The 144,179-nt window shown below is 37.2% G+C and overlaps 3 protein-coding genes and 1 pseudogene across 4 annotated transcripts; 3 read left to right on the top strand and 1 right to left on the bottom strand.

Annotated features, from left to right (window-relative positions):
• Positions 1-17,888: 17,888 nt before the first annotated feature.
• LOC113354593 lies at positions 17,889-17,988 on the top strand (annotated as a pseudogene).
• A 58,076-nt stretch (positions 17,989-76,064) lies between these two features.
• LOC113352557 lies at positions 76,065-114,378 on the top strand. The gene is made up of 6 exons (XM_026596368.1): positions 76,065-76,208; positions 76,291-76,329; positions 76,486-76,566; positions 112,867-113,174; positions 113,322-114,030; positions 114,124-114,378. Exons 1-6 carry the CDS (start codon positions 76,065-76,067, stop codon positions 114,376-114,378), a joined length of 1,536 nt encoding a protein of 511 aa, XP_026452153.1.
• Positions 114,379-114,672: 294 nt separating this feature from the next.
• LOC113352556 lies at positions 114,673-115,812 on the top strand. The gene has a single exon (XM_026596366.1). It carries the CDS (start codon positions 114,673-114,675, stop codon positions 115,810-115,812), a length of 1,140 nt encoding a protein of 379 aa, XP_026452151.1.
• Positions 115,813-140,911: 25,099 nt separating this feature from the next.
• On the bottom strand, positions 140,912-142,809 carry LOC113350131 (basic 7S globulin-like). 2 transcript variants are annotated; one of them, XM_026594216.1, is made up of 2 exons: positions 142,543-142,809; positions 140,912-142,502 (listed from the first exon to the last, which is right to left on the bottom strand). In XM_026594216.1, the coding sequence occupies exon 2, from the start codon at positions 142,486-142,488 to the stop codon at positions 141,136-141,138; it is 1,353 nt and encodes a 450-aa protein (XP_026450001.1). In that variant the 5' UTR covers positions 142,489-142,502; positions 142,543-142,809; the 3' UTR covers positions 140,912-141,135. The 2 variants fall into 2 exon arrangements, with proteins under 2 accessions (XP_026450001.1, XP_026450000.1); XM_026594215.1 differs by having other exon boundaries at positions 140,912-142,508; positions 142,549-142,809.
• Positions 142,810-144,179: the final 1,370 nt, after the last annotated feature.

Below are 144,179 nucleotides of genomic sequence, written 5' to 3'. Positions count from 1 at the left end.
CAAATTCTCTAGCCTTGTCTTAGCCACCTCTTGTTGAATTCTATCAACTTCAGCATCAACCTCACGTTGTCGGGCTGTCTCTTTCGTGGCCTCATAAGTTTCATAAGCTTCCATCTCTTGCATCTCCAGATTAGTATCATCCTCGTTGCGCAAATTATCTTGCACAGTTTCCGCAAGTTCTGCATCATTGCGTAAAACTGATTCAGCACCATCATTGCGCAAAACAGATTCTGCACCATCATTGTGCAGCACAGGCTGAGTCCCACCACCATCGTTGGCATCATCTCTGCGTTGTACAGAATGAACAACACCATCATTGTGCTGCACAGAGTGGACAACACCTTCATTGCGAACCCCAGATAAAGACGCACCATCATTGTGCGGCATAGACAATGCCTCACCATCATTGTGCGGCACAGACAATGCCTCACCATCATTGTGCATCTCTGATTCATTACCATCTTCACCCAATTTTTCACCAGAACTAGCACTATGCTCGAGGAAAATTGTGTGTTTTCCAGTAGCCATCTCAAGAATGGAATTCTTCATTGTTTTTGGATCATCTCCAGGCTTGTAAGTTTGATCTTTCTCCATGATTGGAGGATCTTCTGGCACGTTCTTCTTACCTTTAGGAATTCGTTCTTTTTGCCAGAAATTCTTAAGATCATCCATATCAGCTTCAATTGACTTTTTGATCTCAGGATCAGTTTCTTCATCAGCCTTGTCTTTCAAATCATCATACTTTTTTGTTCTACAATCAGATTTTTTATGGCCAATAGATTTGCAATAATCACAAAAACTTGGCCTGTTTAAGATTTCATAATCGTGAACAAAAATTTCTCCATTCTCTTCACCATCAATCAAAATCCTTCCTAAAGGTTGAGAGAAATCTATGTCAATCAAAGCAGCAGCAAAGTAACCATATTCATGACGCAAAGTACGCGGATCAACAGAAACCGGCTTACCAAGCCCTCTTGCCATTCGAAAAATCGTCTCTTCATCCCAAAACTCCATTGGCAAAGCCGTGAAACGAACCCAAACTACAGCTCTAGTAATCTTATCCTTCCCAGGATCAAACATAGGCGTCCATGGATGAATTTTAAGCTGTTGGAACCCCGTTGCAGACTTAATCCTCCACGGACCATCATAGCTTACTCGTTTACGATCATCTTCATTGTCTAGCTTAATAACAAAATATCCTTTTTTCCATGGAATAAATTGAACCGAACCTGATAGTTTCCATTGATTCAGTAAATCTTTTTTAACATCTTCGAATTTTAGGGTTTTGAAAAATATCAAACGCCCAACCAAACTAAATCTCCACACAGCCTTAATTCTAGCGTGAGCCTCTCGCGGAATTTTAATCAAAACATCATTGTTTGTTGTAGAACGAATAGGAGGATGAGAGAGCGTTTCAGCATCAATCCTTGACAAAACATGTGTTCTCTTCTTTAATATAGCCGCATAAGAGCCTTCCTTATTCACGCCATGATTGCCATCTTCATGCAGATTCCTAAACGCGTTAGAATTGCCATCTTCTTGCAGATTCCTAAATGCGTTAGGATTGTCATCTTCGTGCTGCTTCCCAAACTCGGTCTGATTAGGGTTCATAGCATTAGGGTTTGCAGCGTTATTCCTTGGGATATAGATGCTCCTTGTTCAAGATTGATTCCATATCCTTTTAGGTTGATTATCTTGATGATTGCCTAAAACAGGCGGATTATTGTCTTGATTTTGCGCCATTGAAACGCAAAATTATAAGGAGATTAAGAACGCAAAGAAAGAAAGGGAAGGAGAGAAAATCGGAGCTCCTTCTCATAAAACCCTAGTTTTCTCATTTTTTTTTTCAAAATATGACTCACTTACGAGGCTGCTACAAGGGTAGCCATTTATCGCGGGGGTTACCAAACCCCATGCATTTTAATTCCAAATCCCTCACCATTTGGTATGGTAACTCCGAGTATATATTAGTACCCCTATAGTATCCATTTCAAAACGCGTTTAGCGACAGCCAGCCAATGATATTTCTTATCTTACAGTACTCTATAGGTGCTAGTGTTTGATTAATATTTCAATTCGGTGTCATTTTTAAGGTTTCACCAATCACATCATGTCAATATTTATTTAAGACTAATTACTTTTGTTTATTTATTTTAATTAAACGTAGGAAAAATTATTCTTGTCACCTAATTTTTTCCTCAGCGTAACTAGACAAAATCACATACCAAATATCAGAACTTCTTAATGGTTGCAAATTGAAATTTAGTAATTTTCCAGCAATTGGATTGGGAGTGTCTGGCTACAAATTCAGGGGAGGCTAACGTATTTGATGGCATGATCTGTTCGTAACAAAAAGAAACAGGTGGCTGGAATAGACAAGCGACCATAGTTGCCCTACTCTCCTTCTCAAAGTGAGTGGAGAGTGGTCAAGGGATTATTTTAAAATTACAAACGGGAGGCGTAGATACTGTGAAACGTGTTGAAGCTGGAATGGGCTGTTGAGTAAGCACTTGTTTTCGAACTGAGAGTTCAAATAGGCGAGCAGATAGTGGGGTATTAGTGGTTTAGGGTTTTTGGAGTCATGAGGTTGTTCGTTGCTGTGATTTGGTATAATTTGGTGTAGGCTCGAGTCCTCATAAACCTAACACAGAGCTTCCTGAGGATATCCAAGAGAGCCAGAAACAAGAGCAGATATCAAGTGAATGTCAGCAAGAGTATATGCAACAAGCTTACTATGGTGCTAACATCGAATGCATCCTAGCTTTTATCGGCTGTATCCTCTATAGGGATATTGGGACAATCTTCTTGGACAACATTATGGGAACTATATAATAGAGCAGGAAGATCAGTTTTTTCCTTTCATTTCTCTTTTTACTTTCATTTTTCGGCTGTCTCGTTTTTTTTTTTTTTTTTTTTTTTTTTAATTAGAAGGGAAGATTTATTGAAGAAAAGGAGAATATATACATTTTCTACCAGAGGTAGAAAAAGTGAAAGAAAAAATTACACAAAATCAAAAAAATATAGCATCCCAAGTGTTAAGAACTGTGCTTGAGAAGTTTAGATGAATTCTTCTGCCTGCAACCTATGCCCAAGCCAAGATTGAGCTTTTCACTTCCATTCCCATGTCAGCTTCAGTCTTGAAAGAATGATTTGGCTCAAACGTACGTTTATTCCTCTCCAATCAAATTGTATAAACCACAACAGTTGCAATTAGACTCCATATAAAGTTACCTGAATCTGAAAAGCACTTGTGATTCCAATTATGTGCAAGTATACGCATACTACCAGGTACCACCCACGAACAGCGAGAACTAGGCAGAACCAAAGACCAAGTTTTGTGCGCCACTTTGCAGTGAAGGAAAATGTGATCATGTGATTCTGTATCATCTCCACAAAGGATATGAGAATTGTAGATGTCAACTCCTTTGTTCAGCAAGTTATCGATTGTATTTAGTTTCTCATGAATAAGGCACCAGACCATAAAATTTATCTTAGGAGGGATTGACTTATTCCAGAAAAAAGAATGGGGGAAGTCAGCAATACCAAAACCTTCCATTAACTTAGCATACAGAGTTTTGATGCTGAAAATTCCAGAACCATTTAGTGCCCAACGTCTAGTGTCTGAGAGACTATCCAACACCGGTGGATTACTGCCAATCCTGAGTAAAAACTGAGAAAAAACATTTGCTTCAAGACTGGAGAGATGCTTTTTGAAGTTAAAGATCCAACTCCCATCTGAGGAGATCATATCTGCCAGTTTTGTATTCTTATTTGAGATAACTTGTGAAACAGAGGAAATCTAAGGCAAGGGCAGTGTTACCATTCCAGAAAGAAATATTCCTTCCTGAGTAAATGAGCAACGTCGAGTTTTGAGAAACCAAGTGTGTCGTCTCTGTGATAGTCTTCCAGCATGAAACACCATGTGAAGATTTAACCAGTTCCGGGGCCCAGAAAGAAAAGTTATCACCATGTTTATCAACAATAATCTGTACCGTAACCTATTCTTCTCTTGACCAAACCGCCAACACCATTTTGCTAGCATAGACTGATTCATGATCTTTAAGTTACACACACCCAGACCACCCCTTTCTTTGTCAGCACACACCATACCCCAGTTTATAAGATGAGAGACCTTTGAACCAACTCCATTTTCCCAAAGAAAATTTCTCATATTCTTCTCCAAAATTTTGATCACTGAAGCTAGATCTTTAAAAAGAGAGAATTAATAAATAGGAAGTGAACACAGAATACATTTAAGCAAAGCAAGTTTACTTCCCTTTGAGAGAGAGATTTGTCTCCACAAAGACAGTCTTTCCTCAAACTTCTCTATAATAGAATCCCAGATGTGCTTAGAGTTTGGCTTAGCACCTAATGGCATGCCAAGGTACATGAAAGGAAGGTTGTCAGTGGCACAACCAAACTCAGCAGCCCAAACAGATAACTCTGGCACCTCACCAATGGCTATTAATCTTGTTTCAGAAGTATTAACCTTAAGACCAGCAATATACTCAAAGCACCTGAGAGCTGAAAATAAGTTGTGTAATTTCTCTTTACTATGATCGATAAAGAAAATAGTATTATCAGTATAATGTAGGTGATTGACTGTAATGCTAGAAGGAGTTAGAGAAAAACCACTAAAAAGATTAAGCTGAGAAACTCTATCCATGTATCTTGAGAAACCTTCCATAGCTATGTTAAACAAAAGAGGAGAAAGTGGACAACCTTCCATAACTATTTTTAGTTTTTCTTTTCGGTCTTATAAACTATCTTGTTTAGTTACAATGCGTATACTTGCAAGGAATTTTCAGGGACTAGGCAATAAGCATACTAGAAATCACTTAAAAGATTGCATACATCAATATAGCCCTGATATTATTTTTCTTTCGGAAACTAAGCAACAAAATAAAAATGCTTATTTTCTATTGTAAGATATGCACTACCCAAACATTTGGTGTCATAATAATAAAATTAATGCTGGAGGTCTTGATGTTTATGGAAGGATGATTTTAAAATTGAACTCATGCATTTTACTGATAACGTGGTTAATTTTATAGTTCACACTAGTCCTAAAAATCAACAATGGTACTAACATGCATGCATAGATATTGTTATCGTGAAGAAAGAACCAAACAATGGCGGATTATTGCAGATATGGAAATACATATGGATTTACCGTGAATTATAATTGGGGATCTAAATGTCACTTTATCCTGTTATGATAGGAAATCTTTCTCAACTCATAAACCCTCATTACCCTATATCATTCAGGATACTATTTCTCAATGTGGTCTTCAAGAAGTTCCATTTACTGGTCATCATTTTACATGGTCCAATCATAGAAAATCCATTCATTTTGTTCAAATCTGTGGATGTCTTTCTTTCAAGATGCTATACTCAATAGCCTTATTCCAGTTGGTTTAGATCATGCTCTCATTTTATTATCAACTAATCCTCAACCTACTAGTCTCTATAAATCTTTCAGATTGTATGAGAATTGGACGAAGTATGAGTCTTTTAAAACTTTGATTAAGAAAGAATGAGAGATTCATCAGTCTGGTTCACCGACTATGAGATTTACTAAGAAGCTGAATAAGGCTCGCCGAGGTATCCAACAATGGAAGCAAGGTCACTTTGGTAATATAGATGCTCGAATACAAGAAGTTCAACAACAAATTATGGTAGCTTAGAACTCACATGATATATCTCAGGAGACTCTAAATAAATTACAATAAGAACTTTAACATTGGTATCAATTTAAAGCTGACATTAGTTTTCAACAATCCAGAGAAAAGTTGCTTCACAGTCAAGACCGAAACACAAAAAAAATTTCATGTTAAAGCCAACTTCAGAAGAAAAAGAAATCAAATCGACTCCATCAGTAATGAACATGGAAAATGGTACATATCAGGGGAGGAAATTTGGGATCTTCTTCTGCAATATTTTAGCAACATTACTACTTCTTGTAATCCACTGAAGATTCAGTTATTTTTCAGTTAATTCCACAGTGTATCTCTAAGGAAGATAATGATGATCTTACCAGAATTCCAACAAGGGAGGATATTCGATAGGTAGTGTTTCAGATTAATGCCTGGGCTTCGCCGGGTCCCGATGGATTCCAGGCATGATTCTATCAAGTTTGATGGGATGAAGTTGCAGATGAGTTGGGTGATATGGTTAAAAATTTTTTCCATTCGTTACATTACTTAAAAGGCTTAATTTCACTTGTCAAATATTAATTCCGAAGAAATTATGTGTTGAAACTCCAGATTTTTGACCTATTAGCCTTTGTAACATAGCTTACAAAGTCATCTCCAAGACTTTAGCTAATCGGATGAAGAAATATCTCACCAAAATAGTCTCTCCATGGCAAGCAGCATATGTGCCTTGCAGAAACATAATTGATAACACTATAATAGCACATGAAGTAATTGATTATATGAACATAACTAAAGCTAATCCATGGGTAGTGGCTATTAAATTAAATATGGTGAAGCATTTGACCGTACGGAATGGAGGTTTACTCTGAATGTTATGAAGTGTTTAAGCTCCAATGATGTTGATGGTGGTTTTCTGACAAGGGCAAAACTTGTAAAATCACCTCTGAACCTGCATCAGAGACATATCTATAATTATATATGTGCTAGGGCTTCACCCAGCTGAATTCTCAGTATTTTATATATGTTTATAAATATATGTAAATTCTTGACCCGACATCAGAATTATTGATTCTTACTTCTACATTATATTCCGCAGAGAATTAGGAATGCATATCTAGCTAATGACTATATTGGCCATATGACTTTCATATGTATGTATACGCCTGCAAGATTTCAGAGATTCATTCGGCTGAACTTTCGTTATTTTATGCACGAACATACATATTGTCATGTATTAATCAGTGTATATTGATGGTACAAATTATAAATATTTAGAATAAGCTACCATTCCATCTTGAATAAAAGTACTATTAGAAGCATGCTATTTAGTACGACATTACATTGAACATCACTTCAAGTTGAAGAACTTCCACGTATGAATTTCTTGAATATATTTTATATGATACAAACAAAGTGCCAACACGAACTACACCTTGCCATGGCCAAGCTTCCAGGCTTAATAGCCAAGATGAATTTCCAAATCAACATGGACAACATCTTAGGCCAACAGGGCTGACGTATCATGGACATGCCAACATGGCCTCGCCCCATAGCCAGGCCAACATGGTAGCGCCCAAAGCCAGGCCAACATAGCCGACGTACCATGGCCTGGCCAACTTGGCCGCGTCTCATAGCCAAGATTGGTTCATGGTCGTGGCCACCAGCTTGTCCCGTCCCACCAAAGTGCATGGCCGTGGCCACAAACCAGCATGACAAGCGTCCCGACATCTTATGGCCATGCTAACTTGGTCGTGTCCCTTTCCACGACTTGGCTAGCTATTGCACGGCCCCGCACCACGACTTGACTAGCTATCAACTTGGTGCCCCACGCCACCAAACAACCCAAGACAACATTATATGGTGTCCAACGCCACCAAAACTCCCAAGCAACCTTGGCAAACTTCCAAAGTCGCCTTGGCCAACTTGGTCGTGCCTCTCATTCCATGACTATTGCTATGACACCTTGTGTATAATCAAATATGCCATTAACGTGCCACAAATACGCCGTTATCATAAGCTTGCAAACAATGCCATCTTACGGTAAGCTTCTTATTAGTCACACATAAGAGATGAGTTGTCTCTTAAAGCTATGTCACTTCGACATAGTCTGGCTAGCTTAGGCTATTACTCAGTCAAGTACATCCTGGAAACCTGGACAACGCAAGAGACAGTCCATAACTCTACCAATTTCGACGAGAAATCAAAAACATGTTACGTGGAGGAAATATTTATGGGTATTGGTCTGGTGGTTTACAGCAACATGCGGCGTGGAAACACCCCATGATAACGAAATAACAAGTAGTGGTAACAGTTAAGAGCAGTTAAATGAAGTGGTAAAGTAATGGAGTAATGACTTATATGTTTATGGAAACTTCCCTAGCATAATGGGTGTAACTTACCATTACCTCCACTATTTCTATCTCTCCATCTCTTCACGATCTCCACTACTTATGAGGAAACATTGAGTGTTCCATACAACTATAAATAGGCCACTTAGCCTATTCAGAAGAAGAAACAAGCTTATCATTCTTAAGCCCTGTTTTTTTCAAAAATTCAATCACCACTGATTTCCTCAAATTTCTTTGCTTTCCCTCCCCTAACATCAACCCATCTTCTCTCTTTGTAACCGAACAAAACGTAAACGGCCAATTTCTTGGTTTAGGCTCGTTTTGTACGATTTTGATTTTCGAACCTAAAGAAGGTAATTCGACAATATATTGTTTTACCTAGGAGTAATTTTTGGCCATTAAAAATTGGTGACCACAGCCGGAGATCAATCCTCTTGGCTACAAATTCAATTCTTCAACCGTCTGAAAAAAAAGGGTGGATCTTAGATCAAGTTCAGCTATTAACCTCAATTCAGGTCCAGCAACCAATCTCAATTCCAGTAACATCATCAGTGGAACAACATAGATCATTCTTCGAAATGCTTTCGCTGAAAACACCAAACATCACCAAGCCTCTCAAAACTGATGAAAATACAAGAATCCCTTTGTGAAACACAACCAGGCACGACTACCACCAAGAAGGAGAACCTCGCATATCTGAAGGCACTCATTGAGCAGATGTTACCAGAATAATGCCAACTCCATACAGAGTCATCCAGGAATGCCTCCAAGTCTACTACTAGTGCTAACACATCAAAATATAACTCACAGTGATAGACACTTCATCAGCAATGTCGCCCACGGTAATCTCCAAGACTTCATCCTCTGGTCTTTCTCCATTTGGGTCATACTCCTGCTGAAAAATAAAAGCGTCATAATTAGCAAAAAGTGGTTCAAGCATGGATATTCAAGTACAACCCATAGAATTCATAAAACATGCATATTAATAACCTAAAAATTCAATAAAAAGTGTTTTAGGACATGGCATGTAGTTTAGAAAGGTTATGTCGCTTTACAAAAACTCCACCGAGAAACGTCTTTTACACTATCCTCTGGAACAACTGAAACTGGCGCTAATTGTTGAAGATCTGAAGGTGACCTATATACCAAATGATTCGTATGGGTCTCTACTACAACATACTAATAGGGCGCATTAATCAGATAAACAGGCTGTAAATGGCGGCCGAAACTCTCGACTACATGACAGCTGAGAAACCTACATAATTATTCCTCAAAAGTTATGAATTCTCGGTGTCAGGTCCTTTTCACCTATCAAACAGACTCCGAATCAATAAATTCCTTTTAAATAAGTTATACCTTCCTCTAGCTAAAGAATGAGAAGTCAACCAACTCATTCCGACTTCAAATGAAGATTTTGCGGCTATTTTGGCAAGAAGACACAAATTTGAAATTTTCATCAAGTAAATAATTGCTTGCTACTAGAAATGTGGCTCGGCCAACAAGGTTCAGAACCTCCGCCTCTGGAAATATGGATTCAACTATCAATATTTAATTGCTATACAGAGCAATATTTCTCATATCAATTTGACTATTAATATTTGAGTAGCAGTATGTCTCATGTTGATTCAAATATCAACATATGAAGACTTCATACTGACCAGCTATCAGTATTTTATTGGTCCATCAACCAACATTTGGTTCGTCAGTCGACCATTATATAATCTGAAAAATCGGGGGTCTAACAACCACACTGCATTAAGCCGCTACAAACACTAGCCTACTAAAAACTAACTTCGGTCTGGACTTTAGTTGAACCCCAATCAATCTCACACTAATCCAAGGTACAATTGCGCTCCTTACGTCTTTGATCCCAACATGATACTACGCACTTGATTCCCTTAGCTGATCTCACCCACAACTAAGAGTTGCTACGAGCCAAAGTCGAAGACTTTAATAAACAAATCTATATCACACAGAAAAGTCTACGGTAATAGATAAATCTGTCTCCCACAGAAATACCTACGAGTTTTTGTTCCGTCTTTTAATAAATCAAGGTGAACAGGAACCAATTGATAAACCAGACTTATATTCCCGAAGAAAAGCTCAGTATTATCAATCACCTCACAATAATCTTAATCTACTAGCGAAAGAAGATATTGTGGAATCAAAAACGATGAGACGAAGATGTTTGTGATTCCGCAATATCTTCTTTCGCTAGTCGATTAAGATTATTGTGAGGTGATTGATAATACTGAGCTGTTCTTCGGGAATATAAGACTTGGTACGCGGACTGATGTGAATTGTAGATAGTGGTAAAAGTGGTTCGATTCTCAGACTTGTGAAGGATATTAATTAGACTTAAATCCTAATATTAAAATAGAAAACCTCACTAAAAATTATAGAAAACTCAATCAAAGATGATATCAATACTAAAAGAAACACTGAGGCTAAGATTCCACTATTTTCCAAGTTCAAAGTGATTAAACCAATATTTATATTTATGCAATTTTCTTGTTTAATTTGATTCTAAAATGTTGCAACAAGTAGATTTTCAAAAGTAATAATTGTAAATACCAAGTATGAAGCATCAAAAGTCTTAAAACTAAGCATACTCCATCAAAATAGATCACAATCACTCAAATAAAAATCATATTCAATAATATTTCAAGGCAAATAATCATATAATTATTGCAAATAAAAAGATAAAATAGAATATACCACTTTTTGTTGGAAAAATAGTTTCCTCTATCGCCTCAGCAATGGGGTTTAGCTCCTCATATTATTCACGTGCTCAAAATAGTTGTTCATAACTCAAATAGGTGAAAAACAAGAGAAAACTAATAAAGAAGACAGTTTGCAACGCTGCAACGGTGTTGCAAACAGCTGTTACAACGGGTTGGACTATTACAGAGAAAAGATGACAAGCTTATGATATATGTTATCTATTATTGTTGAACAACGATACTTATGTTAAGCTGTTTGAAAAAGAATCCCTCTGCGACTGTCTTCGTTTGTCCAATGTTCTTCAGCTTCGTCTTCTACCTCCTGCTGCTACAACTTTCTCCGCAGCGTGATTTCTTCGTACCAGAACTTCCCCTAAACTACGTAAAGGCCCCAAACTACTCGATAGATTCTTTTGGAACTCCAAGCAACATATATATATGCCACAGCACGATCAAGTCTCCAAGAAATCTCTGATTTTCTTCCTTTACTTTTTCCAAAAGTTACGGATATAATTTTCATATTTTCTTCACACGTATCCCTGTTTAGTCCAAACTCTCCTTTGTTGATAGATTCGAATCCATAAGGAGATATTCACTATCCCATTCCCCACGTATTACCAAATTTAGCCGAACATAAAATCCGTGAACAACTACTCCCCTGTTTCACCGTGTTTATAAATGACAATCTTTTTTTTCTTTACGTAAATAAGTTCATTGTTGATCCTGTGAAACAAGGTAATGCAAATCAAAATCCGAGAAGAAATCCGACTAAATCTCTCCCAAACTCAATCCACAAATACCCGAGTATTACTCCTCATGTGTTTCATCAAATCTCGATTATCAAGCCCAATACAACTGAATTGAACACCCATACAGGCCCTGTTTTGCCTGTTTTAGGAAATCTTCCCATATCTCCCTTTATTTTCGATTTTAATCCACGTACCTTGCATGTATGATCAAACCAAGCCCAAACCAACTTGGTCTGCTGAAAATCCACGAGAATATCACGTCCAAATCCAATTCAGGGAGTTCGTTGTTGATAATAATTTTCCATCCAAAATTCAGTGCGTTTAAACCATAAAGATGGTGTCCCCCTAACAACGGCTGGGGTGGGAATAGCTGGTTGGGTTCCCCTTAGTAATTTGGGTACCCCTTATCCATTGCTAGGGGTCCCTTTAGCGATTTTCTGGGGTATTTTTAATACTTTTCCTGGGTGCGTCTAACACTTCGTCCGGGTGCTAACAACATTTATTCGGGGTGTATTTAGTGATTCCTCCGGAGAGTGCAAACATCACTTTTCGAGCCAATTTCGCCGCAAAAGTTTATTTTTCCAAAAATACCTACAAATAAATAAAACACCATAATAAGTACAAAAATGAGCCCTAACAATATATAGAATCGAGACAAATCGGACACAAAAATGTGTCTATCAAATACCCCCAAACCTATTATTTGCTAGTCCTCGAGCAGAAATAAAATAGAAATAAAATCCTAACTCACTGTCGCAGGCATCGTCGATTGCATTTAGCGTATGCAATAAGCCTTTAAACCCCTAGGTGTCCCTAGTGGCGGAGTGTTGTCTCCGGAGAGCTTACCAGAGGTATACCGACAAAACCTTTTTACTCCAGACCCTAGCTATCTACACAGAACCTTGGAAGGCACTAAAGAATCTCCTTGGTTGGCATACTTATTGACTACATGAGGAAGTACCCTGATGCGAAATTCCAATTGTTCTACACGAGTTTGCACTCAAGCATACTAAAATTCATATGAAGTGACAGAGCTCTACTCAGATAGTCCCACTATGGACATCAATATCCGGAGTCAAGACTATTCACATGGATAGATCAAGAAGATGGATATGGAAAAACATAGATGGTTTTGATGTTTACTAGGTGAACTGTGTTTCTCATATCTGTCTGAAGGCCTTCACCAAAATGAACCTATCCTAATGGACTGAGATACTAGTCTGACTAATATCAACACACTGGCATATACAAGGGAACTAGTGATTGATAATCCTAACTCTAGGTCAACACAACTGGCATATACAAGGGCTCCAGTGGTCGACTTTATTGAATTTATTCCAGTTGGTCTGATGGTCTGGTCTCTCTCTTTTTTCTTTTTTTTTTGGTATCTCAATCACTCTAATTCATCCTAGCATTGGTAACAACTTGAATCGTGAGCCCCACCTAATCACTTAAATAAACATAGTTTAAAAACAAAACAAAATAAAAACAGAAGTGAAAAGGACTCAACGAGATATGGTGAAACTATCATGTTATTTTTAACACCTGAGCTATGTGCTTTTATGAATAGACTCTTTAGATGTTGCCATCTAGTCAGATTGGTTCCTCAACTCCTAAAACCAAAATGCTTCCATCCACTTAGATTGGTTAGTGTCATCCTTAATAAGAATAAATTTCTAGGCTCTGGAGTTTAATTATTGCAACGAAAAGGTAATAAAAAGTTGTACCCCACCTCCAAACTTAAATCTAACATTGTCCTCAATGTTTCTAATCAAAGAACAGTACCAAAAATATAAGTAACATGAGGAAATAGTAAAGAGAGAAGTCGGAAAGATAGTACCTGGGTGAAGTGTAACCAAAAACCTACAAAAATATTATACAACATAAAAAATCGCCTCGATGGTCAATCAAGGTAAACAGGGTCCTCCAGAGGGACCTCCTCAACATCACCTGTAGGAAAAGGCTCTAAAAAGGGCTTCAATCGCTGACCGTTAACCTTCGAAGAACTACTACTATCTGGTGTCTCAATCTCAACAGCGCCATGAGGAAAAACAGTACGGACCACAAAAAGACCGGTCCACCGAGAGCGCAACTTCCCGGGGAATAGATGCAAACGAGTGTCATACAGAAGAACTTTTTGACCTGGAGAAAATGACTTTCGTAAAATATTCCTATCATGCACAAGTTTCATTTTGTTCTTATACTCTTTAGCACTATCGTATGCATCTCTACGAATCTCGTCCAACTCATTGAGCTGGAGCTTTCTTTGAGCGCCTGCCTTGTCAAGTGAAAAGTTTAAGTTCTTAATAGCCAATAGGATCGATGCTCTAACTCAACAGGCAGGTGACATGCCTTGCCAAACACTAAACGATAAGGTGACATTCCAATGGGTGTCTTAAATGCAGTACGGTAAGCCCATAAGGCATCAGTAAGCCTCGAAGACCAGTCTTTCCTATTTGGATTAACTGTTTTCTCTAGAATACGTTTAATTTCCCTATTAGAAACCTCTACCTGACCACTAGTCTGAGGGTGATATGGGGTTGCTACTTTATGGGTAATACCGTATTGTTTCATTAAAAGAGAAAACGGTCTATTACAAAAGTGTGAACCTCCATCACTAATTATAGCTCGCGGCATACCAAAACGTGTAAGTATATTCTCTTTCAAAAACTGGACTACGACCCTGTGGTCATTCGTTCTACACGGAACCGCCTCAACCCACTTAGACACATAGTCTACAACGACAAGTATGTAAAGATAACCAAGCGAAATAGGAAATGGACCCATAAAATCAATGCCCCACACATCAAATACCTCAATCACTAAAATAAGGTTCAAAGGCATCATATTTCTACGGGAAATGGTTCTTAACTTCTGGCAACGCTCACAAGAAACACAATGACTATGGGAATCTTTAAACAACAAAGGCCAGTAAAATCCACACTGCAAAATATTGGCAGTAGTCTTCTTAGCACTAAAATGACCCCCACATGCATGTTCATGCCAAAAGGAGATAATACTAGACTGGTCACTCTCAGATACACATCTCCTAATAATCTGGTCCGGACAATACTTAAACAGATAAGGATCGTCCCAAGAAATGCTTAACCTCGGCTAAAAACCTAGAACGATCTTGCTTACCCCAATGTTGAGGGGTTCGACCAGTAACAAGATAATTCACTATATTTGCATACCAAGGCGATTGGGAAACAGAGAACAATTGTTCATCAGGAAATCTATCCCTTATAGGAAGGGAATCACTAGGGGAACTAACAACTAGCCTAGACAAGTGATCTGCTACTACATTTTCTGCACCCTTTTTGTCTCTAATGTCTAGGGAAAATTCCTGTAACAATAGGATCCATCTAATCAATCTAGGTTTGGTATCCTTCTTAGATAAAAGGTATTTCAAAGCAGCATGATCTGTATAGATTATGATCTTATAACCTAATAGGTAGGACCTAAACTTATCCAAAGAAAACACGATGGATAAAAGTTCCTTCTCGGTAGTTGTGTAGTTCATTTGGGCATCATTCAGAGTTTTGCTAGCATAATAAATCACATGAAGTAATTTGTTTTCTTTTTGTCCTAAAACAACGCCTATAGCATAATCCGAAGAGACGATGTGCCCTAACACAATTCCTGATTTAACCATGAAATGGCATTTTTCCCAATTAAGCACTAAATTTTTTTCCTTACACCTAGTCAACACTAATGTCAAATGATGCAAGCACTCATCGAAAGATGAACCAAACACTGAAAAATCATCCATAAAGACCTCTAAGAACCGTTCTACCATATCAGAAAATATGCTCATCATACAACACTGAAAAGTTGCAGGGGCATTACATAGCCCGAAAGGCATGCGTCTATACGCAAAGGTACCAAAGGGACAGGTAAAAGTGGTTTTCTCTTGGTCTTCCGGGGAAATAAAAATCTGATTATAACCGGAGTAGCCATCTAAGAAGCAATAGTGACTATGTCCAGCTAATCGCTCTAGCATTTGGTCGATAAAAGGAAGGGGAAAGTGATCCTTCCTTGTGACCTTGTTCAATTTCCTATAGTAAATACACACACGCCATCCCGTGGTCACTCGGGTTGGGATTAATTCATTATTATCATTCTGGACTACAGTGATACCTGATTTTTTGGGGACAACCTGAACAGGGATGACCCACTTACTGTCTGAAATTGGGTAAATAATACCCGCATCTAACAACTTAAGCACCTCTTTTCGAACTACCTCTTTCATGTTAGGGTTCAGTCGACGTTGCATCTCCCTAGAAGGTTTGGAGTCTTCCTCTAAATGAATCTGATGCATACACACAGTAGGACTTATACCCTTAATGTTTGCTATAGTCCACCCTAAAGCTTCCTTATTGTCTTGAAGTACATTTACTAGCCTACTTTCCCGATCACTATCCAAATTGGAAGCTACAATCACAGGTAAAGTCTCAGATGGGCCTAAAAACACATACTTTAGAGTATCGGGTAGTGGTTTAAGGTCCAACTTTGGGGGCTCTTCTAAAGAAGGAATTAGGGTAGTCTCAGAAACTGGTAACGGTTCGAACCTAGCTTTCCATCTATCAGTGTCTAACACAGGGGTAGAATCTAATAGAGCATTCACCTGTTCAATAGTGCTATCGTCGTCAAAATCTAAACCAAAATGGGATAGACAACTTTCTAATGGGTCTTCAGACAAGATGTTTGGTAATGACTCCTGAACTAAGGCTTCTATCATGTTCACCTCCTCAACACATGTGTCATCTAGCTCATGAGGTTGCTTACTGACATTAAAAATGTTCATCTCCATAGTCATATTACCAAAAGATAAACTCATCACACCATTTCGACAGTTAATGATCGCATTAGACGTAGCTAAAAATGGGCGACCTAAAATCACAGGTATCTGGTTCTCTGGGTCAGGGACAGGTTGGGTATCTAGGACCACGAAATCCACTGGATAAATAAACTTGTCGACCTCAATAAGAACATCCTCGATAACACCTCGAGGGATTTTAACAGACCTATCAGCTAACTGCAGTGTCATCTGAGTAGGTTTCATTTCACCAAGTCCTAGCTGTAAGTATACATGGAATGGCAGTAAGTTCACACTGGCTCCTAAGTCAAGTAAAGCTTTTTCTACCCGGAAGTTACCTATTGTGCAAGCAATGGTAGGAGAACCTGGGTCTTTGTACTTTGGAGTTGTGGTGTTCTGAATGATTGAACTTACGTGACTAGCTAAAAAGGCTTTCTTATGGACGCTAAGTTTTCGCTTTCGCGTACACATATCCTTAAGGAACTTGGCATAAGCAGGAATTTCCTAATTGCATCTAATAAGGGAAGGTTTATGGTAACTTGCTTAAAAACCTCCACTATGTCATTAAAGTTCGATTCCTTCTTTGTTGGTACTAATAGCTGAGGAAATGGGGCTCTAGGCCTAAAATCAGACCTTTCAGGAACCGAATTCACATCATAGAAACTTTATCAGTCTCTTCAGCTACTGGTCCTGAGAGGTGAGATCCTCAGGGGTGAACTACAATATGTTCACTATCGGGCATGGTTACCTTATTGTCTACAACTCTACCACTTCTAAGGGTTCTAACAGCATTCAATTGATTCGATGGTTTTACACCTAATTCATGAACTCCTATAGGGTTGGGTTGTGTTTGACTAGGAAACTTACCTTTTTCTCTCAATGAATCACTTATCAGACCAACCTGGGTTTTTAACTCGGAAATAGCCTGACTATTTTCTTGTCCTATCCTGTCACTAGCTTGTAGACTCTGTTCTACGGATAACTGGAATTTTGCAGTTTGCTGAGTTAACAAGGCAAGAGATTCCTCTAAACTTAGGATTTTCTTATCTGACTGATTCTGAAACTGAGCTAGTCCTAAAGGATTCTTAGTATAGCCAAAACCTGGGGGAGCATTAGAATTACTAAACTGACCTTGACTTTGGCCCTTAGACCACGAAAGGTTCAGATGGTTTCTCCAACCAGGATTATAGGTTTCTGAATATGGGTCAATCTTTTGACGGTTATCAAATCTAGTGTTATTATAAAGAGCATTGGCCTGCTCTTCAATATTCTGTCCTTCCCAAAAAGGCTCCACTCTACCACTAGTCTGGCCCACTTCTAAGGCTTCTAACCTTTTTGATATAGCAACAATTTTGGCATCTAATTCATAGCCTCTTTCTACCCTATTAACGTTTCCTCTACCTAAAAGAATTGTTTTCTTGGGTGCCCTACTATTTTCCCATTGCTGGGTTTTTTCGGGGATTTCATTAAAAAAATCCATCGCCGCATCAACAGTTTGGTTTTCAAATCCACCAATGCATAGAGACTCAACCATGGTCGTTGTGGAATAATCTAAACCCTCATAAAGGATCTGAACTAGCCTAACCTTTTCTAAACCATGATGAGGACACTGGGATAATAAATCATTGAACCTTTCCAAATATCTATATAAAGATTCTCCCTCTTGTTGTGAAAATGTGCATATTTGCGTCCTAATAGACGATGTTTTGTGCCTAGGGAAAAAATTATTGAAAAAGGCAGATGTAAGTTGTTCATATGTCTCAATTGACTCGGAGTCCAAACTATACAACCACGACTTAGCCTTATCTTTCAGGGAAAATGGGAATAACCTAAGTTTCAAAGCATCATCATCTAAGCCTCTAATTCTTAGAGTACTACAAATTTCCTCAAAATTCCTAACATGGTAATAAGGGTTTTCATTTTCTTTCCCTAAAAAGATTGGGAGCATCTGTAAGGTCCCAGGTTTCAGTTCATAGGGTGTCTCCGTTTCAGCTAACTTAATACACGAAGGACGGGTAGTCCTAGTTGGATTCAACAAAGCTTTCAAAGTTGCCATTTCTGGCGCTATTGGAGCAACAGGGATTCTCTCCTCAGTCAAAGAACGTTAAAAAACAGACTCTTCAAAAGCCGGACTTTCTAGATTAAGATAATTGAGACGCTTAGAACTACTAGGTTTCTCTTTAACAAATCTACCTAGTGCGCCTCGTTTACGTTCAGGAATACAATAGAATTTTCTAACTTGGAAGGGAAATCAAACAAAGATCAAGGCCGACTCAACCAAATCAAACCTATTGATTCCTAGCAAACAAAAAGCATGATGGCTCCACTTAGATTGTTTCTAGACCAGCTTCTAATCCTTCGAACGGGAATTCGTTACAATTTAAGCAAACCCATATGGAATCAATCCGAGTTAACGTAAGTTGAATATAGGCGAGGGAAGCTCGGTGGAACTTTGATACCCAAGGCCTCACCGGTATTACAAGGCGGCGCAGTCACGCATTCAACTTACAGAAACCGTCAAGAACTTCGAAGTATGCTTAAAAGAGTAACCAATATTTTTCGAATGACTTTCCTGTTAATCTCGTTACCCTATCAGTCTAGTCAAAATTTTAGGCTTAGGTTCGCGTAGGTTACGTGTTCCTAAAGCGGGCAAGAAGAGAACGGTGATGATATCCGAACCCTTATCTTGTATGGCCAGGCCTTGCCCCTTACTAGAAAAATAAATGTCCGTATTCAGTTCCCAACATATATGCATACGAAGGAGTCCAGTAACTCGCTGACAGGGGATTCGCGAGTGTTTAGAATCTTACCTCCCGTTCCAGACGGGGGATGAATCGGTTGTAGTCGACTCGAGCCACTGACTCCGATGTCTAGTGTACGAACCCAAGGTGCAGAGACAATATCGTAATTGTCCTCCTTCTCTGCAAACAGTTTATATTTAAAGTACCCTTCCGTAGGGTAATAAAAAAAATAATGTCCTAAAGTCCAAAATTCCAAAAAAATAAAGAAAAATTACAAAAATAATAAACCCTAATACAATTTTTTTTTTTAAAAATAAAATAAACAAACCCTAAACTAAAATTGTCTAAAAAAATAAAATAAAATTGTCTTCTTTTCTGTTCTTTTTGCTTTAATCTTTAGCTCCAAGTCTTTATGAAATCACCAAACTCCTTGGCTCAATTTTCTTTATGATCCAGAACCTGTAGACACAAGATAAATACCCAAAAACATAAAAAAAAGACAAAAATAATAAAGAAAAAAAAATCTAAAACCCTAAAAACAAGTCCGCGTCAGCGGCGCCAAAAATTGATGTGATTTGTAGATAGTGGTAAAAGTGGTTCGATTCTCAGACTTGTGAAGGATATTAATTAGACTTAAATCCTAATATTAAAATAGAAAACTCACTAAAAATTATAGCAAACTCAATCAAAGATGATATTAATACTAAAAGAAACACTGAGGCTAAGATTCCACTATATTCCAAGTTCAAAGTGATTAAACCAATACTTATATTTATGCAATTTTCTTGTTTAATTTGATTCTAAAATGTTGCAACAAGTAGATTTTCAAAAGTAATAATTGTAAATACCAAGTATGAAGCATCAAAAGTCTTAAAACTAAGCATACTCCATCAAAATAGATCACAATCACTCAAATAAAAATCATATTCAATAATATTTCAAGGCAAATAATCATATAATTGTTGCAAATAAAAAGATAAAATAGAATATACCACTTTTTGTTGGAAAAATAGCTTCCTCTATCGCCTCAGCAATGGGTTTTAGCTCCTCATATTATTCACGTGCTCAAAATAGTTGTTCATAGCTCAAATAGGTGAAAAACAAGAGAAAACTAATAAAGCAGACAGTTTGCAACGCTGCAACGGTGTTACAAACAGCTGTTACAACGCGCTGGACTGTTACAGAGAACAGATGACAAGCTTATGATATATGTTATCTATTATTGTTGAACAACGATACTTCTGTTATGTTGTTTGAAAAAGACTCCCTCTACGACTGTCTTCGTCTGTCCAATGTTCTTCAGCTTCGTCTTCTACCTCCTGCTGCTGCAACTTTCTCCGCAGCGTGATTTCTTCATACCAGAGCTTCCCCTAAAATACTTAAAGGCCCCAAACTACTCGATAGATTCTTTTGAAACTCCAAGAAACATATATATATGCCACAGCACGATCAAGTCTCCAAGAAATATCTGATTTTCTTCCTTTACTTTTTCCAAAAGTTACGGATATAATTTTCATATTTTCTTCACACGTCTCCCTGTTTAGTCCAAACTCTCCTTTGTTGATAGATTCAAATCCATAAGGAGATATTCACTATCCCATTCCCCACGTATTACCAAATTTAGCCGAACATAAAATCCGTGAACAACTACTCCCATGTTTCACCGTGTTTATAAATGACAATCTTTTTTTCTTTACGTAAATAAGTTCATTGTTGATCATGTGAAACAGGGTAATGCAAATCAAAATCCGAGAAGAAATCCGACTAAATCTCGCCCAAACTCAATCCACAAAGACCCGAGTATTACTCCTCATGTGTTTCATCAAATCTCGATTATCAAGCCCAATACAACTGAATTGAACACCCATACAGGCCATGTTTCGCCTGTTTTAGGAAATCTTTCCATATCTCCCTTTATTTTCGATTTTAATCCACGTACCTTGCATGTATGATCAAACCAAGCCCAAACCAACTTGGTCTGCTGAAAATCCACGAGAATATCACGTCCAAATCCAAATCAGGGAGTTCGCTGTTGATAATAATTTTCCAGCCAAAATTCAGTGCGTTTAAACCATAAAGATGGTGTCCCCCTAACAATGGCTGGGGTGGGAATAGCTGGTTGGGTTCCCCTTAGTAATTTGGGTACCCCTTATCCATTGCTAGGGGTCCCTTTAGCGATTTTCTGGGGTATTTTTAATACTTTTCCTGGGTGCGTCTGACACTTCGTCCGGGTGCCAACAACATTTCTTCGGGGTGTATTTAGTGATTCCTCCGGAGAGTGCAAACATCACTTTTCGAGCCAATTTCGCCGCAAAAGTTTATTTTTCCAAAAATACCTACAAATAAATAAAACACCATAATAAGTACAAAAATGAGCCCTAACAATATATAGAATCGAGACTAATCAGACACAAAAATGTGTCTGTCACGGAATCTAGTTCCGGTTTTCCTGAGCAGCAAAGTACGCAAACTTTGGTTCAAGGAATAAGGACTTAAACACGTATGAGTTACCATACAACGTTTATATCCAACCATGGTTATATAATCTAAACTCTCATTTCAATCATTGAAACATTCTTAGAAAACGTTATATAGTTGTTGTTCACAAACTATTTTTCTCCAAAGCAATTTTCAAGTAAATGAAACTTAATATGACTTTCGTCACTAGTAAAGATGAACTTGGCCAATGCGAAAGCTTACTAACACATATTTCGAGAAATTGATAAGCGAGATAAACTCGGCTCGAAATAGCAAATGTGTATAATCAAAGTCTATATAGGAAAACGACTTTTGTGTCAAGATAGGAGATATAGTAGATAGAATTTTTAGTGATAAATAAGTTCAAGTCTCCACATACCTTTTAGTCGATGAAGTTCCACCAGTTCCTTAAGTAGTTCTACGTCTTTGTATGATGATCGCCATGGAGTCTTGAGCTCAACTAAACTTTCTATCCTAATCCGAGACTTAGCCATAAGTAGACTAGAAATCAAGACTTATAGTTTTGATTACTAACATTGACAAACATGCTTGAGATAGCAACGCATGCGAGTTCGACCGAGCAGTGCTCTAACAATCTCTCCCTTTGTAAATTTTAGTGACAAAACTATCAATACATATGGAATACAAAAAATAGATAAATAAACTTTTGTAGCTTCTCTTCCACATGCCTGATCTTCTTGGTTCTTCAGCATTACTCGAAATCTTCGTCACTTACAAATACTCCAATGATCCCAAAGGTTGTAATTTTAGTATCATCAAGGAGTTTATAAATATACAAGATAACCCCTATAATATTCCACAACCGCACTCCCCAAAAAGATTTGGCAATTAAGAGCAAGTTCAATTAAGAACTCTCCCCCATAAAATGTCATTCCCAAAAGAACAACAAGAGGGGCCTTACTTTCAAAAGAAAAGAAGGATTTCTTTGGACATAACAAATCACATACGAATATGAATTTGAATCCAAAAATACTCAATTAAATTAACCACAAGAGAACCCATGATTAATTCAATCGGACATGCTCAACATAAGAGAACTTACGAAGCCGCACAGTATATACATAAAAAATGGATGAGGGAAGATCAATACTGCGGAATAGACAAGGATTCATTCCATTTTCCATCACTATTTGCACAATGGCATACAATAGACATAATCCTTGTAAACAAAAGTTCATCCTATTTTCCATCAATATTTGCATATGACATACAATAGGATTGAAACTTTTGTAATGTCAAAAGTTCATTCACTCTTTTATCAATATATGCATATCGACATAGGAAAGACTTAACTTTTGACAAGGTATGGGACAATCATAGTTCACGGACGCAAACACACATATCCTATAATAAATTGCAGTATATAAAACCATAAAGATTAATACTGCAAAAATCATCTTCCAGACAACTTTTTAGAATTTAAACAAATAAACCTAAAAACATGAAGATTTACTATACAAAATAAAATCAACAAGCTAAAGAACAAAAACTGACTCCTATGCCAAAGCCGAACACGAATTGAAGTCAAATAGACGGTTCAGTATCCTCATGAGTCTTGAGATCTTTGAGCTTGTGATTGACAACATCTACTGCTTTTTCAGAGAAGATATCCTTATTGAGAAGATCTTTAACATGTGTCATTATGAGACCAAGGTCACTCTTCAAAGTATCAGCGAGATTCAGTTTTGCTTCCTCAAAATATTTAAGAAAATCATGAACCACTTCAGTAGAAACCATATCCTCATTCTCAACATCCTGATGTGTATAGGCATAGTAACATGAGGCATTAGGATGATCATATTCTACTACGGTTATTTTCTTCCTTCCCTTGGATTTGAAACCAATACCTTTGTCAAGAAATCCTTTTGCAAAACCGCCAGAGTTGGAAGAAGACATTCTTGACGGCCCCAAAAAAATCCCAGAGTATGCGTACGAGACTCAAGGGTTTTGGTATTTAAATGGTTTCTTAGGAAGGGTAACTTTTAGGGTTTCTAAAAATTGATTCATGACAGTAACACGGGTACTCGTACGAATACAATCTTGACCCAACAACAAAGGTACGCAACCGGTCGTATTTTTACGACAAGACAGAATTTCTGCTATGTGAAAATTATCACAAGATTTTTGGCTCAATAAATTTTATATGTAGAGAAACAATTTTAGAGCACAAAAGTAGCAGGCAACATGGTTGCAAAGAAAAAATTCAGAAGAATTTTGACTTGAGGAGGTAGACAACCTGTTGACAATTTCTTTATAGCCTTCAATTATCTCCTACAGGTTATTTCTCATATCATCACTTTTTGTCCTTTCACCTGGTATTTTTTTCACATCAAAGGCAATGTTATCTCCTCTTGTAACAGAAGAAAAGACTTGCTCTTTCCTTAGACGATTTTTGTTAAGGCGTCTGTTCTGCTTCTGAGCGTTCGAGGAACTCATTGAACTGACCTTCCTGGTAGCATACACAGGGTAAGTACGAAAACCAATTGTTTTAGACATACAAATGTCAGTTACACCTTTGAGAATTAAGTCCAAGGTGTGTTGAAGTTGAACAATGGGATTGTTATTCAACCTAGAGTTTCTCTTAAGCTTAACAGGCCCTTTTGAATCACAAAAGAGACATACTTTCTGATCATGAGGGTGATTATAAGGTTTCGTCTTAACATCATCGTTTAAAGATTTATTCCTCCCATTTGATGTGCAACATCCTTGATTAATGGAGATTGCAGGTACATCCTTTTTAATAGAAAGGGGGTCATGTTTTACTTCTGAAACTGGAGCTCTTTTGGTTTCAAGAGAAGTAGATGGTGTGGAGGATTTTTTGAAACATCCTTGAATCGAGAGTTTATTCAATCAATGTTCAATTTCCAAAAAATCCTTTCCAAGGCGTGCCTCAAGTAGGATACGTGAAGACTGAACTTCAGCGTTTTTGGAATTGCATTCTCTTACTACACCAAGAAGAACATTGACATGATTTTTCAACCGATTAAATCTATCAGCTTGGATTCTAACAAGATTTAGAATCAGTTCACTCTCTTCATATGTTTCCCTTTCATTAATAGAGATAGACTCTTTTGAAGGGTAATCGGTAGAGCACATGTCAGTGTCTGTTTGTCTCGTCAGAACACGTGGTTCGTCTATATTTGAGATTGACGAATCTTTCTCTTTAATAGATACAGTCGAGACAGGACTTTTATTTCTGGTGATGCGTTTATCAGAGATAGTACTCTTGTTCATAGAGTCAGATCACTACAAACACAGACTTGTAAGGTCTTTAAACGTGTTTGTCTGCTCTGATACCAATTGAAAAAGCGGGGGTCTAACAACCACACCCAATATTTCGATTAGCAATCAGTATGGATTAACTCCAATATACTTTTAAGAGTTATATATCACTTTCTCGATTCAATACTTACTCAAGAAAATATAAATCTGCGAGTCTAATTGAATACAAGAGAAATCACTTGGACGATACCAATGACCAATGTTCAAGGATCAATCAATTTCAATCAACAACCAAAGATTAGATTTCCCAATTGATCGATTCAACGCACAACCTGTGATATTTCAATTATATAACAAAATATAATGCGGAAAAGAAATAACACAGACACCAGAAATTTCGTTAACGAGGAAACCGCAAATGCAGAAAAACCCCGGGACCTAGTCTAGATTGAACACACACTGTATTAAGCCGCTACGGACACTAGCCTACTACAAACTAACTTCGGTCTGGACTGTAGTTGAACCCCAATCAATCTCACACTGATCTAAGGTACAGCTGCGCTCCTTACGTCTCTGATCCCAGCAGGATACTACACACTTGATTCCCTTAGCTGATCTCACCCACAACTAAGAGTTGCTATGACCCAAAGTATAAGACTTTAAGAAACAAATATGTATCACACAGAAAATTCTACTGTAATAGATAAATATGTCTCCCACAGAAATACCTACGAGTTTTTGTTCCATCTTTTGATAAATCAAGGTGAACAAGAACCAATTGATGAACCAGACTTATATTCCCGAAGAACAGCTCAGTATTATCAACCACTCCACAATAATCTTAATCGACTAGCGAAAGAAGATTGCGGAATCACAAACGATGAGACGAATATGTTTGTGACTTCTTTTATATCTTCCCTATAGGAGAAATAAATCTCAAGCCAATCTTACGATTGTACTTAGTACGATAGAAACAACAAGATTAGATCACAAAACTACAAGAAAAGTAGTATCGGTCTGGCTTCACAATCCCAATGAAGTCTTCAAGTCGTTAACCTACAGGATCTCGATAGAAACCTAAGGTTAAAGGAGAATCGACTCGAGCTAATACAACTAGTATCACACAAGAGGTGTGGGGATTAGGTTTCCAAGTTTCTAGAGTTCTCCTTTATATAGTCTTTCAAATTAGGGTTTGCAATCAATGTAAGCTAATATTCACCGTTAGATGAAAACATGATTAGATTCAAGCTAATATCTTTCAACCGTTAGATCGAAATTTATTTTATGACACACAAATGAAATGCACGTTTAATTAGGTTTGTTCAACCGTACCCAAACATGTATATCTAGTTGGTTCAACAGTAGTTAACTAAATGGTTAGCCATATGAGCAATTTCATATCAACCATATTCTTCTTTACCATAACTACTTCAAATTACTCAAATGAACTAGTTAGAGAGTTGTTCAATTGCTTAGATCTTATAGAAGTATACAAGACACAATCGAAGCAAAAACGGTTTGATTCACTCGAATCGATTCATGAACTTTATAGACACGGTTTACAAAATTGCGTTCCTTAGTTTATATAAGTTTAAGTTCACGAATAATCGTTTTTAGAAAATAACCAACTTAAGTACGCATAATGGTACGCGGACTTAAGTACCCAAAATAATTTGTTTTCAGTTCACAAAATCTAGCAGAAATTCACGGGATGTGAACTTCCGACAGTACGCAGACTTGGTACGCGGACTCTAGTTCTGGTTTTCCTGAGCAGAAAAGTACGCATACTTTGGTTCAAGGAATTAGGACTTATACACGTATGAGTTACCACACAGTGTTTATATCCAACCATGGTTATATAATCTAAACTCTCATTTCAATCATTGAAACATTCTTAGAGGAAGTTATATAGTTGTTGTTCACACACTATTTTTCGTCAAAGCAATTTTCAAGTAATTGAAACTTAATATGACTTTCGTCACTAGTAAAGATAAACTTGGCCAAAGCGAAAGCTTACTAACACATATTTCGAGAAATAGATAAGCGAGATAAACTCGGTTCGAAATAGCAAATGTGTATAATCAAAGTCTATATAGCAAAATGACTTTTCTCTCAAGATAGGAGATAGAGTAGATAGAATTTTGAGTGATAAATAAGTTCAAGTCTCCACATACCTTTTAGTCGATGAAGTTCCACCAGTTCCTTGAGTAGTTCTTCGTCTTTTTATGATGATCGCCATGGAGTCTTGAATTCAACTACATTTTCTATCCTATTCCGAGACTTATAGTTTTGATCACTAACATTAACAAACATGCTTGAGATAGAAACGCATGAGAGTTCGACCGAGCAGTGCTCTAACATAATCGCTTATCGTCATTCAACTGACTCATGGCACATGGATCGAAAAAGACCTTTTATGATCATTTAACAATGATTATTTTCATAAGTGCTCAGTGTACCAACATAATGTTTTATAATTAATCCAACAATCTCATCAAAACATATCCAAGTCATTCGACTATCATTACTGCTTCAACTAGCATACTGATGTGTCATGACCTAATTCAACTTCTAAAGAGCAATGTCGTTGTTTCAACACTCCATGCTTCATTGATCATAATCTTAAACTTCGTTTGTTCAGTTCATAGTCTTAGGTCAAAGATTGACCACATTAAATACGTCTACAAAGCATACTTTCACATGAGACATCAATTCATATCACATGGGGGGATATCATTAGGGTTTTGGTTTGGCGGCCTACAACACGTGCGATGTGAGGGACATCCACAATGTGAATTGTGGTAAGTCGTGTTGACAGTTAAAAAGAAAATAGAATAGTGGATGGTCGATCAACCAAGTCTTCCATGCAAAGTGGAAGTGGTTTTTTCACGATCTCCCACTTCCCCATTTTTCCAATTCTTTGAATTGTCACCACTTACATGAGATTGATGTGCTGCAATAAATAGGTTTTTGAACCTATGATTTAATAAGACGAACAAGACTCATAAGAAAACCTGCGACAGTCGAATATCAAACACATTCAAAGATTTCTATCATCTACATAGAGAATCATCTTCAAAGAAGTTTAACACATCACATCATTAATGGATCAATCTCATATTCCTTCCCTACAAACCGACCCTTCTCCTCCTCTTGTGATATAATTGAACCTGAAACGACCGTTGCCTAGGTTTAAGCAAGGGTTCTATAGATTAGTCTCTCGAACTCAAAGTACTCCCGTACAATACATTTGTTTAAAGGTTCATGCGATTTGATACTTCGAGCACTTTCTTCATCGAGCACTTGCCTCCTCCATCAATTTATACCAGAAAACCATCAGGTCGTTTTTACCCGCAAACAAATTTCTGATCAGAGTGGGAGATTAATCTCTCGGTGGCAAGATCAATCTCTCAAAAATGGTCGATCTCAGATCTGGTTCAACTACCAATCCCAATCCCGAGGGTTCAACACCCAATCCCAACATTGCAAGTTCTAGTGGTACTGCTTATACTACTCCTCCTAGCTAGCAGTAATATCACGCCTGGCATTACTACCACTCCTCCTAGCTAGCAGTAATATCACGCCTGGCATCGCCTTCCAGTTCCAGTACTCCAGTCACCACTCTGTCAACACTACAGGTGGCAATACTAGCACTACCAGGAACTCTCTCTCTGGTAGAAACCCCGAAGAAGTTAGGAACAATCCGCCTACCATAGCTGGTCTTATGCAAATACAAGAAACTCTTATTGTTAGAGCATTGCTCGGTCGAAATCGCATGCGTTTTTATCTCAAGCATGTTTGTCAATGTTAGTGATCAAAACTATAAGTCTTGATTTCTAGTCTATTATAGCTAAATGTCGGACTAGGATAGAAAGTGTAGTTGATCTCAAGGACTTCATGGTGATTCATCATACAAGTAGAAGAACTACTCAAGGAACCAATGGAACTTCTCGACAAAAAGGTATGTGAAGACTTGAACCTATCTATCACTCAAAAGTCTATCTACTCCATCTCCTACTCTTTGAGATAAGAAGTCGTATGCTATATATATAGACTTTGATTATACACATTTGGTATTTCGAGCCGAGTATACCTCGCTTATCTATATCTCTAAATATGGGTTGGTAAGCTTTTCTCTTTAACCAATTTTATCTTTACCATGTGACGAAAGTCATGATATGTTTCAATCATCTTGAAAATTGCTTTGACGAGAAATGGTGTAACAACTATATAACGTCCTCTAAGAATGTTTCAATGATTGAAATGAGAGTTTAGATTACATAACCAATGGTGGACATAAGCATTGTTGTGGAAACACATTTATGTATAAGTCCTATTGCTTGAACCAAAGTTTGCGAACTTTGTTGATCAAAAGAACTGGAAGAATACCGTGAGCCAAGTCCGCGACTCAGTCCACGAACTGCCGATGTTCTCAAACCCGAGAATTTCTGCTGGAGTTGACATACTATTTGCGTGAAACTCAGTCCGACAACCGGCGAAGTTCTCATACCCGAGAATTTACGCTGGATTTTGTAAACTCTGCCCGGTAACTTAAGTCCGCGAACCTAGTCTGCGAACTTGAGAAGGTTATATATCTGAAGATGATTTCTGAACTTAAACTTAAAAAGACTAAGGAATGCAGTTTGCAAACCGTGGCTATAAAAGTTCATGAACCGATTCAAGTGAAATCAAATCATATTTGCTTCAATTGTGTCTTGTGTAGTACATGAGATTTCCTTGCAATTGAACAACTCTCTAACTAGTTCATTTGAAATCATTTGAACTAGTTATGGTGAAGAAGAACGTGGTTGATATGGAATGCTCATATGGCTAACCATTTGGTTAACTATTGTTGAACCAACAAGTGCACACGTTTGGGTACGGTTAACAAACCTAGAAGCGTGCATTGTCAAGTGTGTGTAACAAGATAAGTTTTCGTTCTAACGGTTGAGAAATATTAACTTGAATCTAAATCAGGTTTTCATCTAACGGTGGATATTGATTGCTTTGTTACCAAGGTAACTTAATTGCAAACCCTGATTTGAAAGACTATATAAAGGAGACATCTAGTATTGTGCGAAACTAATCCCCACACCTCACATGTGATACTAGTTTGCGTACTAGAGTAGGATATCCTTTAACCTTTGGTTTTCTTCTTCTAAAACCAGGTTAACGACTTAAAGACTTCATTGGGATTGTGAAGCCAGACTGATACTACTTTTATCGTAGTTGTGTGATCTGATCTTGCATCTTCTATCGTACGACTACAATCAGATTGATTGGCTTGAGATTGATATATCCGATAGGCAAGATATAAAAAGTAATCACAAACATCTTCGTTTCATTGTTTGTCATTCCGCAACATCTTGTTTAGCTACCATACGATTAAGATTGTTGTGAGGTGATTGATAACTCTAGGTTGTTCTTTGGGAATATAAGACCAGATTATCAATTGGTTCCTGTTCACCTTGATTATTATAAAAAGACGGAACAAAACCTTTTAGGGTTTATATATGGGAGACAGATTGATCCTTTGATAGACTTGTCTGTGTGAGACGGATTTGTTTATTGTTAAGTCTTCGACTTTGGGTCGTAGAAACTCTTAGTTGTGGGTGAGATCAGCTAAGGGAATCAAGTGCGCAATATCCTACTGGGATCAGAGACGTAGGGAGTACAACTGTACCTTGGATCAGTGGGAGACTGATTGGTGTTCAACTACAAGCTCGTCCGAAGTTAGCTTGGAGTAGGCTATTGTCTGTAGCAGCTTAATACAGTGTGTGTTCAATCTGGACTAGGTCCCGGGGTTTTTCTGCATTTGCAGTTTCCTCGTTAACAAAATTCTGGTGTCTGTGTTATTTCTTTTTCGAATTATATTTTGTTATATAATTGAAATATCACAGGTTGTGCGCTGTTCAATCAATTACAATATACGACCTTTTGGTTGTTAATTTAAATTGATTTACACTTGGATATAGGTCTTTCGTACCATCCAAGTTATCTCTTTAGTATTTGATAAAGACTCGCAGATTTCTATTTGCTTGAGTATATATCAAATCGAGAGATTGAGATATAAACTTTTTGATATACTTTTATCTAGATTTGAGTCTGATTGTCTAGTTTATTCTCTAGAAAGTATATTATAGTTTGTCCATACATATTGCTAAGCGAAATATTGGGTGTGGTTGCACCCCCGCTTTTTCAGTTATCAAGACTCAAGAGAACATGACTGCGGCGCAGAAATACCTTCTCACCTATCTGAAAACTCTGACATATCAATTGAAGGATGACCGACGCCACGAAAAAGGAAAATCTGAAGGAACTCCATCAATTGCTGAGCCTGAAGCTACTCCAACTCACGTTGTTAAAGATGACGAAGTCCGTAATACTGCAATGGACTCACAGACAAAAAATCAGTCAAACTTTGCTACTAAAGAAGATTTGGAACGCTTCTTGGATAAAAATGGAAAATATGGAGGGTCATTATCAGTTCACCGTCATCAACCTCCACAGCCCTCTGATGTGCAGAAAGTTCATCTTCCTAAAGGCTAGACCTCCTCAACATTCTCTATATACGATGAAACTGGCAATGCACAAGAACATGTTTCACGATTCTTAGAATCATTAGGGGAACATGAGCACAATCACGTTTTTCGTTTGACAGAATTTTCAAAATCTCTGACAGGTACAGCATACACATGGTACAACAACATTTCATCAGGAAGCATAACTATTTGGTGTGAGATGGTCAATGCATTTTAGCGTAAGTATTTCTTCGTCTCTGAACAAATTACTCTTTCTGATCTTGGATGGATGTTCCAGAGGACTAGTGAACATCCAAATGATTATCCTAAAAGGTTCAGGGTCCACACTTTGGATTGTCATGATCCAAATGTCACTAAACAACAACTTGTGGATCAACGGAATGATTCCGGTCTACAGAGCATTCTTGGAAAATCTAACTTTCAGAAATTTATGAAGTAGCCAAGCGGTCAGCTACTACAACACCTGCTTTACTGAAGAGACTTAAGTCTGTCAAAGCCAAACAACCTCGTGAATCTCGGATCAACATGCGTCTCGTCAAAAAACAATATAACCTTCAGCCCTCTTTGAATGCGGTCAATGAAAAAGGGAAGGGAAAAATTATATCTCCAAATGCCCAACATCCTAAGCATGTGACACAACCACCAGCACCAACTCGACCGGCGCGAACGTCACGACGTGCTAATCAAGATCAAGCTACACCATCATTGACTCCACGTCAACAATTTCGACAATCAAGAGAAGCTCAAACGCCTCAAAATTTCCCTCTACCCATGGAAGAAGTACTTGAGTTGCTGGAAGTGTGGATTCAGGATGGTGCAATCAAGTTGCCTCATGTCAGACGACTACGTAGTGAAGAAGATATGAAAGATCATAATAATTTCCGCTTCCATCAATTTGTCAATCATCAACAAGTGAGTGTAATATTCTGAAACGTATGTTTAAGGAAAAGGTTAAATCTGAAGAATTACACCCGGGGACTGAAGGAGTCCATAAAAACCCTTTGCCAGTCCGAGTATTCACTGAAGAGCCAGTTAATGAAGCAGTTCAATCCTTGATGGACCACTTATGCTAGTTGCTTTACCTATCAAAAGCATAGAGGAAAGACATTTTCAACGCTCTTAACCGCGTGGTGTCAGGAAAGCGCCTGCTTCTTCCAAAAATAATTCCTCAACCACCAGCCACGTACAAGGAATTACGTGACTAAAGACTGTTAACCTCAGTCCATCTCGAAGGAAACGATTTTGGAAGTGCTTTGATTGGCGTTGGTAGTCGTGTCAATATCATCCCTCTTAAGACACCCAGAGCTGCATGAATCACTCTCCAGGTGGCTACATTCACTCCCACAATAATTAGATACCATGAAGGGAAAGTCAAAAATGTTAATGGTCACATCACTCTCAAGATGAAGATGGATGTTACTTGGATGGAAATTGAATTACACATCATCAAATAAGATCTAGGGTATGACATGATTCTTGGATTAATTTGGTTATATGCTAAGAAGATGATTGCTAGCAAAGCGCTTCCGTCGATGCATCTCCCTGATGAAGAAATCCCTTATCTGGAAAATTTAATCGTTGGTCCATCTGCAGATCGCTTGGAAGAATTCCTAAATTTTATGACGATGAAGGAATTCCTAAGTTTGATAACGATAAAGCAGGAAAACAGATAGGATGCAACATTTAATCTCAATAGGTTCCGTGCTTAGGTGGATGACGCCGATCTCTCCACCAGATGAAACTAAGGCTGGGAAGTCCATTGATGAGATGGTCTCCAAGCAAGACGAAGGTTTAGGTTTTTTTCCTTTGACGTTGCAAGAATGTCCTCATGTGCCACAGAGAAATCATGAAAAGTTTCAAGGATGTGTTTTGAATATGTATTTTGGTACAAAGATGAAGGAAAAGATGAATCAACAGAAGATACTCAAGGCTAGGACAATCAAACATGCCTTTCACGTTGGGAATTTGGTACTGAAAGCAACAAGGCGTAAACCGTCGCTCTATGACAAATTCTGATTAGGAAGGTCCATTCATGATTGCCAACTCGACTATCGATGGATACTAAAACTGATGGCTACGGATGGCAAAGTAGTAGAAGCAACAATATGTGAGATATGGCTTAAAACATTTGACGTTTAAGGCATTTCAGATCTCGGAGCTCTGGAAATTTAATATTTGAAGCAGCTATGATTTTCTTATTTCGTTTGCACTTTCCATTCCTCCAAAACGGATGCAATATTTGCAACCAGTAATCTAATTTTCCTTTCGATAAACAATTTTGATTCATTATCTTTATCAAACCATAAGAAAATCCTCAAAATATCAAAATTCAATCATCTACATATCCCAAAATAGTCAAGAAATCAAAACCAAGTACCAAATAAAACCTCACATCTCTCAACAGTTCAAAAGCATAGTTCAGAAGAAATAAGACAAAAAGAAAAACTAAAGAAAATTGGGTAAGTAAGAATTTCGCTCATTTTACAAAGCCACTTTCATCCTCTGTAGAGCATTCTTTTCCAGCTCTAGTTCTTCAGACAGCTTTGCAATCCTTGCCTTTGCCTTCTCAAAAACATCAATGGAGGGAGTCTTATTCTCGGCTTGAGTTTTCTTGATAAGTTCAACTCCTTGACGTTGAGACCATGTTCTTCACCATTTTTCAGGTTGAACTCCCAATCAAAGAGTACACCTTCGGTAATTACGCCTTTGGGTTTGGTAAGTATATTATTAACAGTGCATAATATTGCTTCTACTCGCATTATCAGGAAGTAAGCATGCTTAGGTTTCTTAGTAATAGCAATATGGCCATACATCTTCCATATATCTTGTTATAAATTGGCATACCCAGTGGGAATGCTAAAGCCTCCAACTAACTCATGATGCTCGAGCGGATCACTGAATGAAGGATCTTGAAGTACATATAGAGGCACACTAATAACTCGGTTCACAACGATGCTCGTGTTATCATCGGTGAATCTGCTTTCTTCGATTTCGATATTTTTCACCTTGCATGACAATTTTATGATGCTTTGAGTATGAAATTCATGCATATAGCGTAAAATTCAGAGTGCAAATGGATTAAATATGTTTATTCTTCAAATAATCATTCAAGGATATAAGTCAACGATCTATGTGTTTAGAAATACGTATTCTAGCAAGGTCGTACCGAAGCTGTTTTACACTGCCATGTATAAAATGATGAACTGAGAGCAATTGGAAAAGGATCATGACATGGGTAATATGCCATTATATTCATATGGATGCTCTCTATGACATATTTAAAATTAAAGTTAATTAGACAAACGAGTTAAGAGATGTGGGTCAAATATTGAACATAATCACTGCTGAAAAATCTCTGAAATTCAATTTGAGCCCCTAAACGAGCTCAAAACTCAAAAATCTTCTCTATTATGAATGGGAAATTTTCTAGGTATGAAAATTTTTAGGTAGACCATCAAAAAAGGACATCGGATGAAGATTTTATGGCGTTTTTCATAAAAGCTAAATTTCTGGATTTTTTGAAGACGAACTATACTAAGACTCCGCGTTTGTCCACATGGTCTTTCATCATCAAGAAGTAAAACCCATGCTATTATGAAAACATACAAGATAGGGACTTACTTGGGAGGTTTCCAAATTATTTGGAGGAGTAGTGTTAGTGACGCTACTATTGGAATCACCATTTTTTCTATTCGGTTCCGAATCGTGGTGACTTCCTTATTCATATTCCTCCAAATATGATTGAGAAACGTTTTCGCGTCATTCATATTCCTTCTACAAACAACAATTCCTCCAAATCGTGGTGACTTACTTAGTCACCACGTCGTTTTCGAATCGTGGTGACTTCCTTATTCATATTCCTCCAAATATGATTTCCTTCTACAAACAACAATCACAAATATGAGGATTTCATTCAAAAGTATTGCAAACAATCGAGAGAAAGGAGAATTCTTACATCAACTTCCTCATCTTCGGTATCAGTGTCTTCGTCCTCAGACGACCCAATAACCTGAGTCGAATGTTCAATTGTGTAAAATCGAAGACCTTCAATGCTAGATGGAGCGAAACCCTGTAATGGAGAAACAATATGATTTGGTGCATAATCCTAAGATGAAAATAAGTTGTCAGGAAATGGATATCTACGACTAACCAATGAAGCGGGTGGAGGCTCCACGACGTTGGATAACATCTTATGGATTTTGATTATTTTCTCACCGCTTTGGGTACTTATTCCAACCTCCACAAAGTCACCACTATTTCGGGGCCTAACAACACGTTCATTCTACAGTAGAAGTTAATAAGATAATTTAGCTATAAGATGTTATACTTCTGTGAAAACTGTAATGAAAATACTCACCTGTGAGGGTTCCAGAAATATATTCCTCTTATTATTATTGGAAACGGATTCAATCGAGGATGATCAACTGTCATATCTGTACTAGGATTTCCATGAGACGGTGGGTGCTACCACTATCACTTGTGAAATCATAGAGACGCTCGTATTGCTGATTCCAGAAATTTACGTAACTCGGAGTTACATATGTGTCACGATCACGACGAGGGAACAAATATTTACTCCCATCCACATGTGTATGATCCAAGTGAGTCATGAGATGGTGAACATGAAACTTGTGGTCTAAAAGGAGGAGCACACTGATCAAGACCCATTTGCCTAGCATCTCTGTCAATATTATACTCTTCTATGAGATATTATTGTTGTATGACAGACACAAGATGACCAGGTGTACAACTCAGCATGATAGTCCTCTCACCATCAGTAAGATCTATACCAGATTGCAACATTATATCATCTTCTTCGGCAAAGGTGGTCAACTGAGAGATATAAGGAGGAATCGTCCCCCACAGGCGGAAATCAAACTTATCTTCGTTATATGGCAAGTCGACAAAGCGTACATTAGAACTCAGCATCTTGTTGGACCAAAGTAATATCCTGGCGTTGTTGTCATCAGAAAAGGCATGACGAGAATCAACACATTTCTTCTACAGAACATTATGAGAAGTAGGCCCATAATTTCTCAGATGCTCCCATAACCATGCTTGGATGAATAATGTGTTAACGTATTATTCCACTTTCATATAACCATTGGAGTTGTGGCCATCAATGACTAAAGAGTCCAGGTGAGAATACAACGAACCAAGGAACAGACTGCCGATGGGAAGTTTCTCACCTTGGGTCATCTTAACTGCAAGAGGGATTACAAACGACTTTAACTAGGAACTACCGTCTTCGAACACGTCTCTAGACAACCACAACGACAAAACTGTGCCAATGGTCAGTGTGTTGTTGTTAGGTCCATCCGGGTCCGAATCCATTGAACACCAATGTTTCAATCATTGAGAATAACAATTCCCTACACCATTGATTTTGATCATCTCAACCCTTAAAGTCATGCATATCTTGGTTTCTTCTGCTGAAAACATGATGGGAAGATTACCAGTAACTGGCAGATGAAGTAGAGCAACCACATCCTTTAAAGTGATGGTGACTTCTCTTCATATGCACATGAATGTGTGTGTAGGAACACACCATCGAGCAGGTAAAGCCACAACACCAGGCATGTTATGATACATGAAGATTTCCCCGGACGCTCTAATGGCTTTGGTGACCTGTGCATTGTTCAACATCGTTCATACATGGTCATAACCAAGCATGTGTCTCGTCCATCCAGAAAAATCAGGCAAGCTTTTCTAGCAATCTTGAACTCTATGAATGAAGTAGAATAATGACCTCTTTGCAGACATTCTCAAATGATGGATTTTGGAGAAATCATCTTTACCTTATATTCTCTCTGGGGTTACAAGTAGATGGAAGTTATGGACTTGGAGACATTTTGCTGGTTTATACTGAACCACAAAAAATTCAGCATCCATATTTGGAGTGGTTTTAATCATATTTTAATCTCCATCATTGGAAGCACCATCATGATTATCCTCTGACATCTCTACGAATCGTCTAGGCATGTCTACTGCAATACATCATACAAGGAGATAAAAACTCAAAAAATCAGCAAGGTAGCTAAATTGAACATTGATGATTTTGGATGATGATTATATCACAAAGTTGCATATATAGATAAAAGACAACGTAAACGAATGAAAGACGGTAAAACCCTAGTTTTACATGTTTATGATTCAATCAATGACCAGTGGTGATGATGCGAGAGTTGATGCTACAAATACTTCTTTTTTGTTGCACCAAAGATGGTTAAAGCACCTACAAAGACGATTGAAGCACCGAAAGTCAAAAATACGGTATTTTGACCTAAATCTTCATTACTTCGTAAAAAAATACTAAAATAATTTTCTTTCCATGGATGAAGCATCATGTTGCGGCACGAGAAAAATAAAACAGAAAAATATACTTATTGTGGTCGGTGCCGACCGAAATTTGGCCGGAAGTTTGTCAGCGGTGATCGGTCGGTCGAATTCCGGCAACTCTTTGTTGTTGTCAGGCATTGATGGAGGGAAGAGGGAGGTGGTCCTTCTGGTCGGTCAGTGGTGGTGAAAGAAGGTGAAAAAAATTTAAGGGGTTTCACTCCCTTTTATATGTATTATTATGTTTTCTTAATTTCGGTCAAATTAGGATTCTTCTTTCAAACAACGCCCATGCCATACACGGGTCAACATGGTCCTTCTACCACCAAAATCATTGTGCCTCATCAATTTATGCTCTCTAGACGATTCCTAGTAATTATATGAGAGTTCTTACGTCTGACTATTACTCCTTCAACGATCATTCAACATGATTGGAGCATTATTGGTCGGAATTCCTGGTAACATATGACAACTGAGCATGTTTATTCATGTTTCTTATGAAAGTAAATTCACCATATATGTGCATATTGCAGAACATGATTGTCCCACACTAAGTAGGGAACTTAATGATGATGGTGGATTTTTGACGAAGGTCATATTCGTAAAATCACATCGAAAATTATGCATCCCTGATCAGTATCTGAATCATAAAAAAAATTCATGTCTCCACCTTCCGCAAGAGATGTGAATTACAGTTCTGTAATATCGTGACAATAATAATATATGATGGCAGTATTAGGATTTCTGGGGAGAATCTTTTAGTATACTATACATTTCATGATTAAGCTGAAAGACTCGGCATCTCCGTTGAATTCAGAATTCATCTTTGGTGTATGACCCAGATTAATATTCAGAATAAGTATGGTGATGATCACATCATATCAGAATCTATCAAATACTCCTAGACACGTGGCATGCTAGTGCAGAGCAACCAATTAATTAATTAATTCTACTGTTGTATTCATCAGTTGAATTCCTAGGAAAAATAAAATACTTAACCTTAATATTTACTTACTCCAATCTTTGGCTTTTCTCAGCTGAATTTCATGGAATAATAACGGATATTCACCTTTCAGGCATTAGGGGCACCCCGAAATAAGCTCCGAGTAAGAGGCACAAGTGTATTTAGTAATAATGCTCAAAGGAGCATCCAAAAATATGGAAGAACAAGGATGTGGAAGTTTGATCAAAGAATGAAAAGAAAGAGAGATAAATAATAATAAAATAATAAATCGTGATGGTTGGTCCCACACGGCTAGCTGACCCTCCCCCTCTTTTATTTTATTTTATTTTATTATTAGTATTATTATTTAGGGTCTTTCTCTTTTAAGGACTTAACTCCTAGAACTTCCATATCTTGTCCATGGACCATATGGTTAGCAAAGCATGTGGTCCCGAAACCATCATGTCTTTCTACCATGAGAAATATTAAAATAACATTATTTTAATAGTTGGTTCATCCACTAATATTAAGAGTTTCAGTCAAACTTAAACTCTTCATACAAGGATGAAATAATGCTCGACGGACCATCAGAAAATACCAAAATTCTCAGGACTGCTCCGCAGATATCATGGCGACACGGGCATGCCACCATGACCGGTCATGGTCGGCCATTTGGCTTGCAAAAGTTGGTCCCAGCTCTTTTGATGATTTTTGACCCAATTAATCATCGAAAGTTCATATTTGGTTCAAACTCTTTCCCGCAACTAGGAAGATCATCCATTCACCATCAGATGGTCCCAAGACCACCAAGGGCCGTTCCACACTCATTGGTCGGCCCCTCCTCTCTCCATAATTAAGTTTTACTACTTATTGGTCAATCAAGCACAGTTTTAATAATGATTAAACAACAATTAATCACCTTTTTATCAACTGCTCTGCAAAGAAGTTTGGTGAATGCTCAGTCAAGCATCCGGGCATTACATGGTCGGTCCATCAACTCATGTATCCGGTCCCTACCCCATCCATCATTTTACCAACTCTATCTCTAACTGCTAGATTATGACATTCGAATAACAAAGTTTCATTAAAAATTGTGTTTATGTGGCTGTAATGTACCAAAGGACTTACCATTCTTTGAAGTATTATCATCAATTATTGATGCAGTCTTCTTCGTTTATTTTTTCCAGTATTTACCTTCATCATTTCCCATCATAATATTTTCCCAATTCAAGACTCTTTGAGCTTCTTCCTCTACTATAGGATCAAACTCTCTGCTTGTGTTGGAAGAGCTTATTATCGGCACTATTCGCTTTGGAGACATATCTGGAATAGGATTTATGATAGATGGCGGACTAGTATCATCCTTCATACCATCTAATCCTTATTACTTTGCTTGTTTTCTTCACCATTAGTTTCATGGCCATCCCAATGTTGAATCAAACCATCATCAGTCTCCTTTAGCACGTCATATTTACCTGTGTTAATAAGGGATTCATTAGCCACATTCTTAGCTAATTCACTAAAGAGTTTGTCAGTTGCAGTAATTGCAACTTCTTAATCAAACCTCGACATTTTCCTAGGTTATCCATAAGAGCATCCATAATCATGGACCTAAATAAAGACTAATTAAATACCGCACTAGAAGCTAGCAATTTTGGTATTTCCAGACGTCTAGCACAACGGTAACAGACTATCATACAGTCGGGCACAAATAAACACAAAAGTGTTGTGTGATGGTTGGGCACATGTATAACTTACGTATACATGGGGTGCACGTATAAATAACGCTCGGTTTTGGGTGCACTTACAAATCACGCCTACTATGGGACATTTCATGAGGACTGACACGGGTATTAATAACTGCACCTGATGCTGGATACAACTTCTAAACAAATTTTCACATTGCAGTTCAAATACCTAAAGCTTGAGCATATGAATGTCGCTGTCATTGATGAAGCAATCCGTTTTATTGGTAGGAAGATATCTACTAAGCCAAGGAACTGCATACCTTGTGCAGGAACCACTGTTAAAGCGAGGATTGAAATGTATTTGAACAAGTATCTATATAGAGGTGGTTGGTGGAATATTGTAAATGCAGAAGATGTGTGGATCAAATATCACTGGGAGCTGCAACCAAAGAATATCTGTCCAAAATGTTTTGTTATTGACCATGATGATGAAAAGTGTAAATACACCTCTCAGTTACTTTACTTGGACTCACTTACTGCTGCTGAGTATGAAGATCTACTCAAGGAAGATACTGAAGCTAATAAAGAGAAGGAAGGAAGTACTTCAGCTAATTATATGGAAGAAGAACAAGTGGATGAAGGAAATATAGAAGATTCAAGAAATGTCAAAAGGATGAGAAATTCTACTCTTAATGTGGAGCCATCTATGAATCCCCACAACATTCATGTTCAGCCACCTGCAGTTATGCAAGGACATGATACTACTGATATGGACCATCAACACATCTCTATGATAGAATCAGATGATTCAACTGCAACAAATTCTTCTCCCATGAATGATTGTGTCAGAGACTCTTCTCAGGTATTCAAAACAACCCTTATTTCTTTTAATCTTTCTAGCAATTTTATTTATTTCTTTCTCAAAATGAGGATTTTATGCTGGAATGTTCAAGGTTTAGGCAAGAAATCTACAAAAGACCAACTGCATGTTTTAATCAAAAAGCAATCACCTGATATTTTTTTCTTAACTGAAACAAAAATGGATACAAATAGAATGATTGACTTTGCTAAATATTTAAATTTTACTAATTATGACTGCATAGACAGAGTAGGACTTGCCGGTGGTCTTCTCTTGCTATGGAAGGAAGGTTTTCAATGTTTTGTCCATGACAAATCTAACAATATCATTAATGTCCTTGCTAGTTTATATCCTGCAAAAAAAATTTCTTAATTTCTTTCATGTATGGCTCTACCTACTCTGATATTAAGAATACAATGGGATGTCATGTCTAGTATTAGTGATAACATTATGCAACCTTGGATTGTAATTGGAGACCTTAATGTTCACCTTCATACTTTGGATTCCAGTACTTCAGTCTCTCAAGATGATAAATTTGTTCAACAAAAAATAAATGAATGTGGTCTAATGGATTTAGGTTATATTGGTAGAGATTTTACTTGGTCTAGTAATAAGATTGGCACTAGAATTAGAACTTCTAGAATTGACATGGCTTTGGGTAATCAACAGTGGTGTTCTGATTTCCCCAATGCTAGATTGTATCATCTTGTTCAAGTTGGGTCTGATCACTGTCCTATAATGCTACAAAATGATAAAACCACTGAAAATCTATGGAGACCTTTTAAATTCTTTGTTATGTGGCTTAAACATGCTGGCTTTAAAAATCAACGGAAAATTTCCTGGAATACTAATACTAGAGGTTCTCCTGGTCATATATTGATTGAAAAACATATCTCTACTAGAAAAAGGCTTTCTTATTGGAATAAGATTGACTTTGGTGATATTGATAGTAATATTAATGCTCTTCAGGATCAACTCCTTAGACTTCAATTTGAACCAGTCTCTATTACTCAGCATAACTGTCTTAGTGATACCAATAAGCAACTAGAAATGTGGTTTGATAGTAAAACTGAATTCTATAAGCAAAAATCTGGAGATAAATTCATAGTTGATATGGATAATAATTCTAGATATTTTCACACTCTAGCTAATAGGAGAATGTTTAGGAAAAACATTGGTTGCTTATATGATGTTCATGGTACTTGATATGATAATAGAGAGGATATTGCTAACATCCTTATTTCTCACTTTAGCTCAGTTAGTTGCTTTGTTATAAATCAAATACAGAATGAGGTTTTTGATATTATTCTCGCTGTCATTACTAATGAGTTATCTGAGTTTTTTTACCAGAATTCCAACTGTTGATGATGTTTTTCAAATAGTGAAACATATCGCCTCTTGGTGTTCCCCAGGGCCAAATGGATTTCAAGCTGGTTTCTACCATGTTAATTGGGAAATTTTTGGTAATGATATAGTTCATGCTGTTCAGAGTTTCTTTATTTCTGGTTACATGCCTAGGGAGTTTAATAAGACTTTCCTTTCTTTGATTCCTAAAACTGATAAGGCCAATTATCCTGCTGATTTTAGAGCTATAGGCTTATGCAATACTATCTATAAAATTATCTCTAAAATCCTTGCAAATAGAATAAAACCTTATCTAAAAAAGATTATCTCACCTTTTCAATCAGCTTTTGTCCCAGGTAGAGCTATACAAGATAATATAATCATTGCTCATGAAATGATTCATACAATGACACATAAAGAAGGTAACACTGGTAGTATGGCTTTGAAATTGGATTTATCCAAAGATTTTGATAGGTTAGAATGACCTTTTATTTTAGGAATGCTCAAAAAACTTGGTTTTCCTGAGAAATTCGGTAAGTATATTGAACAATGTATTTCTATAACATAAATCTCTATCCTTCTCAATGGTTCTCCCTCTAGTGCTTATAGTCCTACTAGAGGTCTAAGACAGGGGGATCCTCTATCCCCCTATCTCTTTATAATAGCCATGGACTATTTATCTAGACTCCTTGTCAATGCTACCACTAATCATGTTATTTCTGGTGTCAAAGCTGCTAGATATGCCCCTGCAATTACTCATCTTCTTTTTGCAGATGACATTCTCATTTTTACTAAAGCTGATAGACACAATGCCACAGGTATTCTTAATACACTCAACCAGTTTGGTAACATCTCAAGTCAGTTATTGAACTTAAATAAGTCTAGTGTCTATTTTAGTAAAAATATGAGTCTTGATGCTAAACATGATCTTACTAGTGCTCTTGGTATGATTGAAATGCAGGAAAATGACAAATATCTAGGTGTTACTCTTCTGATAGGCAGAGATAAATCAAAAGCTTTTAAACCTCTAATTCATAGTTTTAATGCTAGGCTTATTCCTTGGAATGGCAAAAATATGAACTATGCTGCTAGATCTACTATGGTCAAACATGTTCTAAATGCTTTACCTACTCATCAAATGAGTGTTTTTAAAGTCCCTAAAAACGCCATAGCTAAACTAGACACCATTCAAAGACAGTTTTGGTGGGGTAAAGATGGTAGTCATAGAGGCATTTACTTTATTGGTTGGGATAGATTACAGATTCCAAAGGATCTGGGAGGCCTTGGATTTAGGAATCTAGAACATCTTAATACTGCTTTACTGACTAAAATTGCTTGGAATGTCTGTAATGATGATTCTTCTCTTTGTTACCAAATTCTCAGGTCTAAATTTTCTAGAAATTGTAGTATTCTTCATGTAGATAAACTTAAAGATGAGAGTTCTTGGATTTGGAGAAGCATTTACTCAGGCCTTGAAGTAGTTCAGCAACACACTAGGTGGTTAGTGATATGTGGTACTAAAATCAATATTTGGCTAGATTGTTGGGTTAGTGGTTTGAATAGCCCTCTTATTCTTGTAGTTGGATCTACTATCTTTAATAACTTTACTCATGTCTGTGATTTATACCAACCTGGTTCCAGAACATGGGATATTAACACTGTTAATACTATTTTTTCTCAAGACTGTGCTAATATTATTCTCAGTATGATAATTCCTAACTCTGGCACTGATAAAATGATATGGATGCCAGATAAAAAAGGTAAGTTCACTGTTAAGAATGCCTACAACACTATCTATACTACTAATGTTAATACAATTGTTGCAGGTACCTCTATACCTTCTGAAGTCTGGAAAAATTTGTGGAAATTCAAAGTTCCACATAGAGTTGAAATTTTTATCTGGAAATGTCTAAAGAAAATAGTTCCTATGAAAAATAGAATTGCTAGGTATAAACAGGGTATAGAAACTCAATGTAGCTTCTGCAGAAACAGTGAGGAAACCATAAATCACATTTTTATGGAATGCAATTATAGTAAAGCCATCTGGTTTGCCATGAATATTAATATAGATGTTATTAGACATTCTCATGCTAACTGTGAACAATGGATTATGGGATGGCTTCACTCTGAAGTTAGTAATGTTTCTGATCCTTGCTTGAGTAATGAAAATTTGATATGCAGATTTATGTGTATTCTTTGGTACATCTGGAAAGACAGGTGCTCTGCTGTTCTTCAAGATAGAAAACCACATTTGCAGGATACTTTGGCTAAAATAAATTGGTTACTTAACCAATGTTCTCATCTTAATGTTCAGCATCAATTCTCTTCTATTAATAATTTGCAGATTAAGAATTGGAGACCTCCATACAAGGACTTTGTGAAAATAAATATTGATGGTTCTTATGTTTCACAAATAAAACAAGGAAGTGTAGGTCTAATTTTGAGAAATTTTGCAGGTACATGTTTAGGTGCGAAAGGTATATGCTGTGAAGAGGAAGTGGATGAAGAATATGGGCCGGAGTATTTTGAATGCAAGGAATTGGAATTAGCTGTGGGATGGATGGAGGATTTGGGATTTGCTAAAGTTGTTTTCGAAATGGACTGTGAAAATGTAGTAAAATCTATCTCTGAAGATGAACTACAAGTTCACTGGTTCAATCAAAATTTAATTCTAGAAGTTAAAAATAAATTTAGAAGTAGTAAACTTTGGTTTTGTAAGTCTGTAAACAGACTAGGTAATAATGCAGCTCATGAACTAGCCAAAAAAGCTAGACCGCAAGCAGCAAATTTTTCTTTTTCAGAAAATTTTCCAGATAATGTTATCACTCTGGTCAAGAATGATTCTTGTAATCTCATTTCCCATTAATGAATGAATCTCTTTTAGTATCAAAAGAAAAAAACTTCTAAACACGCCTACCTATAACCACAACTAACACCGATACCTACCCTCATATGCTCACCATACTCACGCCTCACTATATTTAGTTGTAGTCTAGGTTGGCGATTATATTTGGTCCTAAATCCTAGAAATCTCAGATTATAATTGGTCTGAATGACCGTAATCAATTCTAGGACCAAATTTGGTTACAATGTGGAAACTGAAAAATACTACAACCACCATGCTATATGGGTTCAATATATAAAAGCTCCACAAAATGGATCCTTCGTTGTCAACTCCATACTTTCAAGATTTGTAACTCCTGGGCCCAAAACTTTAGAATTCAGGGATTGTTAATAAAGAATTTTTTAAATAATACCAAACCTGACCTTTTGTATTTATACTAATAAAATTAGCTATAAATTTCATTTTTCAGTTTCATTTTCTTTTTCACTCTCTCTCTCATTTTCTTTTGCAATCTCTCTCGGCTAGAAAAACATGAAGAGAAGAAACAACTTTTAATCGAGATTTTTAGTAAAAATCGATTTTAAAACCTAGATCTAAGATTTACAAACAAAGATCATGATTATCTACACCTAAATTCAATATCAACATCCCTGTTCCTGGGAGATTCAGTGAACTCAATGGAAAATAAATGATAATCATAACAACAAATGAATCCGAAGATTCACATACAAAATCAAATTTGTTAGAGCATTGCTCGGTCGAACTCGCATGCGTTGCTATCTCAAGCATGTTTGTCAATGTTAGTGATCAAAACTATAAGTCTTGATTTCTAGTCTACTATAGATAAGTCTCGGACTATGATAGAAAGTGTAGTTAAGCTCAAGGACTTCATGGCGATTCATCATACAAGAAGAAGAACTACTCAAGGAACCGGTGGAACTTCTCGACAAAAAGGTATGTGAAGACTTGAACTTATCTGTCACTCAAAAGTCTATCTACTCTATCTCCTACTTCTTGAGACAAAAAATCATATGCTATTTATAGAATTAGATTATTCACATTTGGTATTTCTAGCCGAGTATACCTCGCCTATATATATCTCGAAATATGTGTTGGTAAGTGTTTCGCTTCGACCATGTTTATCTTTACCTAGTGACGAAAGTCATGATATGTTTCAATCACTTTGAAAATTTCTTTGACGAGAAATTGTGTAACAACTACGTAACGTCCTCTAAGAATGTTTCAATGGTTGCAATGAGAGTTTAGATTACATAACCAATGATGGACATAAGTATTGTTGTGGAAACACATATGTGCATAAGTCATATCCCTTGAACCAAAGTTTGCGAACTTTGTTGATCAAGAGAAACCGGAAGAATGTCTTGTTGCCAAGTCCGGGAACTCATTCCGCGAACTGCCGAACTTCTCATCCCGAGAATTTCTGCTGGAGTTGACAAGCTTGTTGCGTGAGTACCAGTCCGCGAACCGGCGGAAAGTCTTTGCCGAGATTTTCTGCTGGAGTTTGTAAACTCTGCCTGGTTGAAAATGACCAAGATTGCTGAGCTGACCAAAAAGCTGGAGTTGGAGAGAGCGGATTTGCAAGTCTTGGAGAATGTTGAGAAGCATAAATCATACTTTGACGGCTTTCTTTAGTTTTCTTCCGATAATCTCCGAACATTGAACTTCTGAGAGATGTGAGGTTTTATTATGGTTTTGAATTTTTGATTGGTTTTGAATTCATGAGTGACTGAGGATTTTCTTTTGAATTTTGGATCTGATAGAGATTTTTTCTTAAATAAAGAACTTTGATAAATTACTGAATTCAAATACTGGATGCAAGTATTGCAAAATTTTTGGAGGAATTGAAAATACATGTGAAAGAAAATCCTAAAAGAAAACCAAATATTTCTGTGTCTGGCAGGGAACGTCTGAATTGCCAAATACCTCAGACATCAAAAGATTTGAGCCAATTCTCATGAATTACCGGTATGGTCCTGCCATCCATGTTGATTATCTTGTAGTATCCTCCAATTATGTATCTTGCAACCAAAAAGGTCCTTCCCAATTGGAGCTCCTTGCAGAATGGAGATCACGTTTAGCTGCCTTAAGAACTAAGTCTTTTTCCTAGAATTTGTTAGGCTTGGTTGCACGCGCCTTGAATATCTTCTGCTGATTTGGAATTCCACGAGCAGTGGAATTCCATGGTTGTGGTACATGTGGACACTCGTGCAGGGGGAAGCATCTAGGATAATGTTTATCAAACTCGTCCATTATTCTGGAGATGACCGTGTTGGTGGAGTGCTGAATTTTGAGAGGTTCTGCATCTAACCACTTAGTGAAGTATTGCTGAGGTGAAACTATCCACTCATAACGTTTGGTGATAGCTAGGTTTTTATCAGAACTGAGTCCCCGCACTAGGGTAGCATATTTGAAAGTTGGTAATACATATGCATCAGGGGGAATAAGACTTGCCTGAGTCATACATCTCTTTGTCTGTTGCTGGAGGTTTAGGGAGCATCTCCTGAATTGTTAGTCGTTTCCCTGACACAATGTGGTTCAGTGCAGTATACATGTCATCTCTTTGGTCCTTTGACAAGTACAACAACTCGCAGATATGCTCAATTATGGATTGAACTGCTTCCTTGACCGGTTGCTCGGAGAGTGCAGACGTTCTGATCGGGAGAGGATTTTTGTGCACTCCTTCAGTTCCCAGTTCCCCTGAGTCGGCCTTTTCTTTGAATATGCACTTCAAAGTTATGCAATCACTTGTTGGATGACTGACATACCTATGAAAATGGCAGTAGCGTGCATTTTCCATTTGTTCCTCAGTTGGTTCCTTTTTGACGAAGGTAATTTGATTGCACCATCTTGAATCCAGACTTCTAATAGTTCGATCACTTCTTCAATGGTAAAAGGGAAGTCAGGCGCTTCCTCATTGTTCTGTTGAGGCTGAACTGGTGGTTGCGTGTTTCTGGTCTGGTTGTCCTTCCTTGGTGCTTTTGGAGGGTGAGACGCCGGAGGAGCATTCTTGTGTTGTTGTGCCTCAGCTTTTCTCTTGCTCCCTTCAGCAACATTCATGGAAGCTTCAATGTTATACTGCTTGTTGATCAAACTCATGTTAGTGCTGCTTCGAGCGTCCGGTTCCTCGATTTTGACAGTTTTTGTTCTTTGTAACAAAGATGGAGAAGTGGTTGTTGATCTCTTGGCCGATTCATGAAGTTCTGAAAAGGTTTGAAATCGGAGATTTTCCAATAAGGATCTATAGACTGGAATCATTCTGTTGATGCACAAGTCCACCATTTGTTGCTCAGTAACATTATGATCATGACAATCTAAAGCTTGAATTCTGAACTTCTCACATAGTCGTTCGGATTTTCAGTATTCTTCTGAGCCATCCTTCATAAGTCGGAAATGGTAACTTGCTCAGAAACAAAGAAGTATTTCCTGTAGAAAGCGTTAATCATTTCTCCCCAATTCGATATGCTCCCTGGTGCGATGTTGTTGTACCAAGTATATGCTCAACCCGTCAGGTATTTTGAAAACTCCTTCATACGGACAATATGGTTGTGTTCATGATCTCCTAAGGCTTCCAAGAATCGGGAAACGTGTTCTCGAGCATTCCCCGTTCCGTTGTAGAGTGTGAAAGTTGGAGAAGTGTATCCCTTTGGGAGAGGGATTCTTTGCGTAGCAGCAGGGTATGGAGGTTAATGACGGTGCACGGACGGTGTATGGCCCTTTCCCCGATTCTCCATAAAACGTTTTAGGTCCTCACGAGTGATGAAACCAGCGGGTTCTGCAGCTTTGTGGGCCTCGTCATCGTCGTGGACTGGAATAACTTCAGGATCCGTGCTTGGAGATGTTTCCTTGTCTTTTCCTTTCTCCTGAGTTTTATCTGACATCTTGTCAGTAAGAGTTTTAAGGTAGTTACATAGCTCCTTCGGAATAGCAGCCATATCAGTTTGATTTTTGGCGAGAACTTCCTGGACTTTCATGAGATCGACGATAGTGGGTGGATTTTCTCTGACTTCCTCGGAATGTCGGCCAAAAAGAGGATGATTTTCGACATTGGATCGAGGAGGAGCAGTGTCACCACCATTGTTGGAAGTAGGAATGGTTTCTGGAATACCATTATTGTTTCTAGTGCTAGCGATGTTCGCGTTAGGATTTGTAACTAAACCTGATCTAAGATCAACCATTTTGCGAAAATGTGAGATTTCAACCGAGAGACTAATCTCCCACTGTAGTTGCCAATCTGTGGATGAGGAAAAACGCTTCGCTGGTTTTGTAGGAAATTATGGAATCATTGTGCGACGGAGATTCCTCGAACGAAAAAAAACTGCTCAACCTCACACAGATGCACTGCAAAGGGAGTGCTTAGATTCGAGAGATCAATCTATAGGACTCCGGTCTAAACCAAGTCAATTGCCGTTCTAGAGTCAATTCAGTCGCAAAGAGGGAGATGGTTGATCTATATGAGGGAAGCTGAGAATTGTGTGGATCAGTGATAATCAAGGATTGTGGATGTGTTGAAGGTTTCTGCAATTTTCGGTGAACTGCTGAAGTTGAGTTCTATGAATAAGTTTTTAATCGAGTTTTTCGTAGACGAATATCGATGATGATAATGATTTTTGTTGTCCTCTATTTTGGACTTATTTATATTGCAAGAATGATGAACATCCTGATCCCTGTAAGTGTGACGGTTTCTTGAGTGAAAGAGTGGGAAAGTGGGAGATCGTGGTGAAACCAGTTCCAGGTCGTACGGAGACTTGGTTGATCACTCCCCCACTACATTTCTAACTCCTTCAACCGCTGACACGACTTACTCACATTTCTCGTTGTGGATGAATCAACGTGCTGTAGGCCGCCAGACCAAAACCCTAAGTGATATCCCCAATTTGTGACGTGATTGATGTCTCACAAATCGTGGATTCTGCATGACAGACGTGCATTTAATTAGTCACGTTGACTGATTTAGACAATGAGTCTAGGTTTTGTTGAATTGAGCATGAATGACGAATTGCTCAGTGGAATATTCGAGTAACTGAACAAGTATTGCTCGACGAATTGCTCAGTGGAATATTCGAGTAACTGAACAAGTATTGCTCGACGAATTACTAGGTGTTGATGGTTGGGTCAATATTTGAGCAATTGAGCAAGTATTGCTAATTACTGAATATTGATAGCTGGGCAATTGAAAGTATTGCTCAATTCGACGAATTACTGAATATTGTTAGTTGGATCAACATTCGAGCAATAGAGTGATTGCTCAATTCGATGGATTACTGATAAATCACTGAATATTGATAGTTGGGCAATTGATCAAGTATTTCTCAATTCGATGAATTACCGAATATTGATAGTTGGGTCAATATTCGAGCAATTAAGTGATTGCTCAATTCGACGGATTATTTATTGGTGTCGTGACCTAATAAAATATTAATCAAAATATTGGTAGATTACCAAATATTATATAATTAATCCGCGTGTTGTTTGCTGGATCAATATGAATTTATTTAGTTTTTGAACTTCCCAAAATGATGATTTGTTGAGCGTTTGTTCAAAAACCCTAATTTTTGATCGATTGCTCATTAATTGACGAATTGCTGAAAATAGGTCATGAGCGAAGGAGGGACCGACCACATGAGACTATGGACGTCCATGTGATGCCTAATTGCTCGAGTGAGCTTACGCCAGGGTCCTGAGTTGACCGGTTGGTGAAGGAATGACAATTAAATGTCAGTTTCATCTTTTATTAAAATAATGCTCGATTGAGCATTAGGTGATAAAACCTAATTATAGAAAAGTGGGGGACCGAACAAGATAGCGTGCGACTTGGTGGTCGTGGGACCGTTGATGGGTGTTTGCACAAACTCTGAGTTGGTTGTGAAGAGTTTGGACCCAATATGAGCAATTGCGCAAATTATGTCAAAAGTGTGAAAACGTAGGGGACCGGCTCGTTGCAAGCCTTAGAATCGCCCTTGGTTGGTCAAGGGAGCGTGCCCGTGTCTCCATAATGCTCGTTTCTCAGTCATGAGAGTTTCAACATTTTCTGATGTGTGTTTGAGCAATATTTTGGATTTTCAGAAGAGTTTGATCTTTGACTGAAATCCTCGATTTTGCTCGAATGAGCAAGTATGCTCGTTTGATCAATATTTTGTGAATATTAAAATAATAATATTTTAATATATTTTTGGTGAGTAGCCTAGTCGGTCGTGTGACCATGTTGACTTTTGGTGATTTCATGGTTTGCGCAATATTTGAGAAAATATGGAGAAACCATGATTTTTGCAAACAGGGGAGTTTCACAAGATGAAAAAAATAACAATTTATGAAAAATTAGGGATTGCAAGGTGTGGGACCGGCTAGGGAATGGCCGACCGGCTAAGTTTCCCTATCCAGCAACACCTTTCCCTATTTTTTATTATTTTTTTTTGTGAAACTACACAAAATTGGGAAAACCACAAAATATGGAGAAACCATGAGTTTTTCTCAAACAAGGAAAGTTTCTGAGATGGAGGAGTCTTCATGAGTTTATGAAAGCAAAAAAAATAAGGAAAAATAATGGAGGAAGCATGGGACCGGCCGATGGGCCCGGCCCATGGGCGCTTCTCCATTATTTTAATATTGTTATTTTCTCTCTCCTGTTTTGTGCGGGATTCCTCATTTGTCCATATTTTGGATGTGCGTTCGCACATTTGGGTGCTCGTTCGTGCACCATTGTCGAGTACACTTGCACTATTTTATGGGTCTTACTCAGTGTTAGTCTAGATGCCCGATTGTTGAGTATTTATCACTAATTTATGAAATTCAGTGGAGAATGATTCATGAAACCGAGTAATAAAAGTGAGTAGTTTTTTATTATCAATTCATAGGATCAGCCGTGGATTCGACCGTGAATTCAGAATAATAAAATAGGTTTACCATTCCATGGGATAGTAGGTTCGACCATGAAATCGGAGTAATAAAATAAGTGGTGATATTACAATTTCATGAGACCAGCCGTGGGTTCGACCATGAAATCAGAGTAATATATATTACCATTTCATGAGATCATCCGTGGATTCGATCATGAAATCGGAGTAATACATTTATCTTTTACCATTTCGATCATGAAATAAGAGTAATGAGACAAGATAAATTATCTTCTAGGAATTTAGTGGTGAATGTCCCGGTAGAATTTAATCTCTTGTGTATAGTCAGTGAATCAGCGAGTGTTGCCAATATCCTGAAGACGTTATTTCTCTCAATCCTACGGAGAACCGCCTGGGTCTATACACGTCTCTCTACATAGTCAGGGAACAGTGAGTGTCACCGACGTCCTGAAGCCGTTATTGCTCTCAATCTTACGGAGAACCGCCCAATCGTTCTTCTATATAGAGGGGGGTCTCTCTCATGTATTCAGGGAACAGTGAGTGTCACCGACGTCCTGAAGGGCATGATGAAATCCGAGGTATCGAACGTTCAGCTAGTGGAGGCCTTCCAAAATGCATAATCATCATGGCTTCGTAAAATATGTATCATCACATGCCTGAAAGTCGTGTCAGAAACATGTATCATAATTTTGCGGTTTTGTCCTTTGTTGAAAATCCACCATCTACACATGTATTAGGTAAGTTATTGACTTTTAGAAAGTGAGTATAAGTTTTTTTTGAATTGAGCATGAGTGACGAATGCTCAGTGATTCATGAATTGAACACACGTACAGTTCTTATGTTGATATTGCTCGTCTGAGAAAATATTGTAAATTCGAGATGCTCAATTCGACGAATTACTGAATTTTGATAGTTGGGTCAATATTCGAGCAAATGAGAAAGTATTGCTCAATTCGACGAATTACTAAATATCGATAAATCACCGAATATTGATAGTTGGATCAATATTCGAGAAACTGAGCAAGTATTGCTCAATTCATCAATTATTTATTGGTAACGTGACCCAATAAAATATTAATTAGAATATTGGTAGACTATCAAATATTATATGATTAATCCAAATATTGGATAAACATAAATTTATTAGTGTTTGAACTTACTTAGAATGATGATTTGTGGAGCGTCTGTTCGAAACCCTAATTTTTGATCAATTGTTCGTCAATTGATGAATTGCTGAAAATAGGTCATGAATAAGGGAAGGACCGGCCACATGGGATGATGGACGTCCATGTGGTGTCCAAGTGCTCGAGTAAGCATGCACCAGGGTCCTTAGTTGACCGGTTGGTGAATGAATGATGATAAAATGTCGGTTTCATCATTTATCAAAATAGTACCCCTCTGAGCATTAGATAATAAAACCTAATTTATGGAGAAGTGAGGGACCGACCAAGAGGGCATGACACTGGCCCTTGGTGGTCGTGGAACAACTGATGGTCGTTTGAGTAAATTCCAAGTTGTTGGAAAGAGTTTGGACCCAATATGAGCGATTGGGAAAATTAGGTCAAAATTATAAGAATGTGTGGGACCGGCTCCTTGCAAGCCTTAAGACCGGCCTTGGTCGGTCAAGGAATCATGCCCGTGTCACCATAATTTCCGTGTCTCAGTCCTGAGAGTTTCGGTATTTTCTGATGTGCGTTTGAGCAATATTTTGGATTTTCAGAAGAGTTCGATCTTTGACTAAAATTCTTGATTTTTGCTCGAATGAGCAAGTAAGACTTTGCTCGTTTGATCAATATCTTGAGAATATTAAAATAATAATATTTTAATATTTTTCGTGAATATCCTAGTCGGTCATGTGACCATTTTACCTTTTGGCTTTTTCATGGTTTGAGCAATATTTGAGAAAATCTGAAGAAACCATGATCTTTGCTCAAACGGAGGAGTTTCATGAGATGAGGGAAATAATAATTATGAAAACAAGGGATTGCAAGGTGTGGGACCGGCCACGACTAGGGCATGGCTGGCTGGCTAGGTATCCCGGTCCCGCAACACCTTTCCCTATTTTATTATTTTTCATGAAATAGTGAAAATATGGAGAAACCGTGAGTTTTGCTCAAACAAGGAAAGTTGCTTGAATGAAGGAGTTTTCATGAGTTCATGAAAATAAATAAAATAAGAAAATAAAAAGAAGAGGCATGGGGGACCGGCCATGGCGGCATGACCGGTCGGCCGGTGGGCCCGGTCCCTAAGCGCTTCTTTTCTATATTTTTTTATTATTTTCTCTCTCCTATTTTGTGTAGGATTCCTCGTTTATCCATATTTTCGAATGCTCGTTCGTGCATCATTGGGGCTTACTCAGTGATAGTCCAGCTGCCCGATTGTTGAGTAATTATTACTAATTCATGAAATTCAGTGGAGAATTGTTCATGAAACGAAGTAATAATCATGAATTGTCCATCTATTACTAATCCATGAATCCATCCGGGGAATTCAGGGAACAGAAATGAAATGAATTGGTTATCTATTACTAATCCATTGAGTCAACCAAGGATTCATGGAACGGAGTAATGATATATATAGATTATTTTTTAGGAATTCAGTGGTGAATGTCACGGTAGAATTAATCTATTGTAGAATCGAGATATGAGATAGTTGAAGCATCATACTCGTTCTAAAAGGCGCATAGTCAGGGAACAACGTGCATCATTGTTAACGTCCTGAAGGCATTTAAACCCGTTAAAAAACAATTATGTAGGAGAGCCGCCTGAATCTATACACGGTCTCTCTACATAGTCAGGGAACGACGAGTGTCGCCGACGTCTTGAAGGCGTTAAGCCCTCTCAACAAACAATTATGTAGGAGGACCGCCCAATCATTCTTCTATGTAGAGGTGGGTCTCTCTATGTAGTTAGGGAACAATAAGTATCGTCGACGTCCTAAAGGCGTTAAGCCCTCTTGTAGATGGGGCAAAACGATTTGCTGGTTTTTACGGAATTGAGGAGACGAGCGTGTTGTCGAGGCTTCTTGAACCGAGCAAATGCTCAACCTCACACAGATGCACTGCAAAAGGGAGTGCTTTGAGTTCGAGAGATCAATCTGTAGGACTCCGGCCTAAACCAAGAACAATGGCGGCCGTTCCAGAGTCAATACGGTCACAAGAGAGGATGGGTTGATCTGTAGGGGAAAGCTGAGAAATGTGTGAGATCAATGGTGATCAAAGATTGTAGGTGTGTTGTGTATTCTGCGTAGGACAGCTCTGAATGATTGAATTTCCTCAATTGAGAGTGATTGCTCAGATAATGAGTTCGTGTAGACGAAAGATTGTCTGTATGAACTTGTAGAGGAATTCTTATCTGTTTCAATCATGATTAAGAGGCCTTTTATCTTGCTGAATTAAAAACACCATGATCCCATGAAGTGTCACAGTTGCTGGAGTCAAAGAGCAGAGAAGTGGAAATCATGTCAAAACCAGTTGCTCATCGTGCGGAGACTTGGTTAATTTACCACCCACTACTTTGGAAACTCCTCCAACTGATTGCACGACTTGCTCAAATTCTTATCGTGGATGAACACACATATCATATACCGCCAGACCAAAACCCTAGTTAATATCCCCCCATGTGACATGATTGATGTCTCATGATTGTGGAGTCAGTTGCTGACTTTTTGGGACGATGATTCCTTGTATTGCTGAGTCGAACATAATTAAGTGTTCTGAGACTCATGAATTGAACATGTCTGCTGACACAAAGTATAATGTTGATAACTTGAGCAAACTGTGTTGCTAAATTGTTGAATATTGATAGTTGAACCAATATTCCTTAATTGAGAAAATATTGCTGGTTTGAGCAAATATTGCTCATTTGATGAATTTTTGGTAGCAGGACCAAATAAAATATTAATTTAAGATACTGACTGCTGAGTCGAGTATAATAAACGAAAGTGTTGATCACGGGATCAACATAAAATTATCAGTATTTGAATATACTCAGAATTTTTTTGCAGAGCTCTGGATTTAAAACCCTAATTTTGATTAATTGAAGATTTATTGAAAATCAACAAAGTGAAGCAGGGACCGGATACATGGGACGATGAGTCGACCATGTAACGCCCAGATACTCGAATGAGGAAAATACCAAAGTCTTTTGAAGACCAGTTGGTGAAAGGATGATTAAATGCTGGTTTAATCATTTATTAAAATAACGCTCATGTGAGCGACAGGTAGTCAAACCTAGCCATGAAAAGATAAGAGACCGACCAAGAGGTCATGAGACCGGCCCTTGATGGTCGTGAGACCAATTGATGGTCATTTTAGCAAACCCTCAATTATTTGAAAAGAGTTTGGACCTATACGGGAAATTGAGCAAATTAGGTCAAAATAATCAAAACATGTGAGACCGGCCATTTGCATGCCTTAGGGCCACCCTTGGTCGGTCAAGGGGATGTGCCTATGTCACCATGGTGTCTGTGACTCAGTCCTCAGAGTTTTGATATTTTCCGATGCGCGTTTGAGCAACATTTTGAGAAAATATGCAGAATTCGGGGTTTTGCTAAAACTAGGAAAAAATAATGAGATGATGAAAAATAATAAATAAAACAGGGGATTGCAAGGTGTGGGACCGGCCACGGCTATGGCACGGCCGGTTGGCTAACAAGCCCGGTCCCACAACACTTTTCCCAGTTTTATATAATTTTATGTATTTTCTCTGAATTGAGGGAAATTTCATGAAACTGAAGAATTTTATGAAATTAGGGAACTTTCATGAGATTAGGGAAATAAAAATATCAAATAAAATAGGGAGTCACGAAGTGTGGGAACGGCAATGGCCAGGGCATGGTCGGCTGTCCAACATGCACGGTCCCAAGACACTCCTCCCAATTTTATAATATTTTTTCATGATATTAGGGAATTTTCATAAAATCAAAAAGGTTTGTTGAAACCAAGGTATTTTATTGAAATCAGGGTGTTTTCATGGAATGAGGAAAACAAAACAAGTAATAATAATAAAATAAGGAGCGTGTGAGACCGGTTAGGGCATGACCGGCTGGCTAGGGCCCGGTCCCACGAGTTTCCTTAATTTTATAATATTTTTCATGGGTTTAGGGAAAAAATCATGAAATCAGGGAATTTTCATGAGATGAGGGAAATAATAAAAAAATGAGGAACTATGAGGTGTGGGACCGGCCAAGGCTAGGGCATGGCCGGCCGGCTGGTGCTCAGTCCCCTGACACCTTTTCCTAATTTTATTATTTTTTGACATAAGGAAATACCATGAAATTAGAGAATTTCCTTGAAACGAAGGAGATTTGCTCAAATGAAAGGATTTTCATGAAACTAATGAAAAAAAATAAAACGTGATAAAATATAAAATTGGCCTGGGACTAGTCATGGCGTGACTGGCCGGATGGCGAGCCCAGTCCCCTGGCGCCTTTGCTAATATTTTATTATTATTATTAATTTTCCTTCCTATTTTGCATAGGTTCATCGTTCCTTCGTATTTTTGAAATGCTCGTTTGCGCATTCAAATGCTGGTCCGTGCATTATTGCTAAGTACGCTTGCACCATTTTAGTCAGGGCTTATTCGACGCTCAGATGCCTGTGCGTTGAATATTTATCGCTAACCCATGGAGGCTGGGAAGAACCACGAATTCAAGTGACGAAATATTACAAAGAATCATAGAATATTGCTGGATATTCAGACGATTAAAGATAATTAACTTGATGGCTCTATACTATTAGGCATGCTGTCTAGGAGAATTAATTATCTGAGGGTGGAGTAATATGAGCTTGCTGGAGCGTCATATTTCTCTTATATAGTCAGGGAAAACCAGGTTGCATCCTGAAGACGTTATCGCTCTATACTAGCAGACAATCTGTCTAAGAGTTGTCCAATCTTTCGATTCTATATAAAATAATTACTGAAATTGCTCAATATTTATGAGATATGTCGTGGTCTCAACTGAGAGACTACACATCTACATATACTCTGAGATACAGCCTTCTCAGTCAGAGATTTATGTCATGAGCTTTCATGCTTTGAGGAGAGACATGAGTCTCAATACTCATACGATTGCAGGATCCGGAGTATGTATAATTATGGGTTTTACAATTTTAACCCTTGTCGAAAATACACCATCTACATTAAGTCCCCTGCTTATTGAGGGACAGTCATGTTCCTCAGTTAATACTGAATGGTGATTTTCCAGTTACAGACAAAATAAGTAATTGAACTTAGTCATAAGATAAGACGTTACCGGATTTCGAATGAATGAGCAAACCATGGTTTGAATGAAAACCCCAGTGGCATAATAGAGCATCATCCAACGAGCATAAACTGGTGTAGAACCGCTGATTTTATGGTGGAATCTTGGTTGGCCTAGGATTCACGGGTCGGGTCCGAAAGGAATCCGTTTTAGCGCGGACACTCGTTCGTTCGTTAGTTTTAGAAACAAACAAAATAGACCCGAGTCTAATGATAAAAATTTTGTCTATAAGCTTTCACGAAAAACAAAATTTCATTTTTTAAACATGTGAGATTTCACAAAGTGGAATAAACTCTCGTTTCAAAGGTGGATACTCGTACGAGAGGATTTTTTTTTTTGAACAGAGGTGTGTCTGCTAGTAATAAAATTTTGTTTATGATCTTTCATGAAAATTTTATTTTCGAGCTTTCAAAAATCTTTGAAATTATACTCTCTCTTCAAAGACAGATGCTCGCGCGAGGGAGCAAAAAAAAAAAAATATATATATGTTATTTTTCAAACTTACGTGAGTTTCACGTTTAAATATATATTTTTTGTAAAACCAATGTTTTGATTTTGAACAATTGCTGGAAGTAGACAATTATATATGGTGAAATAATGTCTGTATGTAATTTTTCACAATTGTAGAATGGACGTCTGTCCAATTTTTGAAAAACCGGTGGATGTTAAAATTCACGTGGGTTGTTCATGGTTTTATGAAAATCAAGTCATGATTTTTAATCACGAATCTTGCTCGTCTTTGCAGGTTTGAAGGAACGAGCAAGTTTTTTGAAATTCTGAGTTATAATCACTACAGCTAGTGAAATTGTAAATAGGTAAGAGTTGGATTGTTACCATTTTTGTTGCGTGTTTGTTATTGGTATATCCATGAGTCCATGTCTTTTGCCTCAAGTAGTGGTGACTTCTGGTTACAACTACCCTTCTGGCTCTTCCGGAGAATGCTCCAGAAATATCAAGTCAAAGATGAAGACTTCTGCAGATGTTCATGCCGAGGTGAATCAACTTTTTAGAGACGCTGGAAAGCTGGTACTTTGTATGTCTCTCGATCATCTGGGAGTCGTCCTTTATCAGTAGAAGCGCCGTCGACTTCAGAAAATGAGACTATCGGCTGAAGATGAAGTCAGGATTTGCGTTGATGGTGTAGATCCTGATTCGTATGTGGATGAACGATGAAATTTCGTCATAATTCGTCATCAGAAAATTCAGAAGTCGGTCTTTCAGTAAAAATGCTGTAGAATCTTCGTCCGATGTCGGATTTCCGCCGTCTAACCATGTTTTTTCATCCTCAGAATATTTCCAAGCTTTAGTGAAGAAGAATTTCGAGTTTTGAGCATGTTTAGTGCCTGAAAAAGGCGAAACAGTAAACTTCCAGGAGACTTTCAAAACTTTTTAGACTGTACGTTGCCCAATGTTTCCGCCACATCTCCTTGCTCGTTTCTTCAATTGCTGTGAGTTTTGGATACGTTATAGAGGACATCCATACGAAGAGAATGGTATATGACCCATCTCTATATTATTCACCAATTGCTCCCAGCTCGTCGGTTTGTACAGGACAGTGTAAAATCATCTCAGACGAGCTTGCAGTAAAACACCCTTGTTGTGTCTTTAGACCATTTGCTTGTGTATTGAACACTTGATGACGGATTTAAATACCATTTATTAATTTGAAATCTGAACCCCTTGGTTGATACATGAGCATGGTGCTTGCAGTGTCATCATGCTTCTGTCAGTCGTAGAAACATCACTTCTGAAACCCTGGTCACGGGACCATAGCTGAGGTTGCTCTCGAGAGGGTATGATGTAATGACCATGGTTTCATGTCCCGGTGGTAGTATTCCTTTTATGATGAATGATTAGAACATGAGAGTCTGGTGCACGGGTCTTGGACTGTGAAACTGATCGTCATGATCAGTGGACCGTCAGTCCCCAGTATATTGTTGAATCTGTCCTTTTCATTTTCTCTTCTTCTGGCAAGACTTGGATAGAGGACCCACAGGTAGAAAAATTGATGTAAAGACCTAGGTGGTCGAAGTTGGAGGTACCTTGATGAAGTACTTGGTGGAAAGAGCTGGTGGACACCGATCGACTATGGAAGTTATGAATCTCGTCTAAGAATTGCTGCTTGCATTTTGTACGCTCTGGAAGCTGTAGAAACCTCATACGACGTCGGAGTTCAACGTTTGACCCCAATATTTGAAGCTAAGAAGCTGGGTTATCACATGAGAAAAGAATCACTCAATTTGGAGATGTAGAGGCCAGCCAACGAAGGATGCACATTTGTAATTTATAATCCCGTACAAAGTTTTCAGATTTCGTAGACCTGACGGTAGAGGCCATATCTTTCAGCTCGTATGTTCGATTGATGCGCCCTTTTGGTATGTTGTAGAAGAGGCATAGAGGAACATCTTTCCTTGAGAAAGTATTGCCCTATTCCTCATCCATTGGTACGTTTTTGTAAACCCATGGGCTGAATTATGTTGTATCTCATTTGTAGAGGTGATGAGATCATCTTGTAGAAGACTTTTGCTTGTTCCCGTCCGTCGTGCAAGCTTTGGAAATACTTTCATATGAACATGTTTTCATGTCTACATATTGATATAAATCATTAGTGCTTGGAGAAGCCCGCTTCATTGAGTAACACTTCAGAGAATGGTTAGTTGATGAATCCCTGTCATGGGGATGCTACTCCTGAGACCGTTGTTGATGCTCAGATCACTATTGATCTTTCTCCAGACATTCTTGTTGATGCTGATACCATGGATGGAGTTCCTACAGATATCCTTGTTGATGAAGATACTATGTTCGGAGTTTCTCTAGAGACCAAAAAGGCTAGAACCATGATTGTCGACATAGTCTTGCTCCTCCATCCAGTGAGCCGCGAAGTGGCTTTGTCAGGGAATTGTTTTTGTTGCGGTAGATATCAGCAGCGGTCTTCATTCATTAAGATCAATTCCCCAGTGTGTTGAAGGAATTTGTGTCATACATGGATAAATGATGTTGCATCTGCTTCAGAAGCCTTATCATGGGATAATGAAGACTTATGGATTGTAGTTCAGTTACACTTTGATAGTACTGGTGTTGAATCAGTGTATCATCTTCGAGATATTTGTGCTGAAGCTAGAGGGGCCATTATAGAAGGTGTACTCTTTGATTAGGAGTACAATTTGAAGGCTTCTTAGATGCTTGAGCGTTGAAGCATCGAATGTCTTAGGTTTGATCTTCTTGGCCCTGAGCATATGGACACTCCTGCAAGGCTATGGAGAATCGCCCAAAATATTCCTAGACATGTTTGGACATCGTCTCAGTGATATGTTCGACTCAGAGAGTCGTAAGATTTAACCACTTGGTAAGATATTAATGTGGTGAAGCTATCCACTCATAACGTCTTGCAGAGTTGCTAGCAGAATTGAGTCCCCATGCTAGGATATCATGTGAGCAAGTAAACGACATAGACATGTAAGGAATGAGACTTTCCTGAGTACGGAACCTCTTGATGAATGTATATGCATCTTTTGAAGGTTCTTGCTTCAACCCCGTCAAAGTTCGAAATTTATCCAAGCGCTCTGATGATGGAATGTCCTTCAAGTCTTCTGGATCAGAATTTTCTTCGTTGGAGAGATATGCAACCAAAGACGCTTGTCAGCAGCCATCTTTTCAGCATGGATCCACGCTCGTCTGAAGAACAGGTCATATATTGGATCTTCCTGATTATGTGAAACTTGGTTTCTGTCCAGGTTGAACTTGTGTTCACTTTGAGAGTGATGTAGGCATAAGTGTTTCCGAGCGTTCCTTCAAGGTCTCTGATAGAGATAGGATCACGAGTAACTTCTTTTAGAGTGATGCCTGCGGCTCTGAGAGTTTTCAGTGGAATGATGTTGATGCTGGCGTCAACATTGATCAATATTTTTCTGAATTCATTTCCTTTGAGATGGACTGTAGTAAGCAGTTCCCGGTCGTGCATCTCCTTGTCTGTGGATGAAGGTTCAAGGAGTGTTTTTGGAATGGACAAACTCTGACACAATGTAATTTGGTGCTGCGAGCATGTCTTTCCTTTATTCCTTAGACAGATAGAGAAATTTCACAGACATGATCGATCAACGATTGAACTGCTTCTTTGACTAGTTGTTCGGAGATGAAGGAAGTCCTGACTGGAAGAGGGTACCTGTGTACTCCTTCAGTCCCCAAGTTAAGTTCCCCTAATTCGAACTTTTCGGTGAATATGCGCTTCAAGACTCTGCAGTCGCTGGTGGAATGATTGACGAACCTATGGAAACGGCAGTAGCGAAAGTTCTCCATTTTCTCTTCAGTTGGTTCTTTTCTGACATATGACAACTTGATTGCACCGTCTTAGATCCAATGATCCATCAATTCAATGACCTCTTAAATGGAGAGAGGGAAGTCGGGTTCAGTTGAATCTGCATTTGAGTTGGAGATTGTTCATCCCGGGTTTGATTACCCTTTTTTGGTGCCTTTGGAGGATCTGAAGATGCAGGCTTGCGCTGATGTTCGGCTTTCCGTTTTCTCACTTCTGTAACAACATTTGTGGAAGGCTGGAGGTTGTACTGCTTGTTGGTCAGACACCTGCTACCTCGAGTCCCTCACGGTTCCTCAGCTTTGTAGCTTTTGTTCTTTCCAGTAAAGTGGGTGCAGTAGTTGTCGATCTCTTCGCCACTTCATGAAGTTCTGAGAAGGTATGGAAACGAAGATTATCCAATAAAGCTCTGTAGACCGGGATCATGCCGTTGATACACAGATCTACCAGTTGTTTCTCTGTGACGTTTGGGTCATGACAGTCCAGGGCCTGGACTCTGAATCTTTTCACGTATTCCTTGGGATGTTCATTGCTCCTCTGAAACATTCTTCCAAGATCAGAAAGAGTGATTTTCTCTGACACAAAGAAGTAATTTATGTAGAAAGCATTAATCATATCTCCCCAATTGTTGATAGTTCCTGGTGCGATGTTGTATGCCTTACTCTTCAAAGATTTTGAAAATTCCTTGAGGCGAACAAGATGGTTGTGTTCATGTTCTCCCTAGGCTTCCAGAAAACGAGAGACATGTTCTCGAGCATTGCCTGTTCCATCATACAGAGTGAAGGTTGGAGAGGTATAACCTTTTGGAAGAGGAATCCTTAGCGTAGAAGCAGGGTATGGAGGCCGGTGACGATGGACATGTGATGTCTTGTCTTTTCCATGGTTCTCCAAGACGCGTTCCAAATCTTCCCGAGTAATGAAATTTGATGATTCCTTTGGATGGGTCGTCTGCATCTTTGAGGACTTCGCTGTCATCCACTGTATGAATTGGAAATACTTCAGGATCACCATTTGGGATGTCTCTTTTTCTTTTTCTTTTCCATTTCCTTGAGACTTCTCTGACATCTTGTCAGTAAGAGTTTTGAGATAATTGCACAGCTCCTTCTGTGTATAAGCCATATCAGTCTGATTCTTGGCAAGAGTTTCCCGCACCTTCATGAGATCGCCTATGGTAGGCGTATTTTCTCTGACTTCTTCAGGATATCGGACGAAGAGTGAATGATTTATGGGCGGAGTAACATCTCCACCATTGTCAGAAGCATGAATTGTTTCTGGAATACCATTATTGGTATCGTCGCTAGTGCTAGCATTATTTGTGTTAGGATCTGCGACCGTGCGTGACCTAAAATCAACCATCGTGTGAAAATGATATTGCAACCGAGAGATTAATCTCCTACTGTGGTCGCCAATCTGTAGATGGGGCAAAACGATTTGCTGGTTTTTACGGAATTGAGGAGACGAGCGTGTTGTCGAGGCTCCTTGAACCTAGCAAATGCTCAACCTCACACAGATGCATTGCAAAAGGGAGTGCTTTGAGTTCCAGATATAAATATGTAGGACTTCGGCCTAAACCAAGAATAATGGTCGTTCCAGAGTCAATTTGGTCACAAGAGAGGATGGGTTGATCGGTAGGAGGGAAGCTGAGAAATGTGTGAGATCAATGGTGATCAAAGATTGTAGGTGTGTTGTGTATTCTACGTAGGACAACTCTGAATGATTGAATTTCCTCAATTGAGAGTGATTGCTCAGACGATGAGTTCGTGTAGACGAATGATTGTCTGTATGAACTTGCCGAGGAATTCTTGTTTGTTTCAATCATGATTCAGAGGCCTTATATCTTGCTGAATTGAAAACACCATGATCCCATGAAGTGTGACAGTTGATGGAGTCAAAGAGTGGAGAAGTGGAAATCATGTCAAAACCAGTTGCTCATCGTGCGGAGACTTGGTTAATTTACCACCCCATTACTTTGCCAACTCCTCCAACTGATTGCACGACTTGCTCACATTCTCATCATGGATGAACACACGTGTTGTAGATCGCCAGACCAAAACCCTAGTTAATATCCCCCCATGTGACACGATTGATGTCTCATGATTGTGGAGTCATTTGCTGACTTTATGGGACGATGAGTCCTTGTATTGCTGAGTCGAACATCATTAAGTGTTCTGAGACTCATGAATTGAACATGTCTGCTGACACAAATTATAATGTTGATAACTTCAGCAAACTGTGTTGCTGAATTGTTTAATATTGATAGTTGAACGAATATTCCTTAATTGAGAAAATATTGCTGGTTTGAGCAAATATTGCTCATTTGATGAATTGTTGGTAGCAGGACCAAATAAAGTATTAGTTTAAGATACTGACTGTTGGGTCGAGTATAATAAACAAAAGTGTTGATCACGGGATCAACATAAAATTATCAATATTTGCAGAGCTCTGGATTCAAAACCCTAATTTTGATTAATTGATGATTTATTGAAAATCAAAAAAGTGAAGCAGGGACGGACTACATGGGACAATGAGTCGACCATGTAACGCCCAGATGCTTGAATGAGCAAAATACCAAAGTCTCTTGAAGACCAGTTGGTGAAAGGATGATTAAATGCTGGTTTAATCATTTATTAAAATAACGCTCATGTGAGCGACATGTAGTCAAACCTAGCGATGAAAAGATGAGAGACTGACCAAGAGGTCATGAGACCATCCCTTGATGGTCGTGAGACCAATTGATGGTCATTTGAGCAAACCCTCAATTGTTTGAAAAGAGTTTGGACCTATACGGGGAATTGAGCAAATTAAGTCAAAATAATCAAAACATGTGAGACCGGCCATTTGCAAGCCTTAGAGCCACCCTTGATCGGTCAAGCGGACGTTCCCGTGTCACCATGGTGTCTGTGTCTCAGTCCTCAGAGTTTCGATATTTTCCGATGTTCGTTTGAGCAACATTTTGAGAAAATATGCAGAATCCAGGGTTTTGCTAAAACTAGGAAAAAATCATGAGATGATGAAAAATAATAAATAAAACAGGGGATTGCAAGGTGTGGTACCAGCCACGGCTATGGCACGGCCGGCCGACTAACAAGCCCGGTTCCACAACACTTTTCTCAGTATTATATAATTTTATGTATTTTCTCTGAATTGAGGGAATATTCATGAACTGAAGAATTTTATGAAAATAGGGAACTTTCATGAGATTAGGGAAATAAAAATAACAAATAAAATAGGGAGTCACTGAGAGTGGACCGGCAATGGCCAGGGCGTGGTGGGTCGGCCAACAGGCACGGTCCCAAGACACTCCTTCCAATTTTATAATATTTTTCATAATTTTAGGGAATTTTCATAAAATCAAAGAGGTTTGTTGAAACCAAGGTATTTTGTTGAAATCAGGGAGTTTTCATGGAATGAGGAAAACAAAACAAGTAATAATAATAAAATAAAGGGCATGTGGGACCGGCTAGGGCATGACTAGCCGGCTAGGGCCTGGTCCCACGATTTTTCTTAATTTTATAATATTTTTCATGGGCTTAAGGAAAAAAAATCATGAAATCAGGGAATTTTCGTGAGATGAGGGAAATAATAAAATAATGAGGAACTATGAGGTGTGGGACCGGCCACGGCTAGGTCATGGCCTGCCGGCTGGTGCTCGGTCCCGTGACACCTTTTCCAAGTTTTATTATTTTCTTTGACATAAGGAAATACCATGAAATTAGAGAATTTCCTTGAAACGAAGGAGATTTTCTCAAATGAAAGGATTTTCATGAAACCAAGGAAAAAATAATAAAACGTGATAAAATATAAAATGGGCGTGGGACTGGTCACGGCGTGCCTGGACGGCTGGTGAGCCAGTCCCCTGGTGCCTTTGCTAATATTTTATTATTATTATTTTTCCTTCCTATTTTGCATAGGTTCATCGTTCCTTCGTATTTTTGAAATGCTCGTTTGCGCATTCAAATGTTGGTCCGTGCATTATTGCTAAGCATACTTGCACCATTTTAGTCAGGGCTTATTCGACGCTCAGATGCCTGTGCGTTGAATGTTTATCACTAACCCATGAAATTCTGCTGGGAAGAACCACGAATTGAAGTGACGAAATATTACAAAGAATCGTAAAATATTGCTAGATATTCAGACAATTAGATATAATTGACTTGATGGCTCTATACTAGAAGGAATGTTGTCTAAGAGAATTAATTATCTGAGGGTGGAGTAATATGAGCTTGCTGGAGCGTCATATTTCTCTTATGTAGTCAGGGAAAACCAGGTTGCATCTTGAAGACGTTATCGCTCTATACTAGCAGGAAATCTATCTAGGAGCCGTCCAATATTTCGATTCTATATAAAATAATTACTGAAATTGCTCAGTATTTATGAGATGTGCCGTGGTCTCAGCTGAGAGACTACACATCTACATATACTCTGAGAGACAGCCTTCTCAGTCAGAGATTTATGGCATGAGCTTTCATGCTTTGAGGAGAGACATGAGTCTCAATACTCATCCGATTGCCGGATCCGGAGTATGTATAATTATGGGTTTTACGATTTTAACCCTTGTCGAAAATCCACCACTACACCTCTCAAAAAATAATTATGTAGGAGGACCTCCCAAACATGTTATTCTACATAGAGGTCATGATGAAATGCACATCATCGAACGCTCATCTAGTGGGAGGCCTTTCGAGAATCATATTCATTATGGCTCTGAGAGGAACTCGATCAGATATCGTGAAATTGTTCACGGATCGTAAAATATGAATCATCACATGCGTTCCTAAAGCCGGGTCAGAAACATGCAGTATCATGATTTTACGATTTTGACCTTTGTTTAAAATCCACCATCAACATAGAGGTTATCTTGTATCTTTATAAACTCCTTGATGAATGCATTTAGATTCGGCTTTATGATTGCATCTAAACAAGTTGATATGTGTTTTTCTTTGGTCTTGAAGCATCTCCATGGAAATTTCATTAGGATCCCACTAGTTTTCGTACCTTTGCCAATTTTATTGACAAAAAGGGGGAGAATTAATGTGTAGTTCACACTACAAATACATATGGTTTTCGGATCATTATATAAAGGGGAGTGGTTTTCGTGTTGATATGAAAGTATTGACTAAGGAGGAGTGATACATATCACCATAGTATTGTTGTCGAAGTTGTGATACAATTGAACTTTGATGCTTTGTAATAATATTGTGACACTGTAACAATGATTGAGAGCTTGTGTTTTCTCATCGTTATGGCTACGGATCTTCAACGACTATGATGCTAAACTTCCAACCTTTTGAATCATTGGAGTATTTGGAAGTGACGAATATTTCGAGTAATGTTGAAGAACCAAGGAGATCATGCATGTGGAAGAGAAGCTGCAAAGTTTATTTATTTTGTATTCCATATGTATTGATACTTTTCTCGCTAAAATTGAAAAAGGGGGAGATTGTTAGAGCACTGCTGGGTCGAACTCGCAAGCGTTTCTATCTCAAGCTTGTTTGTCAAGTTTAGTTGCCAAAACTATAAGCCTTGATTTCTAGTCTACTTATAGCTAAGTCTCAGACTAGGATAGTAAGTGTAGTTGAGCTCTAGACTCCACGACGTTCATCATGTGAAGACGAAGAACTATTCAAGGAACTTGTGGAACTTCATCGACAAAAAGGTATGTGGAGACTTGACCTTATCTATCACTCAAAAGTCTACTTTATCTCCTATCTTGAGACAAAAGTCGTATTCCTATATAGACTATGATTATACACATGTACTATTTCGAGTTGAGTTTATCTCGCTTGTCTATTTCTCGAAATATGTGTTGGTAAGCTTTCTCTTTGGCCAAGTTCATCTTTACTAGTGACGAAAGTCATATTAGTTTCAATCACTTGAAAATCGCTTTGACGAAAAATAGTTTGTGAACAACAACTATATAACGTTCTCTAAGAATGTTGCAGTGATTGAAATGAGAGTTTAGAATACATAAACATGGTTGGATATAAACATTTTGAGACAACTCATATGTGTGTAAGTCCAATATCCTTGAACCAAAGTATGCGTACTTTGCTGCTCAGGATAACCGCAACTAAAGTCCGCGTACCAGTACGCGTACTGTCGGAAGTTCACATCCCGTGAATTTATTTTGGAGTTTGTGAACTGAAAACAAAAGTTTAATTCGTGAACTAAGACATTTATATTTTAAGGAATGAAATCTTTGCAAACCGTGGCTATAATGTTCATGAATCAGTTCGAGTGAATCAAAATTGTTTTTGTTTCGATTGTGTCTTGTATACTTCAATGAGATATAAGAAATTGAACAACTCTATAACTAGTTCATTTGAGTCATTTGAACTAGTTGTGGTAAAGAATAATAAGGTTGATATGAAAGTGCTCATATGGCTAACCTATGGTTAACTACCGTTGAACCAACGACTTGTACACGTTTAGGTACGGTTACTCAAACCTAAATGAAGTTACATTTCATGTGTGTATAACAAGCTAAGATTCGATCTAACGGTTGAAAGATATTAGCTTGAATCTAATAAGGTTTTCATCTAACGGTTAATATTGAATGCTTTGTTACCAAGGTAGCATTGATTGCACACCCTGATTTTAAGACTATATAAAGGAGAACTCTAGCAACTGGGAAACCTAATCCCCACACCTCCTGTGTGATACTAGTTGTGTTAGCTAGAGTCGATTCTCCTTTAACCTTAGGTTTTTTCTTGAGACCCTGTAAGTTAACGAATGAAATACTTCATTGGGATTGTGAAGCCAGACCGGACTACTTTTCTTGTAGTTGTGTGATCTGATCTTGTTGTATCTATCGTACGAGTACAATCGTAAGATTGGATTGAGATTGATATCTCCGATAGGCAAGATAGAAAAGAAGTCACAAACATCTTCGTCTCATCGTTTGTGATCCACAATATGTTGTTTCGCTAGTCGATTAAGATTATTGTGAGGTGATCGATAATTCTAGGCTGTTCTTCGGGAATATAAGTTCGGGTTTATCGATTGGTTCCTGTTCACCTTGATTTATAAAAAGACGGAACAAAACTCGTAGGTATTTCTGTGGGAGAAAGATTTATCTATTCCTGTAGACTTTTCTCTGTGATACAGATTTGTTCATTAAAGTCTTCGACTTTGGGTCGTAGCAACTCTTAGTTATGGGTGAGACCAACTAAGCGAATCAAGTGCGTAGTATCATGCTGGTATCAGAGACGTAAGGAGCGCAACTGTACCTTGGATCAGTGTGAGATTGATTGGGGTTCAACTACAGTCCAAACCGAAGTTAGTTTGTAGTAGGCTAGTGTCTGTAGCGGCTTAATACAATGTGTGTTCAATCTGGACTAGGTCCTGGGGTTTTTCTGCATTTGCGGTTTCCTCGTTAACAAAACTTCTGGTGTCTGTGTTATTTCTTTTCCGCATTATATTTTTTTATATAATTGAAATATCAAAGGTTGTGCGTTGAATCGATCAATTGGTAAATCCAACCTTTGGTTGTTGATTGAAATTGATTGATACTTGAACATTGGTCTTTGGTACCGTTCAAGTTAATTTCTCTTGTGTTCAATTAGACTCGCAGATTTCTACTTGCTTGAGTAAGTATTGAATCGAGAAATTGAGATATAACTCCTTGATATACTTTTTATAAGATTGAGTCTGACTGTCTAGTTGATTCTCTTAAAAGTATATTGGAGTTTGTCCATATAGATTGCTAAGCGAAATATTGGGTGTGGTTGTTAGACCCCAGCTTTTTCACAATTGTTAGCCATATGCGCAATTTCATATCAACCTTATTCATCTTCACTATAACTAGTTCAAATGGCTCAAATGAACTAGTTAGAGAGTTTTTCAATTGCTTAGATCTCATAGAAGTATACAAGACACAATCGAAGCAAAATCGGTTTTGATTCACTCGAATCGATTCATGAACATTATAACCACGGTTTGCAAATATTGTATTCTTCATTATATAAATGTTTTAGTTCATGAACAAACAGACTTTAGAAAGTAACCTACTTAAGTATGCAAATGGGTACGCGTACTTAAGTAACCGGATTGAGTTTGTTTTTACTTTCAAACTCCAGCAGAAATTCACGGACGTGAACTTTTCGCCAGTATGCGTACGGGTACCTATACTTACCCGAATTTCTAACAACCGCCAGTTCGCGTACGGGTACGCATACTTTGGGTTCCCGGTTTTGGACTTTTACACAAATGTGAGAACACACTATGTTTATATCCAAAGATGGATACATGTTCTGAACTCTTATTTCAATCATTGAAACTTTCTTAGAGGATGTTATATAGTTGTTATTCACAAACTATTTTTCATCAAAGCGGTTTTTCAAGTTATTGAAATAATCAACATGACTTTCGTCACGAGTAAAGATGAACTTGGTCAAAGCGAAAGCTTACCAACACATATTTCGAGAAATAGATAAGCGAGATAAACTCGGCTCGAAATAGCAAATGTATATAATCGAAGTCTATATAGCAATACGACTTTTGTATCAAGATAGGAGATAGAATACATAAACTTTTGAGTGATAGATAAGTTCAAGTCTCCACATAACTTTTCGTCGATGAAGTTCCACAAGTTCCTTGACTAGATTTTCGTCTTCATATGATGAAGTCGTGGAGTCTAGAGCTCAACTACATTTACTATCCTAGTCTGAGACTTAGCTATAAGTAGACTAGAAATCAAGACTTATAGTTTTGGCAACTAAACTTGACAAACAAGTTTGAGATGGCAACGCTTGCGAGTTCGACCGAGCAATGCTCTAACAATCTCCCTCTTTGTCAATTTTAGTGACAAAACTATCAATACATATGGAATATAAAATAAATAATCTTTGTAGATTCTCATCCAAATTCTTGTTCTCCTTGGTTCTTCAACATTACTCGAAATCTTCGTCACTTCCAAGTACTCTAATGATTCCAAAGGTATTCAATTCAGTATCATCGTTGTTGAAGATCCGTAGCCATAACGCTGAGAAAACAATGGCTCTCAATCATTGTTATACAGTGTCATAGTACTATTACACAACATCAAAGTTTAATTGTATCACAACTTCGACAACAATACTATGGTGACATGTATCACTCTCTCTTAGTCAATACTTCATCCACATGAAAACCACTCCCCCTTACATAATGATCCGAAAACCATATGTATTTGTAGTGTGAATACACATTAATTATCCCCCTTTTTGTCAATAAAATTGGCAAAGGTACGAAAATTAGTGGGATCTTAATGAAATTTCCATAAAGATACTTCATGACCAAAAGAAAAGCACATATCAACGTTTTAGCTGCAATCATATAGTCGAAACTAAATGCATTCATCAAAGAGTTTATAAAGATACAAGATAACCCCTATAATATTCCACAGCCGCACTCCCCACAAAGATTTGACAATTAAGCACAAGTTCAATTAAGAACTCTCCCCCATAAAATGTCATTCCCGAAAGAACAACAAGAGCGGCCTTACTTTCACAAGAAAAGAAGGATTTCTTTGGACAATAACAAATCACATGAAAACATGAATATGTATCCAAAAATCTCAATTAAATTAACCACAAGAGAACCCATGATTAATTTAATCGGAAAGGCTCGGATAAGAAAACTACGGAGCCGCACAATATATACATAAAAATATGGACCAGGGAAGATCAATACTGCGGGAAAAAAAAAGACTCATTCTATTCTTCATCACTATTTGCACAATGACATACAATAGACTTAATCTTTGTAAACAAAAGTTGATCCTATCTTCCATCAATATTTTTATAATGACATAATAGGAATAACTTTTGTTTGTCAGAAATTCATTCAATCTTTTATCAATACTTGCATATCGACATATGAAAGACTTAACTTTTGACCACGTATGGGACAATCATAGTTCACAGACGCAAACACACATATCCCATAACAAGTTGCAATATATAAAACCATAAAGATTAATACTGCAAAATCATCTTCAAAATGAACTTTAGAATTTAAGTAAATAAATCTTAAAACATTGCAAGATGAAAAACGTTGGAGATAGCTATGTGTACTCACAATAATGGCTATTCCAAACCCTAGTTATCCATTTTAAAACACAAGAATAAATTCTCATAAGAAGTTTCCTAGACATTAAGACCTTTGAAAAATTCTTTATCGTCCCCGAACTCCTTGTTGTCAACACTCATTGGGACATAAGGTTCATGAAGATAAGAGTTGATATCAATAAATCTTCTTGACCGATATCGAAGGGCCTTCTAAATTTCAAGAGTCTTAAACACAAAAGACTTTATTTGCTGAATCTCCTTCCTTGTTTCCTTCAACTCTTCAAGAACATCAGAAAACTTCTGAGAATTTGAAGGAACAACTCTTGGCTTCCTCACATTCCTTCTTTTTCTTTTCAAATTTGGAGGTAACAGAGATTTATCTTTTTACTTCATGATTGATGGCTTAACAATCATATTAACATATTTTCCATTAGTTGACATAATACTTGGAGTATCTATAAAAACGAAATTGCGAGAGGAAATCACAAGATAATCTCAACAAGCAGTCTTATGATGGAAAGAGTTTCTTAGAGAAGAAAAAAAGAATGTAGGATTACAAAACCTTTATACACTTAAAGGATTCACGTACGCACAACTCTTACCCTAGAAAAGGAAGAATTATCTATTTTAACCCTCTTTTATTGATTAAACAAGGAAGTCCTTCCAATATCACTTAGATATGAAAAGTGGCATGAATTCCAGACATTACAATGCTCATACGAAAAAAGAAATCAAAACAATCTAAAAGACTTTTCTTTTCCTAAAGCCTGAGGTGTGCAAAATATTGTCTATTTTGATTAGGCACATGAGACAAGATGCACTAACCAACACAATTTAAGTTGTGCTGGTGTTGATGGTGGTTTTTAATTTAGGGCGAAAACTGTATAAGTCTGTCTAGCTGACTCGTTGTCAGAAATAGTAGACCTTGATATGTCCATATTCCGCAAGGACTCTGAAGAATATATTAAAATATGATGAGTGCATATGCCACTCTTCATATTGTATTGAAACTCAAGCTCCTAGATGAATTTTTCACTAGTATAGATCCTAATGAGTATTTAATCTCTCGCATGCATTATTTACTAATGTATGGCTTGCTGAGTATATTTCCTACGCTATGTTCCCCAGACGAACTCTTAATATTGACATGACATGACGATTTCGCTCGCATCCGAGTAGCATGAATCTTCCGAAGTGTCAGGATTAAGATCTGCATGAAAGTACTTATTCGGAAGCACGCTACGGTGCTCTCTGAGAATAAAATTAGTGATTTTGTGCCAACATACATAATTCACCAAATTTGACCAATTTTGTGATAGCTCGCAAAATTCAAAATTTTAACCTAATTAATTTACAAAAATTAGGTTTTTTTGCGCCCTGCGCAATATTTCGAACCGTATTGGTCGAGACCAAACTTAGGTAAGCTAGGAAATTAATCCGCCATGGACTAGTAGGAGAAAAATCCTACCAAAAGTAGAAAACAATAAATAAATAGGAACTACGACATGTAAAAGCATAAAGAGAGGCGTGTCCATGCCACTTGGTCGGCTGATCTGCTTCAGCAGGCGCCGCCCGTGGCCGACTGGACACACTCCATGTTGCCGCTTGCCAGCCCCCTTTCCCATCGACCAATCAGATCGCTTTAAATGTGCCACACACACTGTTAAATAAAGTTGGAAGTTGGTTGGTCGAAGCACCTAATTCCTAAAGGAACGAATATAGGCTTCCCATGTCAGTATTAAAACGATCACAACCGCATGTTTTGGCCGGCTGATTTATCAAGCTTGGCCGCTTCCATACGCGACCGGACAAGCACTACCATGCACACCGGCGAGACCACTAACACTTTGGCCAATCAGAATCCTTCCCACTCCCAAGCGAAGCCACCAAATGATTACCCAAAGGGAGTTGGCTGTGCGGGTTACAAAACCCTAATTTATGTTAGTGATAACACATTATTGCCGCAAAACGATCTAGGCCGTCCATCTTCGCCAGCCGAATTGGCCGGCCTAAATTCAATTTCGGTCGACGGACAAAGCGCGGATACGCTCACAAGTGGCTCGACTATAGCATTGACCGGTCGAATAGTCGACAGCATGTCGCCAACATCAAAAACCGTTGTCCGAAAATGGGTTGGCCACACGACTTTTAAAACCTTAATTGAATCAACGACAGCCATTAACTGCCGCAAATCATCTCGGTCGCCCAACTTTGCCAGTCGAATCGGCCGACCTAACTCTTATTTTAGGCAACCAACAATATGTGGCCATGATCAACGACCCCCACCCCCCCACCCCCCATAAGCTGCAATCAGTTAAGACTCGATATTACAAAATATGAGCACGTAAGTGCTACATTTTATACCCATATTGGTAAGCACATAAGTGCTACATTTTATACCCATATTTATATTAGTTAGGACTCGATATTTTGGCTAATGACATTATTTTAGTGCTTTTGTAGAAAGTACGAACAATTCTGATCATCCGGAGAATAAACTGCTAAATCATTGGCATTTACGACGAAAGTTACAAAATATGACTGGCTTGGTATTTCTATATATCAGCGGTTCCATTTCACGGTCGGAAGCCGAGTGCTGTGATTCCAGGGGCAAAGAATTGTTCTCTTTGCCAGGCACGTGAGTCCCATTAGATATAGTGGGACGTGGCTTCATCATCCCCACAAGTTCCGTGGCAATGTCATAATGTCATTCTTATTGCCTCCTTCATTTCCATTCAAGAGAAACAGGGGTTTGGTCAGTGTTCAAATCATGAGGATATGATGGAGACTTCTTCCAGTATCAGCGACAACAGATTTTCCGGTTTGTATATCAACTAAAATTGTGAGATTTGTCTCAACAATTCAAACAGTGGAAGAAGGTTTTGAGATGGACAATACTGAGCTGGACTTCAGCCGTTGCCGTGTTGTGGTCTGACATTTTGAGGGAGTTAGCCGTTGATTATATGAATGCATGGCTTGGCATTCTATTGCTTTACAGTCTTGGAGATGTGTAGAAGATAATTGAGGTCAGGATAGCTAAAAGGAGGGGTTCGAAATCAGGCACAAAGGAACCTCCTGACGGACAGAATCTGCAGACAACTTGTTCGGCCAATGACCTGAAAGAATAACGGACAAAATGGAGAAGAATTGGGCTCGAAGTGGTGCTGCAAACTTTGTTCACACACTAAAATTAAAATTGAAGTGTGACGTGGAAGATTATTAGTTTACTCCAGAGTATCATCAACATTTCATATGGGTTATGTTAACTTCAGGAAACAAATTAAGAAGCTGATGGTGACTACTAATGCGGCACTTCCATGCAATAATAGCAGCAGTGGGTATTCTTTCGTACCTACAATGGGGTTTTGTGTACTGGCTGAATTTGTTCAGGCAGCGGTGGTGGTCGTTCAAGGCTCCTTCAACAGCAACAATAACGATGGATTTATGGGGTTTTCGGATGTTTTTATTTCATTTGCAGGCAACTGATTATGCCGAAACGGGAGCAGTTCTTGGTATGGTCTGAAATCAGTTGAAAAGAATGTTCTCAATTGAGAAATGAAACAGTAACTTGGTTTTCGACAGTTTTGGATGGAGAGAATTGGTGTCACGGTTGTTGCTGGCTTTTATGGAAGAGTTTGGCAGTTGAGCTCGTGAACAATGGTAGTTGCTGTAGTATGAAGTTGGAGGTTTAAAGGAGTTTTTGGTTCCAGTTACAAGGCAGCAATCACTTAAGATGCTGGTGTTGGCTCGAATGGTTTGTACAGGGAGGAATGTGAGCATATGGAGCTCAGCGAGAGACGAGTTTCTGGTAATGGCAACGAGTTAATTACCGAGAATGGGATTGGTCTGAAATGAAGTTGCGGCCTGTATTCAATGGTTTGAATCGAGGTGGAGAAGAATCTTGGGGTTTCTGTGAATTGCCGGATTCCGTCTGAATCCGTGGGGTTTGAGTTGTTGAATCTGATTGTGGTTAGTCTGGGAAGAAGATGGAGTTAGACGGAGTTAGGCAGTGGTTGGACTTTGGCAATAGAATCCGGTGCTGTGGGTTAAGTGCGGCCAGAGAAGTGGGCTAGGCCTTGGCATCTAAACTCTTCGCAGTGGACTATATAAAATAAACAGAACAGACTAGAGAGAGGAGGCCGACTGTAGAGCCGAGAATAGGAGAAAGAAAGATAGAGCTGCGGCAACAGACGGAAACACGGGAGTAGGGTTTGCATTTCTATTTTTCCCACTCGTTTTGATTGGCGATCGATTTTTCTTTTATATGTTTATGGCTTTTGAGAAAGCCATGTCTTGTAGAATTGTGTACCTAGGGTTTATATTAAAATCACTTTGAGTTTTAGACTATTTTGATTGAATAATATTTAGCGAAAGACTATTATGATTTGAATAGATTAATTTATGATTATTTTTTATTGATTCAATAATGATATGTGTTGTCGCTTCACCGGTTTTGTATAACCTAAGCACATAATTAATAAAAACACAAATATATTTGTCTACTTATTTGATCTTCCATGTTTAGGTTAAATCTTTTGATGGGGTATGCTTAAAATAACCGGATATTATTTGTGAACTTGTATTTAGTTTCGCATAATTTTCTCGCTGACGCAATTTGATGATGCATGTTTTACTTTAGTCTTTTGATGTGTCATGCTTATGGTGTCCCAGTGATATTTGCGACTCTAATAAATATAATAGGTGATGTCTATAGAATGAAGAATAAATAAATAATTTAGAGCTATGTTTCATTTCAGTAACCGAATAGAAATACTGGTGGATACGATAAACCCTGGTTACTATCTTTCTCATTGATTTCATTTTATTAGTTTAATTTTATCATTTCATTTTCAATTTGAAATATCCAAAAAACATCATTGCTGGTTAGTTAATTAGGAATACCGGTTATTGATATTTCCACCGTTCCTTGTGGGAACGACCGTACTTGCCTCTGTCTACTAGTTAGACACCGTGCGATTGCGGTTTATTATATATAGGTTTATCCCAGAATCTGATCACCCATATGGCTCCTAAACGATCGCCCAAAGATGGCTGGCCGCACTTCTTATAGAAGTCTTAAATAAATTAGCGGCAGCCAATAACTGCTGCAAATCATCTCAGCCATCCAATTTGGCTAGCCAATTTAGCCGGTCTAGATTTAACTTGGACCGAGCAATAGGATGTCAAAATGGCTACCAGCCATCACTCTGCTGTAGGGACCGACCGGCATACCTTTGGCATGCATAAATAGCTCCCAGCAGCTTGAAAATGGACGATCATGCTCCTTTTAAGACACTAGGTTCCGCGACCAATCAAGACATGCTCAATACAACGATGCGTCGCATGCATCAATTATTTTGAGACGCTTGCATAAAAGCGATGCATTACATGCATCGAATACATAAGATATTTCATAAATATCGGTTTTATAAATAACTTAGTTATTTCACCTAATAGCGTTACATGCTATTCTTTGCGGCAAGTCTTATGACTTGACTCATCACACATGACTACCCGCCGCCTAGCTTGCCCGTGATTGGTCAGAATAATTAGGCAAGAACCACTCAGCAACTTGCTACATATAAAATAATCAATACATCAAACATATCACAAACTGGGGGATGTTCATCAGGGTATTGGTCTGGCGGTTTACTGCGTGCGGCGTACAACACGCCTATTATGAGAAAGTGTTAAGAAAGGCGGACAGTTAGTGGCAGCAGAGAAGTAGTGTGTGTAAACTGACTAGTCTTCCCTCACAGTAAGACGTGGTTTTCAACATTTTTCACACGATCCCACTTCTCCATAACTCGACTACTTCCGCTTCCTATGAGATCAGGGTGCGTGAAACTATGACATGTATAAATAGATTTTCAACCTATTTCAGCCAAGAAAAATTTTTGGTTATCAACACCAGTATCCAGAAAAACACCAAGAACTGATAGCTTATATTTCGCAAGACAATTCTATATTATGATGCAAGTCATAAAACAGCCACACCACTAGAGTTAACCATTCTGATCTATACACCTTCTTCGCTTCCCTCACTAAGATCAACCCTTCTCCTTCACTTTGTGACCGCAACAAAGCTGAAACATCCATTTCTTGGTTTAGGCCAGAATTGTACAGATTTATCTCTCGAATCTAAAGTAATCACGTGCAGTGTATTTTTTTAGGGTCTAGATTCGTTTCTCGGAGGCGCACCCAAATTTACCATTTCCAGCAGAATCAGTTTTTACCCCAAAACAACTGGCAACCACAGTGGGAGATTCATCTCTCGGTTGCAAGATCAATATTCAATTTCATTGCAATCTTCTCAATTTGAAGATGGTGGATCTTAGATCTGGGTCAGTTACCAATCCTGATGTTGCTGGCGCTGATAATACTCATGAGGCCACTATCCCTGCTGTTAACACTAATATGACACCTGCCAGCACAATCAACGCATCTCGTGGTGTTACATCCTCTACCACCAGCACCAGCGGCGCAGGAAACATTCCCTCCAGCGTGACACCTCCTATCACTATATCCAGAGCCGCTGCCACCCTTCCCAATGTTTCTTCAAGCGTAACGCCCCCAATTGCTGCCAGAACTATTGCCACTCATCCATTAGAACGAGAGGCTGGAGGAGCCATATGAAGCAATACCCCTATTACCATTTTTGATTTGATGAAAGACAATAAGTTCTCGCTAAGGCTCAGACATACGTGGATACAACTAAGAAAGAGGTACTTATTTTCCTCAAGATACTAATAGAGCAGCTACCGCAAGAGTCACGTCAACCCCAGATGGAGCTGACAAGGAATAATTTTAACACCCCCGGCGCAAGAGTCACTTCAACATGACACACCTTTATAGATGAAGAGGCTCGCGTTGCTCCTGAACGCCCATTGGAAAGGAATCGGCAATCCAATTTCATCAAACGTGAGGATCTGGAACGACTTCTCCACAATCGAGTCAAATAAAATCCGGCGGAGATGCACCAGCATCAACCTCCTTATCCTCCTGATGTGCGAAGAGTTCCTCTCCCGATGGGATACTTTTCTCCTCGATTTTCCCTTTATGACGGTACCGTAACGCTCGTGAAAATATCTCTCATTTTTTTGAATCACTAGGGGAGCATGAATATAACCACATCCTTCGCCTGAAAGAATTCTCAAAATCACTCACTGTAAGGGCGTACACCTGGTACAATAATACTGCATCAAACAACATAGCCAATTAGTATGAGATGGTTAACACCTTCTACATAAAATATTTCTTTGTGTCTGAGCAAATCGCTCTATCGGACCTGAGAAGAATGTTTCAGCGAAACAATGAGCATCCGAACGATTATGTCAAGAGCTTCAGAATTCAGGCACTATATTTTCACGATCCAAATGTGACTGAACAACAATGGTGGAATTATGCATCAATGATATCTGCCTATCGTGCTTTACTGGAGAACCTGCGCTTCCAGACATTTTATGAACTTCATGAAACTGCTAAGCGGCCAGCTACAACAGCACCATCCTTGCTGGAAAGAACCAGGCCCGACAGGAATGAAGATGCACATGAGACTCGAGGAAACGGACGTCTCATCAACAAACAATATAAAACTCAACCCTCTGTAAACGTGATGAGTGAAGGAGGAAAGAGAAAAGCTCCAGCTGCAGAACAATAACCCAAACGTGCGACACCAGTGCAGTAGGAAGCTCAACCCTGGAAGGCTGCGACTAAGACGCCTGCACAACAACAAGAAACTGGAGAGGCTTCTCTAAACTTCTCGTTTTCGATTGATCGAACTCCTAGAAGCATGGATTCAAGATGATGCTATCAAGATACCTCCTCTCAAACGTCCACCAACCGAGTAAGAAATGGCAAATCCAAAATATTGTCATTACCATAGGTTCGTCAATCACCCAACCAGTGACTGCAACAAATTGAAGCACATTTTCAAGGAGAGGGCAGATGCAGGAGAACTTCAATTAGGCACTGAAGGAGTTCACAGATATCCTCTTCCCGTCAGGAGCTGCATAATTTCTGGGGACTCCGTCCACAAAACCGTACAGTCCATGATGAAGCATTTATGTGAGATTCTATATTTCTCCAAGGCGCAGCGTTAAGACATATTTTCAGACCTCAACCGTGTTGTATCGGGCAATAAACAATAGGCGAGTTTCCACATGCAGGGAATCAGGGAGGAGCTGCTTCACATGAAATAATGGAAGGAGAAATAAACTCACGTATGTGAGTTATATGAAAGGAAGAAACTCATCCTTTGAGTCATAATGGTCGGAAAAAGCCTTTGAACATTCGTGGTTGTGGCTAGCATCACCGCCTATGCTCGCCTAAAGCTCATAGACGTAGCTACCACTACTTATGGCTCTCCACTCATCCTGGATTCATGGTCGTGGTTACCAAAGCCCATGACCACCATCACCATGCCTCTCCCTGCCGTGTCCGAAGCCATCATTCCTCCCTGTCAAGGATCGTGACCATAGACATCCAAGCTCCATCCAACCTGTTTTGCTTCCACAAAAATGCAGTCTCTTATAATCATAGCTGCTGCCAAGAATCGTTGTTGCTCGTTTGTTGATACCAGCCAGAGCTTCATCATAGCAACAACCACTATGGACAGAGGTAATCCGAACTTCTGCATATTTTAGTTTCCCATGGAGGAAGTAATAGAGTCACCAATACGGGGGCAAGATGGTGATACCTTTATCATGGTCAACCCACCGACCATACAAGAAAGAACCGCGTAAACCACACTTGGGGACTGAGGCTCAACACGAAATCCTTTCACTGTCAAGAACCTCTTCAAATCAGAAAAAACGGTCAACCATGAAACCGTGACAAGGTAACCACTCTTCAAAGATGTAGCGTAAGGATGTCATCAACCCTGTATGGAAGACGCTTGACCAACAAGCAGTATTTGGTTCAACCATTCATAAGCGTTGTTGTCAGTGAAGAATCAAAGAAGAAAGTCGCGCCTCAGCAAGCCACACCATCTACTCAAAACTCGGCACCGCCTACCCAAGGCCTGCACGAAGCTGCGCATCAACAACCACATCACCTACGCAGTCAGATTCGTTGTTTCTAGATTTCCAATTTCCTACGGAAGGGGTGCATGGGCTGTCAGAAGTTTGGATACAATACAGGTTTATCAAGTGAGACTCCCGCCCATTAATTAAAAAATGACGGATCCAAAAGATTGCCACTTTCGTCAATTCTTCAACCACCTTACCAGCAAATGCAATGGAAGTACATCTTTCAGTAGAAAATAAGCTCAGGATAATTACAACTAGGGACTACCAGCACGGGATGCCTTCACGTCCCTCAACTAAGTTATTTCTGATATCAGCATCATCGCTATCAAAGCTTTACTAGCCGCAGGAATTTCTCAACATGAAGCCGTAAACGTGCATCAAAGACCCTAAAAGAAGATCCAGAGATGCTTATGGCCGTATCACCCCTGAAAAATCCAGATACGACGCCCCTCATCTGCAGGATTGCTATTAAGGGACTCGCCTGATGATCAACAGTAAAACAGAACTACAGTTCCTGTGAATGTTCCGAGATTCTTCAACAAACAAGAAAATTGGCATTGACTGTTGCATGAAGCACAACTGCATACGAAGAATCACGTGAATCATACTTGGGGGATTGCATACTTGCATAAAATCCCCTCACCGTCAAAAATCTCTCCATATCATAGAAAATAGACACCCAGAGCGCCGCAAATTTGATGAGGATTTCTTGCCCTCCAAAAGTACGCCACAGAGATATTTTCACATATCCGGTCACGCCATTCGATCTAAAGTGTAAATAGGGGCCTGCTCCTCGCATCCCATTCCATACAACACTCCAAGATTCAGAGAATGGTTCAAAGGATGTCACTTGGAACGAAGCCAAACATATCATTATAGCAATCATAAGGGCAAGAATGAGCTTATGAGATAAAGAGTCAGAATGAACGCAATTTCATTCCAGTCAATGCTCAGGAGTTTAAAGAACATTTTAGTTGCGACTCAGCAGTCCAGACACCAAACAACTTAAAGTCAATGCCTCTTGCAATTGAGCGCAATGGAGTTTGGCAAATTTTGAGATCCACTGGAGAGGCTAGACACTCATTCTTATGGAGACAAAATCTCATTACACATTCCGGAGAAGATCGGTGATACAACTTCTACACCCTCTGGCATAGGAAGAAGAATCCTCACATGATTATGATATGTCCTAACAGCGTATAGGACACTTCCAAGAAGTTATCATTTATATATGGCATGTCATTGGAATCATTAATGCCTCATGGCTTAGCAGTGGGGATATCTCCAGAAAAAAGCACCTACCTTGAGTTATCCTTGCTCGCATTGCAGCTGATCATAATTATTGGAAATGGCTTTGTTTTCGTTGATGCTCGCTCTAGTGCTCTTACAAAGAAAGTCATTCACACTGAACTGAACCAAATGTTCAAGTTCGATCAACTACTTGGGGATATTATACTCACAGCCAAAATACGAAGACGATGTGAACTTACCTTGTTGTTGATTGGCGTATACGAAGACGGGGGAGAACCCAGTTGAGCTCAAAGGCCTTGATAGGACATGCTCGCTTTCTTTTCCTACCATTGATGGTCAATGAGCGGTAATTTGTTAGCAGCCCCGGATTGATAGCTGCTTCACCAGCGCAACTGCCAAGGAAGTTCAAACCAACTGATATCTCTCTAGTAATATCTACCAACTTCATATTATTAATTTTGTTTTCGTCTGTCACCATCTAGTGCTTACTCGCAACAATGTCACTGTTACGTGCTAAGCAGGGGAATTAATGTTGATGGTGGTTTTTAGTTTAGAACGAAAACTGTAAAGTCTGTCTAGATGACCCGTTATCAGAAATAGTAGACCTTGATATGTCCATATTCCGCGAGGAGTCTGAAGAATATATTAAAATCTGATGAGTTCCTATTCCACTCTTCATATTGTATTGAAATCAAGCTCCTAGATGAATTTTTCACTAGTATAGAGCCTAATGAGTATTTAATCTCTCGCCTGCATTATTCACTAATGTATGGCTTGCTGAGTATTTTTTCCTATGCTATGTTCCCCAAATGAACTCTTAATATTGACATGACATGACGACTAGTGTTCGCTCGCAGCCGAGTAGCATGAATCTCTCGAAGTGTCAGGATTAACCGTATGAATATACTTATTTGGAAGCACGCTGCGCTGCTTTCTGAGAATAAAATTAGTGATTTTGTGCCAACATACAGAATTCACCAAATTTGACCAATTTTGTGACAGCTTACAAAATTTAAAATTTTAACCTAATTAATTTGCAAAAATTAGGTTTTTTGCGCCATGCGCAATATCTCGAACCCTATTGGTCGATACCAAACCTAGGTAAGCTAGGAAATTAATCCGCCATGGACTAGTAGGAGCAAAATTCTACCAAAAGTAGAAAATAAGAAATAAAGAGGAACTACGGAAAGTAAAAGCAGCAGCAAAGGGAGGCGTGGCCACGCCACTTGGTCGTCGATCTGCTTCAACAGGCGCCTCCTGTGGCCGATTGGCCACACTCCATGTTGCCGATTGCCAGCTCATTTTCCCATCGACCAATTAGATAACTTTAAATATGCCGCACACACTTTTAAATAAAGTTGGAAGTTGGTTGGTCGAAGCACCTAATTCCTTATGGAACCGAATATATGCTGCCCATGTAAGTCTTAAAACGATCACAACTGCATGTTTTGGCCGGCTGATTTATCAAGCTTGGCCGCTTCCTGATGCGACCGGAAAAGCACCACCATGCACACCGGCGGGACCACTAACGCTTAAGTCAATCAGAATCTTTCTCAATCGCAAGCGAAGCGACCAAACGATTACCCAAAGGGAGTTGGTTGCGCGGGTTACAAAACCCAAATTTATGTTAGCGGCAGCACATTACTGCCGCAAAACGATCTCGGCCGTACAGCTTCGCCAGCCGAATTGGCCGTCCTAGATTCAATTCCGATCGACGGACAAAGAGCGGATACGCTCACTAGTGGCTCGTCTATGGCAGTGGCTGGTCAAATAGTCCACAGCATGCCGCCAACATCAAAAACCGCTGGCCCAAAATGGGTTGGCCACACGGATTTTAAAACCTAAATTGTATCAACGACATCCATTAAATGTCGCAAATCATCTCGTCCGTCCAACTTCGCCAGTCTTACCGGCCGGCTTAACTCCTATTTTAGGCAGCCAACAAGATGTGGTCATGATCAATGGACACCCCCTTCCATAAGATGCAATCGTCCAAGCCGCGACCTACCCATATGGCTTCTAAACGATCATCCAAAGATGGTTGGCCGCACTTATTATAGAAGTCTTAGATAAATTAGTGGCAACCAATAACTTCCACAAATCATCACAGCCATCCAATTTAACCGGCCCAGATTTAACTTGCACCGACTAATAGGATGTCAACACGGATACCAGCCAGCACTCTCCTATAGGGACCGACCGACCTACCTTTGGAAAGCATAAATAGCTCTCAACATCTTCCCGAAAATGGACGGTCATGCTCCTTTTAAGACACTAGGTTCCGCGACCAACCAAGACAGGCTCAATACAACGATGCGTCATATGCATCGATTATTTTGAATCGCTTATTTAAAAGCGGTGCTTTACATGCATCGAATACATACGATATTTCATAAATATCGGTTTCACAAATAACTTAGTTATTTAACCTAATAGTGTTACATGATATTCTTTGCGGCAAGTCTCATGACTTGACTCATCACACATGATTACCTACTCAGCAACTTGCTACATATAAAATACTCAAGACATCAAACATGTCACAAACTGGGGGATGTTCATTATGGTATTAGTCTGGTACAGTGTGCGGCGTGCAACACGCCCATTATGAGAAAGTGTCAGGAAAGGCGAATAGTTATTGGTAGCAGAGAAGTAGTGGGTGTAAACTGACCCGTCTTCCCTCATAGTAAGACGTGGTTTTCAACATTTTTTACACGATCCCACTTCTCCATCACTCGACTACTCCCACTCTTGATGTGATCAGTGTGCGTGAAACTATGACTTGTATAAATAGGTTTTCAACCTATTTCAACCAAGAATAGTTTTTGGTTATCAACACCAGTATCCAGAAAAACACTAAGAAATGATAGCTTATATTCCGCAAGCCAGTTCCTTATTCTAATACAAGTCATAAAACAGCCACACCATCAGAGTTAACCATTCTGATCTCACCACCTTCTTCGCTTCCCTCTCTAAGATCAACCCTTCTCCTTCACTTTGCGACCGCAACAAAGCTGGAACAACCATTTCTTGGTTTAGGCCAGAATTGTACAGATTGATCTCTCGAATCTAAAGAACTCTCGTGCAGTGCATTTGTTTAGGGTGTAGATTCGTTTCTCGGAGGCACACCCAAATTTACCATTTCAAGAAGAATCAATTTTTAGCCCAAAACAACTGGCAAACACAGTGGGAGATTAATCTCTCGGTTGCAAGATCAATATTCATTTTCATTTCAATCTTCTAAAATTCAAGATGGTAGATCTTAGGTCTGGGTCAGCTACCAATCCTGATGCTGCTGGCGTTGATAATACTCATCCTGCCATTATACCTATTGTTAACACCAATATGCCGCCTGCCGGCACAATTAATGCATCTCTTGGTGTTACATCCTCTACCACCAACACCAGCGCCGCAGGAAACATTCCCTCCAGCGTGACACCTCCTATCACCAGAGCCAGAGCCGCTTCCACCCTTCCCAATGTTTCTCCAAGCGTAACGCCCCTAATTGCTACCAGAGCTATTGCCACTCCTCCATCAGAACGAGAGGCTGGAGGATCCATAGGAAGCCAAACCCCTATTACCATTGTTGATTTGATGGAAAGACAAGAAGTTCTCTCTAAGGCTCATACAGACGTGGCTACAACTAAGAAAGAGGTATTTATTTTCCTCAAGACACTAACGGATTGGCTACCGCAAGAGTCACGTCAACCCCAGATGGAGCTGACAAGGAATACTTTTAACACCCCCGGTGCAAGCACTTCAGCAGGACACACCTTTATAGATGAAGAGGCTCGTGTTGCTCCTGAACGCCCATTGGAAAGGAATTAGAAATCCAATTTCATCACGCGTGAGGATCTGAAACGACTTCTCCGCAAGCCAGTTCCATATTCTGATACAAGTCATAAAACAACCACACCATCAAAGTTAATCATTCTGATCTCAACACCTTCTTCGCTTCCCTCCCTAAGATCAACCTTTTTCCTTCACTTTGTGACCGAAGCAAGGCTGGAACGGACATTTCTTGGTTTAGGCTATAATTGTATAGATTGATCTCTTGAATCTAAAGTGCTCCTGTGCAGTGCATTTTTTTAGGGTTTAGATTCGTTTCTCGGCGGCACACCCAAATTTACCATTTCCAGCAGAATCAGTTTTTATCCCAAAACAGCTGGGGTGAACAATAATTTGTCCACCATATCCTTTTCGAAGGGAATTTATAGATACCTGTTTCTCATAGTGTTTAGACCATAAATTTCTTTCTAATGATCTAGTCTTTTCTTTGGAAACTAACTTCTTTGAAGAAGAGATGCGTTTACCTACCTCTGATGATTTTTAAACAAGTTTTAGCTTGTTTTCTAATTGATTCGCTCTTCGTTGAAGTTTGCTGACATATCTAATTTTGTGTTTGAACTTGAAACACTTTGAAATTTCATGACCTTTGAGAGAACAATAAGAGAATGTCAACCTGAAAAGTGATTCAGACCCCCGAGATGTGTACGCGGATAGACACATAGTGGAACCTCTCAAATCAAAAAAAGAGTTTCCAGTAGAAACAAGTAGATCAATTTTTTCTTCCAGATCGGTTGAGATTTCTTCTGAAATAATGTCAAGATTGATGTATGTATTGCTACAATTATCAAAATCAATATTTTCACAAAGAAGTGCAACACTTGACTTTTCTTCTTCATTGGAATCGTAGTTGTCAGACATTTCATCAAGAGTTACAGCTAGACCTTTGTTCTCAATCTATTTTTTACGATTTGGACACTCATTTGCAATATGGCCAAAACCTTTACACTTAAATCACTGAGGCATATCCTCGTCATCAGTTTCATCAGTATCCCTGTTTTTAGGAGAAACACGATTATGAGGTTTAACTGATGACCTGGGTTTATCTCTGGAGAACTGTTTACTTCTTTTCAAAAGAAGGTCCCTAAACTGTATTGTGATCAAGGTGACTGATTTGCCAATATCTTCATATGATGAATCAGCCTCAGAAAGATCATATTCAGAGATGTAAACACTTTTACTTTTGTCAAGTAATTTAGTGTTCTTTTGTGCTTTGAAAGCAACATCTTTTCCAGTTTTGGATGTATGCTCATGATCAAAGATCTTTAACTTCCCAAACAGAGTATTTATGGAAAGATTTTCTAGATTATTTCCTTCAACGATGTCATGCTTCTTAGAATTGTATCTGGATGGCAGAGATATGAGAATATTCATCACAATGTCCTTTTCAGGAATAGTCCTACCCAATGCAAAAGATGCATTAACAATTTCAGACACTTTGTGATTAAACTCATCAAATGATTCTTCACCTGCCATATGAAGGTTTTCCCAATCAGAATTTAGGTTTTGAAGCCTAGCTTCTTTTTCACGGGTATTCCCTTCAAATACGATTTCTAAGATGTCACAGGCTTCTTTAGACTTCGTGCAAGTAGTCACATGATACTGAAGATCTGGGGTAATGGCATGTATGATAACATTTAAGCCGTCAGAATTTTTCTTTGCAGCAAAGATTTCTTCAGAACTATATCTACCAATATCCTTAGGTATAGATACATCGCCTTCTGTATTAACCGGAGGATCATAGCCATTAACAACACGTACCTGTGTTTGAAAATCACGAGTTTGAAAAAAAAGCACGCACAGAGATTTTCCACCACAGGTAGTTTGAGCCATCGAAAACTGGTGGTACGTTTTATGGAGATAGAATTTATGTCCATAGAGTCAGATCCCTACAAACACAAACTTATGAGGTCTTTAAACGTGTTTGCCTGCTCTGATACCAATTGAAAAAGCGGGGGTCTAATAACATCACACAATATTTTGCTTAGCAATCTGTATGGACTAACTCCAATATACTTTTAAGAGAATCAATTAGACAGTCAGACTCAATCTTAATAAAAAGTATATCAAAGAGTTATATCTCAATTTCTCTATTCAATCCGCAATCAAGCAAATAGGAATTTGCGAGCCTGATTGAATACAAGAGAAATAACTTGAACGGTATCAAAGACCAATGTTCAAGGATCAATAAATTTTAATCAACAACCAAAGGTTGGATTTACCAATTGATCGATTCAACGCACAACCTGTGATATTTCAATTATATAACAAAATATAATGCGGAAAAAAAAAACACAGACACCAGAAGTTTTGTTAACGAGGAAACCTCAAATACAGAAAAGCCTCGGTAACTAGTCCAGATTGAACACCACACTGTATTAAGACGCTACAGACACTAGCCTACTACAAACTAACTTCGGCCTGGACTGAGTTGAACCCTAATCAATCTCACACTGATTCAAGGTACAGTTGCATTCCTTACGTCTCTGATCCCAGCAGGATACTACGCACTTGATTACCTTAGCTGATCTCGCCCACAACTAAGAGTTGCTACGACCCAAAGTCGAAGACTTGATAAACAAATTTGTCTCAAACAGAAAAGTCTATAGGAATAGATAAATATGTCTCCCACAGAAATACCTACGAGTTTTGTTCCGTCTTTTGATAAATCAAGGTGAACAGGAACCAATTGATATACCACACTTATATTCCCGAAGAACAGCTTAGAAATATCAATCACCTCACAATAATCTTAATCGACTAGCGAAATAAGATATTTTGGAATCACAAACGATGAGACGAAGGTGTTTGTGACTGCTTTTATATCTTGCCTATCGAATATATAAATCTCAAGCCAATCTTACGATTGCACTCAATCACGATAAAAACATCAAGATCAGATCATGCAACTACAGAGAAAATAGTTGGGTCTGGATTCACAATCCTAATGAATTCTTCAAGTAGTTAACCTACAGGGTTTCGTGAAAAACCTAAGCTTAAAGGAGAATTGACTTTAGTTTATGCAACTAGTATCACACAGGAGGTATGGGGATTAGGTTTCCAGTTGCTAGAGTTATCCTTTATATAGTCTCCAAATCAGGGTTTGCAATCTAAGTTACCTTGGTAACAACGCATTTAATATTCACCGTTAGATGAAAACCTAATTAGATTCAAGCTAATATCTTTCAACTGTTAGATCGAACTTAGCTTATTATACACAAATGAAATTTAACATCATTTAGGTTTGAGTAACCGTACCTAAACGTGTACACCTAGTTGGTTCAACAATAGTTAACCAATGGTTAGCCATACGAGCACCTTCATATCAAACTTATTCATCTTCATCATAACTAGTTCAAATGACTCAAACGGACTAGTTAGAGAGTTGTTCAATTGCTTAGATCTCATAGAAGTATACAAGACACAATCGAAGCAAAATCGGTTTTGATTCACTCAAATTGATTCATGAACATTATAGCCACGGTTTGCAAAGATTGAATTCCTTATTATATAAATGTTTTAGTTCATGAGCAAACAGACTTTAGAAAGTAACCTACTTAAGTATGCAAATGGGCACGCGTACTTAAGTAACCGTATTGAGTTTGTTTTTACTTTCAAACTCCAGCAGAAATTCACGGACGTGAACTTTCCTCCATATGCGTACGAGTACGCATACTTATCCGGATTTCCAACAACCGTCAGTACGCGTACGGGTACGCATACTTTGGGTTCCCGGTTTTGGACTTTTACACAAATGTGAGAACACACTATGTTTATATCCAAATATGGTTACATGTTTTAAACTCTCATTTCAATTATTAAAACTTTCTTAGAGGATGTTATACAGTTGTTATTCACAAACTATCTTTCATCAAAGCGATTTTCAAGTTATTGAAATAATCAACATCACTTTCATCACGAATAAAGATAAACTTGGTCAAGCGAAATCTTATCAACACATATTTCGAGAAATAGATAAGCGAGATAAACTCGGCTCGAAATAGCAAATGTGTATAGTCGAAGTCTATATAACAATACGACTTTTGTCTCAAGATAGGAGATAGAATAGAAAGACTTTTGAGTGATAGATTCAAGTATCCACATACCTTTTTGTCGATGAAGTTCCAAAAGTTCCTTGAGTAGTTCTTCGTCTTCACATGATGAATGTCGTGGAGTCTAGAGCTCAACTACACTTACTATCCTAGTCCGAGACTTAGCTATAAGTAGACTAGAAATTAAGACTTATAGTTTTGGAAACTAAACTTGACAAACAAGCTTGAGATAGCAACGCTTGCGAGCTCGACCGAGCAGTGCTTTATATACACATTTTTATGTCTGATAAAATCGCAATTGTATATATTGTTAGTGCTCAATTATGTAGTTATTTGATTATTTTTTTTATGTTTTTGTAGGTGCTTTTGGAGAAATAAGATTTTGCGGCGAAATTGGCTCGAAAAGTGGTTTTTGCGCTCTTGGGAGTAAACTACTGAATTCACCTCTCATTTGGATAAGGGGAACCTCACTACTAAGGGGCACCTCATTGCTAAAGGGAGTCCAGCGCTGGATATGGGCCACCCTCATCTTTATCGTTCAAAAATGGAAAATTGGCGGGAAAAATAGATGCTCATTTGCGAACTTCCCTGGATCGAGTTTGGTGAGATTTTAACGGAATTCTCTTGCTGGATTGGACTGTGTTGGCATGTTAGAGCTAAACAGGCTTTTTAATGGGCGTTGTTTCGAATAAAAACGAAGATTTCTACAAGTCAGGGCGAGGAGAAATAGTCGGGTGTTCTGTTTTTGGAAAGTACATGGGACGGAATTATTATCGGGATTTTATGATTTTGTGGAAGATACGCATAGAGTAGAAAATATATATCAAATATGGAAGAGTTTGGACTTGACCAAGATACCGTGTGAGAAGATTTACAGGCAATCTCGACAAAACAGGGAAGAGGTGTTGTTCTCGGGCTGATTTTGTGGTTACCATGGGATGTTACGTGAGGAATAGGAGATAATATATCCTCTATTGGATTAGATTCCATATTTGGAGGTAGATTAATTCAGGGAAGGCGTAAAACGAGAAAGAAGGTGAGAATTATACGTCACTTGGCCGTGGGGAGAAGAAAAAAATATCGGAGATATTCTTGGAATTTATTCGATCTGGTGAGGTATATATAGGTTGTTTCCAATTCCAGATAAGGTATCGAGTAGTTTGGTGTCGATACGGAGGATTAGGGAGGCTACAGTGAAGAAGAGAAGACGTTCCATGAATATTCCCCTGATGCTGCTGGTGAAGAAGAAGCTGAAGAACAAAGCCTGCATAAGACGGTCTCTAAATCTGCTACGATATATAACTGTCGTTCTGCTACAATACAATTTCATTATAACAGTTAACTCGTAACGCTTATAAACGTTACAGTTCTCTGTTTTTGTTATTCTTCTTTCTTTTCTACATTGTAAACACTCTTTGAGCTATGGATCATTATTTTGAGCGAGTATTTGACATCATGAGCTAAACCCCATCGATGGGACGACGGAGGAAGCCATATTTCATGCATGTGGTAATTATATCTATTATCAATCGTTTTATGATTTTTCTTAATTGATTGTGATGTCGTATGATGATGTATGCATGGTCTAAGTGCTTTTGATGCATCATGCTAGTGATTTACAGTCAATCTTTTAAAAATCTACCTTGGCAAAGAATTAGAGTCAATATTATTTGAGTTATAATTGTTTGGAATAAATATATGAATCGCATGAATGAGTTTATGATGGAATCCTGAGTCTCAGTATCTCTCGAAATTGTGATGAAACTTGTGTATATATTTTACTTATTTTATTTTTAAATCTTAAACCAATCTCATCAAGTCCGAGTTGAACGAACTTAATTTACCACTATCTACAAATCACATCAATTTTTGGCGCCGCCGACGCAGATTTGTATTAGATTTTAGGTTTTAGATTTATTTTTATTTATTTTTTTATAGATTTTTTGTTCTCTTTTACGCCTTTGATATTTTTCAATTCTTTTCAGATTTGGAGCGAAGCTACAAATAAAGAAAGAGTGCTATAAAAGGAAAGCATCACCAAAGAAGGAAGAAAAGAGGAATCCGAAAGGAGTGAAGAGGAATATTTTGTATATAATTATTTTATTTTTTTATATTTTGGAAAATTATATTAAGGTTTGTTGTATTTTTGTAATTTTTCTTTTTATTTTTTTGGACAATTTTTGGACTTCATTTTTTGACTTGGACATCATTATTATTTTTCAAACCCTAAGGAAGGGTTGATTTATATAAAACTATGTGCACGAAATGACGACAGTTACGATACTGTCTCGGCCCCTCGGGTTCGTACACTGACATTGGATTCAGTGGCCTGAGTCGACTTCAACGGTTCATCGCCCGTCTGGTACGGGAGGTAAGACTCTATCCACCCACTAATCCCCTGTCAGTGGTTTTATTTTGTGTGCCAACTCACACCCGTGCATAGAAGAATATCAAACTGGTATTACAATAGCCAATATAACGAATATCCGAATGATTTTCAAAATGGGCATCACTTAGACCATAGTTTGAATAGTGGTTGGGAATATCAAACTTTTGAAAGTTATGGCTCATACCATGGTGAGCCTAATTACTATCCACACATGCACCGATCATACGAGCAAGAAAATAAGGAGTATTATAGTTCTAGTTCCTCGTCTTTGGACAATATAATGAAAATGTTGAAAACTAGTCCTTATTATGATCCTTCTAATTTTGTTCTTCCTCTAGAAGAGTCTCTCAAACAATTAAATGAGAATACAAATAGGTTTGTGTTAGAAATGAATAAAAAAAAATGCACCTATAAGTGAACCTTATATACACGATAGCATAAGGAAGTCATGCGAGTCGAGTCAGATACCATAAGGAAGTCATGTGAGGCGACTCAAAAGCTTTTGTTAGAGGCCCAGAACGGAACTGTTCGAAATAATTTTAATTTTCAATACAATGTTTCCAATAGTACCCTTGAAAATGAGGATAGTTATTTGCACAATCAAGATGGCGAGGTTATAATTGGTAAGACTACTTTTTTGGATGAGGTTAGATCATTTTCATGTTATTATAATGATGATTATGATGAGGATAGTATTGATGAAGAATCGGACACATATAGGCATACTGATCAGGAATTTGTTACTCCAATTGAGCTTTGCAATGATAATATTATTTCTAGTCAAATCCAAATAATTTTCATAATTATTCACCTATTCTAAAGGAGGAAGATTTGACTAGAGATACCACCGTTTTAGACGATGTAGTATTTCCTTATGATTACGAAGCCGATGATAGTTTTGAGGAGCGAGTTTATTCTGAGAATATTGTTTTGAAGTCTAGCGATTTAGAAATATTAGCCTTAGACAAATAAGATAGACTCGTAGAGAGTTCAAATATGAGTGAGGATGTACCTACCAATTATAAGTTAGAAGAATCAATTGACCATTTTCAGGAATCTGATGACCTAGAAATTAGGGAGATTGTGACTAGTCTACCTAGAGACACTGAAAACTCAAAGTTTGGGGGTCATTATCATTCTCCATGTGCTTCACCTTTGAATCTTGTAGAGATCCCTCACTTGGGACTTGATATATGTGCCTCAACCATTGTGCCAGATTACCTTCATACTAGCTCTCCAGAACCTAATAATGTCCAGGAAGAAGTTCAGTTATTAAAAACTCATCCTCTGGTTGATGTGGTTTACACAGGCAATAATACCCAGATTGATTTTGTTTTCTCACCAAATATTTTTCTTCCAATTGTGGGAACATTTGAATTTGAAATGTGTCAGTTATTAAGTTTTGAGACTAAACCTAATTACTTTAGGAGATTAGGGTCGACACATTTGTTTAATGAAAATCACCACTCTTATTGTGGTCAGCTGTGTAAGTCAAATCTGATTGACTTTGAGGATCCTCAAGTATTATGGTTATTATTATGTGCTTCTAAGTTTTTATTTGAGTTTCTCCAGACTCTAGAACCTGAACATTCAGATCTAACTTATAAGGACAAGCAACCTACGAAAATATTTTATCTAGATCCAGTTATAGAACCTGAACCTGAACCACAACTAGATATAGTTGTCTTAAGCAGGAAACTAGACAAGGGCGTGCTTTATTTATTTATTTTCGTGGCATGTTGCAGATTCCTTATATTTGTGGTAGCTATATTTGATTTTGATGACTCACAGTTGTTCCGGATATTACTTTATGATTCTATGAGGTGACTAATCATTTATTAGTCTGGATGAAGACGTTAAACTTAGCACTTCTTCGGAGGTAACCCATACTCATGCAACGAAGTAATATCTTTCCTTCGCTCTTTTGCTTCAAATGGTAACTGATAAGTGCATATTTCACATATATTTGGTGTCAATTCCATGCAAGTATTTGTTGGTTTTCTTGCAAATTATTGTATGTTACGCTTATTTTCTCTTATTTGTGTTTTATTAAGGGAATCATCCAAAAAGAAGTGAATTTGCGCTTAGTTGTGCAATAAAAGAAGCTAGCTACAAGTGGAGAAGGGCCAAAGACCAAGTGGAAATCGTTCAAGTACAATATTTCTACTTTTCATTGTGTATAGGACGAGAAGACAAAAGCAATGGCGAAAGAACGGAGTCATTCTGAGTTCGTATGAAGAGTTATGAGCAAAACAAGAACTTAGAAGACTAAAAAGGACAAATGGTCATTTTCTAAGGGATCTGTTATTGGCACCCCAACCGAATGTTAAGGAACACCTTCCGGTTAAGGGGCAGTCAAGTTCAAGGATATTGCTAAAGGAAATCCGGTCTTTTACAATAAGGGGCTGTCAAGATTCAAATACTGTTAAAGGCACCTGGATTATTACTCAGGGCACCTCTTCTTCTTCCTTATTATGAACATGAAGAACATGAGTTGTTCTTAATGGTGTTCATCATGATGATCACGATGGTGATGGATTTTATCAAGAATGATTTTCGAATTCTAATACATCACTAGGTTCCCAGGGATGATAGAAAGCATGAGTACTATCCTGATTTCGATAAATCAGTCGTACTCGAGTTGGCAGTGGATTATTGGTTGCTGCCATTGAAACCAAGCTTGGCAGTGATGGTGGTCGATCCAGTGATGAAGCTGCTACCATCATAGGTGATGGAACTCGGGGTCTCTGTTGCTGCAAACTATACCCGCGAGTATAATGGAAGTCGAGCTGATAAATGGCAATAATGGAGAAGTTCGTGATGATCACGATGGTGCTGTTTGATCAGTGGTAGGAGCTCGAGAAGGAAGGCCAGGAAGAGAATTTAGGATGCTATGATACTACTCGGTAATGGAGTGTATCTGTTAGGGAGAGCACGAGTTGCTGGTTGACGATGAAGAATAGGTTGCTGCCATTAACGGTGATGGTCGTAGTGATTGACAGGGAAGATGGTTTGCTGCTGTTGGTGCTGACGTCATTACGGGGCCCATTCGACGTCCAACTTCACGTGCGAGAAAAGACATATGGTGGAGACGGCTGGAGGAGACAAGTCCTGACTTGTCTCAGTTGACAACTTTTGAAAGTGATAATCTGGCGTGGTGAGGAGCATCAGACTGGGTGTATAACTAGCACTACAAGAGGACACATTGCTACATATGGATCCCTTTATATTTGAACCAATGAGAAACGTGGCATATTCTACGGTGGTGCATCAAGAAGCACCGGATCACAACACCTTTCAATACAAAAAGAACGTGGGACCCGTATCACATGGGTATGTTCGTTGATTGTTAGCAAAACTTTGTACAACAGTTATCTTTGATGCCTGCAAAGGAAGTACGTGGAGCAGAATTTAGGGAATGGTGGCGGTGGCTTTGTTGTATAAATAGGAGTCGAACTCCAGAGACGAAAGGCACTAATGAATTGAGTCATTTCCATTTTTTTGCGAGAGAAGAGAGAAACAGAGTGGGAGCTCATACCTTTTACTCTGGGCTTTTATTTTTAGTTCTACTTTAACTTTTTCTTATCTGTTTATTTGCTAATACTTTTTTATTATGAGTAGCTAATCTTTTAATTGATTAGAGATGATTTGAAAGTTCTGAACCATGTAGCATTATTTTCTTAACCATGTTTATTTCAAGTTTTATTTTATTGTTGATTATCTTTATTATTTTTAATGTCTAAGAATATTGAGGGGTTATTTAAAATAATCAATTAAATTAACCAATCAATATTTCTTCTACTAGTGAAGGGTTGTTTGATACATGTAATTGTCACATCAATTCTTTACACAGTAGTAAATCGCAAGAGCTGACAGAGGGATTTTGTAAAGCAATTGTGTGTAAAGATAACACTAGTAAGCAGGCCGAGCCAATGCGTCTGATATTAGGATCAACCTGATTCACAGAGTGTATAGCATTCGACTAATTTACACCTTGAGAGCTTATTTTTGGTGGGTTGGTTGGATAGAATATGCTAGTCGAGCGCTTCCGTATCCAGTGACAGTAATAATCCAGGGGATAGCAAAGCTTATTGTATTCTACGGTTGGTATCAATATAAGTCCAACAAGAAATAAATTTTTATTCAATTAAGCTTCGGTTCAGAGACGACGAAGGATTCCCTAATCATCTTCTTTATTATTGTTTACAACAAAGTTTTATTATTTTCTTTTATTCGTTACTTTAATTTAAAATCTAAAAAACCCCTTTTTGGTTACTTTTAACAACTAGAAACTCCCTGCTCTTCGTGGGAATGAACTCCTTACCATTATATTACCAGTTAATTGTTTGGAAAGAAGTAATTAATTTGTTGCGTAAACGACGTGCACCAGTAACAGTTTCTCCTTATTCATGCTTTTAATTTTATCTTTAGAACATTGAGGACAATGTTAGATTTAAGTTTGGGTGTGGGGAAGAAAGTTTTTGTTACCTTTTTGTTACAATAAATAAGGATGGCACTAACCAATCTAAGTGGATGGAAGCATCTTGGTTGTAGGAGTTGAGGAACCAATATGAGTAGATGGAAACATCTAAAGAGTCCATTCATAAAAGCACATAGCTCAGGAGTTAGAAATAACATGGTAGTTTCGCCATATCTCGTTGAGTCCTTTTCACTTCTGTTTTTTTTTTAAATATGTTTATCTAAGTGATTAGGTGGGTCTCACGAATCAAGTTGTTACCACTGCTAGGGTGAAATAGAGCGATTGAGATAGTTAAAAAAAAAATGAGACCAGACCACCTGACCAACCAGAATAAATTCAATAAAGTCGACCACTGGTACCTTTGTACATGTCAGCTGTGTTGACCTAGAGTTAGGATTATCGACCACTGGTTCCCCTGTATATGCCAGTTGTGTTGATATTAGTCAGACTAGTAACTCAGTCCATTAGGATAGGTTCATTTTGGCAGTGGCCTTCAGACAGATATGAGAAACACCATTCACCTAGTCAACATCAATATCATTAATCTTTTCTCTAAATCCATTTCTTAGTCTATCCATGTGATTTGTTGACTCCGGATATTGGTGGCCATAGTGCGACTATCTGAGTAGAACTCTGTCACTTATATATGAATTTTAGTATGCTTGAGTGCAAACTCGTGCACATCAATTAGAATTTCGCATCAGGGAACTTCCTCCTGTAGTCAATAAGTATGCCAACCAAGGAGATTTTTTAGTGCCTTCCAAGGTTCCGCGTAGATATCTAAGGTCTGGAGAGTAAAGGTTTTGTGGGTATATCTCTTGTAAGCCCTATCGAGACTATAACTCGGCCACTAGGGCCACTTAGGAGTTTAAAGGCTTGTTGCATACGCTAAATGCAATCGACGATGCCTGCGACAGTGAGTTAGGATTTTAATTTTTTAGATTTGATTTACTCGAGGACTAGCAAATAATAAGTTCGGGGGTATTTGATAGACACATTTTTGTGTCTGATATAATCTCAATTGTATAATTTAGTGCTCAATTTTGTAGTTATTTGATTTTTTTTATGTTTTTGTAGGTGTTTTTGGAGAAATAAGATTTTGCGGCGAAATTGGCTCGAAAAGTGATTTTTGCGCTCTTGGGAGAAAACTACTAAAGGAACCCCTCATTTGGATAAGGGGCACCTCACTGCTAAAGGGATTCCAGCGCTGGATATGGGCCACCCTCATCTTTATCGTTCAAAAATGGAAATTTGGCGGGAAAAATGGATGCTCGTCTGCGAACTTCCCTGGATCGAGTTTGGTAAGATTTTAACGGAATTCTCTTGCTGGATTGGACTGTATTTGGCCTGTTAGAGCTAAACATGCTTTGTAATGGGCACTGTTTCGAATAAAAACGAAGATTTCTACAAGTCAGGGCAAGAAGAAATAGTCGGGGGTTCTGGTTTTGGAAAGTACAGGGGACTGAATTATTATCGGGCTTTTGTGATTTTGTGGAAGATACACATAGAGTAGAAAATATCTATCAAATATGGAAGAGTTTGGACTTGACCAAGATACGCGTGAGAAGATTTGCAGGTAATCTCGACAAAACAGGAAAGAGGTGTTATTCTCGGGTTGATTTTGTGGTTACCATGGGATGTTACGTGAGGAATAGGAGGTGGATTAATTCAGGGAAGGCGTAAACAGAGAAAGAAGATGATAGTTACACGTAACGTGGCCGTAGGGAGAATAAAAAAATATCGGAGATATTCTTTGGATTTATTCGATCTGTGAGGTATATATAGGTTGTTTCGAATTCCAAAGAAGGTATCGAGTAGTTGGGGGTCGATACGGAGGATTAGGGAGGCTGCAGTGAAGAAGAGAAGATGTTGGAGGAATATTTCCCTGATGCTGCTGGTGAAGAAGAAGCTGAAGAACAAAGCCTGCATAAGACGGTCTCTAAATCTGCTACGTTATATAACTGTCGTTCTGCTACAATAGAATTTCATTATAACAGTTAACTCGTAATGCTTATAAACGTTACAGTTCTATGTTTTTGTTATTCTTCTTTCTTTTCTACATTGTAAACACTCTTTGAGCTATGATCATTATTTTGAGCAAGTATTTGACATCATGAGCTAAACCCCATCGCTGGGACGACGGAGGAAGCCATATTTCATGCATGTGGTAATTATATTTAATTCTTTTATGACTACTTGCACTATTATCAATTGTTTTATAATTTTTCTTAATTGATTATGATGTCGTATGATGATGTATGCTTGGTCTAAGTGCTTTTGATGCGTCATGCGAGTGATTTACTGTCAATCTTTTAAAAATCTACCTTGGCAAAGAATTAGAGTCAATATTATTTGAGCTATAATTGTTTGGAATAAATATATGAATCGCATGAATGAGTTTATGATGGAATCCTGAGTCTCAGTACCTCTCGAAATTGTGACGAAACTTGTGTATATATTTTATTTATTTTATTTTTAAATCTTAAACCAATATCATAAAGTCCGAGTTGAACGAACTTAATTTACCACTATCTACAAATCACATCAATTTTTGGCGCCGCCGACGCAGATTTGTATTAGATTTTAGGTTTTAGATTTATTTTTATTTATTTTATTTAGATTCTTTTTGTTCTCTTTTATGCCTTTGGTATTTTTCAATTCTTTTCAGATTTGGAGCGAAGCTACAAAGAAAGGAAAAGTGCTATAAAAGGAAAGCATCACCAAAGAAATAAAGAAAAGAGGAATCCGAAAGGAGTATAGAAGAATATTTTGTATATAACTATTTTATATTTTGAAAAATTGTATTAGGGTTTGTTGTATTTTTGTAATTTTTATTTTTTTGGACACTTTTTGGACTTTATTTTTTGACTTGGACATCATTATTATTTTTAAAACCCTAAGGAAGGGTTGATTTATATAAAACTATGTGCAGGGAAGGACGACAGTTACGATACTGTCTCGGCCACTCGGGTTCGTACACCGACATTGGAGTCGGTGGCCTGAGTCGACTTCAACGGTTCATCGCCCGTCTGGTATGGGAGGTAAGACTTTATCCACCCACTAATCTCCTGTCAGTGGGTTTAATTTTGTGTGACAACTCACATTCGTGCATACAAGAATGTCGAACTGGTATTACAATAGCCAATACAACGAATATCCGACTGATTTTCAAAATGGACATTACTTAGACAATAGTATGAATAGTGGTTGGGAACATCAAACTTTTGAAAGTTATGGCTCATACCATGGTGAGCCTAATTACTATTCACACATGCACCGATCATACGAACAAGAAAATAAGGAGTATTATTGTTCTAGTTCCTCGTCTTTGGACAATATAATGAAAATGTTGAAAACTAGTCCTTATTATGATCCTTCTGATCTTGTTCTTCCTCTAGAAGAGTCTCTCAAACAATTAACTGAGAATACAAATAGGTTTGTGTTAGAAATGAATAAACAAAATGCACCCATGAGTGAACCTTCTATACACGATAGAATAAGGAAGTCATGTGAGTCGAGTCACGATACCATAAGGAAGTCATGTGAGGCGACTCAAAATCTTTTGTTAGAGGGCCAGAACGGAACTACTCGAAATAATTTTAATTTTCAATACAATGTTTCCAATAGTACCCTTGAAAAGGAGGATAGTTATTTGCATAATCAAGATGGCGAGGTTATAATTGGTAACACTACTTTTTTGGATGAGGTTAGATCATTTTCATGTTATTATAATGATGATTATGAAGAGGATAGCATTGATGAAGAATCGGACACATATAGGCATAGTGATCCGGAATTTGTTACTCAAATTGAGCTTTGCAATGATAATATTATTTTTAGTTCAAATCCAAATAATTTTAATAATTATTCACCTATTCAAAAGGAGGAGGATTTGACTAGAGATACCACCGTTTTATACGTTGTAGTATTTCCTTATGATTACGAAGCCGATGATAGTTTTGAGGAACGAGTTTATTCTGAGAATATTGTTTTAAAGTCTAGCGATTTAGAAATATTAGCCTTATACAAATAAGATAGACTCGTAGAGAGTTCAAATATGAGTGAGTATGTACCTACCAATTATAACTTAGAAGAATCAATTGACAATTTTCAGGAATCTAATGACCTGGAAATTAGGGAGATTGTGACTAGTCTACCTAGAGACACTGAAAACACTAAGTTTGGGGGTGATTATCATTCTCCATGTGCTTCACCTTTGAATCTTGTAGAGATCCCTCACTTGGGACTTGATATATGTGCCTCAACCATTGTGCCAGATTACCTTCATACTAGCTCTCCAGAACCTAATAATGTCCAGGAAGAAGTTCAGTTATTAGAAACTCATCCTCTGGTTGATGTGGTTTACACAGGCAATAATACCCAGATTGATTTTGTTTTCTCACCAAATATTTTTCTTCCAATTGTGGGAACATTTGAATTTGAAATGTGTCAGTTATTAAGTTTTGAGACTAAACCTAATTACATTAGGAGATTAGGGTCGACACATTTGTTTAAGAAAGATCACCACTCTTATTGTGGTCAGATGTGTAAGTCAAATCTGATTGACTTAGAGGATCCTCAATTATTCAGGTTATTATTATGTGCTTCTAAGATTTTATTTGAGTTTTTCGAGACTCTAGAACCTGAACATTCAGATCTAACTTATAAGGAAACGCAACCTATCAAAATATTTTATCTAGACCCAGTTATAGAACCTGAATCTGAACCACAACTAGATGTAGTTGTCTTAAGCAGGAAACTAGACAAGGGAATGCTTTATTTGTTTACTTTCGTGGCATGTTGCAGATTCCTTATATTGGTGGTAGTTATATTTGATTTTGATGACCCACAGTTGTTCCGGCTATTACTTTATGATTCTATGAGGTGACTAATCGTTTATTAGTCTGTCTGAAGACGTTAAACTTAGCACTTCTTGGGAGGTAATCCATACTCATGCAACGAAGTAATATATTTTCTTCGCTCTTTTGCTTCAAGTGGTAAAAATTTCTCCTTGTTCATACTTTTAATTTTATCTTTATAACATTGAGGACAATGTTAGATTGTAGTTTGGGGGTGGGGAAGAAACTTTTTTGTTACTTTTTTGTTACAATAAATAAACTCCGGAGCCTATAAATTTTTGCTTATTAAGGATGGCACTAACCAATCTAAGTGTATGGAAGCATCTTGGTTGTAGGAGTTGAGGAACCAATATGAGTAGATGGAAACATATAAAGAGTCTATTCATAAAATCACAGAGGTCAGGTGTTAGAAATAACATGGTAGTTTCGCCATTTCTCGTTGAGTCATTTTCACTTCTATTTTTATTTTGTTTTCTTTTTAAAATATGTTTCTCTAAGTGATTATGTGGAGCTCACGAATCAAGTTGGTACCACTACTAGGGTGAAATAGAGTGATTGAGATACCAAAAAAAAATTGAGACCAGAACACCTGACCAACCAGAATAAATTCAATAAAGTCGACAACTGGTACCCTTGTATATGCCAGATGTGTTGACCTAGAGTTAGGATTATCGACCACTGGTTCCCCTGTATATGCCAGTTTTGTTGATATTAGTCAGACTAGTATCTTAGTCCATTAGGATAAGTTCATTTTGGCAGTGGCCTTCAGACAGATATGAGAAACACCGTTCACCTAGTCAACATCAATACCATCAATGTTTTTCTCTAAATCCATTTCTTAATATATCCATGTGATTTGTTGACTCCGGATATTGGTGTCCATAGTGCGACTATCTGAGTAGAGCTCTGTCACTTATATATGAATTTTAGTATGCTTAAGTGCAAACTCGTGTACAAAAATTAAAATATCGCATCAGGGTACTTCCTCCTGTAGTCAATAAGTATGCCAACCAAGGAGATTTTTTAGTGCCTTCCAAGGTTCCACATAGATATCGAGGGTCTGAAGAGTAAAGGTTTTGCGGGTATATCTCTTGTAATCCCTCCCGAGAATATAACTAGGCCACTAGGGCCACCTAGGGGTTTAAAGGCTTGTTGCATACGCTAAATGCAACAGACGATGCCTGCGACCGTGAGTTAGGATTTTAATTTTTTAGATTTGATTTGCTCGAAGACTAGCAAATAATAAGTTTGGGGGTATTTGATAGACAAATTTTTGTATCTGGTATAATCTCAATTGTATATTGTTAGTGCTCAATTTTGCAGTTATTTGATTTGTTTATGTTTTTGTAGGTGTTTTTGGAGAAATAAGATTTCGCGGCGAAATTGGCTCGAAAAGTGGTTTTTGCGCTCTTGGGAGAAAACACTAAAGACACCCCTCATTTGGATAAGGGGCACCTCATTGCTAAGGGAGACCTCATTGCTAAAGGGAGTCCAGCGCTGGATATGGGACACCCTCATCTTAATCGTTCAAAAATAGAAAATTGGCGGGAAAAATGGATGCTCGTCTGCGAACTTCCCTGGATCGAGTTTGGTGAGATTTTAACGGAATTCTCTTGCTGGATTGGACTGTATTGGCCTGTTAGAGCTAAACAGGCTTTGTAATGGGCAGTGTTTCGAATAAAAACGAAGATTTTTACAAGTTAGGGAAAGAAGAAATAATCGTCGGGTGTTCTGTTTTTGGAAAATACAGGGGACGAAATTATTATCGGGATTTTGTGATTTTGTGGAAGATATGCATAGAGTAGAAAATATCTATCAAATATGGAAGAGTTTGGACTTGACCAAGCTACCGCGTGAGAAAATTTGCAGGCAATCTCGGCAAAACAGGAAAGAGGTGTTATTCTCGGGTTGATTTTGTGGTTACCATGGGATGTTACGTGAGGAATATGAGATAATATATCCTCTGTTGGATTAGATTCCATCTTTGGAGGTGGATTAATTCAGGGAAGGCGTAAACAGAGAAAGACGATGAGAGTTATATATAACTTGGCCGTGGGGAGAAGAAAAAATATCGGAGATATTCTTGGGATTTATTCGATCTGGTGAGGTATATATAGGTTGTTTCGAATTCCATAGAAGGTATCGAGTAGTTGGGGTTGATATGGAGGATTAGGGAGGATGCAGTGAAGAAGAGAAGACGTTGAAGGAATATTTCCCTGCTGCTGCTGGTGAAGAAGAAGATGAAGAACAAAGCCTGCATAGAATTTCATTGTAACAGTTAACTCGTAACGCTTATAAACGTTACAGTTCTCTGTTTTTGTTATTCTTCTTTCTTTTCTACATTGTAAACACTCTTTGATCTATGGATCATTATTTTGACCGAGTATTCGACATCATGAGCTAAACCCCATCGATGGGATGACGGAGGAAGCCATATTTCATTCATGTGGTAATTATATCTATTATCAATCGTTTTATGATTTTTCTTAATTGATTGTGATGTCGTATGATGATGTATGCATGGTCTAAGTGCTTTTGATGAATCATGCTAGTGATTTACAGTCAATCTTTTAAAAATCTACCTTGGCAAAGAATTAGAGTCAATATTATTTGAGTTATAATTGTTTGGAATAAATATATGAATCGCATGAATGAGTTTATGATGGAATCCTGAGTCTCAGTACCTCTCGAAATTGTGATGAAACTTGTGTATATATTTTACTTATTTTATTTTTAAATCTTAAACCAATCTCATCAAGTCCGAGTTGAACGAACTTAATTTACCACTATCTACAAATCACATCAATTTTTGGCGCCGCCGACGCAGATTTGTATTAGATTTTAGGTTTTAGATTTATTTTTATTTTTATTTATTTTTTTTTAGATTTTTTGTTCTCTTTTACGCCTTTGATATTTTTCAATTCTTTTCAGATTTGGAGCGAAGCTACAAAGAAAGAAAGAGTGCTATAAAAGGAAAGCATCACCAAAGAATGAAGGAAAGAGGAATCCGAAAGGAGTGAAGAGGAATATTTTGTATATAATTATTTTATTTTTTTATATTTTGGAAAATTATATTAAGGTTTGTTGTATTTTTGTAATTTTTCTTTTTATTTTTTTGGACAATTTTTGGACTTTATTTTTTGACTTGGACATCATTATTATTTTTCAAACCCTAAGGAAGGGTTGATTTATATAAAACTATGTGCACGAAATGACGACAATTACGATACTGTCTCGACCCCTCGGGTTCGTACACTGACATTGGATTCAGTGGCCTGAGTCGACTTCAACGGTTCATCGCCCGTCTGGTACGGGAGGTAAGACTCTATCCACCCACTAATCCCCTGTCAGTGGTTTTATTTTGTGTGCCAACTCACACCCGTGCATAGAAGAATATCAAACTGGTATTACAATAGCCAATATAACGAATATCCGAATGATTTTCAAAATGGGCATCACTTAGACCATAGTATGAATAGTGGTTGGGAATATCAAACTTTTGAAAGTTATGGCTCATACCATGGTGAGCCTAATTACTATCCACACATGCACCGATCATACGAGCAAGAAAATAAGGAGTATTATAGTTTTAGTTCCTCGTCTTTGGACAATATAATGAAAATGTTGAAAACTAGTCCTTATTATGATCCTTCTGATTTTGTTCTTCCTCTAGAAGAGTCTCTCAAACAATTAACTGAGAATACAAATAGGTTTGTGTTAGAAATGAATAAACAAAATGCACCTATAAGTGAACCTTATATACACGATAGCATAAGGAAGTCATGCGAGTCGAGTCAGATACCATAAGGAAGTCATGTGAGGCGACTCAAAAGCTTTTGTTAGAGGCCCAGAACGGAACTGTTCGAAATAATTTTAATTTTCAATACAATGTTTCCAATAGTACCCTTGAAAACGAGGATAGTTATTTGCACAATCAAGATGGCGAGGTTATAATTGGTAACACTACTTTTTTGGATGAGGTTAGATCATTTTCATGTTATTATAATGATGATTATGATGAGGATAGTATTGATGAAGAATCGGACACATATAGGCATAGTGATCAGGAATTTGTTACTCCAATTGAGCTTTGCAATGATAATATTATTTCTAGTCAAATCCAAATAATTTTCATAATTATTCACCTATTCTAAAGGAGGAAGATTTGACTAGAGATACCACCGTTTTAGACGATGTAGTATTTCCTTATGATTACGAAGCCGATGATAGTTTTGAGGAGCGAGTTTATTCTGAGAATATTGTTTTGAAGTCTAGCGATTTAGAAATATTAGCCTTAGAAAAATAAGATAGACTCGTAGAGAGTTCAAATATGAGTGAGGATGTACCTACCAATTATAACTTAGAAGAATCAATTGACCATTGTCAGGAATCTGATGACCTAGAAATTAGGGAGATTGTGACTAGTCTACCTAGAGACACTGAAAACTCAAAGTTTGGGGGTCATTATCATTCTCCATGTGCTTCACCTTTGAATCTTGTAGAGATCCCTCACTTGGGACTTGATATATGTGCCTCAACCATTGTGCCAGATTACCTTCATACTAGCTCTCCAGAACCTAATAATGTCCAGGAAGAAGTTCAGTTATTAGAAACTCATCCTCTGGTTGATGTGGTTTACACAGGCAATAATACCCAGATTGATTTTGTTTTCTCACCAAATATTTTTCTTCCAATTGTGGGAACATTTGAATTTGAAATGTGTCAGTTATTAAGTTTTGAGACTAAACCTAATTACTTTAGGAGATTAGGGTCGACACATTTGTTTAAGGAAAATCACCACTCTTATTGTGGTCAGTTGTGTAAGTCAAATCTGATTGACTTTGAGGATCCTCAAGTATTCAGGTTATTATTATGTGCTTCTAAGTTCTCTAGAACCTGAACATTCAGATCTAACTTATAAGGAAAAGCAACCTACGAAAATATTTTATCTAGATCCAGTTATAGAACCTGAACCTGAACCACAACTAGATATAGTTGTCTTAAGCAGGAAACTAGACAAGGGCGTGCTTTATTTATTTATTTTCGTGGCAATGTTGCAGATTCCTTATATCCGTTTTAACTTAAAAATGGAAACTTAGTATCCGTAAAGCAGACTTTTACACGGAAACTGAGTTTCAACGACATTTACCTTCCCTACTACCTGGATTAGATCTAATCCAGTTTTAAATATAGGGAAGGGATATCCCTACTTTGAAGGGATATGGGAGACCATATTAGATGGATTTTGAGAAATTTCCCTACATTTAGGGGATGGGGAAGCGAAATTTCCCTACATTTAGGGGAGACCATAGTGCTTGGACTTAAGAAGCTTAAGTCCAAAATAAAAAGGAGATGAGTAAATGCTCTTGAAAAGACGAGGGTACCCAAATACACCACAATATTTCATTTATCAACCTATAATTCTTCTACCAAATGTGATCGTCTATGGACTGAGTCGAGACAATACAACAAATCGGTCCACACTTCGTGTGATCTTCTATGGATACGAGATCGAGACAATACAACAACAAGATCACTTATGTGATTGACTATGGATACAAGATCGAGACGACACGACAACAAAGTGTATACTTGATAATAGGTTCGGAAATAACCGAAACTCTATAGGATCAATATCAAGTATTACGGAGTTAACGTAATTGTGTATTTTACTTAATTATAATAACAATTACAATGCGGAAAACAAAGTAAGAGAGACAACAAGATTTTGTTAACGAGGAAACCGCAAATGCAAAAAAACCCTGGGACCTAGTCCAGTTTTGAATACTCTCAGAATTAAGCCGCTATACAAAATCTAATACCAACTTCGTATAGTTGAGACCAAGCAGACTATCCCTAGCTACTTAGCTCCCTCAGTATCCCTGCGCTTTCGACTTCTAGAGTTACGCACGTGAATATCAAGTCATTTGGATCGTATTCCAAACAACAAAGGAAGAATCTGTTTGGTAACCACTCTAATTAATCTTGCTAGAAGATAATATGAGTTGTTGACAAAGACTCTTATGTTTAATATAATAAACTCCTTTGACTGGTTAGATAGTCAAGTTTACTCAATTAGTATAGACCTCAACGAGAAACTATAAAGTGATGCCGATCTCACGCAACTAAACAATCAGATCTATCAAAGATAAACTGATTCTTGTTGGATCCCAGCCGATCAAGGTTTGTGCACTAAATCCACAAGATACGAAAAATAATAAGAATTATTCTTCGTCTTCAAATATTCTATTTCCTTCAATTACCTGCACAACAACACTTGAATCCTCTTGTGATTAATCACACACAGAACAAAGTCTGTTAACAATGGATTATCACAAGATGTCTTTAGATCTAACAACAGTTCTAAATATCTCTTCGATACTTTGATCTAGTCTGAGTGAATCTTATATCAGAAGAGAAGATTCTCAAGAATAAACAAACTAGGTGCAATCAAGTTTAAACAACCATTATTCAATCAAATTATTAATTGAAAACAAATAACACTGCAATTATCTAGTTTCCCACCAACGGTACTCGTAGAGCTTCTTGATCCTACAATTTTTTTAAACGATCGGTCGTAAGATATTTCACCTAATTAGGATACTTTCCTCTCCGAATAGACGGCTCCACCAGAAACAACAAGAAAATGTAGTTTTCCTGGCTCTTAGGATAGTTTGCTAGAAATGCAAAATTAGGTATTTATAGACCAAGGTTGTTTGGACACCAAGGAATTTCCAAAACTGAAAATATTCTTAAGATATGCAATGAATGCCCAAATTCAGTTTTCCCGATTCTGATAAATGTAGTCCAACATTTTCTGAAATCTCTCATAGAAAATCTCCAATTATTAAATGCACATTACTAGTTTCTATTCTCTAAAGATATGCATTAATTGCTGGTAATTAAAGCATGTAAAACCAAAAACCTTAATTAAAAGATTCTTAATTTATTTCGGTACACGATCACCTTGAGTACCAAGGAATATCTTTGAACAATAAATGATAAGAGTTAATGCTCATGTTCAAAGTATGTTGACATCTTTACACAACAAACCCTAATTCCGAATCTACACAAGTTCATCAAGAAAATATGTAAATCATGGAAAATCGGATTTGCATCTTGGAATCGGTTCCACCACACTTCCGAATAAGTTTAGAATTGGTTCTACCAAAATATTCTAAGACTACTATGTGATCGGTCATACCAAGTCACAATGGTTAGTTGTGATCGGTCCTATCAAGTCACATACATGGATTCGAATCGGTTATACCAATCACATGGATCGGTTCTACAAAATACTTCTTGTGATCGGTCATACCAGTCACTAGGATCGGTTATACCAATTACAAAGATCGGTCACACCAACTACCAGAATCGGTCACATCAATTACAAGGATCCATCATACCATCTCATGGTGATTACTTAGGATAGGTTACACCAATTACCAGAACCGATCATACCAAATCATAAGTCTCGGTATTGTATTGTGATCGGTTATACCAATATACATAACCTGAGCTAAAATCAGTTCCACCAACTCACACATATTGGTCATCCAAAGAATATGCAATGAATAGCCGGACCAATATACCTATTGATTTCCCTTTCAATTCATGAAACAAGTTCACAAACTTACTTCATTTAAACAAATTAATGTAATACATCGTTTCCTAGGATGAAGGCTTCACCATAAATCCATACACATAATTATAATACTATGTATAAGTTTATGTCGATCTCATATCTACGAAATTCAAAAGATAAGTGTTATACTTCGTAATATAATTCCTTAATACTATGACCATACTATTGTGATCATGTCTATCTACTAGAGTATTATTTATATACAAGCTTCGCATGTTATGTTTTCAATATAACACGACTTGAATGATAAGTTAATAATTAAAAAACATTCAAGTCAATATTACTAACCTCAAGTTGAAGGATGATGTCGTCGTTGTAGTCGTTACTTCTTCTCATTCTTCAGTTCTTCGGAGTAATACTTCTATGTCTCAGCATTCCTGGACTTTCTAGTCTAACCTAAACAAAGTTGACTATAGTATTTAATCAAGCGACTCTGGATGAGTTTTGATACTAAAATATGACAACCAAACTTGAGATACCTAACACAAATAAAGATATCAATTACAAGTAATTACTTCTATTTATAAATCGCGAAGAGAAAGAGCCATAAACCATAACGACTTCCGATTTTTGTATATGTAAGAGAGATGAATGATGGTAATATCCAGAATCGATTCCTTCCATTTAATCTGATTTTCTTTTTATTCAATAAGAGATGCTCCTAAAATAAATGAGTAATTTTCTCATAATCTTGTAAACCCAAACATAACTAGATGCCCTAAATCCCTTTGATTAAACATGGATTTAAAGCAATACTGTGTTGAATCATCGACGTTCTTGAATCGATAATAACAAGCAACGAACCAGCGATCAAGGTTTGAATAAATATCCCTCAAAGGGAAGACAAAATATCCCCAAATGGCGAATAAATTCGCTCCAAATAGCGAAGAAATATTCCTAAGGACATACAAAAACAATAAAAAAATTGTTCTATTAAAAAGTTACTATTAAAACTTAAAAAAGAGAAGAAATCTTGCTTAAATCTGGTCGGAGGCTAGGTTTTTGGCTTAGACAGAAGGAAAAAATAGAGGAGAGATAAGAACAATTATATTGTATACAATCACGAATCAAAAACACCGGCTCATGTATTTATAATGTGCATATATTGATCGAGTTCCATTAAGATGGATTCTTCTTCCCTCATACCCATAGCGTTTCTGTATACACAATCTTACATGCCTTGCGATCATGATTTTTCGAATTAGTAATGTCGCTTAGGAGTGTTTTTATTTTAGACAAAGGAAATAAGATTATCATTAATCAAATACTTTTATAAAAACCTAGAGTTTTTCGTACCAAGAAGATAAATGTCGATAAATTTTTAGGAAGGAGGAAAGCAAGTGAAAAAGCGGGGGTCTAACAACCACACCCAATATTTCGCTTAGCAATCTGTATGGAAAAACTCCAATATACTTTTAAGAGAATCAACTAGACAGTCAGACTCAATCTTAATAAAAGTATATCAAAGAGTTATATCTCACTTTCTCGATTCAATACTTACTCAAGCAAATAGAAATCTGCGAGTCTAATTGAATACAAGAGAAATCACTTGAACGGTACCAAGGAACAATGTTCAAGGATCATACAAATGCAATCAATAACCAAAGGTTGGATTTCCCAATTGATCGATTCAACGCACAACCTGTGATACTTCAATTATATAACCAAATATAATGAGGAAAATAAATAACACACACACACCAGAAGTTTTGTTAATGAGGAAACCGCAAATATATAAAAACCCCGAGACCTAGTCTAGATTGAACACATACTGTATTAAGCCGCTACATACACTAGCCTACTACAAACTAACTTCGGTATGGACTGTAGTTGAACCCCAATCAATCTCACACTGATCCAAGGTACAGTTGCGCTCCTTACGTCTCTGATCCCAGCAGGATACTACACACTTGATTTCCTTAGCTGATCTCACCCACAACTAAGAGTTTCTACGACCCAAAGTCGAAGACTTCAATAAACAAATTTGTATCACGCAGAAAAGTCTATGGTAATAGATAAATCTTTCTCCCACAAAAATACCTACAAGTTTTTGTTTCGTCTTTTGATAAATCAAGGTGAACATGAACCAATTGATAACCCGGACTTATATTCCAGAAGAACAGCCTAGAATTATCAACCACCTCACAATAATGTTAATCGACTAGCGAAAGAAGATATTGCGGAATCAAAAACGATGAGACGAAGATGTTTGTGACTTCTTTTATATCTTGCCTATCGGAGAAATCAATCTCAATCCAATCTTACGATTGTACTCAAACACGATAGAAACAACAAGATCATATCACGTAACTACAAAGAAAATAGTTGGGTCTGGCTTCACAATCCCAATGAAGTCTTCAAGTCGTTAACCTACAGGGTCTCGATATAAACCTAAGGTTAAAGGAGAATCGACTCTAGCTAATACAACTAGTATCACACAGAAGGTGTGGGGATTAGGTTTCCCAGTTGCTAGAGTTCTCCTTTATATAGTCTTTCAAATCAGGATTTGCAGAGAGCATTTCAGTTTTTGCAGGATGAGATAAAGGATTTCATTGTTAATCATTATCAGGCCAAGTTCAATGGTGGTGACGTTCATATTGATCCAGTTTTGTTTGATATTGAACATGAGATCATTTCAGTTGCTGAGAGTGCTTATATGGATGCTATTCCGTCTTTGGAGGAAGTTAGAGTGGCGGTTTTTGACTTGGGAGCGGATTCTGCGCCTGGCCCAGCTGGATTCACAGGTTCTTTCTATAGACAGTGTGGGGACATTATTTCTAGAGATCTCTTTAATGCCATTGCAAACTGTTGGTCTATGCGTAAAATTCCCAATGGCATTAACTCTATTTTTATTGTTCTTATTCCAACAAATAACAAATCTGATGCTATTAAAGATTATAGGCCAATTGGCTTGAGTAATTTTTTCTTCAAGATCATTACTAAGATTATGGCTACCAGGATTGGTATTGTGCTAAATAAGTTGATCTCGGAAGAGCAAGTGGCGTTTATGAAGGGTAGAAACATACATGAGAATATAGCTTTGGCGTCTGAATTGATCAATGAGATTAATACGGAAAGGAATCATGGGAATGTTGGCCTCAAACTGGATATTTCTCAAGCTTTTGAAACGGTAAGTTGGGATTTCATAGATGAAGTCTTTCGTCAATATGTCTTTTCTGATTCTTGGTGCATGTGGGTTCTTAATATCCTTAGCTCAGCTCGGATTTCTGTCATGATTAATGGCTGCCCTGAAGGTTATTTCAGTATTACTAGAGGTCTGCGTCAAGGTGATCCTCTCTCACCTTTGATATTTGTTCTTATTGAAGATGGTTTAAGTCACAATCTTTTCAAGTTGTTTGCAAATCATAGTATGAATGTTATGGTTAGTAAAAAAGGTGTGGCGCCTACACACTTGCTTTTTGCGGATGATATCCTTATATTCTGCAGAGGTAATCTTCATAATTTGCAAAATTTGAAGAATATGCTTGTTTTGTATGAACATGCGTTTGGCCAGTACGTAAACTATGCAAAGAGCAAGTTTTGTTTTGGAGGTGATAGAATTTATCGTGCTATTGCTATTTCTAACTATTTGGGTATGGAGAGAGCTATGTTTCCAGATAAATACTTAGGTATTCAATTGAAGCCTGGTATTTTTCGGCATATTCATGTTGGCCAAGTTGTTGAGAAGATTATGGACAAGCTGGCTGGCTGGAAAGATAAACTTTTATCATTTCAGGCGAGTCTTGTGCTAATTATGTAGGTGATTTCTAGCTATGTTATTCATTCTATGGCTGTTTACAAATGTCCATGCAAGGTTATTAAGCAAGTTGAAAGGGCCATTAGTAATTTTCTTTGGTCCGGTGATGCTGAGAAACGTATATATTTTACGGTTCTATATGATGATCTATGTCTCTCAAAGCGTGAAGGTGGTCTTGGCATTAAGAAGTTAAATGATTTTAATAGGGCTATGCTAATGAAGCTTTGGATTTCTATTCGGGATTCAAACAAGATTTGAACCAGATTTTTGAGGGCCAAATACTTTAAGGTCCATGGCAATCTGATAAATTATAAGTTGGGTTCTTCGGTTTCTCCTGGAATTCGCTTGGTTTACAATTTTGTGCAGAAGCATACACGCTCAATTATAGGTAATGGTGCTAATACTTCCCTATTTTTTGATAATTGGTGTGGTGATTTTTCTATTGCGCAAAGACTTGGCATCACTTCCAAAGGCCCTAATGATTTTAAGGCTAAAGTAAGTGATATCATTTTTGATGGTGTTTGGGTTATTCCTGAAAAAACAAGAGATTTGATGATTCGTTGTAATATTGATGTTGAAAATTTGCCTGTTATTGCTGGTGGTGAGGATTATAAAATTTGGGATTTAGATACCAAAGGCGTTTTTTCAGTTAAGTCGTCTAAGGCCGCTCTTAAGACGCCGACAGAAGTTGTGCCTTGTGCAAATCTGTTTACTAGACAGGTTGTGCACCCTACCTTGAGTGTGCAATACTGGAAGATTTGGGCCAAGCAATGTTGTGCTAGTGAAGACAATATTATTAAGAAGACAAGTAAGAGCATCCATACTATGTGCCGCTTATGCAGGAAAAGTTGCGAAACTCTTAGCCACATCACTTGGCATTGCAAAGTTGCTAGGAGGATTTGGGCTTGGGTGGCTGGAATTTTCAAGCTGCAACCAAGTGAAGACCTGGTGGACTCGTATAAGGCTGCTAAGGGTCGAAGCAGAATGATAAAGGACCTGTGGTTAGTTGCAAATCTTGCAATTGTCACGGAATTATGGAAGTTACGCAATAAGTCTTATTTTGATAATATGGCAGTTCAATGGCTTGGTTTTAAAGGGAGAGTTTATCAAATAATTCGTGATAATTCAATTAGAATGAAGGTCCACATGTATAATACTTTAGAGGAGTTATGCATTCTGAATTATTTCAAGGTACGGCATAGATCATGCAAAAGGTCTACCCCAATTGAGATTAGTTGGACTCCTCCTAATCAAGATGAAATCATGATCTGTTGTGATGGTGCATCTTTCGGAAACCCAGGCCAAGCTGGTTCAGGTGTTCTTTTCCGTGATGCAAGTTCGGAGGTGCTTGGTGTTCTTTGTGTTGGCCTTGGTTGGAAAACCAATTTGTATGCGGAAGTATGTGCTATTATTTATGGTGCGATTGTGGATAATAGATGGAATATGCGGAGTATTTGCATTCGTTCTGATTCGAAGAGTTGCATACAAGCTTTTCAAAAGGGTGATCTGCCTTGGCAGCTGGTGCAGAAGTGGAACATTGCGAAATCTTACTACATCAACGTTCGTTATATTCATAGCTATAGGGAGGTTAATTTCTCAGCTGATGCCTCGGCCAAGCAAGCCTGTTTGCTGGCTGAGGATATTTTTGAGTTTTATGAGGGTAGGCCAGGTTTTATTCCATCTGTGGAATGACCTGGAAGGGTTTATTATCGCTTCAAATAGGTTTTCCTGTGAGTGGCCTCACGGCTAGTCATTAGGAAGACCTAGTACCTGTACAGTTTTTCACCTTTTTTAATTTTATTTGACCGAGTAAAAAAAACAAATCAGGGTTTGCAATCTAAGTTACCTTGGTAACAAAGCATTCAATATTCACCGTTAGATGAAAACCTAATTAGATTCAAGCTAATATCTTTCAATCGTTAGATCGTACTTAGCTTGTTACACACAAATGAAATGCACGTTTATTCAGGTTTGTGTAACCGTACCTAAGCATGTACACTTAGTTGATTCAAGAATAGTTAACCAAATAGTTAGCCTTATGAGCACTTTCATATCAACCATATTCATCTTAACCATAACTAGTTTAAATGACTCAAGAGAACTAGTTAGAGAGTTTTTCAATTGATTAGATCTCATAGAAGTATATAAGACACAATCGAAGCAAAACGATTTGATTCACTCAAATCAATTCATGAACTTTATAGACACGGTTTGCAAGTATGCATTCCTTAGTTTATATAAGTTTAAGTTCACGAATAATCGTTTTTAGAAACTAACCCACTTAAGTACGCATACTGGTACGCGGGCTTAAGTATCCGGAATAAGTTTGTTTTCAGTTCACAAACTCCAGAAGAAATTCACGGGATTTGAACTTCCGACAGTACGCGTACTGGTACGCGGACTTCAGTTCCGGTTTTCCTGAGCAGTAAAGTACGCATACTTTGGTTCAAGGAATAAGAACTTACACACGTATGAGTTATCACACAATGTTTATATCATTTCAAGGTTATATTCTAAACTCTCATTTCAATCATTAAAACATTCTTAGAGGACGTTATATAGTTGTTGTTCACAAGCTATTTTTCGTCAAAGTGATTTTCAAGTAATTCAAACTAATATGACTTTCGTCACTAGTAAAGATGAACTTGGCCGAAGCGAAAGCTTACCAACACATATTTCAAGAAACATATAGGAGAGATAAACTCGGCTCGAAATAGCAAATGTATATAATCATAGTCTATATAGCAGTACGACTTTTGTCTCAAGATAAGAGATAGAGTATATAGACTTTTGAGTGATAGATAAGTTCAAGTCTCCACATACCTTTTAGTCGATGAAGTTCCACCAGTTCCTTGAGTATTTCTTCGTCTTTGTATGATGATCGCCATGGAATCTACAGTTGAACTACACTTTCTATCCTAGTTTGAGACTTAGCTATGAGTAGACTAGAAATCAAGACTTATAGTTTTGGAAACTAAACTTGACAACAATCTTGAGATAGCAATGCTTGCGAGTTCGACCGATCAGTGCTCTAACAATCTTCCCCTTTGTCAATTTTAGTGACAAAACTATCAATACATATGGAATACAAAATAAGTAAATAAACTTTTGTAGCTTCTCTTACACATGCATGATCTCCTTGGTTCTTCAACATTACTCGAAATCTTCGTCGCTTCCATGTACTCCAATGATTCTAAAGGTTGTAAGTTTAACATCATCGTTGTTGAAAATCCGTAGTTATAACAATGAGAAAACAAAAGTTCTCAATCATTGTTACACAGTGTCATAGTATTATTATACGGTATCAAAGTTCATTTGTATCACAACTTCGACAACAATACTATGGTGATATGTATCACCCCCTACTCAATACTCCATCTCACATGGAAACCACTCCCCCTTACATAATGATCCGAAAATCATATGTATTTGTAGTGTGAACTACACATTAATTCTCCCCCTTTTTATCAATAAAATTGGCAGAGGTATGAAAACTAGTGGGATCCTAATGAAATTTAGACATTTCATGACCAAAAGAAAGCACATATCAACTTTTTAGATGTTATCATGTAGCCGAAGCTAAATGCATTCATCAAGGAGTTTATAAAGATACAAGATAACCCTTATAATATTCCACAGCTGCACTCCCCACAAAAATTTGTCAATTAAGCACAAGTTCAATTAAGAACTCTCCCCCATAAAATGTCATTCCCGAAGGAACAACAAGAGCGACCTTACTTTCACAAGAAAAGAAGGATTTCTTTGGATTATTACACTAAGAAACCTGAAAGAAAAACAACCTACTGAAACAAATGCAGAATTCAAGTAGACACTTATTGGAGTTCCAAACTCACTTACCCCAATGATCGAGATAAGCACAGGGGAAAGAGTTTTAGGAATAGCTAATGAACCAAAAAAACACCAATAGACTTCCTTAAGTGTTGAAATGTAGCAGTGTCTAATGGTTTGGTAAGAATATCAGCTAATTGTTGTTTGGAAAGAAAAAATTCCATATTTATGATACCATTTTCATAGATATCTCGAATAAAATGGTACCTTATATCAATGTGCTTTGTTCTTGAGTACTCAACGGGATTCTCAGTGATTCGAATCACGCTAGAGTTATCACAAAAGATCTTCATTATTCCAGTATCAATTCCATAATCAGCCAACATTTTTTTCATCCAGAGAAGGTTGAGTACAACATGAGCCGGCAGAAGTATATTTTGCTTCACATGTGGAGAGGGATTGTGAATTTTGTTTCTTGTTATGCCAAGCCACAAGATTCAGTCCTACGTAATAGAAATCCCCTAATGTACTTTTTCTGTCTTCTACACATCCTGCCCAATCAACATCAGAATAAGCAGAAAGGTCAGTGTTAATATCAAAAGTGTAATATAGACCATACCCGACCGTGTGATTCACATATTGTATGATCCTTTTTGCAGCTGCAAGATGAGATTCCTTTGGGTTAGCCTGAAATCTAGCACAACAACCAACACTAAAAGCAATATCAGGTCTAGTAGCTATAAGATATAAAAGGCTACCAATAATAGATCGATACATTTTTTGATCCACATTACTCCTTTCTCATCTCTGTGTAGTTTACCAGTGTTGGGCATAGGTGTCAGTTTTGGAGTTGAATTATCCAGACCGAACCTTGAGACAAGATCCTTTGCATATTTTTCTTGAGATAAGTAAATTCCATCCTTATGTTGCTGAATTTGTAATCCTAAGAAGAACTTTAATTCACCAACATTGCCCATTTCAAATTCTTTGCTAAGAGAGACTTGGAAATCTTTTAAAAGTTTCTCAGAAGTTGAACCATAGATGATATCATCTGCATAGACTTGAGAAATGACAACATCTTTCCCACTCCATTTGGTAAACAAGGTTTTATCAGCTCCGCCTCTCGAAAAACCTTTCCTAAGAAGAGAAGTAGTAAGTTTTTCGAACCAGGCCCTAGGTGCTTGTTTTAACCCATATAATGCCTTTTTAAGCTTAAGAACATGATCTGGGAAATCAGGGTTTTCAAAACCCTTAGGTTGAGCGACATAAAGTTCTCCTTTAAATTCCCGTTTAGGAACACGTATTTTATGTCCATTTGAAACAGCTTAATCTTAAGAAAACAAGCATGATCTAATAACAACCGAATGGACTCAAGGCGTGCCACAAGAGCAAAGGTTTCATCAAATACAATACCTTCAATCTATGAATATCCTTGAGTGACAAGTCTGGCTTTATTTCTGACAATTGTGCCAAATTCATCAGACTTATTCTTGAATATCCATTACCAACAATATTGATATTGGAGAGACAAGGTACTAGTTCCCATACGTCTTGTATTTGATTTAACTCTTCATTCATTCACTCAAAAGGGATCGCTAAGAGCTTCATCAATATTTCTCGGTTCTACTTGTGAAAAATAACAACAAAAAAATTGCAAATATTTTGAAGTTGTCCTCTTGTCTTAGCAGTAGAATCTCTACCTCCAATAATACTGTTGGGATCATGATTCCTTTGAACTCAGAGGTGTCGAGGAGGGACACGCTCTTGTTCAACAGGAATAGCCTGATCAGTGCTCTTCTCCTCGTCACTAGAAATATCGGGATCAGTAACAGTTGGAATGACTTCAACTGATTCTGGGATTTCTTTGACTTTCTCAATTATCTTAGTTGGAAGCAATTCAGCAGGAGGATTATCATGATGAAAATTAATAATATCATCGGTAATAACATTAGCAGACTCCATCATAACTTGGGTTCTGAGATTAAACACTCAAAAACCACAACTATCAGAGGGATAGCCAAGGAAGATACTTTCATCAATTTTAGTATCAAATTTTCCTCTCTGTTCTCGATCTTTTAGAATGTATCACTTACTTCTGAAAACTCTAAGATAGTGCAAGTTGGGTTTTCTACCGTACCACAACTCATAAGGAGTTTTTAGGGTTTTAGACCGTAGGTAGGCACGGTTGATCAAATAACATGCTGTAAAGACAGCTTCTCCCAAAAACCTTAACGGTAAGTTTTTGTTATGGAGCATTACCCTGGCCATTTCCTGAATGTTCCTGTTTTTTCTTTCTGCAACTCCATTGGCTTGAGGAGTAATGGGTGGTGAATATTGTTGAATAATCCCCAGTTCGTCATAAAATTCAAACACCTTACTGTCCTTGAATTCAGTTCCACGGTCGCTTCTTAGTTTGCGACCTTGTTCGTTCTGGATTCTTTTAACAATAGTCTTGAATTCATCAAGGGTTTCATTCTTATGAGATAGAAATGCAACCCAAGTGAATCTGGTGTAATCATCTACCATAACTAAAACATACTTCTTACCAGCAACCGTGGGTTGTTGAATAGGTCCGAAGAGGTCCATATGAATTAAATCAAGTGGAGATTTAGTGAGAATATCTCGAGATGATTTATGGTGAACTTTCGTTTGTTTACCCTTTTGACAGGCACCACATACACCATCAATCTTTACGTTGATTTTGGAAACACCTCTAACAAGTGCTTTGTTAATGATCTTAGTTAGAAGACGATAATTGATGTGACCAAAACGCTCATGCCAAAGATGTGTAGATTCCACCTTAGTCAAATTGCAACAGTTACGGAACTGAGTATCCAAAAGATAACAGTTGTTTTTACTACGAGTTCCATGAAAAATTACTTTCCCAGTTTTGTCTACAATGTCACATCCATTTGCATTGAAAACAACTCGATGGCCTTTGTCATAAATTTTACTAATAGGAAGAAAATTTGCAATCATACCTTTTACGTATATTACATCATGGATTTCAGGAACGCCGGGAAGTTTGATCATCCCCTTCTTGCTTATGTAGCAGCAACTCCCATCTCCAAATGTCACCGGACCTCCTTCATAGTCATTTGAAGAAACAAACCACGTGAGATCACCTGTCATATGTCGGCTACATCGACTATCAAGAAACCATTGAAAGGGAGATGTTGATTTTAAAGAAAAAGCTCCCATACTAACACTATTATCCTGTTTAGGATTTCGTGTTAGTTTTATACATCCTTTTAGAGAAGAAAACCGTTGTTCAGATTTCTTATGAAGATTACTTGCAACTTTTAGGCTTTTCCGGAAGGACATATAAGTATGTTGAAAGTGATTGTAAGAGTCACATAACAAACATGGACCAACATCTTTAATCTCGTAAGAGCAGTTTTGAGTACTATCAGGTGTTACAAAGCCTATACCTTGTTTATCATCTGACATATGACTATTATTCAGAGAAGAATAAACAGAGTTATTCAAATCCATTGAAGGAATTTTAACAGACTTCAAATCCTTATACAATGCAATTTCTGCAACAAGATCAGTGTTGATCCGAATTTGTTCATCCAACTTATTCTGGAGAATAACTAGTTTTTTCAGAACTTTCTCTACAATCAGAATTTATCCCTGGTGAAGCGTTTATAGAGACTTTACTGTCCATAGAGTCAGATTGCTACAAGCACATACTTATGAGGTCTTTAAACATGTTTTCCTGCTCTGATACCAATTGAAGAAGCAGGGGTCTAACAACCACACCCAATATTTCTCTTAGCAATCTGTATGGAAAAACTCCAATATACTTTTAAGAGAATCAACTAGACAGTCACACTCAATCTTAATAAAAGTATATCAAAGAGTTATATCTCACTTTCTCGATTCAATACTTACTCAAGCAAATAGAAATCTGCGAGTCTAATTGAATACAAGAGAAATCACTTGAATGGTACCAAAGACCAACGTTCAAGGATCAATCAATTTCAATCAACAACCAAATGTTGGATTTCCCAATTGATAGATTCAACGCACAACCTGTGATATTTCAATTATATAACCAAATATAATGCGGAAAAGAAATAACACAGACACCAGAAGTTTTGTTAATGAGGAAACCGCAAATACAGAAAAAACCCCGAGACCTAGTCCAGATTGAACACACATTGTATTAAGCCGCTACAGACACTAGCCTACTACAAACTAACTTCGATCTGGACTGTAGTTGAATCCCAATCAATCTCACACTGATCCAAGGTACAGTTGCGCTACTTACGTCTATGATCCCAACAGGATACTACGCACTTGATTCCCTTAGCTGATCTCACCCACAACTAAGAGTTGTTACGACCCAAAGTCGAAGAATTTAATAAACAAGTTTGTATCACACAGAAAAGTCTACGGTAATAGATAAATCTGTCTCCCACATAAATACCTACGATTTTTTGTTCCGTCTTTTGACAAATCAAGGTGAACATGAACCAATTGATAACCCAGAATTATATTCCTAAGAACAGCCTAGAATTATCAATCACCTCACAATAATCTTAATCGACTAGCGAAAGAACATATTGCGGAATCACAAATGATGAGACGAAGATGTTTGTGACTTCTTTTATATCTTGCATATCGTAGAAATCAATCTCAAGCCAATCTTACAATTGTACTCAAACATGATAGAAACAACAAGATCAGATCACGCAACTACAGAGAAAATAGTTGGGTCTGGCTTCACAATCCCAATGAAGTCTTCAAGTCGTTAAATTACAGGGTCTCGATAGAAACCTAAGGTTAAAGGAGAATCGACTCTAGCTAATCCAACTAGTATCACATATAAGGTGTGGGGATTAGGTTTCCCAGTTGCTAGAGTTCTCCTTTATATAGTCTTTGAAATCAGGGTTTGCAATCTAAGTTACCTTGGTAACAAAGCAATCAATATTCACCGTTAGATGAAAACCTGATTAGATTAAAACTAATATCTTTCAACCGTTAGATCGAACTTAGCTTGTTACACACAAATGAAATACACATTTATTTAGGTTTGTGTAACCGTACCCAAACATGTACACTTAGTTGGTTCAACAGTAGTTAACCAAATGGTTAGCCTTATGAGCACTTTCATATCAACCAAATTCATCTTAACCATAACTATTTCAAATGACTCAAGAGAACTAGTTACAGAGTTGTACAATTGCTTAGATCTCATAAAAATATATAAGACACAATCGAAGCAAAACGATTTGATTCACTCGAATCAATTCATGAACTTTATAGACAAGGTTTGCAAGTATGCATTCCTTAGTTTATATAAGTTTAAGTTCACGAATAATCGTTTTTAGAAACTAACCCACTTAAGTACGCATACTGGTATGCAGACTTAAGTACCCGGAATAAATTTGTTTTCAGTTCACAAACTCCAGCAGAAATTCACAGGATGTGAACTTCCGACAGTACGCGTACTGGTACGCGGATTTCATTTCCGGTTTTCCTGAGCAGCAAAGTACGCATACTTTGGTTCAAGGAATAATGACTTACACACGTATGAATTATCACACAATGTTTATATCCTTTCAAGGTTATATTGTAAACTCTCGTTTCAATCATTGAAACATTCTTAGAGGACGTATGTAGTTGTTATTCACAAGCTATTTTTCTTCAAAGAGATTTTCAAGTAATTGAAACTAATATGACTTTCGTCACTAGTAAAGATGAACTTGGCCAAAGTGAAAGCTTACCAACACATATTTCGAGAAATAGATAGGCGAGATAAACTCGGCTCGAAATAGCAAATGTGTATAATCATAGTCTATACAGCAGTACGACTTTTGTCCCAAGATAGGAGATAAAGTAGATAGACTTTTGAGTGATAGATAAGTTCAAGTATCCACATACCTTTTAGTCGATGAAGTTCCACCAGTTCCTTGAGTAGTTCTTCATCTTTGTATGATGATCGCCATGGAGTCTAGAACTCAACTACACTTTCTATCCTAGTCCGAGACCTTAGCTATGAGTAGACTAGAAATCAAGACTTATAGTTTTGGCAACTAAACTCGACAACAAGCTTGAGATAGCAATGCTTGCGAGTTCGACCGAGTAGTGCTCTAACAGTAAGTACGATCGGTTAGATTAAACAGGGTAGGATGTCTATTATATAAATATTTATTTATTTTAATTATATTTTTCACTGACCAAGCATTGATCATAATTTAGGAGATTTATTTCCCTCCTCAGTTTCCTCATGTTGACAGGATTCATATTCTTACATTTTCAATTTTTAAAAATATTTTTACGAAGGATACATTTTAATTTTCACTAATGGAACTTAACTAGTACTTTTTTTTGAAAAATGAAATAACCCTAACGAGTATTTTCTTGACGCGTGAAACGACATCACAACCTTTTCCGTGGACCTAAAGGGAAGATAACAAGTGATATCACTGGATAATCTATCACGTCAGAGGTTTACAAGAAATGAAATTGTTAAGTTCATGGGGTAGAAATTTAGAAGAGCAATGAAAACTTAATCTTGATCATTAATTAGTAAGAAAGGATACATAAACACTCTTATTCTTTGGTGTTTAAACAACAACAATTTTATAGGTTATTATATACGAGGGAGAAGCCTCTCACATGTAAGGATCCTCAAGCTCGTCAACTCTATCAGACTAGTCAAGAGACGTCTTAGCCTCTAATAACTCGGTTAATTTAACACGAACGTTAATTAATAGAAATTAATCTAACAACGATTTCGATATGAAACTAGTACCATTGGATATATCTCGAAAAGTTACGCAGAATGGACTACTCGAATGTGTCGTTCGGATAACAGACGAAGAAGATATCATCAGATTTGTTTGAAGGGAAAAATGGTTATTTACAGTTTAGCCGCTTTGGCTTCCCTTACCAATTTTCGGGTTCCTTTTGCTATTTCAGTCGTCCTTATCCCCTATCGATTGAGAGGATAAACTTTCATTTCTGTTTTTCTTCTTCTTCATTCTTCTTTCTTTTTCCTGGCATATTTAGGGGCGATCCCGAAAGAATTAGGGGCGACACAAAAAGACAAAAAAGGTCACCCAAACGTAAAATATAGCCATCCCTTATCTCCCGTGTTTTTAATGGCCAAACTACCCTTTGCAATCGGTAGGTAACTTTACAATCGGGAAGTTAATCCACAATCGGAAGTCAATTTAATTTATATAAAGTATCCCCAAAATAAAATCCTCTATCTTTTGAATTTTGATTATCCTTTAATCGGTAGTAAATAAAGTTATCTTGACTCCCGATTAAAGTAGACCTTTGGCTAAAATGCTACCCCAATCGGTAGTGAATTTAGGTTATTTAACTCCCGAATATGGAGTAGCCCCAAAATAATTTTTTTCAAAAATTCTCTATCTTTTGAATTTTGATTATCCTATAATCGGTAGTAAATAAAGTTATCTTGACTCCCGATTATAGTAGACCTTTGGAAAAAATGCTACCATCATCGGTAGTTAATTTAGGTTATTTAACTCCCGAATATAGAGTAGCCCCAAAATGAGATTTTGCAAAAATTTTCTATTTTTTGAATTTTAGTTGAGCCTATAATCGTTAGTAAATGAGGTAAAATCCTGACTTCCGATTATACAGTGACTCTGTTTTCAAATATTCAACCATATTCGGTAGTCAAGATAGTTCATATAACTACCAAATATAGAGTAGCCCCAAAATGAAATTTTGCAAAAATCCTCAATTTTTTGAATTTTGGTTGAGCCTATAATCGTTAGTAAATGAAGTTATTCTAACTTCCGATTTTACAATGTGACTCTCTTTGCAAATATCCTACCATAATCGATAGTCAATATAGTTCATATAACTACTGAATATACAGTAGCCCCAAAATGAGATTTTTCCAAAATCATCTATTTTTTGAATTTTGGTTGAGTCTATAATCGGTAGTAAATGAGGTAAAATCCTGACTTCCAATTATACAGTGGCTCTGTTTGAAAATATTCAACCATATTCGGTAATCAAAACAGTTCATATGACTACCGAATATAGAGTAGCCCCAAAATGAGAATTTACAAAAAATTTTTTTTTTGAATTTTGATTGAGCCTATAATCGGTAGTAAATGAATTTATCAGTAACTTCCAATTAATAGTAGCCACAAATACGGATTTTTGCACAAATTTATATCAATCAATAGTATCTTTGCTTTACGTAACTACCAATTTAATATTAACAATCAGACACAAAATAACTTCCGATTACGGGAAGGGAATTAACGTATTCTACTATCCTTTTGGACATCCTTTAACCATGTGTATGGGTTGGGAATAAAAAAGTCTCCCATAATTCTTTCCCATTCGCCCCTAAATATGCCAGGTTCTTTTTATCGTCTCTTTCTTCTTCTCCTCTTCTTGTTCTTCGTCTGCGAGAGAGTTGAGAGTTGTGAGTTTGGTTTGAGAGTTCTAGTTGATGATGGAGAGCATATTAAGTAGAATATGGTGATGATGTTGTGGTTTATTAATCTCGGGATGAACGAGAAGATTGAGTTACTGTAAATCGAAATTAGAGTTTATAGATTTGTTTGATGTTCTGAAGAATAAGAATATGATATATAGATCTACTATTGGATAAGGAAGCATGGGTAGATGTTTAATTGAATATCTGAAATCGTTTTTAGGATGAATCAGAGAACCAAGTTAGGGTTTCTCAGAGAATTGAATTAAAGTTCAAATTAACGATGTATAAGAGGAATTAAAGATTGGGTTTGGCTAATTGAGGAAAGGTTGGTGTTTAATTGATGAAGAGAATCTATTCTGAAGTTGAATTGAAAGAAAAAGAATTAGGGTTTATGTTCTGTTCTTTCCCAATTTATGAATTAGGGTTTCTGAGGGTTGATGATTACGTAACCCAGATCGAGAGAGAAGAAGAATGGAGTTGGTTTTGGAAGATAATGGTGGTCTTGAGATGGTTTCTCAATTGAGCCAAGGTAAGGAAGAGTCCGACTCCAATTGCCTGTGTGAGACTATTATGAGGTAATAGTTCTTCTAATCTGTTTAGTGAAGTTATTTAGTATCTTGAGTAGGTGTAGTTGATAATTGAGCTAAGGCCTGGGTTGGGTATGAAGTGAAGTTTGGTTGTTGTTTTGAATTACAGAGAATTGTTGTATGTTGAATTGAAGTTCAGTATGCTAGAATTGGAGTTGTTATGGTTTCGGTGTTTTGAGTAGATGATGTATGAATGGGGGTTACAGGTAGTGTTGTTGTTATTATTGTTGCCGTGGTGTTGTAGAGTGCAGGGAAGGAGTTGGAAGTATGTCAATAGAGGATATTGTGTGACTGAGTTTGAAAATAAGAGAATATGGAGTTATTTTGATGTAGCTCTGAGGTTTGGTGGACTTGAAATGAATAATTGGTTAGTACTTGTGAATGTCAGGTTCTGGGAGTTGTAAATGAAATTAAATTGGTAGTGTTGTTCGAATGAGAAGTGTGATGGTTTGGTATTGCTAATGAAGGGTATATGGTTGTGAGTTGAATTGGTGCTTTAGATGACTTGTATTGATGAATCTGAGGTTGATCTTAGTTTATTAGTGATTATAGATTGTAGATTTTATTCCTGTCAAAGCTTGGGAGCTTGAAGTTACTGCATATTGCAGGTAAACTTAGTTTATGTTTGTAAATGAAATTCAAAGTTAGTTTACGACTTAATGTGTAATTTTAGTTTGGTAGATTTGAAATGTTATTGAAGTAGAGTTAGAAATGAAGCTAGGACAAGGAGGAATGTTGCTCAGTTTGAGCTTGGTTTAGCATGTTGAGTCTTGTGATGCACCAGTATAGTGCAATTCAACTTTTGGCCTTTGCAAAGGCTTTGGCCTTGAGTTTCTTGTCAGTCACATGTCTGAGTAACCTATTTAGCTGACTTAGTTGTCTGATTGAGTTGAATTATTTGACTCACTGGATCCCTTTGTTTTGACCTGAGTAGACTCAATTGACCGAGTTAGACAATTGACCTGATTCTGATCGAGTTGACTATTTGACCCTGGACTTGACCTTGGACGGACGTTGATTGTTAGCCTGACCGTTAAGTTTGACTGTTAGTTGACTCAGATGGACTGAACCTTAGTTTAATAGGTCGGGTTTGGTGGACTTGGGCTTAGGGATAGTTTTACTAGTTTGATGAATTGGACCCCTTATGGTCTGAATTAGTCTTTGGTTCCTTCTACGAATTTGTAGATGTTCATAAGACTTAGCTAATGAATTATAGTATCAACCTAATTGAATCATTAAATCTTTAGATATGCAAGAGATGGATAATGAAGATGTGTAGAACCATTAGATAGACTTGTATGATTTGTGTAAGCCATTTTGGCTAGTTTCTTAGACTTCTCGTGTGATTAACAGTTAGTCTATATTAACAACGATCCATTCAAAAATGAACCAGTGGATCGTGGATGTCGAGATAGGCGAGGCTTGTCATCAAAAGAGGTGGGAATACATTTAACTATTTTGTAACTATTATTGTTTCTTTTACAAAAGTTTATGTTTACAAACTCATGCATTTTCCGTTTGTGTATTCGATACTTTTTTTAGTTTGCATTATGATTGTTCTGTTGATTCTTTGAATCTTTCCACGATTTGAAAATGACTTGTATTGTTTGTTTGTCAATATGAATTGTTATGGGAAATAAGAATTTCCACTTGTGGTATATAGGATATGCTCCTCCGAATTTAAACCTACTTTATGTTTATTCAGTATGGAATTAGCATCAATATTATTATTCGGTGTGGAAGTGGCATCAACATTATACATTGTTTGAAGAATGAGTTTGTCCATATACATGTTTGTTTATTTCAGTGACTTGGTCACTTTTTTAAATGTTTTGGAAAACATGTATTGTTTTCCAACTTTTGCTTATGATTACTTGAAAGTTAAATGTTATTCCTACTGGGCACCCCGTTTAGGGATGATGTGCTCATCCATTTCCACTTTCAGTTTCAGAGACAGATCAGAGTTGTGCATCGAAAGCTTCGAGGAATTAGTCAGTTTGTTAGATTACTTCGGCTATGTTTATTATGTTTTGTATTATGTTTGTAAACCAAATGACTATTGTATATATGAGAGGAGTTCTTGTATATAAATATTTCAGAGCGGGGATAGTTTTTGGGTTAAATTTTGTAGCAAATTTTTTAATTGAGTGTTTAATTTTATAATTTAGATCGTTAGTGCCTCTTTATTTAGTTAATCTCTTTGATTAGTCAGCTGCTAGCTTCGGGGGCGCTACACCACACTTTTATTCTCATGTTATCTTGCACTTTGGACGTTATTTTCTTAAATAGAATCTAGACAATAGTGGTTTTGAAGCTATTATTTTCGGAGTACGCTCCTTTTACATAGATCTTTATACTTACAAAAATTAAGTGCATTTCATTCTTCACTATCTATCAATCATAATTTTAATGGTTTAAAAACCAGTCAACGCTCAGCGACTGATTTTCAAAGTAGTATATGATGGTGCTATACGTCTCAGAATGTGTTCAATTTTGATAAGTGTATAGAGCTTTGCAAGATGAAGATGTCCCCATCATATTAGGTTCAAACCTTTTACTGTTTAGGTTTTATTTCGGAAAATGACATCTAAAGGGTGAGACAGTGTGAGTGGATCCGGCCGCATTATATATTGCAGATCATGTTTGTAAGATACTAGAGCTTGACTCGCGTCGTAACGCCTCAGCCTCTATAATAAATAATTTTTTTTCATATGTCAATTTTGATCGTATCATTTATTTTTTGTTACTATATAAAGTTATCAATATGGTTCCGCTTGTTTTGTAATTGTCGTTCTTTTAAATATATTCTAACCAAGCTTATTTTAACATGTTAAAGAAAGTCAACCACAACTTCTATAATATAATATTATATACTCATAAAGATAACAAATACTTCTATAATATAATATTATATACTCATAAAGATAACAAATAAGCATTGTCTGCTATGGTACTGACCAATAACCACTACCTCCAAAACCACCCATTATCATTACCTTTTCCACCATCATTTCTTCCACCGGATGCAAAAAAAACTCACCACCACTCCCAACCACCCTTAATCTATATTGATACAATTATTAACAAATTTATTATATATTAACGGAAGTATATTAATTATGATAATTAACGAGACATTTACTAAGAGAAATTAATAAAATATTTGTTAAGAGAAATTAATGTAAACAAATTAAGATCGTTGTACATGCTTCGAGCTTTTAAGCGCATAAGTCTATTATAAAATTTTATGCGGACAATAACAATTATAGAATTATCTTCCCCTTAAACAAATACGAGTTACAGCTTTGTCCAGCCGTGACGGCACATGCTTGATAGTAAGTAATATTGTGTGTATGTGTGTGTCAATTTTGACATGTGTCATTCATTTCTTGTTACAATATAAAATTAAAATCGCGCAAGGTTCTTTCTAATTTTCATGTTTTATTTTGTATCGTAACCAAGTTTATTCAAAAACTCTAAACGATCAACTATATAACTTTCTCAGTATAATGTTACTTGTGTCGTAATGACAAATAATTAACATTCTCCACTATTGCTCTCAAACACACACAATCCTTGAACCATACATTATCACCATTTTTTCCATCAGGGGCGGAGCTAGGTATTTATCTACGGAAAAAAAAGGGTGAGCAAGATGGTAAAAATGGTGGTTTTAGCACATATTATATAAAAAGAGCGTAGCCGTGGAAATAAGCATGCCCATCATGGTACGTAGGCAACCGCCTATCCTTTTTCATGGGCTGGTTCCGCCCCTGTCTTCCACTACCATTAAGTAAAATTATCGCCTCCTCCACCACCCACTAACATCCACCACCACTACCGCCACCGGCTCCACCAGCAGAACTACCATAAATTTTCATTGATATATTTAATTATTGGCAAATTTATTATTTACTACGAATATATATATATATATGTATATATATATATATATATATACATTTGGATGATTAATAGTGCAATGAGAAACTAATAAACAAATTTATTATGAGATATGTATTTGAATAATTTATGATATTATGAGAAATTAATAAAAATATTATATGAGAGATTAATGGAACATTAATATTATCAGCAAACTAAGACCGTTGGCTTTGTTTTTAACTTTCGATCAAAGACATCACTTGTGAAAAAAACCACATCCACCGATTTAGCTTTCCTGAAAATGAATCCAGAGCGTTCTTTATCTTGCCTAACTTTTCTAAACTCTTGTTTATATTCTTGATTATTATGAGTTAGTTGAGATGTAATTTTCTTGGTTTCTTCTTTGATCCTTCATTTCAATTGCATATATTTTTTGAAGTGAATTTTTTTCTCAAAAATATTTATTTGGACTTCTTTTTTTGTTTTTGGTAAAGAGATTTACATTCAACTAACTGAATGATTCTCAGTTTGCTATTACCATCTGCATTCACCATCTTCATTCAAAGAATAGACTCCAGCTAGTATAGTAAAGGACTCCTGAGAGACATTTATTTGGACTTTAATCAATGAAAATTGAAAAGGCTAGCCGGTGAATAACAAAATAAATCCTCATATAGGAACCGTCTTTTTAACCCTTGATAAGCACTGATAGGATAGGTATTGTGAATTGCGTTCTGAACATTTACTAGTAAATTGTTTGATAAACAAATTCATGGATAAACAAGTGTCTATATACTCAGTGGGAGGATTCCTTCACACTCTTAAATTCATACTATTTCACACTTTGGGATATATTTTTTTAATAAAGTTTAAACGATAGAAATCCTATATTTGGGTAATATAGTCGTCTTATAACGCTCTACATATCCACAAAACATGAACACTTTCCGAAATATTAAACCTCAGCGTCTATCAATTTTAATTTATCAATTGGAAATTCATTGATTTTCGAGGTTGATCTTTGAAGCAACAGATGATCGAGTTTTCTTTTCCAAAAATATTAACTTCAAATACACTACATCTTAGTTTTTATGAGAAAAATCAGTGTCCAAAGTATGAATAGAGTGAACATATGAGTGTAAGGGGATCTCTCCTTGTATGCTAATGCAATGCGAAATATATAAAATTTTCGAGCATTGCTAATATGCATTTATGCCGTAATTATATGTAGCATGTGCATGTGATACACTGATATGCTCTGTAATATGATATGCGCCTCGAAGCGTTGGACGCCCAACAAACGTGGACGCGTACCTATACTACAGAGAAATGAATTATATTTCATGCAGGATATACACTTAAGAAAAATAAATAGTAAAGCGAAATCATGGAGTAGATGGAAATGACACTTATCAATCAACATAAATTGTCAATATCTTTGATCAAGTGACACACGGGTCATGGGTGTGAAGATGACATGCACCAAATGGTCAGATAAACTGAAATAATATCAAGTAGAAAAACCATAATAACTTTTTAGACAAAATTTCCACTCAACCTTCCCCTAGTGAGCAAAAGATCCAAATTTTTATTAATACAAAATGAAATCAAGTAAACATATCCGTTTTTTTCCGGGGTTTACTCATAAAATTTATATGATAAAACATAAGACAACCTGGCCTATACAACTGGACAGTTATAATTTAGAATCTTGTTTTGAGGCATACAAAACCATTTTCCTATCTAGGGTGAGTTTATATAAGGGGTATCCTAGCAGTGGGTATATTATTAGGTTACCCTTAATTATTTTAAATTACTTAAATATCCTTCACCTAAATTTAAAACATACACCTAAACTAACAAAAATCCAAAATTATTTTTAAAATAAAAAATCATTTTCATTCCAAACCTAATTTAATCATTAATCACACCGTTTTTATTTTATTTCTCGTATGTGATTAATTGTTGATTCATAAATCTTTGATCGTTGATTAAAACCACAAATATAAATGAGTCGTATGAAGCGTTGCACAAAGACATTTAGCTTCCGATCCGCATATTGGAACCCAGATCTTTGGATTTTTTTAAAAAAAGAATGTTTTAGAAGAACAGTTCGGCTGATAATTAAACATGAAAATGATAGCCGAACTTCACTTTATTAAAAAACACACTTAGTTCGGTTGTTCAGTTTTTTATTCGAATCGGCCGAACCAATTTCAGCTGATAACTTGTCAATCCGAACCTAAAAGAGTAAAGTTCGGGTTGATAACTTGTCATCCGAACCTAGGTATATTTTCAAAAAACATAGGTTTATCAGCTGAACCGTTCATCTAGTCAGTAGACTAGGTTGTAAAAACTCAATTTTTTGACAAATTCAACTTATAAAAAGGACATTAGACCACGTTTAGAATTCTATCTCTGTATTAACAAACCTTAATTATCTATTAGTTCAGCAAATCTCAAAAGCCTAATTTCTTATTCTTCCTGTTTAACAAACCCTAACCTAACTATCTCTAAAAAAAACTATGAAACTAAGACTATATAATCATTGAGATTAACTACTAATCATTAATATTAGATTCTAATATTATCATTAACATTAATGAAGTAAAGACATTATTGTCGTGATAAAAATATGATGGATAAAGGGTTATTGATTTTACCACATAGTGACTCTATTTTGTCATTACCTTGTATGCCACAAAACATGATTCGTAATTTAACCTAGAAAGATGATTCTTGGGCCAACAAAAGCTTCATAAACATGGATAGTTTTTTTTCTTTTTGAAACATTAAACTTGGATGGTTGTATAAATGTGCTTTACGCATGGTTTTAATCCAAAATTATATATTTATATTCAATGATGGATATTTGATGTTTTCTTTACGTACACTAGTGAGACACATGTGCGATGCACATGCTTGATTTTCGTTCAACAATATGAAATTTGAAAAAAATGAAACTTTTTGAGCAAAATAAAATTTCAATAGTCTTATTTGTACTCGTTATGTAGATAATTCAAAGAGCTTTCCAAACATATAAATTTCATAAAAATACGGTCTATAGTTTGAAAGAGATTGAGTTTTTAAAATTTTGATATAGTTTTAAAATAACGGTATTTCTATAAATATGTAAATATTTATTTAATGTAAATTTCACCCTTTGTTTTATTTTTTTTATTTTTTATGGAAAGGTTAATATATTAACTAAGCAATGTAATACAAAAGATCTACAATTTCATTTCAAAAGTATTAGAAATAATGCTCTCTTTTTGCACTCTTTGATGTAAGTGCATTGACATGTGTTGAAGTCTTCTAATCCTTGCTTCTTTTTCCACTGAGTCTGATGCTGCATTGTGGTCTCTGCTTATAAATTTTACCTTAGCTTGTGGTAGTTTTCCTATAATAAATATATTTTCTTTTATAGTATTCTCAGCTACCCATGATGCATCTGTTTTCTTTTTGTTGATAGGATCCGCCAGGAGTTTACAGTCTGTAACAATATAGACCCTTTGTTTTATTAAATTTACATGACATAATAGAGCTTAGTAATTAAATTCAGGATAACTTGGTAATTTAGGGGGTCTTCTACCAAAAAGATCTCTTTTCTTTATATTAGTATATAAGATAACTACTTGATCTGACATTGTAATATGTTGCATACATTTTTCTTACGCGAAAGGGGAAATTTTATTTAAGAAAAAAAGTTAACGATTCACAGAGAACATGTACACGTAGAACGGGTGCCAGAAGCCAAAAAAGATAATAGAGCAAAAACAAGAGATAAACCAAGAACTTAGCATGAAAGCAGTACAAACATTATGCAATAAGTGTTTTCCAATTGCTAATGACCAAATCTAAAGGAATACCATCAAAAGTCTTAAAATTCAGAGACCTATAAATCAGAATCTTTGCATCATCGATATGCGTATCTTTATTTCTATATTTTTCTTGAAATATTAGTCTGTTTCTCTCATTCCAAATAGGTCATTGCAAACAAAATGAGTTCCCACACATTTTATTTCTTTAAAACACCTTTCTTCTTTATATATCCTCGTAAATTTCTCTTGACTGAGTCATGAAGTACCCGTTTATATCCACAACTCTCCGGAAAGAAATTCCATATCTTTCTCGTCGCCTATCAATGTAAAAACAAGTTTGAACTGGGTTCCACATCTCTCTTGCACATTATGCACCCATTTATCAGAATAGTGTTTCCAACGGAATCTAGAGTTGGATCAAATTCATAGCAAAGAGTTCAAGCACTACACCATTTTTAGTGTTTAGTAACGACACATTTTTATTGTAAAGCTAGGTTGCAGCAGAAATGAACTGTTGTGAAACACGGTGCTGCGATGTTTCTCAACTGATACGTTACCATTGCGTAATTTCGGTCATAACAGTTTTCAACTGTTACAATGTAAATCAGTCATATCAGTTTCAAATTGTTATAAAATTAAAAGGTCGCAACAGTTTGAATATTACGAATCTGAAATTCCGCAACTGTTAATTGCAGTTAATTTGCGAATCTTTTGGAACATAAAAAAAATTGGGGATCAAGTAAAAATCAGGTTTTGACCAACAACAGTTCCCCTGTAACAAGAAATTCAATCAAAATTCACTAAAAAATTTCATTGCTTCTTAGGCGAAACAATCAAAACATATAACCATAAGTTTCTAAAAGACATAAATCAGTATTGAACAAATAAATCTTTTAATTAAAACATAGAAGAACTTAGGAAATACATGGTCATTGCATACATTAAATTCTAAAAACCAACTATCAGGAAATTAGTGAAATCATAAACTAAAGATTTATTTTGTATATCTCTGAAAAAGAATGACAAGTAACAACAAAGACAAAAAAAATTCCAGAAGACATGCACCAATGAATATTGAGTTACTTCCTTATCCAGTCTTGGACATTGTGACATTGTTTTAACATCAAAAGGAAAGATAATAAATTCTTTAGTAAAGATACAAAGTTCTGGTTTTGGATGGGAGAAAACATGGGTTTAATCTTCAGTTTCTAAGGAATGAGAAAATAAGATAGATTATTAACCATAAAGCAACCCCGGCATATCCGGGATGTGTAAAAACAAACCAAGAGGCAATAATCACTCTTAATCAAAGTTGAATAATTATACCTGATTAACAAGATCAATAATGGAATATAATTCATACTCTTCCATTGCAGTAGCACCTGCACCATTAGCTGCTTGATATGTGCTAAGACTAAGTCCTATGGACTAGATTGAGATGCTAGATTAGCAGTTAAGTGTTGCAATTCAAAAAAAAAAGTGTGGCCTAAAAGTTAACACTATTTCTCTCTCCTAGCATGTGCTCGCAGTTGAACTAGCAGCGAGATTGATGCGCTGAATGGTTCAGCATTCAAAAAGCGACCTTTACGTTGAATGGTTCAACGCTCACAAAAATCACAAAATTTGACCTGACGACTGAAATTGGTTGTGCTGAACCAAACAACGCTGGCCAGTGGTCCCAGATGACGTGGACTGCTAATCTAGCTGCTAGATTAGCACTCCCATAGAACTTAGAAGGTTGCCCTAGCTGACGTGGATTGCTAATCTAGATGCTAGATTAGCACCCATACGACTTATCCTAATAACCGTTCATGCTACCTAGCATACACAAACACAACACAACAAATAGGTTGGTAAGATATAATCTTTCAAACTTCGAGTATTCACTGTGATCAAAACGTATGTCTTTCATGTTTGTAGAATCGCATATAAGCAACATATTTAACAGTAATAAATTAAATATGAGAAATAGAATGTCACCTTGCCATGGCGGTGTTGTTGCCATTAAGGACAAGACCTTGAACCTACATATGAACAAAAAAAATGTTTCATATTATGGGTTAAAAAAAAACCATGAATTATCTGCACAGCCAGTATCTAGGTGATTTCAACTTAACTTTATTTTAGTAAAACAACTTAAACTTAACATGGTTCAACTTGGGATTTCACTGAGGAATTTTTCTAATCTTGGATCATCAAACTAGTCAAGCATACTTAGCATTTATACCTTATTAATCCATGTTCTATTATGAAGTTTAAAATCTGCAGAAAAAGTAAGGAAGCTAACCTTTTCTTTGGACATGTATTCAACTTCTCAAGAGGACTTGACCTGCAGCAATGAAACCTCTACATCCTTACTTCCACCAATGAAATTTGAATGTGAGTGTTTATATAATCCATTTGCAAATATAACAAGAACTAAACTTGGGAATCTGGGTACATTATTGCTTCTTCTCTTTCATAGAAATGGAATATGGGAACAGTAAATATGCATAACCAGTTCAAAAACCGAAATCACATGCTTTCTTAAAATTGTTCACAATTTTGAAAATACTAAGATAAAACGACATTTATATGTACGCACCTGAGTAAATGTGGCAATGAGTAAAGGAAATTTCAGGTAAAACCTATTTTGGCATGAGAATTGTAGATAACAAAATATAGCATATATCCGAGAACTGACAGCTGAGACATAGAATAAGACTCAAGGTCAGACACCGAAGACCTGAACCATATGTACAAGAATCGATCCATAACCTACCAAACAAGATAGAGATAAAGAGTTAGACGCTAAATGCCTGAGTCCAGGTGCAAAGCGAAGAATATTCTCGTTGATGTTAACTAAATGAACGCCTAAAAAGATGGGTAGTCATAACGAATCGTTGTCCTAGGTCGGTACAAGCACAAATTTGGAAACTATTAAGTCCAAGCGGTCATGTGCTTAATAATGTACATATAATTCTCGCATGCATATCATGTATAAATAACTAGAAAGGCTGATGATGTAGATAAGTTTATTCTGATGAATAAAATCATACTTCAGAAAACGCTTTATCCTCTCTCTATGATTCTCTTTTAACCTCCATTAGCCCCAACCGACTTAGAAGATAATCAGATAACCCTAACTTCACATCACCGGAGACCTGACCGGAGATCAATGATCATAATGATAATAAAGATTGTACTCTGATATTAAGGAATGCGATATTACATTGTGAAGGTATGTACGACTCTAAATTTGACGTATCTTCATTGGCGCCGACTACCTTTTAGAACTTCATCATTTTACACATAATATAGATCACAAATCTAATTCTGATACATGATATAGTCTAATCACATGACAAATTACATGAATAAAGCATCATGTGCACAATATTAATGATCTGTGTGTTTGTTGGTTCATAATATGATGATTCTGAATAATATCGAACTTTAAACTGATGTTTTGAAAAATTTAATCTCAAAAATATAATCGGCATGATCAGATCTAACGACCAGTGGTAAAAATTTTGATAAAAAAGAAATATCTTGTTCTGGATCTAGAATAATTTCATGTTTGAAACCTTACATGTCTCATGATCTCTTAGACAGTAATCTCGGATCTATATTAAACAAATGTTTTGATTACATTGAAATACATTTATATTGATAATTAAGAATCTCTGGAAGCATAAGATTCAATCTAATTGTAACATAACAATATTATGAATAATTTACTCAGATCTATGTTCTTGATCTAAGATCGCATGTTTGTAAATCGTGTAAGATACAAAATTCAATTGTTGTTAGGTTTTCACCAACAAATCTTCGATAATAAACTCTTTTGAATGGAAAAAGTACAAAACGCATGATGATAACTATTAATTTCAGTCAACATTAATGCTAGATTCGTGTAAATCTCGAGAATGAGATACCTTGCTAATATGATGGTTAATCGCAATTTTAGTAAATCTTTTGCATTAATATCTATAACGTGTAACGATTAATCAATGTTTAACCAATTATTATCAAGTCACGAAACAAACCGACTTAAAATTTTTGTCGTTTAAATAAAAGGTGGTGATCTTTCAATAGTTAGATCTAGTCAATGATTTTCAGCTTGACTAAAAATGCTCAATTCACAAATACTCATCTTAATTTCTCTGTGATCGTGAAGCTATATAATAGAACACCAACAAAGACGATTACCACCTAGACCAGGTGTAACCTCAACGTTGTGACATACACCAACTACACCAATGGTGGATCACCTTAGTGTAGACACTCCAGAAGTGCCAACAATGAGCTTAATACCATCAAACGCACCAATACCAGCTGGAAACACAACAACATCTACGCCAGTAGTAATGGTTGTTCCACCAATAATCACAACATCAACAATGATGACAGGTGGTCATCCACAAGTTATTCTAGTTGGTCCAGCTGTGACACCTGAGCAACACAGGAGCCCACCAAGACCACCATTTTTAATACAACTCTTATGGTATAAATCTCAGGTGATATTCTCCAAGACCTGCTGAGATCAGTCAGTACCTTAGATGAGAAAGTCAATCATTTGACACGTCCACCAACTCGGCCCGTTACCACACCAGTTGGAAACAATAGGGTATGCAGCTGGAATAGTCAAACTTACATCTACATGTCCCACCTCTGCCATCTCAGTTATCCATACTGAACCAATTTCCAAGTTAACAACACAGGGACCAGGGACAAGAGCTCAAGAATTACAGATCGTTGGCTAATCAATTGCAAAATCCGAGACACATAATTTCTGAATCTTCACCAGCTGTCACAGTTGACTTGGTCCATGAGTTCATAGATTCAAAGATTGATATGATGGTGAAAGCCTTGGAAGAAAGAATCAAATTAATTTTTAGAAAATCAAGAGCTTACCCAACATATATGTTCAAGGAAAGTCCATTATCAAAGGAGATTTGTCATTATCGACTACCCGAAAATTTTCATTTACCAACTTTCAAAGGTTTCAAGGGAGATTCAGACCCACAAGTTTTGCTATCTCAAGTTTGTTGTCAATATTAGGTGATCAAAACTATATCTTGATTTCTAATCTACTAAGTTAAGTCTCGGATTGGGTTAGAATTGTAATTGAGTATCAGAGATCACTCTTGAAGACTGAAGATCGATGAAGACATTTGGAGAACTTCTGTATTAGGTATGTGAAGACTAAACCATTCTATTTTACTCACTATACCATCATTCTATCTATTGAGACTATGTCGTATGACTTCTAGTAGAATTACAAAGAAGAAGTTTCGATTCAAACTTGTCTTATGAAAAATCTCAAAATATGATTTAGCAAATAAGATGTTCAAGGGTCCTCAACAATAGTAGTTATATGAATTAATTTGTGGATCAATTGAAAATTTCTGATGCAAATGATTATATTACTTGGAATGTTTCAAACATCATAAGAGAGAAGTACGAACAAACTGATATTTATACTCAAGGTAGGTTGGAAAACCAGTTCGCAACCCATAGATACCTAAGTTACAGAAATACAGGAAAGTTGGCGAACCAGTTCGCAAACCGCAAGTTCAGTTGGGAACAATGCACGAACCCGTTTGGCGAATCGATGTGAACTAAATTTTGTAAGCTGTATAAACAGGCTAGTAGTTGACGAACCCGGTTCACGAACTGTGGTCAACTGAGTTCAGTAGTCTAGTAGGGTTTGTGAACCCGGTTCACGAACCGCACCACCTTGACTCGTGAATAAGCCCTGCGGTTCATGAACCGTTGTACCAACTGTCCCAGTTTATATTTTAGTATATGCTTAAAGACTTATTCTCATAATATGTTTGGCATTACTAGAACTCTCTTAAACACTTCTAAAAGTAATTTTAGATTGTCCAGACTCGATCTAAATGTTTGAAGGAAAAATAACAACAGAAAAAAACATATGCATGTCCATATAAATTTAAAATATAAAATTAAAGACAAAACATATAAAATAAAAATGAGTTTAAAAACAAAATTTTGAAAGTGGAAACATAAAATAAAATAAAAATGAGTTTAAAAACCAAATTGAAAGTAGAAAAATAAAAATAAAAATACTTCGTACAGGATAAAAATTCAAATAAAAATAATAAAGAACTTAAAAGATGATAAAACATTTAAATGGAATAGATAAGTTTTTCAAAAAAAAAAAAAAACCTAACTATTCATCTCTAGTTTGAAATTGGTTATTTTGAAAATGAGGATGGGCCGAAAGAGGGAAAATGTAGGTTGAGATTTGTGGGCTCAAAAATCAATATTATTAACGACTGCGTACATTCTTTAGCAGTTATTTTTTCGATTCAACCTGTCTATCATTTACATATAAGAGTTTAAGACGACATGCTCGAAGTCAGGGTCGCTAGCCGTGGCCAAAACATTGTTATTTTATTGAAAGACGACTAAACTAACTAACATCGACGTTGCTTTTCAAAGTAGATCGATTATTTATGGAGTTACATTTTATAGACCACTTTTAAGGACTCGATCCAAAATTGAAATTACTACAGGTAGTACGGCGATAGAGCAAGGAAGAACTAAACCCTAGTCTAGAAGTAGTAAGATCAAACTGAAGTAAGTTATCTTCAAGTTGATGAGCTCCGATAACGATTGAAGATCTAGTAGTAGTTCGAACTCCAGCATGGCCACCATCCACAAAAGCTAAACACGACACGTTCTCTTTTACCTGTACCATTGAGTTTGATCCAACTATCCTCCAAATGACCCTATCCATATGCAAAACTAAGTCGATATTGGGTACACCGGGTCCAACTCGAGTACTTCCCAGACTTGTCGAGTTAAAACATAATCCAAATGGTGCAACTGGATCCACTCTCGGAATGGTTGAAGTTTCATTAGCAAAGAACTGCGCAACAGCTTTGTATATTGAAGTTTCTAAAATAGTGTATTGTACTACTGTACTGATCTTGGTCCCTCCAAAACCATGTGAATCCATAGACAACAGGGAAGTATTCACTGGAACAAGCTTATTATTGATCTTAATGGATCTTACTCCTATGTAATACTCTCCTTGTCTACTGATGATTAGTGGGGTATAACTGAGTGATTGTGAGATATCGATTCCAGGCCGCATCATATATGGACCGCCGCCAAAGAATAAAACACCTGATTCACCAAGGCACATAGCAAACTTATGTTGAAACCCGAAGTGTGAAGTTAGTTGGGTTGGTAATGCAATCTGGGTTTGCCCGAGTCCAGCTATTCCTTGAACACCCGTTGGCAGTGCTCCCCCTTGTACCAAGAAGGATGGTGCGCAAGCAAAGAGAAAACGAGGAATGGTGAGAACTGGACCTGGTTTCGAACCGTCTGTAGATTGAATTGAGAGTACATCTTCTCCAAGTTCTCCAGGTCCACTTCTATGAGTGACTGGATTAAATGAAACTAGCCCGCATGTGTTGTTATGACATCCTGGTCTTGACGGAGACCCGCTACACGTGCGACACCAGTGGATATTGGCGATGGAGCATCGAGATGAGTGACAAGGAGGAGCATGGTATGTCGACGATAAATACTCATGATCACAAGTAACCCACAAGAAACGTCCGTTTAGATCGATAACAAATGGCAGGGGTGTTAACGGAGTTCTCTTATAGATTTTTGCGACATAGAGATTAGTAGCATTATCTCTATGGATTGGTAAGACGAGTGCGTTAGCTTTGAAGTCACTTGGTCTTTGTTGGGCTTCGCATGGTAAGTGAGAGATCACAGATACAAAGATGATGAACAGAAGAAAGTAATGATGTGATGATGGAGGAGCCATTAGTAGGTGTAGAAGTGATAGTTGTTGAGCTTTAGGTAGTCTTTTCATGCATGCAAAAGAAGATATATATGGATATATATATATATATATATATATATATATATATATATGCGGTTTCAGTTTAGTCTTTTAGTGTTAGATGATGAGTACGAGGGAGTGACAGTTTCAAAGATGAAAAGAGACATAACAGGTGTTTATGTCTTCATTCCCACTTTAGCATTCTAGTGATACAAAGATGAATTGATCATATCCATACCACCTAAAAGGAACAAAAATTTCAGGTAGCTGTGATTCGTAATACAGAGCTACTTGGCATCGTGTGGATACACTTCAATCGTAATTTGCCACTTATATCCCAAATCACAACCTTGGCCGAAAGTGAGGTTTCCTAGTTTTGCAAATTGAAATGTGAAATCACCTCAAGTCCTCGGGAATTTTCTTTTTCTATCCCCACCCACCCCCTCATATTTCTTTTTATTTTTCATTATTATTTTTATTTTATTTTATTTTTATTTTTTTTTGGGAAAGTTAAACATTCTGGTTAAATTTAAAAATTAATTTCGAACCCCTTAATTAATAAAAATGATTGTTAAAAAGAAAATTATGAGAAGGTGAACACAAAATGACCCAGAAAATTAAAAATCGTTGTCAAGTCGCTAACTGGGGTCTATATAAACCAATTCAACTCGAACCAATATTTTCTTGTGTACACGCTATTTTTTCCAGACGCTCACATTCATTTGTAATCTAAAGTCCGTCTACGATGTGATCGGACCACATACTCATAAATCTTGACACCTACATAACTTTAATACTTGCCCCCTCTAAAACCCCGTAAAGCATTCACTATTTAAAAAAAAAAAGTAAGAAGTTAACCTTTTTTAAGTTAAATAAGTAGTAAAACGGTTATGGAATTTTATTTTCAACTTTAATACGTGTCAACATATAAAAAGAGGTCACATATATACTTGAAATATGTGGCTCGACCGTATCGTAGCGGCTCCGGTGACCTAACTAGGATAAATATGTTAATTAAATTTCAAAAATCATACCCATATCAAACTTTTTTAATTAATGTGTTGGGTGGGTGTGGAACCAGAGTGTGTTAACAAGGAACATGTATTGTTTTGCTATTAGTTTTCAAATTTTTCCAAACAAACCATATTCATGGTGGAGCAATCACAGGACACAACACGTGAGAGAGAGAATGTTGATAACAGTCGTGGAAGTTGAAACTGCTGCTTCAACTTCTTATTAGACGTCAATTCTCTGGTTTAAATACTCTCATTTGAATGTGACAATCTTAGTTTTCTGCATTTAATCCACCAATTTCCTTTCAATAAACTTGTGAGCCACTTAACATTCACTGCTAATAAAATTATCAACTAAGCATTTAAACATGTTCAAAATTCAAATAACGAGATGTCTCAACTGCATATTAATGTAAGATGTATCGATTTGATGAAGCAGTTATATTTTTGATTGAACTATGGGTTTTCCAAGGGGGAAGAGTTTTACATACGGATGTAAATAATACCTGCACATACTCGGCATGCATGTATCTGCGCAAGTCTGCTTGTATATGTAGGAGCCAAATGCATGCTACAGTTTGCTGTGGGCCGACCGTTCTAGACTAATTAGTTTAAATGGGCGGGCTCGGCTTGGCACCCATTTGAATTTTCTTAGGGATTTAGTTTTACAATTATATGTTTTCATTATATTTTGGATTATAATTTTTA

This window comes from Papaver somniferum, chromosome 2, assembly GCF_003573695.1.
Source record: "Papaver somniferum cultivar HN1 chromosome 2, ASM357369v1, whole genome shotgun sequence".
In the NCBI taxonomy this organism is placed as follows: Eukaryota; Viridiplantae; Streptophyta; class Magnoliopsida; order Ranunculales; family Papaveraceae; genus Papaver; species Papaver somniferum.
Note: the sequence above shows the minus strand (reverse complement) of the source record. Positions and strands in the feature narration are given on the sequence as shown.

Excerpts from the sequence above, each read along its gene's own strand:
- LOC113350131 (XM_026594216.1), bottom strand. The coding sequence starts at position 142,488 with ATGAAAAGACTACCTAAAGCTCAACAACTATCACTTCTACACCTACTA.
- LOC113352556 (XM_026596366.1), top strand. The coding sequence starts at position 114,673 with ATGATTCGTTGTAATATTGATGTTGAAAATTTGCCTGTTATTGCTGGT.
- LOC113352557 (XM_026596368.1), top strand. The coding sequence starts at position 76,065 with ATGGGTTATGTTAACTTCAGGAAACAAATTAAGAAGCTGATGGTGACT. Across the intron at positions 76,209-76,290 it reads CTGAATTTGTTCAGGCAGCG|GCAACTGATTATGCCGAAAC; the intron begins GTGGTGGTCGTT and ends TTTCATTTGCAG. Across the intron at positions 76,567-112,866 it reads TGCTGGTGTTGGCTCGAATG|GATTTGCAGAGAGCATTTCA; the intron begins GTTTGTACAGGG and ends CTTTCAAATCAG.